Here is a 144,179-nt window from a genome sequence, read left to right on the forward strand (position 1 = left end):
ACATGTGCTATGGTAATATAACGATTTATTGTGTTTTCGCTGTAAGACACTTAGAAAATCTGAAATATTGTCTGGATTCACAGGATCTGTGACTTTCAATTAGTGTACGCTGTGTATTTTTAAGAAATGTTTTATGATTAGTAATTAGGTAATACACGTTGCTCTCTGTATTCATTCTAGTCGAGTTGTGATGGTGGGTGCAATTGTAAACTATGATTTATACCTGAAATATGCACATTTTTCTAACAAAACCTATCCTATACCATAAATATGTTATCAGACTGGCATCTGATGAGTTTTTTTCTTGGTTAGTGGCTATCAATATCTTTCTTTGGTAATAGCTACTGGTAATAGCCGAATTGGTAATAGCTACTGGTGTTGAGAAAAAATGGTGGACAAAGAAATGGTGATTTTTGCTAACGTGGTTAGCTTATAGATTTACATATTGTGTCTTCCCTGTAAAACATTTGAAAAATCAGAGATGATGGCTTGAATCCGAGCGCCGAGCGAGATGGCTGCCTCGCTTCGCGTTCCTTGGAAAATATGCAGTATTCTGTTTTTTTATGTGTTATTTCTTACATTGGTACCCCAGGTGATCTTAGATGTCATTACATACAGTCGGGAGGAACTACTGAATATACGATTAACGTCAACTAACCACCGTTCCTACCAGGAATATGACTTTCCCGAAACGGATCCAGTGTTTTGCCTTCCACCCAATACAATGGACCTGATCCCAGCCTGCGAAGCTACTCGACGCCGTAAAAGGGGAAAACGTAGCGGTCTCCTGGTCAGGCTTCGGAGACGGGCACATCGCGCTCCACTCCCTAGTATACTACTCGCCAATGTCCAGTCTCTTGACAATAAGGTCGATGAAATCCGAGCACGGGTAACTTTCCAGAGAGACATCAGGGATTGCAACGTGCTCTGCTTCACGGAAACATGGCTAACTCAAAAGACGCTAACGGAGTCGGTGCAGCCAGCTGGTTTCTTCACGCATCGCGCAGACAGAAACAAACATCTTTCTGGTAAGAAGAGGGGCGGGGGGGTATGCCTCATGATTAACGAGACGTGGTGTGACCATCATAACAACACTCAGGAACTCAAGTCATTCTGTTCACCTGATCTAGAACTCCTCACAATCAAATGTCGACCGCATTATCTACCAAGGGAATTCTCTTCGGTCATAATCACAGCCGTATATATTCCCCCCCAAGCAGACACATCGATGGCCCTGAACGAACTCTATCTGACTCTCTGTAAACTGGAAACCACACACCCTGAGGCTGCATTCATCGTAGCTGGGGATTTTAACAAGGCTAATCTAAAAACAAAACTCCCTAAATTCTATCAGCACATCGATTGTCCTACCAGGGCTGGCAAAACTCTGGACCATTGTTATACTAACTTCCGCGACGCATATAAGGCCCTCCCCCGCCCTCCTTTCGGAAAAGCTGACCACGACTCCATTTTGTTGATTCCAGCCTACAAACAGAAATTAAAACTACAAGCTCCCGCGCTCAGGTCTGTTCAACGCTGGTCCGACCAATCTGATTCCACGCTTCAAGACTGCTTCGATCACGCGGATTGGAATATGTTCCGCACCGCGTCCAACAACAACATTGAAGAATATGCTGATTCGGTGAGCGAGTTCATTAGGAAGTGCATTGATGATGTCGTACCCACAGCAACGATTAAAACATTCCCAAACCAGAAACCGTGGATTGACGGCAGCATTCGCGTGAAACTGAAAGCGCGAACCACTGCTTTTAACCAGGGCAAGGTGACCGGAAACAAGACCGAATACACACAGTGTAGCTATTCTCTCCGCAAGGCTATCAAACAGGCTAAGTCCCAGTACAGAGACAAAATTGAATCGCAATTCAACAGCTCAGACACAAGAGGTATGTGGCAGGGTCTACAGTCTATCACGGATTACAAAAAGAAAACCAGCCCCGTCGCGGACCAGGATGTCTTGCTCCCAGACAGGCTAAATACCTTTTTTGCCCGCTTTGAGGACAATACAGTGCCACTGACACGGCCCGCTACCAAAACCTGCGGGCTCTCCTTCACTGCAGCCGAGGTGAGTAAAACATTTAAACGTGTTAACCCTCGCAAGGCTGCAGGCCCAGACGGCATTCCCAGCCGCGTCCTCAGAGCATGCGCAGACCAGCTGGCTGGTGTGTTTACGGACATATTCAATCAATCCTTATCCCAGTCTGCTGTTCCCACATATTTCAAGAGGGCCACCATTGTTCCTGTTCCCAAGAAAGCTAAGGTAACTGAGCTAAACGACTACCGCCCCGTAGCACTCACTTCCGTCATCATGAAGTGCTTTGAGAGACTAGTCAAGGACCATATCACCTCCACCCTACCGGACACCCTAGACCCACTCCAATTTGCTTACCGACCCAATAGGTCCACAGACGACGCAATCGCAACCACACTGCACACTGCCCTAACCCATCTGGACAAGAGGAATACCTATATGAGAATGCTGTTCATCGACTACAGCTCAGCATTTAACACCATAGTACCCTCCAAACTCGTCATCAAGCTCGAGACCCTGGGTCTCGACCCCGCCCTGTGCAACTGGGTCCTGGACTTCCTGACGGGCCGCCCCCAGGTGGTGAGGGTAGGTAACAACATCTCCACCCCGCTGATCCTCAACACTGGGGCCCCACAAGGGCGCGTTCTGAGCCCTCTCCTGTACTCCCTGTTCACCCACGACTGCGTGGCCATGCACGCCTCCAACTCAATCATCAAGTTTGCGGACGACACTACAGTGGTAGGCTTGATTACCAACAACGACGAGACGGCCTACAGGGAGGAGGTGAGGGCCCTCGGAGTGTGGTGTCAGGAAAATAACCTCACACTCAACGTCAACAAAACAAAGGAGATGATTGTGGACTTTAGGAAACAGCAGAGGGAGCACCCCCCTATCCACATCGACGGGTCAGTAGTGGAGACGGTGGAAAGTTCCTCGGTGTACACATCACGGACAAACTGAATTGGTCCACCCACACAGACAGCGTTGTGAAGAAGGCGCAGCAGCGCCTCTTCAACCTCAGGAGGCTGAAGAAATTCGGCTTGTCACCAAAAGCACTCACAAACTTCTACAGATGCACAATCGAGAGCATCCTGTCGGGCTGTATCACCGCCTGGTACGGCAACTGCTCCGCACACAACCGTAAGGCTCTCCAGAGGGTAGTGAGGTCGGCAGAACGCATCACCCGGAGCAAACTACCTGCCCTCCAGGACACCTACACCACCCGATGTCACAGGAAGGCCATAAAGATCATCAAGGACAACAACCACCCAAGCCACTGCCTGTTCACCCCGCTATCATCCAGAAGGCGAGGTCAGTACAGGTGCATCCAAGCAGGGACCGAGAGACTGAAAAACAGCTTCTATCTCAAGGCCATCAGACTGTTAACCTGTCTAGGATGAGGGTGCCGCTAGCGGCACTCCCCCCCCACCCCCACTGAAAAACCAGTGCCGCGAAATTCAAAAAGAATATGTTTTTAAAATATTTAACTTTCACACATTAAAGTCCAATACAGCTAATGAAAGACACAGATCTTGTGAATCCAGCCAACATGTCCGATTTTTAAAATGTTTTACAGGGAAGACACAATATGTAAAGATGTACATCTATTACCTAAAAACACATTAGCATAATCCACCATCTTTTATTTGTCCACCAACACCAGTAGCTATCACCAATTCGGCTAAACTAAGATATTTATAGCCCCTAACCAAGAAAAAAACTCATCAGATGACAGTCTGATAACATATTTATGGTATGGGATAGGTTTTGTTAGAAAAAAGTGCATATTTCAGGTAGATGGCATAGGTTACAATTGCACCCACCGTCACAAATGGACTAGAAAAACTACATTGAGCAACGTGTTTACCTACTTACTAATCATCAAACATTTCGTAAAAATACACAGCATACACTAATCGAAAGACACAGATCCTGTGAATACAGACAATATTTCAGATTTTCTAAGTGTCTTACAGCGAAAACACAATAAATCGTTATATTAGCATAGCACATAGCACATAGCAGCCCAGCAGTGATTCTAGCCAAAGTGAGCGATAAAAGTCAACATCGCCAAAATATATTAATTTTTTCACTAACCTTCTCAGAATTCTTCAGATGACACTCCTGTAACATCATATTACACAATCCATATAGAGTTTGATCGAAAATGTTTATATTTAGCCACCAAAATCATGGTTAGACAATGTGAAATGTAGCCCAGCTGGTGAGAAAATGTCCGTGCGCCATATTAGACAGTGATCTACTCTTATACATAAATACTCATAAACGTGACTAAAAAATACAGGGTGGACAGGGATTGATAGACAATTTAATTCTTAATACAATCGCGGAATTACATTTTTTAAATTATCCTTACTTTTCAATACAGTTTGCGCCAAGCGAAGCTACGTCAAAAAACATGACGTCCTAAGCCACTAACATTTTTCGACAGAAACACGATTTATCATAATAAAAATGTCCTACTTTGAGCTGTTCTTCCATCAGTATCTTGGGCAAAGGATCCTTTCTTGGGTCCAATCGTCTTTTGGTGGAAAGCTGTCCTCTTGCCATGTGGAAATGCCAACTGCGTTCGGGATGAACTGGAAGCGTGCCCAGCAATTCACAGCGTTTCAGAAATAAATGTCCCAAAATCGCACTAAACGGATATAAATTGCTATAAAACGCTTTAAATTAACTACCTTATGATGTTTTTAACTCCCATAACGAGTAGAAACATGACCAGAGTAATATTACTCCCTCCACTAATGCTTGGAACAAGTGCGGGTCGATGTCCTCCAGGCGCATTACGCAGCAAGAAAAGACTTGCTAGCTACAGGTTTTTTTAATTTATAGTGCCTGTGAACGCGCAATCGACCCCATTCAAATCGTCATCACGTAAAGGCATCCAGGGGAAGACGTAAGCAGTGTCCGTATACTCATAGCAATAACAGTGCCCTTTTAACTGACTCCAGAACAGTGGCCAAAATTTCTGAAATCTGACTCCATGTCAGGGAAATTGCTGTAGAATGGGCTCTGTTCCACTTAGAGACAAAATTTCAACTCCTATAGAAACTATAGACTGTTTTCTATCCAATAATAATAATAATATGCATATTGTACGATCAAGAGTTTTGTGGGAAGCCGTTTCAAAAATTACACGATTAGCATAAATAGTCACAACAGCGCCCCCATCCTCAACAGGTTAAACAGCCACCACTAACATTTAGCGGCCGCTGCCAACATACCTGCCCTCCAGGACACCTACACCACCCGATGTCACAGGAAGACCATAAAGATCATCAAGGACAACAACCACCCAAGCCACTGCCACAGCCACTTTAAAAATGGGAATTGATGGAAATTATGTAAAAATGTACCACCAGCCACTTTAAACAATGCCACCTAATATAATGTTTACATACCCTACATTACACATCTCTTATGTATATGTATATACTGTACTCTATATCATCTACTGCATCTTGCCATCTTATGTAATACATGGACCACTAGCCACTTTAAACTATGCCACTTTATGTTTACATACCCTACAGTACTCATCTCATAGGTATATACCGTACTCTATACCATGTACTGCACCATTGCCTATGCCGTTCTGTACCATCACTCATTCATATATCTCTATGTACATATTCTTTATCCCTTTACACTTGCGTGTATAAGGTAGTAGTTGCGGAATTGTTAGGTTAGATTACTTGTTGTTATTACTGCATTGTCGGAACTAGAAGCACAAGCATTTCGCTACACTCGCATTAACATCTGCTAACCATGTGTATGTGACTAATAAAATTTGATTTGATTTGAATCACAAGATCTGTATCTTTCATTTTGTGTCTTGGACTTGTGATTGAATGATATTTAGATGCTACTATTTAATTGTGACGCTATGCTAGCTATGCCATTCAGCTTTTTTACTGGTGGGGGAGGTGGGGGTGCTCCCGGATCCGGGTTTCTGAGTCGGTAGAAGTTAACACTGGGTCGTAAATTTAAGCAGGAGGGTACTTTCCCTCTGTCTTTTAGTACCCACCAAAGGAATGCTTTGTCTAGATAGATTGTGGCCCCCCTAAAACCTCTAACGTCAAAAGATTGGACATTAGAACATTCATTTCTGACATCCAAATGTTGAGAATGGTCCGGGGGGTCTAAAGAATAATCCTGTCACGTTGTTTATTATTTTGTGATGTCATTAAGGATGGTATGACAAAGTAACTTTAACTCTGAAAGTGTACGCGTCCTATGTATCAAGTTTATATCTAAATGTGGTATAAATTATATGATTAAATATGAGAATACTTTTGTGAAGATAGCAATGTGATTTTAGCCTTCTAAATTTGATAATTGTTTTTCATATTAACTTGTGCTCAGTCAGTAGCCACGCCCAAGCTCAGAATTTGTGTCAGCATGACGGAACGCCCCTTTAGCCAGAGTGCTTAAAGGACTCGCTAAAAATGAACATACAGATCAAAACATGCCGGGTTGCTGCTGGCGTGTAAAGTGGTCGGGAGCTGAACCCTGAATAATCAACCATTGAGACCAAGCAGATGGACGGAGTAAACCGGACGTCATGAATGGTTAAAACTTCAAGACCAAAAAGACATGAGGCCGTGGTCCACACGTTGAAATGGTTAGAAACTTAGTACTGAGACCAGACAGCGGGGAGTGGTGGCTACACAGCTGAAAATGGTGAAACTTGCAATCTCTACAGAGGAAGATAACCTCACTGTAAAGGTTGTCAATGTCATTCTCCTCCTCAGACGAGGAGGAGCATGGATCGGACCAAGATGCGGAGTAGGAGGTATTCATGATTTTAATGGCAAACCAACAAACACTACAAATTAACAAAACAACAAACGTGACTAACCTGCAACAGTCCTGTGTGGCCCAAACGCTAACACAGGAAACAAACACCCACAAAACACCAGTGAAACCCTGGCTGCCTTAGTATGACTCTCAATCAGAGACAAACGATACACACCTGTCTCTAATTGAGAATCATACCAGGCCGAACACAAAACCCCACATAGAAATAGAAAACATAGACAGCCCACCCAACACTCACGCCCTGACCAATAAAGACATATAAAACAGGTCAGGAATGTGACATAACCCCCCCCTTAAGGTGCGAACTCCGGGCGCACCAGCACAAAGTCTAGGGGAGAGTCTGGGTGGGCATCTGACCACGGTGGTGGCTCAGGCTCTGGGCGAGGTCCCCACCCCACCATGGTCACCCCCCGCTTCCGTATCCCCCTCCCAATGACCACCCTCCAACTCAACCCACCTAAATGAAGGGGCAGCATCGGGATAAGGGCCAGCAGCTCCGGGATAAGGGGCAGCAGCTCCGGGAGAAGGGGCAGCAGCTCCGGGAGAAGGGGCAGCAGCTCCGGGAGAAGGGGCAGCAGCTCCGGGAGAAGGGGCAGCAGCTCCGGGAGAAGGGGCAGCAGCTCCGGGATAAGGGGCAGCAGCTCCGGGATAAGGGGCAGCAGCTCCGGGATAAGGGGCAGCAGCTCCGGGATAAGGGGCAGCAGCTCCGGGATAAGGGGCAGCAGCTCCGGGATAAGGGGCAGCAGCTCCGGGATAAGGGGCAGCAGCTCCGGGATAAGGGGCAGCAGCTCCGGGATAAGGGGCAGCAGCTCCGGGATAAGGGGCAGCAGCTCCGGGATAAGGGGCAGCAGCTCCGGGATAAGGGGCAGCTGCTCCGGGATAAGGGGCAGCTGCTCCGGGATAAGGGGCAGCTGCTCCGGGATAAGGGGCAGCTCCGGACTGTAGGGCAGCTCACGACCGGAGGGCAGCTCACGACCGGAGGGCAGCTCACGACCGGAGGGCAGCCCACGACCGGAGGGCAGCCCACGACCGGAGGGCAGCCCACGACCGGAGGGCAGCCCACGACCGGAGGGCAGCCCACGACCGGCGGGCAGCTCACGACCGGCGGGCGTCTCTGGCGGCTCACGACCGGCGGGCGTCTCTGGCGGCTCCTGACCGGCGGGCGTCTCTGGCGGCTCCTGACCGGCGGGCGTCTCTGGCGGCTCCTGACCGGCGGGCGTCTCTGGCGGCTCCTGACCGGCGGGCGTCTCTGGCGGCTCCTGACCGGCGGGCGTCTCTGGCGGCTCCTGACCGGCGGGCGTCTCTGGCGGCTCCTGACCGGCGGGCGTCTCTGGCGGCTCCTGACCGGCGGGCGTCTCTGGCGGCTCCTGACCGGCTGGCGTCTCTGGCGGCTCCTGACCGGCTGGCGTCTCTGGCGGCTCCTGACCGACGGACGGCTCTGGCGGCTCCTGACTGACGGACGGCTCTACTGGCTCGGGACAGACGGGCGGCTCTAATGGCTCGTGGCAGACGGATGACTCAGATGGCGCTGGGCAGACGGATGGCTCAGACGGCGCTGGGCAGACGGATGGCTCAGACGGCGCTGGGCAGACGGATGGCTCAGATGGCGCTGGGCAGACGGATGGCTCAGATGGCGCTGGGCAGACGGATGGCTCAGATGGCGCTGGGCAGACGGGCAGTTCAGGCGCCGCTGGGCAGACGGGCAGTTCAGGCACCGCTGGGCAGACGGGCAGTTCAGGCACCGCTGGGCAGACGGCAGACTCTGGCCGGCTGAGAGGCACTATAGGCCTGATGCGTGGTGCCGGAACTGGAGGTACCGGGCTGAGGGCACGCACCTCAGGGCGAGTGCGGGGAGGAGGAACAGGGCTCTGGTGATGCACTGGAAGCCTGGTGCGTGGTGTAGGCACTGGTGGTACTGGGCTGGGGCGGGAAGGTGGGGCCGGATATACCGGACCGTGAAGGAGGACACGTGCTCTTGAGCACCGAGCCTCCCCAACCCTACCAGGTTGAATGGTCCCCGTAGCCCTGCCAGTGCGGCGAGGTGGAATAGCCCGCACTGGGCTATGCAGGCGAACCGGGGACACCACCTGTAAGGCTGGTGCCATGTACGCCGGCCCGAGGAGACGTACTGGAAGCCAGATACGTTGGGCCGGCTTCATGACATCCGGCTCGATGCCCAACCTAGCCCTCCCAGTGCGGCAAGGTGGAATAGCCCGCACTGGGCTAAGCACGCGTACTGGGGACACCGTGCGCTTTACCGCATAACACGGTGTCTGACCAGTACGACGCCCTCTCACTCCACGGTAAGCCCGGGGAGTTGGCTCAGGTATCCAACCCGGCTTCGCCACACTCCCCTTAGGCCCCCCCCCCAAGAAATTTTTGGGTGAGCCTCTCGGGTTTCCAGCCACTCTGCCTTGCAAGCGCCTCATAATGCCGCCTCTCCGCTTTCGCTGCCTCCAGCTCCGCTTTGGGGCGGCGACACTCCACTGGCTGTGCCCAGGGTCCTTTACCGTCTAGGATCTCCTCCCAAGTCCATTCCTCTTCTCTCCATTGCTTTGGTTCTTGCCGTCCTTCTCCAATCCGCTTGGTCTTGGTTTGGTGGGTGTTTCTGTAAAGGTTGTCAATGTCGTTCTCCTCCTCAGACGAGGAGGAGCATGGATCGGACCAAGATGCGGAGTAGGAGGTATTCATGATTTTAATGGCAAACCAACAAACACTACAAATTAACAAAACAACAAACGTGACTAACCTGCAACAGTCCTGTGTGGCCCAAACGCTAACACAGGAAACAAACACCCACAAAACACCAGTGAAACCCTGGCTGCCTTAGTATGACTCTCAATCAGAGACAAACGATACACACCTGTCTCTAATTGAGAATCATACCAGGCCGAACACAAAAACCCACATAGAAATAGAAAACATAGACTGCCCACCCAACACTCACGCCCTGACCAATAAAGACATATAAAACAAGAGAAAACAGGTCAGGAACGTGACACTCACCTAGGAAACTCACCTATGAGACCAGAAACATTCACAGCCTGCAGCTATGCATGTAGAAAGTGGTCCTAGAACTTTGACTAAAGACACGAGGGGGGAAGGAAGTCAATCCCCCTGATACAATGTTGGTACGTCTGAAGTATCCATTCCAACAAACATTCCAAGACCAGAGAATCTCTACAAATAAGGACATTGTGACCTTTGGTGGACAACCATAGCCTTACATCAAGCCACTACCCATAGACAGATCGATTGGTTTCAACAGAGAGACGACAGAGAAAGACATCTACGCGTGAATATATATTGCATTTCTAATCCAAATGAGCGGTGGTTAGGGTGCTAAGAATTCTGGTTAATGTGAGCGTAGTTTCCAAATGTATGTACGATAAGTTCACTCTCTTTGTCTCTCCCTCTCTTTATTTTTCCCCACCTCCTTTCCATTGTGTAACAAGCCTTCATATCGTGTCAGTCCACTAGGGACTTTTATCTCATGTAAGTGTGTATGGTATTCTGTGTTATTATTTAGTTAGTTAATAAATATATGATGAAATTAATTTGTGTAGTACTGAATATTCAAAAGGGCTAGGGTTCTTGCGGATCCACCGATTATGTGACGTCCAGAATGAGACCTATGAGGTAATAATTCATAATTGACTGTTAAGAGATATCTGTATATCTTTAGAGTTTAAGTTGGGAGATAGTAACTGATTAAAACTTCTTCAGGCTGCAGGGTGAATATTGAAAAAACTGGAAAATATGTGCACATTTTCAAACGGCCTCTTAAGAAATTTTTTATTTTACAATATGCATATATTTACTACTGTTGGATAGATAACAGTCTATAGTTTCTAAAAAGGTTTGAATTATTTCTCTAAGTCGAACAGAAATATTTTTACAGCCATTTTCCCAGACGAATTGAGATTTCCAAAATGCGATGTGTCTCTTTAAGACCTTGTCTATAAAAGGTCATTACACTTGGGACCGTAGAAACACGTCATACGCCTTCATCAGGGTGTAATGCGGAAGTGAGAATTGAAAGGAGTCGAATATCTCGTCCATGGACTGAATACCACACCTTCTTGTGAGACCTGCGCAGTTAAAAAAAATTTACGGGCGCGAGACAGAATTTGGTCTCGCTACTGGAAGAAGGTCGATAAAGGTGAATATGATCTCTGACTTCGATATTATTTGATACATGTCACAAAATCATCCTAAAGTATGTTTTTTCAATATACTTTAATTATATTATTGCAATTTATTCTGGACTTTAGACGTGATGCGACGGAAGAATTTTTTGAAGAAAGACAGATTAGCGCCGCAATGCTATTGTGCTTGCTAACCAAAGAGGGAAATAGTTCGTTCTGGAACCCAACTAAAGACTGTACTGGACATTGGACCCCGTTACAACATTCTGATGGAATATCAACAAAGATAAGGACCCAATTTGGGATGCTTTTTCATATATCTGTCGAACTGTTCAATGCTAACTGTGCTAACTGTGCTAGGCTAGCGCTTGACTAGAATCAATGCTGCCTTATGCTAGCTTATGTTGTTAGCTAATATAACGATATATTGTGTTTTCGCTGTAAAACACTTCAAAAATCGGAAATATTGGTTCTATTCACACGATATCTGTCTTTCATTAGCTATCCACCATATGTTTTTCTGAAATGTTTTATGAGGTGTAATTAGTAGTCGACGTTGGTGTCTGTATTTTCTCTGGCTACTCCCGTCTGGATTCAGACTGTAGCTATGTGGTAGCATTTATGGTAGCATCAATGTAAAACTGATTTATAGCTAAAATATGCACTTTTTATGAACAAAACATAGATTTATTGTGTAACATGTTATATGACTGTCATCTGAGGTAGTTTTTTCTGGGTTCTTTAGGTTGGTTTTAGTTTATTTCGGTTGGCTTGTGCATGCTACTTGAATCATAATTCATACATCATAATCATATTCATACGTGTCTGTCCACTTTTGTATTTGGTGGTGAGCTAACATAAATATATGTGGTGTTTTCTCTGTAAAACATTTTTAAAAATCGGACATGTTGGCTGGATTGACAAGATGTTTATCTTTCAAATGCTGTATTGGACTTGTTAATGTGTGAAAGTTAAATATTTAAAAAAAATAGATTTTGAATTTCGCGCCCTGCAGCTGTTGTCATTTTCGTTCCGACGTCGGGCTTGCAGCCCAAACAGGTTTTAAACAACTTTTCCCGTGGTGCACCAAATTCCTAATGAGTTAATTGTTACATGATTTTTTAAATCGAGTAACAATTAAACAGTTTATTCGATAAATAACAGTCATCAGATTAATTATAGTCACTTCACGACAGTGTGTCCAAACTTTTGACTGGTACTGTATATTGACAGTATCAGAGAAGAGAGCGTATGTCATTGAGGGGTGGGTTTTTATTTACTGTGGATAACAGAATTAGAGGACTCAAACCTGAACCTCTGGAGCATGTAGGTTAGTGTCTATGTTTAATCAAAAATCTTCTTGCTAATGATCAATTAGCCTCCAAAATTAGTCAGTTAATTCATTTTGAAACAGTTGATGAAAGTGGAAGTTTGTACATGCAGGGATGGATGCATGCTGATTTAGAAGGGGCGGATGTAATGTAACCCACATCATTTCTACTTGCCTAGAAAAGGTTAATAGCACTAGGATGATGTATTCTCAGATTCCTACTGAGGGCGCACTCACACAACATTTTCAGGTCTCCAGTTCTCTAATGTTCTCCCTTGGTAGCCTGGTGACTAACGAAGCTGTGTCATGGTGGAGCCGGAATAGAAGGTGTGTAGAGGGGTCGCAACTCATGTGTCTGTCCAATCAGCTGCTTCTCACAATTTATAAGCAGGTGCAGGTTTTAGACACATGAAGAAATGTGTCATGCTTCGTTATACAACATTTTATGGGTGTGTGTTGCACACTAATTCATTGCTAATTAGTGGAATTAGGATTATTCATATTTTGACAATTTCCCCAAGTCATGAACCGGGGGACATCATCCAAACACCTCTGACTGAAGTCCCTGAAAGCCCGCATGCACTATGTCTCTGTCCCAAATGGCACCCTATTTTGTGCACTATTTTTGAACAGAGCCCTATGGACCCTAATAGTAATGCACTAGATAGAGAATATTGTGACATTTTGTACCTGTTCATTCTCACATCAGGGGAGAGTGACAGCTGTGAGAATATAATATTGACCACTGGCAGACATATGGAAATTATTTAAGCATTTTTGGTTCCAGGTAGAACTCTTTTAGGTTCCATGTAGAACCCTCTGTGGAAAGGGTTATACATGGAACCCAAAACGGTTTTTCAAAGGGTTCTCCTGTGGAGACAGCCGAATAACACTTTTTGGTTCTAGATAGCCCCATTTTTTTCTAAGAGTGTAAGGCTCAGTTGATTAATAGTGTAGCCAAGGTTTTCACCTCCCAGATTCTACCTGCAGAGTTGGTGCCTGTTTGCACTTCTCTTATCTCTCAAGTTCTTATTTTTTTGATTTGCAGTATAAAACTAGGGGCATGATTGCTGCTGTGTATAGTAGTATGCAATAAATTGAGCAGCGTTCCAGGCAGCTTTCCCTTGATCAGAGAGTAAAAGTGCCAGAGGAGAATGGTGGGCCACTCCTATAGCTATCGTCTGCAGGTGTGAAGATGAATCAACCCGCTCAAATGATGTGCTCACTCAGCAGTATATGAATAACTGATCTACATTTCAAAAGGCACCCTATTCCCTTTTTAGTGCACTACGTTTAAACTGGGCGTTATAATGTGCCATTTGGGACTCATACCCGGAGTTAGTTGGGCAATGAATACCATCTCCGAAGCAAACGGAATGGAAACGTAATGGGAACTCACTCTCTCTTCCATTTGAATAGATTCAAATGAACAGGATGTCTAATAGCAGCCGGATGGAAAGAATATATTGTGAAGATAAATGACGAGTCAACAGGACTTACATGTGGTTTGTAGTCCCCTTCTCTTAGTGTGGTCTTCTTGGCGCCCCTAAATATGCATTTCTTCTGTGATTTGTTGTGTAATTGGTGCACCAGACACAGTAATTGGTTTTCTTGCATCTGCTGAATGGAAATATTGTTTAACCCATGTGTTTGTCTGTACAGGTGTGCATATGTTGTGAGTTCTCTCTCGTAGGTATGATTTGGAAGTTGCATGTATCAATGTGTGTATGTTGTAGCCAGTCCTACCTGTTTTATGTCTCTCTTGTATGTGCTTGTATGGATTTGACTTCACTTTTGTATGCCGGCTGTATATACTATTGTGCACTTGTATTCATGTGATTATTGTCTGTGGACTCCCCACTATCTAACTGGCAAGGCATCGGGGAGAATTTCTGCATGCCAAATGGCAGCCTATTCCCTATATAGTTTAGGGAATGTGGTTTAATTTGGACGCAACCGATGTCAGGAACAGAGGTCAAGAGTGGCTGTCCTAACATCCTTACCAGACTGGTTGCAAATTAGAAAAAAATTCAATCATATCTAGGTTTTAATGTGAACCAGACACTGGGAAAAGCAGATTGGTGTCATGACAAATGGGTGCAGTGGTTCCACCAGCCCTAGGGACCAACATTAGATTTATTTTTAATTTAAGTCACTTACCATGGTCCCGCAGGTTGACCTCTCTCTTGCCTGTGAAGGGGAATTGATTCCCATTACAAATTCATAACCTGGAAAAGAGAGGGAGGAAGAGAGAGGAAGGGGAAAGACGTATCTTGACTTAAATCCCAGAGGTTGGCCTAACGAGAGAGAATGTGGAGGAAACCTGTGTTGTGGCCTAATCCGCTGTTGATTTCATCAATTGCTTCACCTCAAAGTTTCTATTTTGAATCTACAGAAGAATACACTTGAAAGCACCTTTATGAATAGTAAACTGTGTCATCAGATTCATCTCTGCAGTGCAGATGCATTGGAGGAGAATGAAGGTAACCAACCGCCGTATCTATGCCAACCCTTCTGGACAGAATGCCTTGAAGCCACTATACGTTTTTGGGTAGAAGATCAAATAATGAACATGACGTAGTTTCCGCAAATATGAACACTGAATGCGTGTAAGAAAATGTATCCATTGATATATTCTAACTTACTTTGCATGCAAATTAGCTCTTTGGCTTGTTAGGGGTGGCAGGTAATGACTCTCCCTGATGATACCAATGAATTATGCTTAAATGAGTCACTTCCGCTACACTGTGTTGCCATTCTGAGTTTCTTTCTGGAAAAGAGACAAAGAAGTATGATGCCACGCTGTTTTGCTGTCATTGGTATTCTCTGAAAATGGCCAAAGATTGATTTCATGCCGCAATTCCATTAGTTATCCTACTAATGGTTTTTATTCATAACTAGACAGATGCATGTCGCATGTCCAAGGATGTACTGCAGTCCTGACATTCAAACGTCATTGTCCGTGTTATAGTCTAATACTGATCCAGTCCAGAGTATCATAAGAAGCTACCCCAGTCTACAACCTATATTTGACCTCTTTAAAAGGGTGAATCTGGAATTAAAACAACAACAAAGTGCACAAATGGTTGTGCCAATCCCAGATGGCCTCCTTAATTGGCTGACAATTGGGCTTAATCATGTCTGAGTGGGTATGGGCTAGTTAAGGATCTGTAATACAATGGGGGATGAGAGATTTCGACCAGACATGACGAGATAATGAAAGAACATTAACGGGCGGATGTTAAACTGGCCAGGGTGTATTGCTGCTAATACAGATCAATAGACCCACGATATCTCTCATGCTTCCCAAATGGCACCCTATTCCCTATATAGTGCACTACTTTTGCACAGAGTTCTAGTCAAAGGTAGTTCACTAAATAGAGGAATATGGTGCCATTTGGGATGCTCTCTTTGCCTTGATCCATTTCTCCCTGGTCTAAATTCTATCGAGCTGTTGATCGTCCCTCTTGTCCCCTCTTGTAGCGGCTTGCCGCGTACACCTGAATGATATCCTTTCGTTATTGATTCATGTGAAATGAAATGATGTTTGAACATACATTTGTAAACTGCGAGTGGGCCTGTCAGACAGAACTAATGGTCCTCGTGTTTGTAGTTCATATGTCCATGCAGAGATCATCGCTATCCTGTGTTGTGTTACAAAGCCCTTTGAATTATAATTGGTTTGTGGTCAATTTCCTTACCTGGACCCCACAATGTAAAGTGCACTCTCTTAATAATGAGCAAGGCGCCAGCCGTCTTCAATTGCATTGAATACAAATACATCCTGTGCAAATGACTATGTTGAGAGGGATATGTTTGATTACATACATTCTGTAATACTTTTATTACAGCCTCGGGGAAAAATATTTTTATTCCCCGGACTAACACACACACACACACACACACACACACACACACACACACACACACACACACACACACACACACACACACACAGGCCATTGAGTAACACCAGCTAGAACACACGTTCACAGTCAATCTAAGTAAACTGTGATTCGTGAAGCACTACCTTCTGTGCCTGCTGGCCTGTTCTCTGCTGTCTCTGTGTGTGGCCAGGAGACTTTATGGATGGTGTGTCCCCAAAGACTGGTTGTGTGACTTTGGTGATGACTGTAGCGATGGCAGCGACAAGAGAGACTGTGAGTACACAGCCAGTGTATTCCCCTTACGGAAAATCCACATGAATTTCACGTGAAATAAATGTGACAACATAGGGATGCAACATTACTACATGTCATTCCATGAAACCACACGTGACAAAATTGGAAAGATTTCACATGCAAACTGCAAATTCAATTTGTACGTGAATGTTTTCACATGTGAAAATGCAATTCCACATGTGAAAGTTAGATTTTCATATGTGAACGTTTTTTTTTTACGTGAAAGTGCAAATTACATTTTAGCATGGACGTTTTTGCCATGTGAAAATCCAATTCCACATGAGACTTAAACTAAAAAAAAAAAAATTCACGTGAGGAGAATAAAAATATGTTATTCTCCTCACATGTGAAAAGGTTGTGTTATGTGAACTCTAAATTGAATACATGTGAACATTTATTTTCACGTGAACATTTCAGCTCAATGTGAAAACAGCTATTTCCAGATGTAAAATGTAAGGGAAGTAATGAACTGTTATGGGCGTTTTATGGTAAGCGGTACGCTGTTCAGCTAAAATATTGTAAAAATCTTTAATGAATGACATATATGATTTCATATTCTCATATTCTTTTCAATATGACCACACCTGGGATTGAACTCACAACCTCTGTATTTGGGATACCCTGACCATTCTGCTGCGCCACAAAATTTGTAGAATTTTTAGATGTCCCATACAGATTCATTACCTCTAATACATCTCTGCACCCAGCAAAAGAGTGCCATCTGCAATGCTATTTTAGTTAATCTGACTATTCTCTCATCTTTGATTTCATTTACTTATTTCAGCAATTTGAAGGTTTTCTGTATGCTGTAGTTGGTGGGATTTAAGTGGTTGGTAATCACGCTCATTCCTCATGGATCGGTGCTGCGTGGTGCACTGTCGCTCCATTAAAATCTAATTTAACCAACACCCATCTATTTTTGTGACTACCCGGCTGTAGCCTACAAAGAAATACATTGTGAAGCATATGTGAGTGCGACCAAATAGGCTGGTAGGTGTCACGTATAATCCCTCTCTGGCCTCTAGGTCACCAGGCTGCTTGTTATGGCGCACACCTGTCTCCATCGTTACGTGCACCAGCACGTCATCAAACTCACCTGGACTCCATCAGCTCCCTGATTACCTTCCCTATATATGTCACTCCCTTTGGTTCCTTCCCCAGGTGTTATTGTTTCTGTGTCAGTTTCCGGTCTGTGCGTTGTATTATGTTTCATTTATTTATTAAACGATTCACTCCCTGAACTTGCTTCCTGACTCTCAGCACACATTGTTACAGAATGACGCCTCACCTAAGGGAAGCATCAGGGAGTGTTGTTTTGTTTTTGTGTTGGAGGGGATGTCCGGGTGGCAGTACTGGAGCTACCGGGGAGTCCTCAGCCTCGTCAGGCTCTCACGCTTCAGCTGGCTAGTCGGGCTCTCACGCTTCAGCCGGTTTGTTGGACTCTCACGCATCAGCTGGCTCGTCGAGCTCCTACGCCTCGGCCAGCTCTTCAGGCCCTCACGCCTCAGCCGGTTCGTCTGGTTTCCGTGCCTCAGCGAAGGTGACCGGTCCGCTCCTGATCCCTGGGATCGCCCCTGTTGTCGGCGTCCTGCGGCTGGAGGTGCGTTGTTCGTGTTTTGTATTATGTTTAATTTATTTATTAAATAATTCACTCCCTGAACTTGCTTCCCGACTCCCAGCTCAGACGTTACAGTTGGGACATAAAGGGCTCAGCATTTAAACAATAATTTGTTGTATTAAAGTCTATAAATTAGGGTCACTTAGAAATGTCCTTGTTTTTGAAAGAAAAGCACATTCTGTCCATTGAAATCTCATAAAATCTATCAGAAATACAGTATAGACATTGTTAATGAGGACAAGGACAAGCAAGAGGACAAGCACATTAGTGTGTAGTTTGAGAAGCAGACGCCTCAAGTCCTCAACTGGCAATCATTAAATAGTGCCCGCAAAACACCAGTCTCAACATGAACAGTGAAGAGGCGACTCCTGAATGCTGGCCTTCTAGGCAGAGATCCTCTGTCCAGTGTCTGTTCTTTTGCCCATCTTAATCATTTCTTTTTATTGGCCAGTCTGAGATGGCTTTTTCTTTGCAACTCTGCTTAGAAGGCCAGCATCCCGGAGTCGCCTCTTCACTGTTGACGTTGAGACTGGTGTTTTGCGGGTACTACTTAATGATAAAACAAGGACATTTCTTAGAATTAAATACAAATGAAACAAAAAATGACTTCATTGCACATTTGTGGCCTGCTGGAGGTCATTTTGCAGGGCTCTGGCAGTGCACCTCCTTGCACAAAGGCGGAGGTAGCGGTCCTGCTGCTGGGTTGTTGCCCTCCTACGGCCTCCTCCACGTCTCCTGATGTACTGGCCTGTCTCCTGGTAGCGCCTCCATGCCCTGGACACTACGCTGACAGACACAGCAAACCTTTTTGCCACAGCTCGCATTGATGTGCCATCCTGGATGAACTGCACTACCTGAGCCACTTGTGTGGGTTGTAGACTCCGTCTCATGCTACCACTAGAGTGAGAGCACCGCCAGCATTCAAAAGTGACCAAAACATCAGCCAGGAAGCATAGGAACTTAGAAGTGGTCTGTGGTCACCACCTGCAGAATCACTCCTTTTTTGGGGGATGTCTTGCCAATTGCCTATAATTTCCACCTTTTGTCTATTCCATTTGCACAACAGCATGTGAAATTTATTGTCAATCAGTGTTGCTTCCTAAGTGGACAGTTTATCATAGAAGTGTGATTGACTTGGAGTTACATTGTGTTGTTTAAGTGTTCCCGTAATTTTTTGAGCAGTGTACATGTTGTATAGGAAATGATAGATCCACTAGTTCTTAATGCAATCGCCGTGTTAGAATTCTAAAAATCACTAATTGCGACATACAGCTTAGTTATAGCGAGAGAGTACCCAAAAGCTGGGCGCAAACGACTAGTACAACATGTTCGACATATATATGAAATAGCATCATAAAATGCTGATCTTTCATCAGAATGTTGGACAAGGGGTCCTTTGTTGGGAACAATCCTTGTTTGGATTCAGAACGGCCTTTTTCCCTCTCGATTTAGCAAGCACACTTGCCAAGTGGCGCGAATCTCCATGTCAACAAACGGAAGAGAACGGAACACGGCAAAACTCCCGAAAAAATGTTCAATAATCTGATTAAACTATATTGAAAAAACATACTTTACGATGATATTGTTACATGTATCAAATAAAATCAAAGCCGGAGATATTAGTCATCCATAACGTCAGCTTATCAGAAGGCAAATCCAGGTGCCTCCTCGCGCTCTCCAGAAAACAGGAAACTGGTGACGTCATACAAAGAGCTATTACACGAGCCCAGATCAAGTTACACACTCCATTTCTACTCTCACTCCTTGTCGACATCTAGTGGAAGACGTATGAAGTGCATCTAAACTAATAAATAACAAGGACTTTAATAGGCAGCCCCTAGAAGAGTGCATCGATTTCAGATTTTCCACTTCCTGTCAGGAAGTTTGCTGCAAAAGGAGTTCTGTTTTACTCACAGATATAATTCAAACGGTTATAGAAACTAGAGTGTTTTCTATCTAATAGTAATAATAATATGCATATTGTACGAGCAAGAATTGAGTACGAGGCCGTTTAAATTGGGCACGATTTTCCACCAAAGTGAAAACAGCGCCCTCTGTGCTCAACAGGTTAAACAATTTAAAGGCAACGCTACCAAATACTAAGAGTGTATTTAAACTTCTGACCCATTGGGAATGTGATGAAATAAATACAAGCTGAAATAAATAATTCTCTACTATTATTCTGACATTTCACATTAAAATAAGTGGTGATCCTAACTGACCTAAGACAGGGAATTTTGTACTAGGATTAAATGTCAGGAATTGTGAAACTGAGTTTAAATGTATTTGGCTAAGGTGTGTAAACCCACCACAGGGAGTCCCTAGGGCACAATGAGCCAAGTATACCCCCCTGGCGACAGAGCCTGGGGGCGAACCCAGAGACTCTGGTGGCGCAGTTAGCACTGCGATGCAGTGCCCTAGACCACTGCCCCACCCGGGAGGCCTCCAATTACTCTGTTTTAATGTTACTCCTGAATCACCATGATAAATATAGTAGTGTTTCTTGTGCGTACTTTTAACTAACTGATATATACTTTGAAGTCCAAAGTGTAGGAATCCAAGTGTAAATCAGTCACTGACACAAACATGGTGGCATAGCAGGAAGCTCAGAATGCTGTCAATCAAGAGGTTGTGAGTTTAAATCCCAGGTGAGGACATGTTGAATAATAAATATTTACGTTGAAGAGACTAACAACCAATTTTTGTTTGCAGGACATAACCTGTGAAACTTCATGTGAAATATCATCACATGAGAAGTGTTCCATTTTTTAGATGTTTCTTCTGTAAGGGTCTTAATCGTCTGTCCTTTGCTGATTACAGAATAATCTGTCTCGATTATTGACCTATGATGGGATGTCGCTATGTGAATTTGGAATGGTGTGAATAGATAAGTTAGATTTTAGCTTCAGTCATTTATAGTTGTTGTATGCATTAATAACGTTGTAGTATGCGCTCAAGTAGCCTCCACTTTTGAGTGTACATAAATAAGAGATACTCTAAGTGCACAGCACTGTCATTACTGTCCTAGCTACCGAACACACTTCAAACTGAAACTAAGCATATTGAAAATCAGACTGCGTTCGGTTTGCCTGATTTTTACATCTAATTTGAGTACTGCAGAAGAGAACATGGCTCTCGGTCAAAAATATTATATTGACCATATATTGTGTTCCTTACAGGTTATAGGTTAGGCTGGTGTTTCACCACTTTTCTATCTAATGACTATGGAACATTTCTCCAGTAGGTTTCCTCCCCTTCTATGTCAAATATAGTAAGTACTACAGTAACATCTGCAAAAACACTTCAGTGAATACTACAGTCTGTAAGAAACACTATAGTAAGTACTACATTATAGTACAGTACGCAAAAACTTTACAGTAAATACTACCGTATACTGCAGTCCATAAAAACACTTCAGTAATTACTAAAGTATATACTACAGTTTTATTTTGCTACAGTATTTATACAATAGTTAATACTACAGTCTACTATAGTGAATACTACAGTAAAGTCAGCAAAAACACTACAGTGAATACTATTGTATTTTGACCATAGTATACTGAGCTAATCGTTCTTTATGATGTCTACAACCTACTGTGGAACCCTATTTAATGCTCCTGAAGTGCTCCAAAAAATTACATCCTCGTGTTAAAAGCACATTCAGGCGGAGCCCCAATTATAGTGCACTATTTTTGACCACAGCCCTATGGGCTATCTAGTACACTAGACAGGGGATAGTGTTCAATTTGGGACGCAGGTCACAGGTTCTGGGTACACAAGGTGTGGCTTCAAGCAGGGGTTCTGTGACCTGTTACCCAGCGCAGACACTCAGGATGGAACAGGATTCAAGACCACCGGACTCAAACAAGACTACGCCAACAACCAATCAGGTACCGCAATGATGAGTTCAGAATCTAGGAACCTACTTTGGTCAATTATATGGGCTGTCCTTGAACATGATGCACATATTTTCCTAGTCAAAATACACAAGCGCTCAAGAACATTGGACATTTGATAAGATTGTCGTTTTTTTACTATATTTTTCTACCTTTCTCTCCCACCTCCAGCTCATTACCTGTCTCTGTTGCCTGTGTGAGGAGAGACAGCCCAGGCTTACTTGAAGAGTCCTGTGTTCCTCCCCTAAAAGAAGTGCTGGGTAAAACAAACCTCTGATTGAATACTCTGGTCATAACACTCAGTCAATCCTGCCATTATCCAAGATCCAAGATGGCCTAGCAGTCAGACGTCTTTTGTCCTCGTCTTGTCGTGTCCCGTGTATATACATTTTTTATATTTTTTCTTCACATACAATTTTACATTTTTTCTTAACCTAAACTTCAACATACTCTCCTGCAATCCGCCTCACCCAATGTGGTATGGATCTGCTATTTTCTCTACTTTTGAACCGGAACCCCCAACGGGAGCTAGTCAGCTAAATAGCTACTAGCTAGTGGTCATCAGCTACCTTTAGCCCGGACAACTCTCGCCAGTCTGCACAGCGTGACTCAAACCAGAGCAAATCTGACTTATTTTTCTCCATATCTCCGGATTCCTATCGCAAGCTCTGAACCTTTTCATCTGAATCATCGCAGCTGACTAGCTGCTATCCGAGTGGCCACTCCTGGCTATCGTCTCTGTCCCGAAGCAAGAACCAATTAGCCTGGAGCTAGCCTTTGCCAGGCCCATCTCCCAGATAGCCGAAGAGGTCCATCAGCTACTCCTTGGGCTACAATACCTATTTAACCAATTGGCCTGGACCCCTTTTACTGCCGACACGGAGCCCCGCCGACCCATCACAACTTGACTACTGACGTAATTTGCCCGAGGGGGTTTTTCAACTGGCTCCTCCGACGCGACGTCCCCTGAATGCCCATCTGCTAGCCTGCTAGACGCGGCCCGCTAGCTGTCTAGAGCATATCGGACTGTTAGCTGAAGATGCCCATTGGACAAATTCTTTGGCCACTATACCTATTTTGCCAATTGGCCTGGACCCTTTTACCACACGGAGCCCTGCTAATCCATGACGACTGGTCTGCCGACGCAACATCACGAGGGAGCTACAACAGACTTCTTCCGTTGCGATGTCCCTCTAAGGCCCTTCTGCTAGCTTGCTATCCCAGGCCCGCTAGCTGTCTGAATCGCTGTGGCTCCGGCCCGCCGAGCTACTGACTGGACTCCTATGATCACTCGGCTATGCATGCCTCTCCCTGACGTCAATATGCCTTGTCCATTGCTGTTTTGGTTAGTAATTATTGCCTTATTTCACTGTAGAGCCTCTAGCCCTGCTCAATACGCCTTAGTTAACCCTTTAGTTCCACCTCCCACACATGTGGTGACCTCACCTGGTTTAAATTATGTTTCTAGAGACAACATCTCTCTCATAGTCACTCAATGCATAGGTTTACCTCCACTATACTCACATCCTACTATACCTTTGTCTGTACATTATGCCTTGAATCTATTCTACCTTTTACTCTCTGTTCTGAACATACTAGACAACTAGTTCTCATAGCCTTTAGCTGTACCCTTATCCTACTCCTCCTCTGTTCCTCTGGTGATGTAGAGGTTAACCTGTTTGGGCTACAAGGGGCAGTATTGAGTAGCCAGATAAAATGTGCCCATTTCAAACGGCCTCGTACTCAATTCTTGCTCGTACAATATGCATATTATTATTACTATTGGATAGAAAACACTCTCTAGTTTCTAAAACCGTTTGAATTATTTCTCTGAGTGAAACAGAACTCATTCTGCAGCACATTTCCTGACCCGGAAGTGGAAAGTCTGAAATTGATGCTCTGTTCTGCTTCCTGCCTATAAATGGGCACAAGACCTATTAGTATACATGCACGTCATACACCTTCCTCTGGGTGTCAAGAGGCTGTGAGAGAAGAAATGAGTTGAATATCTTGGTCTGAGTTGGAACACATCATCTTGGAATGACGCGTCCACCATTTTCGGTACTCTGAAGTGCGCGAGCTGGACAGTGGAATTGCCTTTTGTTTAGCTGCCGCTATAGGCGACTACAATCTCCGGCTTTGATTTTATTTGATACATGTCACCATATCATCGTAAAGTATGTTTTTTCAATATGGTTTCATCAGATTATTGACATTTTTTTCGGGAGTTTTGCCATGTTCCGTTCTCTTCCGTTTGTTGACATGGAGAGTGTCGTGCCACCCGGCTAGCGCGCTTGCTAAATGAAGAGGGAAAGTGTCCGTTCTGAATCCAAACAACGACTGTTCTGGACAAAGGACACCTTGTCCAACATTCTGATGAAAGATCAGCAAAAGTAAGAAGCAATTTATGATGTTATTTCATATATCTGTTGTAGTCGCCGGCGCCCAAGTGTTTCTGGCTATTGTGCTAAGCTAATATAACGCTATATTGTGTTTTCGCTATAAAACACTTGATAAATCGGAAATATTGTCTGGAATCACAAGATGCCTGTCTTTCAATTGCTGTACACTATGTATTTTTCAGAAATGTTTTATGATGAGTATTTAGTTATTTGGCGTTAGTGTCTGTAAATATTATGGCTTCTTTCGGTGCAATTTCTGACTAGCTGCAATGTAAACTATGATTTATACCTCAAATATGCACATTTTTCTAACAAAACATATGCTATACAATAAATATGTTATCAGACTGTCATCTGATGAAGTTGTTTCTTGGTTAGTGGCTATTTATATCTTTATTTGGTCGAATTTGTGATAGCTACTGATGGAGTACAAAAAGTGGTGTCTTTTGCTAACGTGGTTAGCTAATAGATTTACATATTGTGTCTTCCCTGTAAAACATTTAAAAAATCGGACATGTTGGCTTGATTCACAAGATGTGTACCTTTCATCTGGTGTCTTGGACTTGTTAATGTGTGAAAGTTAAATATTTAATAAATATATATTTTGAATTTCGCGCCCTGCACTTTGAGCTGGCTGTTGTCATAAGTGTACTGGCGTCGGGCTGCAGCCATAAGAAGTTTTAACTTCTTACGGCTGAGATCCCGTTAACGGGATCAACTTGACAACAGCCAGTGAAAGTGCATGGCGCCCAATTCAAACAGAAAGCTCAATTTGAAAGATAAACTTGTTGTTAACCTGTTTGGGCTGCAAACCCGATGTCGGAACGAAAATGACAACAGCTGCAGGGCGCGAAATTCAAAATCTATTTTTTAAAAATATTTAACTTTCACACATTAACAAGTCCAATACAGCATTTGAAAGATAAACATCTTGTCAATCCAGCCAACATGTCCGATTTTTTAAATGTTTTACAGAGAAAACACCACATATATTTATGTTAGCTCACCACCAAATACAAAAGCGGACAGACACGTATGATTATGATTATGATGTATGAATTATGATTCAAGTAGCATGCACAAGCCAACCGAAATAACCTAAAACCAACCTAAAGAACCCAGAAAAAACTACCTCAGATGACAGTCATATAACATGTTACACAATAAATCTATGTTTTGTTCATAAAATGTGCATATTTTAGCTATAAATCAGTTTTACATTGATGCTACCATAAATGCTACAGTCTGAAATCAGACGGGAGTAGCCAGAGAAAATACAGACACCAACGTCAACTACTAATTACACCTCATAAAACATTTCAGAAAAACATATGGTGGATAGCTAATGAAAGACAGATATCGTGTGAATAGAGCCAATATTTCCGATTTTTGAAGTGTTTTACAGCGAAAACACAATATATCGTTATATTAGCTAACAACATAAGCTAGCATAAGGCAGCATTGATTCTAGTCAAGCGCTAGCCTAGCACAGTTAGCACAGTTAGCATAGAACAGTTCGACAGATATATGAAAAAGCATCCCAAATTGGGTCCTTATCTTTGTTGATCTTCCATCAGAATGTTGTAACGGGGTCCAATGTCCAGTACAGTCTTTAGTTGGGTTCCAGAACGAAATATTTCCCTCTTTGGTTAGCAAGCACCACGGCTGTGCGGCGCTAATCTTTCTGTCTTCAAAAAATTCTTCCAAAACATCACGTCTAAAGTCCAGAATAAATTGCAATAATATAATTAAAGTATATTGAAAAAACATACTTTAGGATGATTTTGTGACATGTATCAAATAATATCGTAGCAAGAGATCATATTCACCGTTATCGAGCTTCTTCCAGGAGCCGAGTCTAAATTCTGCCTCGCGCCCGGAATTTTTTTTTAACTGCGCAGGTCTCACAAGAAGGTGTGGTATTCAGTCCATGGACGAGATATTCGACTGCTTTCAAGTCTCACTTCCGCATTACATCCAGATGAAGGCGTATGACGTGTTTCTACGGTCCTAAGTGTCATGACCTTGTATAGACAAGGTCTTAAAGAGACACATCGCATTTTGGAAATCTCAATTCGGCTGGGAAAATGGCTGTAAAAATAGTTCTGTTCGACTTAGAGAAATAATTCAAACCTTTTTAGAAACTATAGACTGTTATATATCCAACAGCAGTAAATATATGCATATTGTAAAATAAAAAATTTCTTAAGAGGCTATTTGAAAATGTGCACATATTTTCCAGTTTTTTCAATATTCACCCTGCAGCCTGAAGAAGTTTTAATCCCACCACAGTGTCCAATTTCAAAAAGGCTTTACGACCAAAGCACACCATCTGATTATGTTAGGTCAGCGCCTAGTCACAGAAAAACACAGCCATTTTCCAGCCAAAGAGAGGAGTCACAACAAGCAGAAATAGAGAGAAAATGAATCACTAACCTTTGATCTTCGTCCTATGACACTCATAGGACTTCATGTTACACAATACATGTATGTTTTGTTCGAAAAAGTTCAAATGTATATCCAAAAATCTGAGTTTACATTGGCGCGTCATGTTCAGTAATGTTTTGCCTCCAAAACATCCGGTGATTTTGCAGAGAGCCACATCAATTTACAGAAATACTCATTGATAAAAGATACAAGTATTTTACATTTGACAGAAGCTCTTATCCAGAGCGACTTACAAATTGGAAAGTTCATACATATTCATCCTGGTCCCCCCCGTGGGAATTGAACCCTGGTCCCCCCGTGGGAATTGAACCCAGAACCCTGGCGTTGCAGCGCCATGCTCTACCAACTGAGCCACACGGGACCGTTTTTCATGGAACGTTAGATAAACTTCTCCTTAATGCAACTGCTGTGTCAGATTTTTTTTAAACTACGGAAAAAGCACACAATGCAATAATCTGAGTACGTCGCTCAGACACAAAAACAAGCCATACAGATACCCGCTATGTTGTGGATTCAACAGAAATCAGAAATAGCATTATAAATATTCACTTACCTTTGATGATCATCAGAATGCACTCCCAGGAATCCCAGTTCCACAAATGTTTGTTTTGTTCGATAAAGTCCATAATTTATGTCCAAATACCTCCTTTTTGTTTGCGTTTAGTTCAAAAATCCAAATTCATGACGTGCAGGCCAGACAAGTCAAAAAATTCCATTACAGTTCGTAGAAACATGTCAAACGATGTATAGAATCAATCTTCAGGATGTTTTTAACAAATCTTCATTAATGTTTCATCCGGAGAATTCCTTTGTCTTTAGAAACGAAAAGGAACGCAGCTACCTCTCACGGGGGCGCCATTCTGCCAGACCCCTTACTCAATCGGCTCTTATTCCCTCATCCTTCACAGTAGAAGCATGAAACAAGGTTCTAAAGACTGACATCTAGTGGTAGTCGTAGGAAGTGCAATATGACCCCATAGACACTGTATATTGGATAGGCAAACCTACAAACCTCAGTTTTTCCACTTCCTGGTTGGATTTTCTCAGGTTTTTACCTGCCATATGAGTTCTGTTATACTCACAGACATCATTCAAACAGTTTTAGAAACTTCAGAGTGTTCTATCCAAATATACTAATAATATGCATATCTTAGCTTCTGGGCCTGAGTAGCAGGCAGTTTACTCTGGGTACCTTATTCATCCAAGCTACTCAATACTGCCCCCAGCCATAAGTTAATCTAGGCCCTGCAGTGCCTAGCTCCACTCCCATTCCCCAGGCGCTCTCATTTGTGGACTTCTGTAACCGTAAAAGCCTTGGTTTCATGCATGTTAACATTAGAACCCTCCTCCCTCAATTTGTTTTATTCACTGCTTTAGCACACTTTACCAACCCGGATGTCCTAGCCGTGTCTGAGTCCTGGCTTTGGTTAGACCATCAAAAACCCTGCAATTTCCATCCCTAACTATAACATTTTCCTACAAGATAGAACTGCCAAAGGGGGCGGAGTTGGCCTGCAGACTCCTGTCTTACTATCCAGGTCTGTGCCCAAACAATTTGAGCTTCTACTTTTAAAAATACACCTTAACAGAAACAAGTCTCTCACCGTTGCTGCTTGCTATAGACCACCTTCTGCCCCCAGCTGTGCCCTGGACACCATATGTAAATTGATTGCCCCCCCCATATCTTCAGAGCTCGTACTGTTAGGTGGCCTAAACTGGGACATGCTTAACACCCCTGCCATCCTACAATCTAAGCTTGATACCCTCAATCTCACACAAATTATCAATGAACCTACCAGGTACAATCCCAAATCAGGCACCCTCACAGATCATCCTAACCAACCTGCCCTCCAAGTACACCTCTGCTGTCTTCAACTAGGATCTCAGCGATCACTGCCTCATTGCCTGCATCCGTAATGGTTCTGCGGTCAAACCACCACCCCTCATCACTGTCAAACGCTCCCTAAAACACTTCAGCGAGCAGGCCTTTCTAATCGACCTGGCCCGGGTATCCTGGAAGGATATTTAGCTCATTCCGTCAGTAGAGGATGCCTGGTTATTCTTTTAAAAAAGTGTTCTCCTCACAATCTTAAATAAGCATGCCCCATTCAAAAAAAATTGAACCAGGAACAGATATAGCCCTTGGTTCACTCCAGACCTGACTGCCCTTGACCAGCACAAAAACATCCTGTGGCGTACTCCATTAGCATCGAATAGACTCCGCGATATACAACTTTTCAGGGAAGTTAGGAACCAATATACACAGGCAGTTAGGAAAGCAAAGGCTTTTTCAAACAGAAATTTACATCCTGTAGCACAAATTCCCAAAAGTTCTGGGACACTAAAGTCCATGGAGAATAAGAGCACCTCCTCCCAGCTGCCCACAGCACTGAGGCTAGGAAACACTGTCACCACTGATAAATCCTCGATAATTGAGAATTTCAATAATAATTTTTCTATGGCTGGCCATGCTTTCCACCTGGCTATCCCTACCCCGGTCAACAGCCCTGCACCCCCCACAGCAACTTGCCCAAGCCTCCCCCATTTCTCCTTCACCCAAATCCAGATAGTTGATGTTCTGAAAGAGCTACAAAATCTGGACTCCTACAAATCAGCCGGGCTAGACAATCTGGACCCTCTCTTTCTAAAATGATCTGCCAAAATTGTTGCAACCTCTCTTTTGTATCGTCTGAGATCCCCAATGTTTGGAAAGCTGCCGCGGTCATCCCCCTCTTCAAAGGGGGAGACACTCCAGACCCAAACTGTTATAGACCTAAATCTATCCTACCCTGCCTTTCTAAGGTCTTCGAAACCAAGTTAACCAACAGATCACCGACCATTTTGAATTGCACCGTACCTTCTTCGCTATGCAATCTGGTTTCCGAGCTGGTCATGGGTGCACCTAAGCCACGCTCAAGGTCATGCTCAAGACAATACTGTGCAGCTGTATTCATCGACCTGGCCAAGGCTTTAGATTCTGTCAATCACCACATTCTTATCGGCAGACTCAACAGCCTTGGTTTCTCAAATGACTACCTCGCCTGGTTCACCAACTACTTCTCAGACAGAGTTCAGTGTGTCAAATCGGAGGGCCTGTTGTCCGGACCTCTGGCAGTCTCTATGGGGGTGCCACGGGTACAATCTTCGGGCCGACTCTTTTCTCTGCTGCTGGTGATTCTCTGATCCACCTCTACGCAGACATCACCTTTCTGTATACTTCTGGCCCTTCTTTGGACACTTAACTCTTCTGGAGGTTAGTTTCAATACAACTCTCCTTCCGTGGCCTCCAACTGCTCTTAAATGCAAGTAAAACTAAATGCATGCTCTTCAACCGATCGCTGCCCACCCGTCCAACATCACTACTCTGGATGGTTCTGACTTAGAATATGTGGACAACTATAAATACCTAGGTGTCTGGTTAGACTGTAAACTCTCTTTCCAGACTCACATTAAGCATCTCCAATCCAAAATTAAATCTAGAATCAGCTTCCTATTTCGCAACAAAGCTTCCTTCACTCATGCTGCCTAACATACCCTCGTACAACTGACCATCCTACCGATCCTTGACTTCGATGTCATTTACAAAATAGCCCCTAACACTCTACTCAGCAAATTGGATGCAGTCTATCAGTGCCATCCGTTTTGTCACCAAAGTCCCATATACTACCCACCACTGCGACCTGTATGCTCTCGTTGACTGGCCCTCGCTTCATATTCGTCGGCAAACCCACTGCCTCCAGGTCATCTATAAGTCTTTGCTAGGTAAAGCCCCACCTTATCTCAGCTCACTGGTCACCATAGCAGCACGCACTCCAGCAGGTATATTTCACTGGTCGCCCCCAAAGCCAATCCCTCCTTCGGCCGCCTTTCCTTCCAGTTCTCTGCTGCCAATGACTGGAAAGAACTGCAAAAATCACTGAAGCTGGAGACTCGTATCTCCCTCACTAGCTTTAGGCACCAGCTGTCAGATCAGCTCGCAGATCACTGCACCTGTACATAGCCCATCTGTAAATAGCCCAACCAACTACCTCATCCCCATACTGTTCTTTTTTTAATGTTGCTCCTTTGCACCCCAGTATCTCTACTTGCACACTCATCTTCTGCACATCTATCAAGCCAGTGTTTAATTGCGATATTGTATTTATTTCACCACTATGGCCTATTTATTGCCTTGTGTATATAGACTTTTTCTATGGTATTATTGACTGAATGTTTGTTTATTCCATGTAACTCTGTATTGTTTGTCACACTGCTTTGCTTTATCTTGGCCAGGTCGCAGTTGTAAATGAGACCTTGTTCGCAACTAGCCTACCTGGTTAAATAAAGGTGAAATAAAAAAAAATGTTGGACAAACTGGCTAGCAACCTATGTCACTGACATTCCATGTCTCCTCCCCTCTATGGGTGACCTATTACCATGTGGGGGCAGTGAGTGGGTCTGTACAGGTCCTAAATAGAAAATACCCAGGGTGTGGAACAAGTCAGAACCACAGACACACACATGGCTACGGACATTGATACCTTTCACCAGTGCTCACCAATTCCAGGTCAATATCAACCTTCATTATTCACCTGGCATTCACAATCCCAAACCACACGCTTAATGACTGTACAGTTTGGTAGGTTATACATGCAGCCATCCAAGGTATTGCAGACATCAGAGATCAACAGCTAACTATCTCATCTCTGTTTGTTGTTTTTGGCATTCATGGTCATTATTGACCGATGAGGCATATAAAGCTGTCAGGTTTAGCGTGTAGCATAGCAGAGATACATACTTAATGGGCAGGATGAGCCTCTTAGAGGGTTCTGACCAAACTGGACGATACTCTAGCCATCTCTACTCTACTGAAACCTGCTGCTGTTCTACAGATACAGGCCGGGTCTCATCATCCAGCCATCTGCTACTGGGCCTATGCTCTACATCCCACAAAATGGCTGAAGAATTCATGCAAAAGAGGTCAACTCTGCATGTATACTGACATTTAGTATTCACTTTGAGACACAAACAAATACATTTTCTTCATCATTACATGTCAGAAGATCAGTTTGCTAAGATGGGAGCTTCGTATTGACGCAGTGACTTGGAATGGAATCTGTCCAATGATCTGTCCATCAAAATGAGGTTTATATGCATCAGTTTAGTCTCTTGTTGACAGAATAATGAAATGTTGAGTCATAGCATATGCTGGTCAGGGTATGTCACAAGCCACTGAGTCATACAGTCATAAATCAGTCCTAATCACATTAGTTGTAAACTCCAAAGTGGAAAATATAACCTGTGGACCAGAACAGCTGAGACATTAGCCATGACAGAGACCAAAGAGGTTTGGTCAGATGGATACAGTCCTAGGACGCCTCAACTAAGTGCACAATTAACCAAACACACATGCACACACACACACCCTAGGCCTAGGGCATTGTTTCCCAACGCTGGTCCTAGCGTACCCCCTACAGAACACATTTTCATTGTAGCCCTGGACAAAACACACCTCATTCAACTCATTGAGGGCTTGAGGATTAGTTGACAAGTTGAATCAGGTGTGCTTGGCCAGGGCTACAATGAAAATGTGTACTGTTGGGGGTACTCAAGGACTAGGGTTGGGAAACACTGGACTAGAGGAGCTCTCTGGTGACAGTAACCCCTCTGAGGCCCTGGTCATAGATGACATCTCCTTCCGTGATGGCTGTCTCTTGTAAGGTCTTCCTCCATACCACCTCACTGTACACACAGATTTCAAGCCATGGCAATGGTTAAAAAAATGAGAATCAGAGCTACACAGTAAAGAAGAGGGGATATAGTTGTCAATGAAATTCAAATATCAAATCACATAAACAATACACCAACAATCCTGTTTTGTGTCTTGGTATTCTGAAGAGGTAGGTGGCCAGGGCTTGCGCAGTCACTCATAACGGTGGCAATGTTTGGTTGTATTTTCTCTTATACTTGCAGTGCCTGGCCCCACTCGGAGGCCCTCTTAATCATGTGACAGTAAATTCACCCCAAAGTGTGAGCACACCATCTTAATTTATGGCTGTTTGTGTGATGCAGTGAGCAAGAGTGCAATGTGGCCATGTCAAGTCATAATTCTGTGCCATGATGTGTGTGTTTTATGTGCTGGACATGGATTTGTGAATGATAGCACTGAATGTGAGAGGCCCAAGAGCTGCACATCGTTAGAGTGGTTTTAAGTGTTAATGTCACATGCACAAGTAAAGTGAAAAGCCTTTCTTGCAAACTCAGAACCCAACAATGCAATAATCAATTAATGTATTACTAGAAAAAAGACACTATTGTGTATTTCATATTCTTTCTAAAGTAAGCAAGCATACTATATACAGGAAAAATTTAAAAAGTAAAATCCAATACCATATTTAAATATGCAGGGATACTGGAGTGATGGAGGTTCAGTTGAAGTCAGAAGTTTACATACACCTCAGCCAAATACAATTAAACTCAGTTTTTCACAATTCCTGACATTGAATCCTTGTAAAAATTCCCTGTCTTAAGTCAGTTAGGATCACAACTTTATTTTTGTGAAATGTCAGAATAATAGTAGATAGAATGATTTATTTCAGCTTTTAATTCTTTCATCACATTCCCATTGGGTCAGAAGTTTAAATACACTCAATTAGTATTTGGTAGCATTGCCTTTAAATTCTTTTACTTGGGTCAAATATTTCAGGTAGCCTTCCACAAGCTTGGCCCATTCCTCCTGACAGAGCTGGTGTAACTGAGTCAGGTTTGTAGGCCTCCTTGCTCGCACACACTTTTTCAGTTCTGCCCACAAATGTTCTATAGGATTGAGGTCAGGGCTTTGTGATGGCCACTCCAATACCTTGACTTTGTTTTCCTTAAGCCATTTTTCCACAACTTTGGAAGTATGCTTGGGGTCATTGTACATTTGGAAGACCCATTTGCGCTCAAGCTTTAAATTCCTGACTGATGTGATGTTGCTTCAATATATCTACATAATTTTCCTGCCTCATGCCATCTATTTTGTGAAGTGCACAAGTCCCTCCTGCAGCAAACCACCCCCACAACATGATGCTGCCACCCCCATGCTTCACGGTTGGGATGGTGTTCTTCGGCTCCCCCCCCCCCTTTTCCTCCAAACATAACAATGGTCATTATGGCATAACAGTTCTATTTTTGTTTCATCAGACCATAGGACACTTCTCCAAAAATCACAATCTTTGTCCCCATGTGCAGTTGCAGACCATAGTCTGCCTTTTCTATGGCGGTTTTGGAGCAGTGGCTTCTTCCTTGCTGAGCGGCCTTTCAGGTTATGTCGATATAGGACTCATTTTACTGTGGATATAGATACGTTTGTACCTGTTTCCTCCAGCATCTTCACAAGGTCCTTTTTTCTTTTGTTCTGGGATTGATTTGCACTTTTCGCACCAAAATACGTTCATTTCTAGGAGACAGAACGCGTCTCCTTCCTGAGCAGTATGATGGCTGCGTGTTTATAATTCAAATTAAAGTTTTTTTGTCACGTGCGCTGAATACAACAGGTGCTGAATACCTTACAGTGAAATGCTTACTTACAGGCTCTAATCAATAGTGCAAAAAAGGTATTAGGTGAACAACAGGTAGGTAAAGAAATAAATCAGTAAGAAGATAGGCTATATACAGTAGCGAGGCTAGAGAAATAGCAAGGCTACATACAGACATCGGTTAGTCAGGCAATAGTACCTGCATACTATTGGTTGTACTGATGAACATGGTACCTACAGGCGTTTGGAAATTCCTCCCAAGGATGAAGCAGACTTGTGAAGGTCTACAATTTCTTTTTCTGAGGTCTTGGCTGATTTCTTTAGATTTTTCCATGATATCAAGCAAAGAGGAACTGAAATACATCCACAGGTACACCTCCAATTGACTCAAATGATGTCAATTAGCCTATCAGAAGCTTCTAAAGCCATGACATAATTTTCAGGAATTCTCCAAGCTGTTTAAAGGCACAGTTAACTTAGTGTATGTAAACTTCTGACCCACTGGAATTGTGATACAGTGAATAATAAGTGAACAATTGTTGGAAAAATTACTTGTGTCATGCACAAAGTAGATGTCCTAACCGACTTGCCAAAACTATAGTTTGTTAACAAGACGTTTGTGGAGTGGTTGAAAAATGAGTTTTAAGGACTCCAACCTAAGTGTATGGTAACTTCCAACTTTAACTGTATCTGTTCACACCACCTGTTCACCTGTGAGAAGAATAACATGTTTTCACCTCACGTAGGAATTGCACTTTGACATGAAAAAAACTAGAAATGTTGCACGTTATGTTCTCATGTGTAGTTTCATGTCGTCACGTTATGACATTAACTTCACATAAGGCCACGTGAGATCCCATGTGAAACATATTACTCTAAGGGATCTCAAGACAAAGGTGATCGCTGGGTATGCATCATGTGTATTACAGAGCTCAGGGATGTCTGGCCTCACATCTCTTTCCAGCTGAGAGCATTTGCAAATAGAGTTCATAGAGTTCAGACTGAGATTGCACTCAGACTTCTGCTGTGTTTCCGAGAAAGGTATTGTTGTCTGGTGGCTATAGCCTGTGACTTTGGAAAAAGTATCTGTGGAGCAAAGAAATTCTATATCAAAGTAATATATTCTGTTCAAAGTAGTCATGGACTGTTTCTCTAGATATGTATAGGGGAAGGTGGACTATGCAACAGGATATAAGACAAACAGAGTAGCAGTGGCTTGTACTGTCACGCCTTCTTCGCCACTGTGCTTGTGTGTTTGGACAATTTCAAGTCTTTCGTGATTAGTACACCAAGGAACTTGAAGCTGTCTACCCGCTCGACCCTGTAGGCTGACTCATCGTCGCCGGTGATCAGGCCGACAACTGTCGTGTCGTCAGCGAACTTGATGATGGTGTTAAAGTCAAATCATATCAAATCAAACGTTATTTGTCACATGCGCCGAATACAAAATATGTAGATCTTACCGTGAAATGCTTAGTTACAAGCCCTTAACCAACAGTGCAAGTCAAGAAAGAGTTAAGAAAATATTTACCAAATAAAAGTAAAAAACAATAAAAAGTAACAAAATATAACAAACATGAGGCTATATACAGGGGGTATTGGTATCGAGTCAATGTGCGTGGGTACAGGTTAGTCGAGGGAATTTGTACATGTAGGTAGGGGTGAAGTGTCTATATATAGATAATAAAAGAGGGAGTAGCAGCAGTGTAATAAACAAATGGGGAGGGGGGGGGTTGTCAATGTAAATAGTCCAGTAGCCATTTGATTAACTGTTCAAGAGTCTTATGGCTTGGGGGTAGAACCTGTTAAGAAGCCTTTTTGACCCAAAAGACTTAGCGCTCCGGTACCGTTTGCCGTGTGGTAGCAGAGAGAACAGTCTATGACTTGGGTGACTGGAGTCTTTGACAGTTTATTGGGCTTTCCTCTGACACCGCCTAGTATATAGGTCCTGGATGGCAGGAAGCGTGGCCCCAGTGATGTTCTGGGCCGTACGCACTACCCTCTGTAGCGCCTTACAGAAGGATGCCGAGCAGTTACCATACCAGGCGGTTATGGCACCGGTCAGGATACTCTTGATGGTGTAGTTGTAGAACTTTTTGAGGATCTGGGGACCCCATGCCAAATCTTTTCAGTCTCCTGAGGGGGAAAAGGTGTTGTCGTGCCCTCTTCATGACTGTCTTGGTGTGTTTGGACGATGATAGTTCGGTGGCGATGAGGTTGTTGTCCTGGCACCACACTGCCAGGTCTCTGACCTCCTCTCTATAGGCTGTCTCATCGTTGTTGGTGATCAGCCCTACCACTGTTGTGTCGTCAGCAAACTTAATGATGATGTTGGAGTTGTGTTTGGCCACACAGTCGTGGGTGAACAGGGAGTACAGGAGGGGACATAGCACATGCCTCTCACACGCCCCGTGTTGAGGATTAGCGTGGCAGACGTGTTGTTGTCAATCCTTACCACCTGGGAGCAGCCCGTTAGGAAGTCCAGGATCCAGTTGCAGAGGGAGGTGTTTAGGCCCAGGGTCATTAGCTTAGTGATGAGCTTTGTGGGCACTATGGTTTTGAACGCTGAGCTGTAGTCAATGAACAGCATTCTCACATAGGTGTTCCTTTTGTCCAGGTGGGAAAGGGCAGTGTGGAGTGTGATTGAGAGTGCGTTATCTGTGGATCTGTTGGGACGGTATGCGAATTTGAGTGGGAATAGGGTATCCGGGAGGATGCTGTTGATGTGAGCCATGACCTGCCTTTCAAAGTGCTACGGGGCCGTAATCATTTAGACAGGTTACCTTCGCTTCCTTGGGCACAGGGACTATGGTGGTCTGCTTGAAACATGTAGGTATTACAGACTCAGTATGGTAGAGGTTGAAAATGTCAGTGAAGACACTTGTCAGTTGGTCTGCGCATGCTTTTAGTACACGTCCTGGTAATCCATATGGCCCTGCAGCCTTGTGAATGTAGACTTGTTTAAAGGTCTTGCTCACATCGGCTACCGAGAGCGTTATCACACAGTCGTCCAGAACGGCTGGTGCTCTCAAGCATGCATTTAGCTCGTCTGGTATGCTCGCCTCACTGATCAGCTCGCGGCCTAGTTTTCTTTTGTAGTTCGTAATAGTTTTCAAGCCCTGTCACATCCGACGAGCCGGTGTAGTAGGATTCAATTTTAATCCTGTATTGACGCTTTGCTTGTTTGATGGTTCGTCTCAGGGCATAGAGGGATTTCTTATTAGCATCCGGATTAGGTAGTTCTAACCTTTAGCTCGATGCGGATGCTGCCTGTAATCCATGGCTTCTGGTTGGGATATGTACGTACGGTCACTGTGGGGACGTCGTCGTCGATGAACTTATTGATGAAGCCAATGACTGAGGTGGTATACTCCTCAATGACATTTGATGAATCCCGGAATGTATTCCACTCTGTGCTAGCAAAACAGTCCTGTAGCGTAGCATCCACGTCATCTGACCACTTCCGTGTTGAGCGAGTCAATGGTACTTCCTGCTTTAGTTTTTGCTTGTAAGAAGGAATCAGGAGGATAGAATTATGGTCAGATTTGCCAAATGGAGGGCGGGGGAGAGCTCTGTATGCATCTCTGTGTGTGAAGTAAAGGTGGTTTTTCTTCTGGTTGCACATGTGACATGCTGGTAGAAATGAGATAAAATGAATTTAAGTTTGCCTGCATTAAAGTCCCTGGCCACTAGGAGCGCCACTTCTGGATGAGCATTTTCTTGTTTGCTTTTGGCCTTATACAGCTGGTTGAGTGTGGTCTTAGTGCCAGCATCGGTGGTAAATAGAAGGCTACGAACAATATAGATGAGAACTCTCTTGGTAGATATGATAAGCTGCAGACTACACTAAGGTACTCTACCTCAGGAAAGCAATACCTTGAGACTTTTATTAATATTAGACATCGCGCACCAGCTTTTATGAACAAATACACACACCCCCGCCCCTCATCTTACCAGATGTAGCTTCTCTGTCCTGCCGGTGCATGGAAAATCCCGCCAGCTCTATATTATCCGTGTTGTCATTCAGCCAGAACTCGGTGAAACATAAGATATTACAGTTTATAAAGTCCCGTTGGTAGTATAATCTTGATCGTAGGTCATCCATTTATTTTCCAATGATTGCATATTGGCCAATAGAACGGATGGCAGTGGGAGTTTACTCACTCGCCTACGAATTCTCAGAATGCAGCCCGACCTCCGCCCTATTTTCTTCATGCAAATTATGGGGATTTGGGCCCGTTCCCGAGAAAGCAGTATATCCTTTGAGTCGGACTTGTTAAAGAAAGATTATTCTTCCAGTTCGAGTTGAGTAATAGCTGTTCTGATGTCCCAAAGATATTTTCGGTCATAAGAGACGGTAGCAGCAACATTGTGTACAAAATAAGTTACAAAAATAAGTTACAAACAACGCGAAAAAACGAACAAAATAGTACAGTTGATTAGGAGCATGTAAAACGTCAGCCGTCATTCCAGCAAGTTGTGCGTAGCCACACAGTCGTTGGTGAACAGGGAGTGCAGGAGGGAACTAAGCACACACCCCTGTGGGGCGCATGTTAAGAGTCAGCGTGGCAGAGGTGATGTTGCCTAATCTCACCACCTGGGGTCGGCCTTTCAGGAAGTCCGGGATCCAGAGTCCTAAGCTTGGTGACGAGCTTGTAGGGGACAATGGTGTAGTCAATAAACAGCACTCTCACATATGTACTCCTCTTATCTAGGTAGGTGAGGGCAGTGTGGAGAGCAATTGAGATTGCGTAGTCTATAGATCTGTTGGGGCGCTATTGGAGTGGGTCTAGGGTGGCTGGGATGGAAGAGTTAATTTTTTGCCATAACGAGCCTCTCAAAGCACTTCATGATTACAGAAGTGAGTGCTACAGGGCGGTAGTCGTTGTGGCATGATTCCTTAGAGTTCTTAGGAACAGGAATGATTGTGGTCATCTTAAAACATGACGGCATTACAGACAAGGAGAGGTTGAAAATGACCGTGAATATGCCTGCCAGTTGTCCTACGCATGCTCTGAGAACACGCCCTGGAATACCGTCAGGGCCCGCAGCCTTACAGGTGTTGACCTGATTTAAAGACCCACGTCGCACCGGCCTCGGCGAGCGAGATCACCCAATCATTTGGGTCGGTGACGGCCCTCACACCTGGCTCGATGTTGTTGTTGTCAAAGTGTGTATAAAGTGCATTGAGTTTGTCTTGTAAAGAGGCATCGTTGGGCAGATCACAGTTGGGTCTTCCTTTGTATTCCGTAATGGACTGTAGCCCCTGCCAGATGCGGCGGGAGTCGGCGCCTGTGTATTAGGATTCCACCTTATTCCTATATGGTCCTTTTGCTTGTTTGATGACTCTGCGGTGGTCATAGCAGGCCTTCTTGTACTCATTCCTGTCTTTGGCCATAGCATCAGGGTTGTCTACAATAGCACTGTGTGCGGTAGCCCTGTTCTATAGTTTAGCGCCAACCTCTGCGTTAATCCAGGGCTTTTGATTGGGGAAACAACGAACCCTCACCTTGGGTACAATGCATTTTTTTATGAAACCGGTGACGGAGGTGGTTAGCTTGTCAATGTTATCGGCAGAGTCTTGAAACATATTCCAATCAGCTCTAGCAAAGCAGTCCTGTAGCATAACCTCTGATTCTGGTGACCATTTCTCAACGGAGCGAGTACTTCCTGTTTAAGCTTCCGCGTGTAAACAGGAAGCAAGAGTATGGAGTCATGATTTGATTTGCCGAATTGTGAACTAGGGAGGGCCTTGTATGCTTGCTTGTGGTTAGCATAGGTCTAGGACTTTATCGCCCCTAGTGGCGTTGGAGGTGTGTTGATGGAAGTTGGATATCACGTATCTTAGTGATGCCAAATTAAAAATCACTGCCTGGCAGAAAGGCAGCCGCTGGGTATAGGTTTTCCTGCTTGTTTATAACCTTTTATAGTTTGTTAAGTGCCAGCTTGTTATTGTAATTGTTCTGAGGTGGACTATATACAGCAGTCCCGATAACAGCTAAAAACTACCTTGGGAAGTTTGACCATCAGGTTTTCCAAGACACGCTGGAATTAGCACACCACTTGGAGTTGATGAAGAGGCACTCTCAATTTCCCTGACTCCATTGTACTGTCCGCCCGGTGAATGGAGAATCCATCAACTTAATCTCACCAAGATCCAACCCTCTTTTGCCTCTGTAATGCCTGTGTTTCCTCTTGGGTTGCCCGAAAATTGGGTTGGAATTAAAAAGAAAGCCCAGGGCAGATGAGTCTAAGTAGAAGCCGGAATTGGGGTAAGTAGCTGCCGATCTGATGTTCAAGAGTTCTTGTCAGTTGTAAGAAGTAATAGTGGATAGATTTTGTGAAAATAGAGTTAAAAATAAACTACAAAATAATCACAAAATAGCAAAGTTGGGTCTGAGCTTGCAAAACAGCGGCCATCTAATACTGCGCCATCTTAAATCCATAATTGCCTAATAAATTGAGCAAATGTCATTTTACACCCTCTAGAGAAAGATTTCCATAACCTCAGGCTCAAGGGCCCTCCTTCAGTATTGTTCACAGATATTCAACTCCTTGGCACATGATCTTGAAGTGGAGCCTACAGTCCTTGGATTTGTCTGTGTGCATTGACTATGGAAGGTTAAGCTGTACCCACAAGACATATTTTTATTTACGATTTGTATTGGCCATTCTGTTGCACTTCCACCCTATAATAGCTGTGATTTTTTTTGTATTTTACGTTTCCACTCATTTTACATCTTACCACAGCAATATTTCCCAGGGCACAAAGCACACCATAGCGTCTTTATATTGCTCTTTACAACCTCAATAATTGACCCGGTAGGTTTATGTGCCTTCTCTTTGTGTCTATAAAACAGAGGTCATAACTTCTCTATCGGTTTTCTCATTTTACCATCCGCCGGGTGCCTTTGGGCCCTAAAGTCCTTTGTCATGATTTGAAGGGGGTAGAGACAGTCGCTATTTGTCAGTATTGGTGATTAACGGTAACACACCCACAGTGGTGCGTTGGAGCATGGCGCCCCTAGAGTTGGAAAACGTGTGATAGCGGTGCAGCAATGCTAGCTTTCTGTGTGTTATCACTCTTTCTTTCATCCCTCCCATTCATTATTGCTCGCTTATACCCTTTAATATATAATTGGAGAGCTTAGATTCACAGTTATCCATCAGACACATTTTCGGGAAGTTCAACAGAACTTTGACCTCTAGGGTACATATAAGAATTACCTGTATGAATGGCTTCCAAACGGAACCCTGATACGTGTTGAACTTTGTTTGACAAGTGGTTCTGAAAGGTCATGAAAGTACCTTTCAAATGATATATAATATAACCAACTTTGAACGCCTCAGCTACAACTATTGTTTAAAAATCGCCCATATTGCGCAATTGCTTAGCCATAGAATTCCATGTAATGGGGCAGGTATATTTTTACATTGTAACTTTGGTGATAGAGACACCAAATTGCGCACACACACAGCTATAACAGGTCACAGAATTCCATCATTAACCCCACAGAAGCCTTTTTTAAATATGGCTGCTAAACAACACAATGGGGTCTTGTTGGACAATTTCATATTGACCATACCTGTATGACATATAATTGTAGTGTGGCCAAAAATATCTTAAAATGTTGATAGTGATGTAGAATACACAACCACATTAGCCAGGTGTGCCAGATATATAAGGATGTTATATTATTCACAGAATTGTGGTAAGAATGTGCCCAAAAAGCTGATAATCACTTGTTTTTCACTGGCAGGGACTGGGAGGCTAGTCAGGACCGAGGGAAAGATGAACGGAGCAAAGTACAGAGAGATCCTTGATGAAAACCCCCTCCAGACCACTCAGGACCTCAGACTGGGGTGAAGGTTCACCTTCCAACAGGACAACAACCCTAAGCAGACAGCCAAGACAACACGGGAGTGGCTTCTGGGCAAGTCTCTGAACGTCCTTGAGCGGCCCAGCCAGACCCCAGACAGGAGCTAACATCTCTGGAGAGACCTGAAAATAGTTGTGCAGCGATGCTGTCAGGTGGATGGATTATCTTGGTAAAGGTGAAATGTTCCCTAACAGGGATGTAAACACATTTGTGCACAACATTTGAGAGAAATACACGTTTTGTGCATCTGGAACATTCCTGGGATCTTTTATTTCAGCTCATGAAAACTGGGACCAACACTTCACATGTGGCGTTTATATTTTTGTTCAGTATAGATCATATTCATGTATACAGCATAGAGCTCTGAAGCGTCCCTCAGTTTCAATTAGCCTAATAGGAATGAACAACAGATTACAAACCAATAAAAAATGTATCCTGTAGATAGGCTGCAGTGCATTCAAGTTCATTGCGGGCCTGCTTTTGTTTTCTCACGTCTGCTATATCTAACGATGTGTCCTCAGTGGCTTCTTTATGTGCTATGGTTTTTATTTTTCATCTCACCTCCCGTTCGGCTGCAAATTTGGAGCTGTGAAATATTGCACCACAACCGGCATAAATTCCGATTTAAGTGCTTTGTCACAAACATGACAGTAACAGGTTATTGTAAATCGTCCCCTGAAAATAATGGGTAATTAATATCACCTTGGTGCAATGCAAATATATCCAAAGGGACACATCTGAAGGCACACACGCAGGAATGTATGTACACACACACACCCACTTTGCATATGTACATGCAAGTGAATGTTTGTGTACTTTTGTGTTTGTCTAAATGGCTTTGGATGTTTGTGTCTTTTGTTATTTTGGATGACTGTGAGTGGGTGGGCGTGTATGGTGTCTGTCTGGAACACACTGCTCCAAATGAATCACTCTGACCCGATCCAGTGATATGCTTATTGGTTTTGTCTGGGGCTCTGGGGGTGTGACTGCCTCACACATTTCCCACTTGTCTGGCTGCTGGCTTCTCAGTCTGGATCTCTTTCAGTTCGTGTCCCAAATGGCACCCTATTCCATGCATAGTGCGTTACTAAAAGTAGTGCACTTTGTAAGGAATAGGGTGCCATTTGGGAATCAGCCTGGATCTCTGTCAGTCACAACTCATCCTGCTGGACTCAGTCCATCAAGGAGATTGTCAGTAAAGTTCTCACAGTCACTATAGTGTACACTCTTAAGAAAAAATGGTTATTTGGGGTTCTACAGTGCCTTCAGAAAGTATTCAGACCCCTTGACTTTTTCCAAATGTTGTTGTTACAGCCTGACTTTAAAATGGATTCAATTGAGATGTTGTGTCACTCACCCAATACCCCATAATGTCAACGTGGAATTCATTGAATTGCTGTGATGGGAGAAAACTGAGGATGGATCAACAACATTGTAGTTACTCCACAATACTAACCTACCTGACAGAGTGAAAATAAGGAAGCCTGTACAGAATACTAATGTTCTACAACATGCATCCTGTTTCAATAAGGCGCTAAAGTGAAACTGCCAAAAAATGTGGCAAGAAATTAACTTCATGTCCTGAATACAAAGTGTTATGTTTGGGGAAAATCCAATCCAACACATGATTGAGTACCACTCTTTATATTTTCAAGCATTGTGGTGGCTGTATCATGTTATGAATATGCTTGTCATTGAAAAGGACTAGGGAGTTTTTTAGGATAACATTTTATGGAATAGAGCTAAGCACAGGCAAAATCCGAGAGGAAAACCGAGTTCAGTCTGGGAGACAATTGGGAGACAATTTCACCTTTTAGCAAGACAATAACCTAAATGATGTGCAAATACTGTACTATCAAGGTGTGCAAAGCTCTTAGAGACTTACCCAGAAAGATTTACAGCTGTAATCTCTGCCAAAGATGATTATAATATGTATTGACTAGAATTGTTCTTCCACTTTGACGTCACAGAGTGTTGTTGTAGATCGTTGACAAAAAACTGACAATCAATGCATTTAATCCTACTTTGTAACGCAACAAAATTTGAAAAAAGTCAAGGGGTGTGTAAACTTTCTGAAGGCACTTTATATAGAACCCTTTGGTTCATTGGACGAGATCAAAGAACCCTTTACTAAAAAAGGTTCTATATATACTGTAAACCTAGTGAAGACCGTGCAACAGATGCCGAGGTCAGAGTGGCAAACAGCCATGTTCATACAAACCTCTGCTGACTGCAGTTGCTAACTAAATGCTAGCTAGAAGCAAGAGGAAATTGTGTGTTTAACAAAAGCATATACACTCAGATAAAAAAAAGAGGTTCTATATAGGACCTTTTGGTCAAATCAAATGTCAACTGCCATTCAATAAAATAAAATAAACAGCCATTCCAGCATTATGACGCAAGAGGACGGTGGTTGAACTTGTAAATAGCCAAACAATAAGCATGTTATTTTTCAGTTTATTAAGGTAAGCAAACTTTATTATTTATTTAAATATTTGAAGCCAAAGTCACATGATAAGGTATAGGCAACATAGATAAGTGTCACGCCCTGGCCTTAGTATTCTTTGTTTTCTTTATTATTTTAGTTAGGTCAGGGTGTGACATGGGTAATTTATGTGGGTTTTGTAGTGTCTAGGGTGGTTGTAAGGTTTAGGGGGTTTATTTAGAGTAGTAGGGTTTATGTTTAGTATAGTTGTCTAGCTGTGTCTATGTTGTGTGTAGTTGTCTAGGAAAGTCTATGGTTGCCTGAATGGGTTCCCAATTAGAGACAGTTAGTTTATGTTGTCTCTGATTGGGAGCCATATTTAAGGTAGCCATAGGCTTTAGTTTGTTGTTGGTAATTGTCTATGGTGAACGTTTGTAGCCTGTGTGTGTGCACTACGTTTATAGCTTCACGTTTGTTAGTTTGTAAGTGTTTTTGTTTCGTTTTTCCTTCTCAATAAAAAGAAGATGGCTTATTTTCCACATGCTGCGTTTTGGTCCGTCTCTCCCCCACACGATCGTGACAGAATTACCCACCAATGCAGGACCAAGCGGCATGTAAAGCGGCAACAGGACCCACCTACACAGGATTCATGGACATGGGAGGAGATACTGGATGGTAAGGGGCCTTGGGCACAACCAGGAGAATATCGCCTCCCTCGTGAAGAGCTGGAGGCAGCGAAAGCCGAGAGGAGGCGATATGAGGAGGCAGCACGGAAGCAAGGCTGGAAACCTGTGAGTAATACCCAAAAATTTCTTGGGGAGGGGCTCATGGGGAGTGTGGCGAGTCCAGATGGGAGATCTGCGTCAACTTGCCGTGCTACCCGTGAGGACTCTAAGAGGGAACCTGAGTCAGTCGGGCTGATATTGGAGGTGAGCAATGGGGATGATACAGAGACTGTTAAGGATTTATTGGGGAGGTTGGAAGAGAGTGAAATGAGGGAGCTGCTGTGTTGGTGCGTGAGGCACAAGATCCACCCGACAGAGCGTGTGCGGGATGTGATGTTACCTGAGTCAGCTCTCCATGCTCGTCCTGATGTGCGTGCTAACCGTCTGGGAATGACAGTCCCACGAACCAGGCCTCCTGTACGCCTCCCTAGTCCTGCACCTCCTGTAATAGCCCCACGTACTAACTCTCCTGTGACAGTCCCCAGCCCAGTACCACCAGTGCCTCCTCCACGCACTAGCCCTATGGTGCGTGTCTCCAGCCCTTTACCACCAGTGCCTAAACCACGCACCAAGCCTCCTGTGTGTCCCCAGAGTCCTGTGCGTCCTGTTGCTGCTCCCCGCACTAGCCCTGAGATGCGTGTCCCCAGTCCGGTACCACCAGTTCCGGCACCACGCACTAGGCCTAATGTGCGCTCCCAGGGTCCAGTATGCTCTGTTCCTTATCCCCGCACTAGCCCTGAGATGCGTGTCCCCAGCCCGGTACCACCAGTTCTGGCACCACGCACTAGGCCTAATGTGCGTCCCCAGGGTCCAGTATGCCCTGTTCCTTCTCCCCGCACTAGCCCTGAGATGCGTGTCCCCAGCCCGGTAACACCAGTTCCGGCACCACGCACCAGGCCTACAGTGCGCCTCAGCCGGCCAGAGTCTGCCGTCTGCACAGCGATGCCTGAACTGCCCGTCTGCCAAGCGCCATCTGAGACATCCGTCTACCCAGCACCATCTGAGCCATCCGTCTACCCAGCGCCATCTGAGCCATCCGTCTACCCAGCGCCATCTGAGCCATCCGTCTGCCCCGAGCCATTAGAGCCGCCCGTCTGTCCCGAGCCGTCAGAGCCGTTCGTCAGTCAGGAGCCGTTAGAGCCGTTCGTCAGACAGGAGCCGCTAGAGCCATTCGTCAGACAGGATCTGCCAGAGCCGCCAACCAGACAGGATCTGCCAGAGCCGCCAACCAGACAGGATCTGCCAGAGCCGCCAACCAGACAGGATCTGCCAGAGCCGCCAACCAGACAGGATCTGCCAGAGCCGCCAACCAGACAGGATCTGCCAGAGCCGCCAGCCAGACAGGATCTGCCAGAGCCATCAGCCAGCCATGAGCAGCCAGATCCGTCAGCCAGCCATGAGCAGCCAGATCCGTCAGCCAGCCATGAGCAGCCAGATCCGTCAGCCAGCCATGAGCAGCCAGATCCGTCAGCCAGCCATGAGCAGCAAGATCCGTCAGCCAGCCATGAGCAGCCAGATCCGTCAGCCATTCATGAGCAGCCAGATCCGTCAGCCAGCCATGAGCAGCCAGATCCGTCAGCCAGCCATGAGCAGCCAGATCCGTCAGCCAGCCATGAGCAGCCAGATCCGTCAGCCAGCCATGAGCAGCCAGATCCGTCAGCCAGCCATGAGCAGCCAGATCCGTCAGCCAGCCATGAGCAGCCAGATCCGTCAGCCAGCCATGAGCAGCCAGATCAGTCCGCCAGCCATGACCAGCCAGATCTGTCAGCCAGTCATGAGCAGCCAGATCCGTCAGCCAGCCATGAGCAGCCAGATCCATCAGCCAGCCATGAGCCGTCCAGCCAGGATCCGCCAGAGCCGTCATCCAGCCAGGATCCGCCAGAGCCGTCATCCAGCCAGGATCCGCCAGAGCCAGCCAGCCAGGATCCGCCAGCCAGCCAGGATCCACCAGAGCCAGCCAGCCAGGATCCGCCATCCAGCCAGGATCCGTCCCTCAGTCCGGAGCTGCCCCTTATCCTGGTGCTGCCCCTTATCCTGGTGCTGCCCCTTATCCTGGTGCTGCCCCTTAGTCCGGTGCTGCCCCTTAGTCCGGTGCTGCCCCTTAGTCCGGTGCTGCCCCTTAGTCCGGTGCTGCCCCTTAGTCCGGTGCTGCCCCTTAATCCAGTGGGGTTAATGTGGAGGGTGGCCATTTGGAGGAAGCTAAGGAGGCGGGTAGTGACTGTGGTGGGGTGGGGACCACGACCAGTGCCGGAGCCGCCACCGTGGAAGGAAGCCCACCCAGACCCTCCCCTAGACTGTGTGCTGGTGCGCCCGGAGTTCGCACCTTAAGGGGGGGGTTATGTCACGCCCTGGCCTTAGTATTCTTTGTTTTCTTTATTATTTTAGTTAGGTCAGGGTGTGACATGGGTAATTTATGTGGGTTTTGTAGTGTCTAGGGTGGTTGTAAGGTTTAGGGGGTTTATTTAGAGTAGTTCGGTTTATGTTTAGTATAGTTGTCTAGCTGTGTCTATGTTGTGTGTAGTTGTCTAGGAAAGTCTATGGTTGCCTGAATGGGTTCCCAATTAGAGACAGCTGGTTTCTGTTGTCTCTGATTGGGAGCCATATTTAAGGTAGCCATAGGCTTTAGTTTGTTGTGGGTAATTGTCTATGGTGAACGTTTGTAGCCTGTGTGTGTGCACTACGTTTATAGCTTCACGGTCGTTTGTTAGTTTGTAAGTGTTTTTGTTTCGTTTTTCCTTCTCAATAAAAAGAAGATGGCTTATTTTCCACATGCTGCGTTTTGGTCCGTCTCTCCCCCACACGATCGTGACAATAAGGTTGTTTCAAGCTAGCTACTGTTAGACAGGGAAAAGGTAGGCTACTTTATTGAGCCACTTTACAAGCTAGCTAACGCTTACAAATACATTTTTCTTATCGGATATACCAAATATAGATACAGACCCAGCCTGACATGGGCAATTATCTAATTGTTACTTTTATTTCAGTGTGAAGTCAGATGAGAGGACTATGTTTCGTGAAGCCACTATAAGACTGTTGCTGACCTCTGTTGAATGCATGTGATAGGACCTTTTTGAACTGGACAAGTTCTCCCTGTGTGGCAATTCTTAGAACCCCAAAAGGTTCTTCCAGGCTCCTTTATTTCTAAGAGTGTATGGAACCTTTTGTTCTATGTGTTTCTCTTCACTGTTGACGTTGAGACTGGTGTTTTGCGGGTACTATTTAATGAAGCTACCAGTTGAGGACTTGTGAGGAGTCTGTTTCTCAAACTAGACACTAATTTACTTGCTCAGTTGTGCACCGGGGCCACCCACTCCTCTTTCTATTCTGGTTAGAGCCAGTTTGCGCTGTTCTGTGAAGGGAGTAGTACACAGCGTTGTACGAGATCTTCCGTTTCTTGGCAATTTCTCACATGGAATAGCCTTCATTTCTCAGAACAAGAATAGACTGACGAGTTTCAGAAGAAAGGTCTTTGTTTCTGGCCAATTTGAGCCAGTAATCAAACCCACAAATGCTGATGCTCCAGATACTCAACCAGTCTAAAGAAGGCCAGTTTTATTGCTTCTTTAATCAAACAACAGTTTTCAGCTGTGCTAACATAATTGCCAAAGGGTTTTCTAATGATCAATTAGCCTTTTAAAATTGTGAACTTGGATTAGCTAACACAACGTGCCATTGGAACACAGGAGTGATGGTTGCTGATAATGGGACTCTGTAAGCCTATGCAGATATTCCATTAATGTTTTTCAATTTTCAGCTACATTAGTCATTTACAACATTAATAACAATGTCTACACTATATTTGTGATCACTTTGTTATTTTAATGGACAGAAAATTTGCTTTTCTTTCAAAAACAAGGACATTTCTAAGTGACCTCAAACTTTTGAACGGTAGTGTATATATAAACATGCATAGATATACATACATACAGTTGAAGTCGGATGTTTACATACACCTCAGCCAAATACATTTAAACTCAGATTTCACAATTCCTGACATTTGATCCTAGTAAAAATTCCCTGTCTTAGGTCAGTTAAGATCACCACTTTATTTGAAGAATGTGAAATGCCAGAGAAATAGTTGAGAATGATTTATTTCAGCTTTTATTTCTTTCATCACATTTCCAGTGGGTAAAACGTTTACATACACTCAATTAGTATTTGGTATCATTGCCTTTACATTGCCTTTAAATTGTTTAACTTGGGTCAAACGTTTTGGGTAGCCTTCCACAAGCTTCCCACAATAAGTTGGGTCAATTTTGGCCCATTCCTCCAGACAGAGCTGGTGTGACTGAGTCAGGTTTGTAGGCCTCCTTGCTCGCTCACACTTTTTCAGTTCTGCCCACAAATTTTCTATGCGATTGAGGTCAGGGCTTTGTGATGGCCACTCCAATATCTTGACTTTGTTGTGCTTAAGCCATTTTGCCACAACTTTGGAAGTATGCTTGGGGTCATTGTCCATTTGGAAGACCTATTTGTGACCAAGCTTTAACTTCCTGACTGATGTCTTGAGATGCTGCTTCAATATATCCACATAATTTTCCTGCCTCATGATGCCATCTATTTTGTGAAGTACACCAGTCCCTCCTGCAGCAAAGCACCCCCACAACATGATGCTGCCACCCCCGTGCTTCACGATTGGGATGGGGTTCTTCGGCTTGCAAGCTTCCCCCTTTTTCCTCCAAACATAACAATGGTCATTATGGCCAAACAGTTCTATTTTTGTTTCATCAGACCAGTGGACATTTCTCCAAAAAGTACGGTCTTTGTCTCCATGTGCAGTTGCAAACCGTAGTCTGGCTTTTGTTATGGCGGTTTTGGAGCAGTGGCTTCTTCCTTGCTGAGCGGCCTTTCAGGTTATATAGGACTCGTTTTACTGTGGATATAGATACTTTGTACCTGTTTCCTCCAGCATCTTCACAAGGTCCTTTGCTGTTGTTCTGGGATTGATTTGCACTTTTCGCACCAAAGTATGTTCATCTCTAGGAGACAGAACGCGTCTCCTTCCTGAGCGGTATGACGGCAGCGTGGTCCCATGGTGTTTATACTTATATACTATTGTTTGTACAGATGAACGTGGTACCTTCAGGCATTTGGAAATTGCTCCCAAGGACGAACTAGACTTTTGGAGGTCTACAATTTTTTTTCTGAGGTCTTGGCTGATTTCTTTTGATTTTCCCATGATGTCAAGCAAAGAGGCACTGAGTTTGAAGGTAGTCCTTGAAATACATCCACAGGTGTACCTCCAATTGACTCAAATTATGTCAATTAGCCTATCAGAAGCTTCTAAAGCCATGACATAATTTTCTAGAATTTTCCAAGCTGTTTAAAAGCACAGTCAACTTTGTGTATGTAAGAGAACCAGTTCGGATTTAGGTATAACTTTTGTATGACTGATTCCTTTAGTGAGAGGTCTAATGCTTTAAAATTGAATCATTTCTGCCCTCCGAATTCATATTCATTATATAAATAGGCCCTTTTAATTTTGTCTGGCTTGCCATTCCAATTAAAATGGAATACTTTTTGCTCATATAATTTAAAAAACAGGTCGCTAGGTGTAGGCAAAACCATAAGCAAATAGGTACACTATGATATATGATTTGACTAAAGAGTTAGTCAGGGTGATTTTTCCCCTCCAAATAGACAGGTATTTTCCTTTCCACGGTAGCAAGATCTTATCTATTTTTGCTAACTTTCTATTCAAATGTATTGGAGTCAGATATGTTTTTTCTTTTGTGATATGTATGGATTTCTAATCCCTTAATTTTATTGTTACTGTTCTTACTTACAGAAATGAGGCAATAGAAATAGAAAAAATATATATGTTTTGTCACATACACTGGATAGGTGCAGTGAAATGTGTTGTTTTACAGGGTCAGCCATAGTAGTACAGCACCCCTGGAGCAAATTAGGGTTAAGTGCCTTGCAAAAGGGCACATTGACAGATTTTTCACCTTGTCACCTTGGGTATTCGAACTAGCAACCTTTCAGTTATTGGCCCAATGCTGTAACCACTAAGCTACCTGCTCCCGACTGACCCATTTAGACATTTACAGATTTGTTTTTCAATATTCCGCCAGATCCCATCAGAAAATATGACTATGGGAGCCTCTCGAGTGGCGCAGTGGTCTAAGGCTGTGTTGCTAGAGATTCTGGGTTCAAGCACAGGCTCTGTCGCAGCTGGCCGCGACCGGGAGGCACATGGGGTGGCGTACAATTGGCCCAGTGTCATCCGGGTTAGGGAGGGTTTGGCCGGCAGGGATATCCTTGTATCATCGTGCACTTGCGACTCCTGTGGCGGGCCGGTTGCAGTGCACGCTGACACGGTCCCAGGTGTACAGTGTGTAGCGGTATTTATTAGAGAGGGGTAAAGAAAGATTTTGTTCGGGCGCCAGGCAGGTATTAACCATGCCGAAAGGAAAAGAATAGAATAGAGAGAGTACCACTACCAGACCCACACACATCAGCAGAAGAGACTGCCTAGAGTGTAGCCTGTTTACCAGATAGCCAGTGGAGAGAAAAGAGAATACACACCCTATAAAACCCACATCACTGCACAGGGGTAACCCCACCAATAATACCTCAAACAATAATAATAATAATAATGGCAGAGCAATTTAACAGCAACTTCATACAAGAAAGAACCCAGTCATCAACAGAGGATTTGCAATAATCTGTATTATCTTCCAGTGGAGGAGTGCAGAGGGTATGAATGTGGGGGGTGTTCATAGACACAACAAAGGCCTTAAAAATGTCCACAATCTTCTCGGCCACATGTCATTAGTACACCCCACCTCAATACAGTTCAAATAACAATACACAACTTGCAAGCAACCTCCCTTTTAACTAAAATGTCCACCCAAATACTTCTGGCAGGGCAGCAATAGTCCAGCTCTAATGAACTTCAATGGGAAGTGCATTAGAAAAATAGAGAGTCTGTTGCAGGGTAAAGCACTGGAACAATAGAGGGAAGAGAAAGAGAGAAAAAGAACAAGAGAGATCTTAGCTGTGGTCTTCAGGCGTCCCGGTGTACTGTCTGACTGTCCGATGGTTTGTATGTTAAAACAATGTTGCTACTAATCCATGCGATCCATAACTGGCGCAGTCCCAAACGAAAACAACCACGACCTAGAGCGATCACACCGATGATTGAGTTAAATACTTTATAAACTACACACGCTGAAAACAAACAAAACTTCTGCAGCATAGCACACACAATCAAACTGTCGCACCACCCAAGACCCCCTCCCCCAGAGAGCTGAAAGAGCTGTCTTTATTTCCTCCTTCCTTACTGCTGAGGCGCTCTTAAAAAGTGGCAGCGCACGGTAAAGGCTCGGTGCAGGATTTCGCCACACTCCTTCCCCCATGAAAAAAACAAAGCCTGTAGAAACAGAGAGGATGCAGGCTTTGACAGGTTCATGTTCCTGCTACACAAAACCAGGGAAGTCCTCATCATCAGAGTCCTCCACGAAGAGGTCCTGCAGGTGTTGCTTTTGCCTGCGATCCAGCTCTTCTGCCGTAGGGTAGCAGGGCTTTAGGTCAACAACATGCACCGTCCTAACATCTTCCCCAGTGTCCTCCAAACAGACCAAGTAGTTCACTGGTCCCAACTGCTGCACTACACGGTATGGACCTTTCCATCTCGAAGCTAGCTTGGCAGTAAACTTCTTAGACGCCTTTGACAGTTGATGTGAACGTACCCAGACACGTCCCGTCTATGTTTGTCATAGTTTCTCACCTGTCGTTATTTGGCTTTGGTTTTTCTGGCCTCCACTCTGGCTAGCAAGGTGTGGTGGTGTTGTACGGCATCAAACGCTGGGCAGTCAGGTGAAACATTGGAACTTTGCAAGACTCTGTCCATCGGACCTTTTAGTCGTCTTCCCAGGTGGAGTTCGGCGGGAGTGACCCCAGAAGTCTCCTGCACGACAGAGCTCAGTGCAAAGCGAAATTCAGGAAGATGCTGATCCCACCTTGTGTGCTGATCCCCCACGAATGAAGCGATCATCGCCTTCAGGGTTCGGTTTACCCTCTCGGTCAGGTTGGTCTGAGGATGGTAGGCTGTGGTCAGCTTGGCAATTTCACCCCAGTAGGTACAGAGCTCTTTGTATATTCCTGATATGAACTGCGGACCTCGGTCAGAGAGGATTTGATCTGGAATTCCGAATCTGGTAAAGACCTCCCGTCTCAGAATTAGAGCAATGGCTGATGCAGTGGCTTTGCGGAGTGTAAACAACGCCACCCAGTGTGTGTAGTAGTCCACTACCACCAATAAAAATTCATTCCGGGTCCCCCGGCTGGGAGGAAAATTCCCAACATTTAATTTGGATGGTTCACCACGGTCTGCTGCATTTTCCCAGCAGGTCTGCCAATGTCTGGTTTGTATTTCTGGCAGACTTCACACTGCTGTACAAACTTCCGGTTATCAACCCACATGCCTGGCCAGTAAACCACCTCTTGTAGTCTTCGATACGTCTTAAAAACTCCAAGATGGCCACTCATGGGATTAGCATGATGAACTTGGATTATCTGGTCACTCAATGTAGAGGGAATGAAGACGCGATAATGGTGCTGTGTATTCCATCTCCTCTTTGGGTTTTTCGATACACTTTATCCTAAATTATGCTATACTTATCATTGAAACGACTCTTTGAGTCTTCTTCAGACAGACTCTTGTGGATCGCCATGATGGCAGCATCCTTCTGCTGTGCTCTCCATACATTCATCATCCAGAGGAAAGGAATCATCCAGACACTTAGCAGTAGTGTAAGTGCTGCACAAGGAAGGACAAACATTGGCAGTCTCTGTAATCCGAGAAAGGGCATCTGGTACAACGTTCAGTTTTCCTTTGCGATACTCAATGATGAAATCAAACTTCTGCAGTCTGATAGACCAGCGATTAAGACGGCTGTTGGTCCTGCCTGATGCCAGAACCCACTGCAGAGCAGCGTGGTCTGTGACAACGGTGAAGATCTTCGCCTCCAAGTAGTAGGTCCATTTCTCCAAAGCCCAGACCATAGCGAGGCACTCCCTTTCAGTCGTTGAATAATTCCTCTCGGCTGAATTAAGGGTGCGACTTGCATATGCAAGGACTTCTTCTGTTCCAAGTCCTGTTTGTTGAGCCAAGACTGCTCCAAGCCCTGTTTGACTTGCATCCGTGTACACAATGAAATGAGCATTCAGGTTAGGATGTCCAAGCACTGGAGGAGTAATAAGACTGTTTTTGAGTGCTTCAAATGCACTTTGGCATGCAGGGGTCCATTGGAATTTCACACCCTTCTTCTTAAGGTGGTTGAGGGGTTCGGCGACCTTTGAAAGTCAGGCACAAACCTGTGGTACCATCCAGCCATACCCAGAAAACGCTGAACAGCCTTGAGGGGTGTGGGAATTGGGAATTCCTGCACGGCTGCAACTTTGCCTGGATCTGCATGGATACCTTCAGCATTAACCACATGACCAAGGAACTTGAGTTCTGGCAAACAGAAACGACACTTCAATTTCAATCCTGCAGTCTTTAGTCTGTCGAAGACGAACTGTATGTCTTTCAGATGATCCGCAACAGAGGAGGAGTAGATTATTATGTCATCCAGATACAAAAGACAATTGCTACCCCTCAGATCTCCCAGGACAGTCTCCATCAACCTTTGGAAGGTTGCTGGAGCATTCTTCAAACCAAAAGGCATGACTTATAAGGAGTACAAACCAGCAGGGGTGACAAAGGCAGTCTTGTCTTGACTAGCGGGATCCATTGCCTATAGCCACTGTTCAGATCCAGATGACTAAAGATGGATGCTCCTGCCAGAGATTCCAGTATGTCATTTATGTTTGGTAGAGGATAGGCATCGCTTTCTGTTATGGCATTCGGCTTCCTGTAGTCCACACAGAATTGATATCCCCCATCTTTCTTAGGAATCAGGACAACCGGAGAAGCCCATCCGGAAAAAGAAGGTTCCACAATTCCATTCTCCAACATGCTTTTGAGCTGTTCATTGAGAATTGCCAGTTTGGCGGGGGACAACCTGTAGGGATGCTGCTTAAATGGGGACATCATGCCGGGTATAGATTTAGTGTTTGAAGATGGTTGTACGGCCGAGTGTAAGAGTACAGACCTCACTGTTCATCTCCAACATCTGGGAGAGCTGCCACCTCTCATCATCCGACAGACATGCCTGTTCCACTGCTTGTTTGATGTAGAAATCAGCATCAGGTTTGCTTTTGCTCTCGGAAATACGGCGGTAATCAGCGTGATAGTTGGGTTCTCGGACTTCACTGGTGGAACATGTTTTTGTCTCTTTATATTTTCTCTGTCTCTGACTTGACGTTGTCCAGACTCTGCATAATGTAGCAGGCTCCAGCCTGAAATCAGTGCATTACCAGGTTGAAATGGATGAGGCTGGGAATAATCAGAGTGCAGCCGATAGGAGGGTTCGGACATGGAGATGGTCAGTCCACTGAAGAACAGGAAGTCTTGGCCAAGGACGACAGCAAATGCAAGGCTTGAATCTGCAAGAATAGCCACAGGAAGGTTAATAGTCTCATCATACAGTTTTAGTATTATACCAATCCAGCCCAAAGGGGTGATAGGTTCTCCATTGGCCAAGTACAATGGTCCCTCCTCCCATGTTCGTAGCTCCTCATGAGCTAATGCCATGTTCTGCCACAGGGCCTCTTGCATCAGGGTGTAAGTTGCTCCTGTGTCGATCATGGCCTTCCCTCTCCAGTTCCTAACAGTCAGAGGCACCAATAGTTGTTGCGGAATAGGAATAAGACCGCTAGTTGTGATGTATAAAGGCTTCATGGTGGGCATTAAGGCTGATCCAATTGTATGCAAGCCAGCACGTCTGTCTAGACTTCCGGTCTTCTGTCCTTTCCCTGAATCCTGACGCTGGACACAGCGGGCAAGAACCTGGAGGATGTTGGACTTTACACCTCCAACACATCACTGGACTTTTGACCTGGATTTTGGGTATCTGAGATGGTTTAGCCCCAGGAGAGTTATGGGTATACTGGGATGAGGGAACAGGGTTTTTAGTTTGGAGGTGGTGCTTCCAGTCCTTCTCAAACTGAGTCCCCAGACGCACCAGATCATCAACATTCTGCACACGTTCTCGAAGTTGACTAGCAAGACGGGGAACCATGTTCTTAAGAATGATTTTGACCATCTCCTGCTCAGTAATGTCACCCTTCCATCTCCTACATAGAACTCGATAGGAGAAGGCAAAGTCCCTTATTGGCTCTGCTTCACCCTGGACTCTGTTACGAACACGTTCCGCCAGTTCATCCCCATAGTCCTCTGAGAGGAAGGCTGAGGAATATTTTTTGAAACTGCTCCCAGGTTGACACATGTTCACGGGCTATCTCCCACCAGTCTCTTGCTGTACCATGGAGAACACTGCGGAGGGTGGCAAGAACCTCCCAGTCAGTAAGGGGTCAGATAGAAAGAAAATCATTACACTTAGATAAGAAAAACAGTGGATCAACATCATCTTCTGGGCTGGGGAAAAGTAGTTTGATAGGGAGGGAGCACTCTAGAGGAGGCATGACCGTGGCAGCGGGAGTTCTGTTTAACAGTATCTTCAGAGGGAGTTTTGTAGTGCTACCTGTTCCTATTCCCTTACTGGCCAAGCCAGTGGCAGAGGTAAATCCTGAGGGAGGTGCAGAAGATTTGTCCAGAAGGGAAAAGCACTGCATTACCTCCTGGTGCAGCTCTTCCAGTTGAAGGTCTGTGGCCTTCTGTGCTTTTTCCATCTCATTAACGGTGTCCTTTTGAGTCTGTTCAATTAATAATCGTAGTTCTCCTATGAGAGAGTTCTTCATGTCCTCCATAACTTCCTTCAGATAAGAACACACTCCCTTCACAGCAGAGGCTGACTCCTCTGCTCTCTGTTTTTGTTCCTCCTCAAGAAAGATTATGACTTGATGATGGTTAGTTTCCATTTGTGTTTTGAACCGGTGCAGTTTTCCTTAAATATCCTGCTTCAGAGAATCTTGTAAATATTTCTGTCTCTGAACAATTTGTTGTTGGTTTTCCTCCATTTGACAGGGAAGGTAATCCAACCTCCGCTGCACATCTGTCTGATGAGCCTCCACACATTCCCTGAGTTTGCGAATAGCATTCTCCTGCATTGTCAAACTATGATTGGTGTGTGTCCATTGATGTTCCAGTCGTCCAGTGATCACAGAGACACCTCTCCCAGTCTCTCTGGGGAGGGTAACAGGAAGAGGTTGAGGTGAGGGTAATGGTGGAGATGTTATAGGCGAGCCGGAAGCCTGGGGATTAGGGTCAGTGCTATCCAACTCCATTAGTCCATCGAGTCTTTCCACAATGAAAGAATCCCGAACATGATTTCCATCAGGTGTGTCCACATTGACACAGTATGGGGTTCCAACAAAAGACATGATTCAACCTTGTGTGGATGGTGTCATGGGTGTTTCTCTTCAAGTCCCTGTTCGGGCGCCAATTCTGTAGCGGTATTTATTAGAGAGGGGTAAAGAAAGATTTTGTTCGGGCGCCAGACAGGTATTAACCATGCCGAAAGGAAAATAGTAGAATAGAGAGAGTACCACTACCAGACCCACACACATCAGCAGAAGAGACTGCCTAGAGTGTAGCCTGTTTACCAGATAGCCAGTGGAGAGAAAAGAGAATACACACCCTATAAAACCCACATCACAGCACAGGGGTAACCCCACCAAGAATACATCAAACAATAATAATAATAATAATGGCAGAGCAATTTAACAGCAACTTAATACAAGAAAGAACCCAGTCATCAATAGAGGATTTGCAATAATCTGTTTTCTCTTCCAGTGGAGGAGTGCAGAGGGTATGAATATGGGGGGTGTTCATAGACAGAACAAAGGCCTTAAAAATGTCCACAATCTTCTGGGCTACATGTCCTTAGTACACCCCACCTCAATACAGTTCAAATAACAATACACACTTGCAAGCAACCTCCCTTTTAACTAAAATGTCCACCCAAATACTTCTGGCAAGGCAGTAATAGTCCAGCTCTAATGAACTTCAATGGGAAGTGAATTTGAAAAATACAGAGTCTGTTGCAGGGTAAAGCACTGTAATGATAGAGGGAAGAGAAAGAGAGAAAGAGAACAAGAGATCTTAGCTGTGGTCTTCAGGCATACTGGTGTACTGTCTGACAGTCCGATGGTTTGTTGGTTTGTATGTTAAAGCTTCGCAACAATGTTGCTACTAATCCATGCGATCCATAACTGGCGCAGTCCCAAACGAAAACAACCACGACCTAGAGCGATCACACCGATGATTGAGTTAAATACTTTATAAACTACACACGCTGAAAACAAACAAAACTTCTGCAGCATAGCACACACAATCAAACTGTCGTGCCACCCCCCAGAGAGCTGAAAGAGCTGTCTTTACTTCCTCCTTCCTTACTGCTGATGCGCTCTTAAAGTGGTAGCGCACGGTGAAGGCTCCGTGCAGGATTTCACCACAAGTGTTTCCCCCGATACATTGGTGCGGCTGGCTTCCGGGTTGGATGGGCATTGTGTCAAGAGGCAATGAGGCTAGATTGGGTTGTGTTTCGGAGGACTCATGGCTCTCGACCTTCGCCTCTCCCGAGGCCGTACGGGAGTTGCAGCAATGACACAAGACTGTAACTACTACCAATTGGATACCACGAAATTGGGGGGAAAAAAGTGGTGAAAAATACAAAAAATAAAATGTGACTATTTTGAATCATCGTGTTTCTGATGATTCTCATATAAAAGACAGAATTGCCTTTCTGTCCAATTAAGAGATGAAGTCTACGGCTTAATTAGTGGCGATAGCTTTGTCTCGACTCTGGTGTGGCCGAGGTGATCATCCAATCGAAATAACTAGTCGCTCCCATTGGTTCTCATGAATTCACGGTCCAATCCAAATCGTCTTTGACATAACAACATAGTGTACTTACTCTTACGGATGATGAAAATGGATTCAAGAGGAGCGCATTAGTGCACAGTGAGTTCCCACGAGTGGAACTTAATGAAGAATGCATGTAATAAGATGTATGACTTTTGTGTAAGCGTCTGCATGTGGTACAACTCATAACATAGAGCTCTGTCTGAGCTACTGAAGCGGCGTCTCAAATTGGGACGCAGACACTGAAGGGCCTCCGGTACACTGTCCCTAGTGCACGTGACAAGCTGTTGCTTCTACTACCGGTAATAGCATTGTCATGTGTTGTGATGTGTGTATTCCTCTGATCTTTATCTGTTTTCATTCCCAGCCCCAGAGAGCAGTGTGTCCCCATCCCCAGCCCCTCTGTGCCCCCCCTCCTCCTTCGCCTGTGCCAGTGGGGAGTGCATTGATGAGGGCAAGGTGTGTGACTTCACCCCACATTGTCCTGGCAGGGAAGATGAAGTCAGCTGTTGCCAACCCTGTTTCCAAGTAACAAACACACCACACTCTAAATCCCATAAACTCCCTTTGGCGTGTCCAAGGTGCTACCCTACACCTTCAGGCTTTTTGCAGTTTCAATGATTATTATTATTTTTGCCACAGTTGTAGGCTATATCAGTTCAATCGATCACGTGTGATCCTTCAGGTGTTTGACGTTTTATGTAAGAGCATCCTTCATTGTCCAATGTAGTCTACGGTAGGAAATAGTCAGATGAAGTCTAGAGGCCAGAGATGGGGTACAGTTCCATTCTTATTGAATTTCACTGTAGGAAAGCAAATCAATCAGTGCATTGACTGGAACGTAGTTGGAATTGACCCTCCCTCTGCTAGGGGCAAATAAATCCATTGTCTTGTTGATTTTATTTATTTCGGGGTAAAAAGTTAGTACAGTTTAATTTATTTTACAAATAAATCCAAGAGGATAACACATGAAAGCGTTAAATACACTTACACTTACTACATTCACCCAGCTTCCCTCTGTGACTTTGAGGGCGACTCCTGCGGCTGGCATGAGTATGACTTTGCCCAGGGTGATGGCTTCGACTGTACCACTGGGCCACCAGGGCCAGATCCCTCCTCTGGACTATTCCACCAACAGCAGCTAGGGTAGGAGGGAGGGACGCTGTCAACACAACACTCCAAAAAGCACAGTAAGACTTGGCTCTGGTCCAGGGTGGTACATGTGACTTGCTAACAGCGTCAGTGTCGGCAAGCCGCATGTAACACGTCGAACCAAAACTAAGTAATACTGTGGTCTGAAAACGGCAGTTATATCCTCCACCCCCACCGAGCGATCTAATGGAATAAGCACAGCGGTGTGATAGCCTGATAAGATGCTGTGTGGGAGTCGGCTCGACGCTGTCAGTTTGAAAATAATATTACTCACAGATTAAATCACTTCTTCAGAAAAAGCCCTGGCTGGTATTTTTGTAAGTACAGAGCCATAGAGAGCAGTGGCGGCTGGAGAGAGAAACGCTTTCTCAGCCATCTGAATAATAGAGAGGATATCAACATCTCTCCTGCCTGGTATTAAAAACAACACAATATTTCACCCGCTCCCAAACTTTATATGCTCTTCCTCCTTTCGGTATTGTCAAGGTTTTTTTTGTCAGGATAGTCAACTTCTTGTGGAGGTCAGGCCATTTTGTACGTTTATGCCTTCTTCCTCGCGTTTATTTTATATGATGTGTCCTTCCTCTTTCCTGTCCTTCCCTCTGTCCATTTCTCTCAGCTCAGGTATTTTCAGGTTTTTATGCTGTGTTGTAAAGCCTCTGGTTTTGAAAAACTATCCCATCTTATTGTAAGCTACTTTATGTTTGTCTTGAAGAACAGTAGCAGCATTTCCTAGATGTCTATTCCTCTTCTCCCCTCTTGAGTCATCAGGCAAATTACGTTTGCAGAGGTGGAACCCCAAAATAAATGTAAGTGATAAAAACAAATGTAGTTAGTTGTGACATTTTATAGATAAAAGGATAAGAAGAATATTGTTTTTAAATGTGTGCATGCTTTTCTCCTTCAAGAAAACAACAGATTTTAAAATGCCTATCCGCTAGCTGCCGGGAGGATACTCTTGTGCATCCTCTGCCAATGTAGGTAATCAAGGAAGGAAGCATACTCCTCCATTCACCTACTAACGAATTGTCACTCTCCTCGACCGCTTTTCCGGGTCACGGAGTAGAGGAGATACCAGACTTTTTCCCAAATGAAAATCTCCCACTTTTGTCTTAAACACACCATTGGGGTGCTTCAGGGTACAGCACTGTGCCCAATGCTGTTTCCACACCGGAGTGCCTCAGGGTTCAGCACTGGGACCAATGCTGTTTCCCCTCTGGGATGCCTTGTTTTATGGCTGTTTAAAATCCCTATCAGAGGACAGATTGTATTTTTCCTGTGGATGATTGGAATGTTACCTTTGGCAGAAAATTGCACTTTGACAGTTTATAAATGTAATCTTTCTCTACAGCAAGCAGAAACGGTCACCTTTTAATGTCCAGCATGTTGCATTATCATTCCTGGACGAATCATTACCTCATCATCTCTAGAGATGAAGTACACTTGAACAGCAAACTGTAATAGGTTGCATACCAACCTGGTCAAATGACTGTTATGTATCAGTAGTATGTTGAAGGCTACAACATCCCAAATGGTAACCTACGGACCCTGGTCAAAACTAATGCACTATATAAGGAAAAGCATGTCATTTGGGACGCAGCCCAAGTGTCCCTCTCTACCTCCACCCACCTAGGCATTATAACTCAGGCCTCTCGGTAGGGGCTGCAGAAATGTCCTTGCGTATCGCTGTTGTGGACAACACCTTTGTGCTGTGGCAAACGCTTTATAACCAAAGCAACCACTGGAAGCAGGTCACGGTGCAGCTGGGCAGCATCAACCAGCCCTTCCAGTTCTCATTGGCCAAGATCAACCTGGGCGTGTTCGACAGAGTCTCCGCCTTGGACGACATCTGCTTCCAGAACTGCTCGTTGCCCCTGGCAGTGAAGACGGGGTAGTGCCCCAGCCACACCCACTTTCACACTTTCCCACAGACCTGCTAGACTGTGGGGACGGCTCAAACGAGGACAACTGATGTGAGTCACACGCACACAGGCAGACAGACAGAACGAGGCAACCATAAGGTAAAAATAGAATGTGTATGTGTGAGATAATAGAATAAACAACAACATAAGAAAGCTTTGGCTCAGCACTTGGCTCTTATACCGCGATATGGTGTGACATGATAACAGGAAGCCATTGTTCACTCAGTCCATATTGTCTTCCTCTCCAACTCCTCTTCTCTCATCTTTGACTGGACGCGCACCCTGGGCCCCACGCGCACCCTGCAAACTGGAACCTGAAAGGAAAACACCCTGGGCAATGTTAACGGGCACTACCTGAACATCGATTCCCCCCCCCCCCCCCAATGAGTTTAAGGACATGGCCTGCCCAGTGTTCCAGCCTACCCCCCAGTATCGCCACCACCCCCCAGCACTCCTGTGTGTTCTGTTTCTACTACCACATGTTTGAGTCTCGTGTTCAACCTGGCCGTATACATGAAGACCATGGCCGCGGTCACATGCTATGGGTGCGCTACGGCGACCAAGGCAACTTGTGGCACAGGAAGACCCTCTACCACAACAGCACCAAGTCCTTCCAGGTATCTAGGTTTTCTAGAAAACCTTGGAATTTTGGAAGTTTTCTGCAATCAGGAGAGAATAAGCAGGAAACTTGGGAATCCTCCAACTGGGATTTTGTGAAAACCAGGGAGAGTTTTGCAACCCTACAGGTAACTCATTCAACACTCGTCAAATCAGTCCCTGCTGAAAAAAAACAGCTGGTCAAACTGGGTCATGGTGGTCTATGCTGGTCAGTGCTGGTCTGATGCTGGTATGCTGGTCCAGCGTGGTCTCTAGCTGGTCAAGCTGGTCTGTTTAGCTAGCAAAACCACACCAATCATTATCATATTTCCCAGCATGCTCTATTGCAGTTAGATTTTTTTTAGATTTTTTTTTAATATCAGTGTTTTTGCATGTACACTGATTGATTAATTAATCAATAAATGTATTGTATGCTACAGAAAGATAAATAACATAAATGTTTCTAAACAAATCCAATCTGTTAGTTGGATTTATTGCACCCGTTACTGAAATGGTTGTTCCAGTTTATATGGTTGAGGTAGTCTCCTTTAGTCATTTTACTAACCCTGGCAGTCATTCTGAATGTGGATTGTGTGTGAATAAAAGTTCAAAATGTTGGATACCTGCACTGGATTCCAGTAGGAATTAAACAAGACAGCATAATCTGACTTGCAGGCCTGAGAAACCCACTGTATTATTGAAAAAGTAGGCACTTAAAGTAAGGCCTTATGATATACATTAAGGGCTATAATTATTGGAAATACTGTATCAAATAAATAAAACAAATACTGAGCTACAGTTTATATGCAAATTATGTTATTTTATACCAGTACAGTTGCTCAGACAAAGATATTTTGTTTAACAAGTAATAAAACAAATCTGATAATGATAGGGGTCAAATTTATTGCCACCCTGTTTTCAATACTGTAGCACCCTCCCCCTGAGAGGATAAAGCCTTTTTCTAAAAGGATTTATGAGATGGGAAAACATGTTGGGAGGGAGGGATCTTAGACCATTCCTCCATTCAGAAAAATAGCCCCATAACATCAAAGATCCACCACTATATTTTACTGTAGAACATTTTTGCCAAAACACTTGGCTGCAAGTGGATCTTCCAGCAAGACAATAACCCCAATAACTAATAAAAAATGCAAACACATTTTTTTATTGACCACAAAAATCAACATTTTGCAGTCAGTCTCAAGACTTGAACCCCATTGAAAACATGTGGTTTGAAATGAAGAGGACATTCCATAAGAGTCTCAGTCTCCAGACTTGAACCCCATTAAAAACATGTGGTTTGAATTGAAGAGGGCAGTCCATAAGTCTCAGTCTCTAGACTTGAACCCCATTAAAAACATGTGGTTTGAAATGAAGAGGGCAGTCCATAAGTCTCAGTCTCTAGACTTGAACCCCATTAAAAACCTGTGGTTTGAATTGAAGAGGGCAGTCCATACGTCTCAGTCTCCAGACTTGAACCCCATTGAAAACATGTGGTTTGAAATGAAGAGGGCAGTCCATAAGAGTCTCAGTCTCCAGACTTGAACCCCATTGAAAACATGTGGTTTGAAATGAAGAGGGCAGTCCATAAGAGTCTCAGTCTCCAGACTTGAACCCCATTGAAAACCTGTGGTTTGAATTGAAGAGGGCAGTCCATACGTCTCAGTCTCCAGACTTGAACCCCATTGAAAACCTGTGGTTTGAATTGAAGAGGGCAGTCCATACGTCTCAGTCTCCAGACTTGAACCCCATTAAAAACATGTGGTTTGAAATGAAGAGGGCAGTCCATAAGAGTCTCAGTCTCCAGACTTGAACCCCATTGAAAACCTGTGGTTTGAATTGAAGAGAGCAGTCCATACGAGCAGATGAAGGATATCAAGTATCTGGGAAGATTCTGTATGAAAGAATGGTCTAAGATCCCTCCCAATGTGTTCTCCAATCTCATGAATCATTTTAGAAAAAGGCTCAGTGTTGTTACCCTCGCAAGAGCTGGCCAACGATTTTGACTCCTATCTTTTTTAGATTTGTTTTTTAACTTGTTAAACCAAATATATTTCTCTGAGCAATTGTGTTAGTATGAAATAAAATAATTATCCAATTACTTTGAAGATGCAATATAGCTCAGTACTTAAAAAAAGAAATCTATATAGTATTTTTTTCTCATATTTATCAAGTGTCAATAATTATTGACCTGACTATATGCAATGTATTGTCTTAAATAATTAAGCACTTTGATGCTGGTTTTGCTGGTGGCCAGCATATGGTGGTACGCTGCAGCATACCAGCATCACCAGCATGCCAGTATAAGCTGGTCACCAGCATACCATGGTCACCAGTGTCCAAAGCACAGCAAAGGCTGGTGACAAGTGTGACCAACCAATGCTGTTTTTTTCAGCAGGGGTGCCAGAGAGGATCATGATTACGTCATATGTGATGGTTCATTGACGTTGTCGTCTGGTGAATAAGCCTTTGTGAGGGATGGTTTGTTCATGTTGAGAATGTTCATGTCAGTGGTGTTTCTGCTATGAAATCACACTTCTTCCTCCAAAGAGTCGCCCATTCTTGCTCTGAGACTCAACAGAAAACATTCCACAGTGAGATCGGTACATTAGCCTTTTTGCTCCCAAATGAAAATCACGGATTGCCCTGCGTGCTGTAAAGTTAGTTCAGAAGACTTCCTTCCTTTGAGCTTAAATTACATTGAAGCAATGAGGACCTGATTAAGTCACTAGCTAATATGCTGTCGCCAGGGGTTGTCACATCCTGCCCTAGACCCTGCGTATCTCTCCTCTGTCCAATCAGCTTCTAGTTAACACCATGGACTGCAGGTTCTTCCAGCTCCCATCCAATTAACAGCCCAGATTAATTAACTCAGGCCTGAGGTGAGCTAGAGGAGGAGCAGAAAACAACCTTGTCTGGATGGAGGAGATGGATAGGCTCACAGACTGCGTGCTCTCTGCAAATGCGCGGACGCACACTTTCTCTGCTCCATCAGCCCACTACCAGCTGCATTGTAACTCCGAGTGTGTTTGGAATTCTAATAGAACAGAGCAGAGAGAATTGAGCTTGCTTGCTAGCTACCAGTTAATTGAATTGTTTCCCACAGTCGTACTTGGCTTGCTGAGGAATGGAAAATGCCTCCTCAAACAGGTTTTCAAAGCAATATCCAGTAGTTTAGACTCTGGTTCTCTCCATGTTTTGCTGTTATGCTGAATCGACAATCTACAACGATGTTGTGGGGTAAATTGTTTGCTGCTTTCCTGGCGGAGCGATTGTTACCAGGCTATAGGCTTAACCTGCTGAGGTCAGAACTATGATAAGATGTCTACTTGTGTGGCTGAAAGAGACATATGGCTGTTTCTCAAATTACATTATTCTATGGGCCCTGGTCGAAAGTAGTGCACACTATGTAGGGAATAGGATGCCATTTTGGGATTCAGCCAAATAACACACTGAATTGAAATGGAAAACACACAGAGCACTCTACTTTTCCCACACACCTGACCTTTTTCTCTGTTTTGGCAGATTCTGGTGGAGGGCACAGTCGGTGACGACTTCAATGGAGACATTGCCATTGATGACCTGTCCTTGCAGCTGACTAGCTTGCAGCTGAAGCAAGCACACAAGTTTTCTCCTGGAAAATGACCCTTTGTAGTTATACCTTACCACGAGCATGTGCAGTATAGCTGTGTCCCACTCTAGGTTGAGTTACAGTTTGTTAGATGTGTTGTATGTAGAGTTGCAGAATTCCGGGAACGTTCAAGAAATACCCTGGTTTTCCCCAAATCGAGGTTGGAGGATCCTGGAATCAGGAAGGAAGCAGGAAATACAGAATCCTCCAACCAAGATTTCTGGAAAGCCAGGAAAATTATTGAATGTCCCTGTAATTTTGCAACCCTAGTTGTGTGTTATTAATTTGTTTGTTTCAGGGGACTTGCCTTCCCCACCGACAGAAGCCCCTACAGAACAGCCCCAAATCTGTCCAGAGGGGGAGTTTGTGTGTGGGGAGCACAGGGAGTGTGGGGACGAGATCAGGGTGTGTGACTTCAGACATGACTGCTCCGATGGGTCGGATGAACAGCACTGTGGTGGGTAGTAAACTCGTTCTCTCAGATCTGGAGCCGTATCTATCAAGTGCTCATGTAGGATCAGGTCTTGTCTGCCCATGTAACTGTTTTAATTGTGAGCGCAAAGGCAAAACTGCTTGGGCTGTTATTTAACCAGCAATGTATTATTGGAGTCTTTTCCCTCACTCTCTTTCTGTGCACTCTCTTCATCCACAGAGAAGACCGAGACCACTAGAATTGTCTTGAATCAGAAATGTTTTTCATCTGAATTTTCAAAGACCATTGGTTTTGTCTAATGGTGTCTTTTCTTCCTCTCTCTCACTTCCTGTGTTCTCTGTGTGCCCCCCAGTGAAGGAGGTGTGTGATTGAGGGGGGCGACTTAATGTGGCAGGGAGAGGGTCTTTCCCGCTCCCTCTGTCCTTCTCCATTCATTTCACTGGCAACACAGGGCAACACCATACACCTCGGAGAGCAGAACCACCGGCCAGTCAATGACCACCCCCTGTGAGTCACAAGCACATGCACAGTCTTGAAGACACGCGCATACAGTACACACACACACACACACACACACACATTGGTTGTGGGAACGAAGCCACACGTTTCCTGACTAGTAAATCAGAACGTTTATTAAACATTCAGGGAACAGAAGTGAACAGTTTCCCCGTTCTGGGAACGTGTATTTTTAGGTTGCAGAGAAGTTCTGAGAACATTTAACTCTGGTTCCTTGAAAGTTTTCCAGGTGGGTTTTTTGAAAGCTCTGAGAAGGGAAATTCTAGGTTATTTCGAGTTTTTTTTTATTTTTATAACTTCGTTAAAACTTTTACTGAATGTTTCAATAAGACATTTAACACTGCAAGCTTATTTTGGATAAACTTTTCTTTATTACTCCAAGCACAGATGGGACTCATTAAAATGACTTTCCCGAGCCATTAATCATGTGAACACTTTTTTATTGTGACACATCATCAGTGAGATTTGGACCTATGCTTTTCTCTCTATCCACGGAATTAGTCCACTGTGACACCAGGATGGAGCTAACATGCCATGTTTTTAATGCATACAAAGCTGTTCATTTTAGTCTATTCAAACAGACCCCATTTTCAAATTAAAGAAGCACTCGTTAAGACCAGGTATGGCCAGCCAACATATAAATAGTTTTGTTGATGCTGAGAACAGAATGTATATGTTTTTAAATAACATTCTTAGAGTGTTCTCTGAATGTTACTAACATTGTGTTTTTTTTATGGAACGTTTTTTTCGTAATCTGAGAACAGAATTTAGAGTTTATTGATGTTGTGTACAACTCCATTGTATTAACATTCCCAGAATATTGCCAGAACTGACATGAGAGACAACCAAATGTTCTGAGAACATGGCTTAAGTCACATCATTTTTGAGAACGTTCCCACATGGGAACTTGCTTGGAATGTCCTGCGGAAGTATTGAAATTCCCACAGAAGAACGTTGTTTCCTAAATGTTCTTTTTACAATTTGAGAACATGACTTCAAACCTGTAGGAAACGTTATTCTGAAGTACTGACATTCCTACTGCCGCTGGTGTAAAGAGGACTAGGCAGGAGGCAGTCGCAGGTTTAGAACTACTGAGCGTATTTAAGTGCCATAGATCGGGACAAAACATATCATCATAAACAAAAAGGCACTGGGCAAACCCAAAGTGCAAAATATAAAGTACAGGAAATAGGACAGAGTCCTCTCAGGAAAACAAGTAACATTTTCAATGACCGACAAAGACAAATGGCAGACGGAGTATATATACAGTGATAGAGTGGGGAATGGAACCAGGTGTGTGTGTAATGATGACGAGACAAGTCCGGGGTTGATGAGTGAAGGGCGTTTGCCAGCAGTAGGTTCGGCAGCAGCTAGAAGGCCGGCGATGCCGAACGCCTGAGCTCGACAGGAGGGGGAGTCAAAGCGAAGGCTGGAGTGACCCACAGAAGAAAGTTGTTTCTTATTGTTCTCTGAAAAACTTGAGAACATTCCAAATGTCAAACCATTTGGAGAACAATTCTACAACATTGCCAGAAATGGAGTTAAATGTACCCATGTTCGACATTTTAGGAAATGTTCTGTTAAAAGTAATTAAGTACCAAGAAAGAATGTGTTTTGTCAAGTTCCTTAAATGTGCTGAGAACATTCCTAAGCCCAGCAACAGAAAGTAGTGGGAGGTTTTATGCTAAATAACCATGAACAACCACGCTCTCACCAAGCTCTAAGAAACATATGGTTCTCAGAACATGATGTGCTAGCTGGTATACACGCATACACACACACACACCAGGAGCAATAACACCATCACAGCCCTCTGAGACAGAATTATGGTGTTTCTGATACTTACCTGTCCAGGCTATGATTGCCTACCTGAGGTCCTTGGGGTTGACAGAGAAGAGCAGAAATGGCCATCCACTCTGGTACTCCAATTCGGTCATTTCCTGGGGTGGGGGGTGTGCAGTGTGTATGTGGGACAATTGAGGCTTCACATACCTAAGCTTATTGGACACTGCCCTTTATTCCATGTCATGGTTGAGGTAAACATAACGATTAGGGAACATTGGTTTCCTGCTGAGTTACATGTTTTCCTCTTTGATTTTTATAGAGATTTGTGGTGAGCAAAGCATGACAATAATTGGATGCTCTTCCAAGGACAACTACAGTGTATTTGTTCTTACCCAACCTTATTCCCCATGAATTAATCCTTCCTGCATTTTAAACGCATTCATACTTAACTTCTTTGGGCTGCAAGCCCGACGTCGGTACACTTATGAAAACAGCCAGGCCAAGTGCAGGGCGCGAAATTCAAAATAGATTTTTTTGAAATATTTAACTTTCACACATTAACAAGTCCAATACAGCAAATGAAAGATACACATCTTGTGAATCCAGCCAACATGTCTGATTTTTAAAATGTTTTACAGCGAAAACACCACGTATATTTATGTTAGCTCACCACCAAATACAAAAAAAGCACAGACATTTTTCACAGCACAGGTAGCTTGCACAAAACCAACCTAACTAACCAAGAAACAACTTCATCAGATGACAGTCTTATAACAAGTTATACAATAAATCTATGTTTTGTTCGAAAAATTTGCATATTTGAGGTATAAATCATAGTTTTACATTGCAGCTACAATCGGAAATAGCATCGAAGCAGCTAGAACAATTACAGAGACCAAATTGAAATACCTAAATACTCATCATAAAACATTTATGAAAAATACATGGTGTACAGCAAATTAAAGACAAACATCTTGTGAATCCAGCCAATATTTCCGATTCTTTAAGTGTTTTACAGCGAAAACACAATATAGCATTAAATTAGCTTACCACAATAGCCAAAAACACAACAGCATTGATTCAAGCCAACAGTAGTGATAACGAATAAACCAGCAAAAGATATTAATTTTTTCACTAACCTTCTCAAAATTCATCAGATGACAGTCCTATAACATCATATTACACAATACATATATTGTTTGTTCGAAAATGTGCATATTTAGCGGCACAAATCGTGGTTATACAATGTGAATACTAGGCAAAATGCAATAACAATGTCCGGAGAAATCTTGGAGAGGCACCTAATCTAATCAATAACTAATCATAAACGTTACTAAAAAATACATGTTGGACAGTCAAATTAAAGATAGCTTAGTTCTTAATGCAATCGCCGTGTTAGAATTCTAAAAATAACTTCATTATGACATCCAGCTTACGTTATGACGAGAGAGCGCCCAAAATCTGGGCGCAAACTAATAGTACACATTTTCGACAGACAGACATCATAAATGGGTCCTACTTTTGATGATCTTCCATCAGAATGTTGTACAAGGGGTCCTTCGTCCAGAACAATCGTTGTTTGGTTTTAGAACGGCCTTTTTCCCTCTCGATTTAGCAAGCAAAACTTGCCAAGTGGCGCGAAGCTCTCCATCGTCAACAAACTCAGAGAACGGAACACGGCAAAACTCCCGAAAAAATTTCAATAATCTGATTAAACTATATTGAAAAAACATACTTTACGATGATATTGTCACATTTATCAAATAAAATCAAAGCCGGAGATAATAGCCGTCTATAACGACAGCTTTTTAGAAGGCAATCCCAGGTTCCTCCTCGCGTCTTCCTGAAAACAGGAAATTGGTGTCATGTCATGCCAAAGGCTCTTATTCGACCTCAGTTCAAGCTATACACTCCATTTCTTCTCTCACTGCCTATTGACATCTAGTGGAAGGCGTATGAAGTGCATGTATAGTCATAAATCTCAAGCAAAATGATAGGGAGGGCCTGGAACAGAGCCTCGATTTGAGATTTTTCACTTTCTGACAGGAAGTTGTTGAAAAAGATGTTGCGCAACTCCTTAAGAACAAACAGGAGTCCAAATCTTTCCACAATTTACATAAGGATGAAAAACACGCGTTGCTTGATTTACAATCCGATACCTCAGTCCTTATTCGTCCTGCTGACAAGGGTGGGTCGGTTGTACTTATGGATAGGGCAGCTTATGTAAATGAGTGTCACAGACAGCTGCTTGATAAAACCTTTTACAAGAAACTCAGAAGTGATCCCACTTCTCAATTTCAGAATACTATCTTAACTGTCCTAGATGGGTATTTAGGTTGTGGTCAGATAACCAAAAAAGAACATGACTTTTTGGCTATTCAACACCCAAAAATTGCCACTTTTTATACTTTGCCGAAATTACATAAGAATGTTACTAAACCTCCAGGGCGCCCTATTGTAGCGGGCATTGATGCAGTAACGGCCCCTCTTTCTACTTTTGTTGACTTTTTTATTAGACCACTCGCAGAACAGCTCCCCTCCTTTGTAAAGGACACCAGCAGTATGATCTCTATCATAGAATCTCTTGATCCTCTCCCTGAGAACACATTGTTAGTTACTTTTGATGTTGAGTCGTTATACACTAATATTCCTCACGAGGGCGGTATTGAAGCTATGGAACATTTTCTTCTGCAACGTGACCCCAATAAACTACCTTCCAGTGAATGCATTATAACATTGGCTGAAATAGTACTTACACACAACTATTTCATGTTTCTAAATGATTTCTTTATTCAGACGAAGGGTACTGCTATGGGATCCCCCATGGCTCCTAACTATGCTAATTTGTATGTTGGTTACATGGAGAAACAGTCTATTTTCAATCCTCTCAAAAATGTTTTCTTGCCTAACATCATTATTTGGAAACGGTATATTGATGATATTTTTGTTCTATGGAGGGGTGATGTAAAACAGCTCCAGGCGTTCCATGATTTTCTTAACTCCTGTTCTGAACATTTGAGATTTACTATGCAATCTGATACACGTCAAATCAGTTTTCTTGATCTTCTGATCTTGTGTGAAAATAATGTTCTATACACTGATCTTTACAGGAAACCTACTGATCGTAACAGTTTGTTGAGGGCTGACAGTTGTCACCCACTTCCCTTGAAAAATAGTTTGCCCTACAGCCAATTCTGTCGAATCAAAAGAATTTGCAAAAAACAATCAGATTTCGACAGAAATATGGCTGAGACGCAAAGAAAGTTCAAGGAGAGGGGGTACAAAAATGTTCAGATTAATAATGCCATTGAGAAAATTCAAAACAAAACGAGACATGACCTTTTTCAAGGGCAGTCTCGCAAAAAGACGCATTCTTGCATTTTAACTACCCGCTATTCAAAGCGCTCTGAACAAATTAAGGGAATCGTTCACAAACATTGGCATATTCTTAAATCCGATGATAGTCTCGGTAATGTGTTTTCTGACCTTCCCTTGGTCGTATTTTCGCGGGGCAGAAATCTCCGAGACCAATTGGTACACTCTGATTTAACCCCCCAAGCTATTCCTGAACAACGTCTATTTGCGCCCCTATTGGATGGTAATTATAAGTGTAATGGCTGTGCCCAATGCAATGGCACTTATAAATGCAGATCCTTTAAACATCCACAAACAGGGACATCGATCCCAATCAAAGGTGTTATTACGTGCTCCACTAAGGCAGTTATTTATCTCATAACTTGTCCTTGTGGTAAAAATTATGTGGGTAAAACAAAGCGTGAATTAAAAGTACGTATCTCAGAGCATCGTAGCACCATTAGGTGCAAAAACTTGACCTACCCAGTTGCGGCCCACTTTTTGGAGGCAGGCCACTCGATTTCATTTTTGCGTTATATTGGCATCGAACATGTCACCCTCCCTAGGAGAGGGGGTGACCTTGATAATTTATTGTTAAGACGAGAGGCTGCTTGGATATTTAATTTAAAGACCCTTGCTCCCTTCGGTCTTAATGTGGACTTTGATCTGAAGCCATTCTTGTGATTGTTGTGATTGTTGTGACTTTGCCATTGTGGTTGTTTGTAGGCTTGTGTGGTCTTTAGTGTGTCTATGATCGTATGCTATCCATTTGTATTAATTGTATGTTGCTCATTCTATGCCGTTTTAATATGAGTAATTAACCAATGATATTAGGCCACTGTTGGCCATGATTACTGACACCTGTGTGTTTTGACACTATATATAAACGAGTCATCCCGCAGTGTTTGTGATTGTACCCTGATGAAGACAGCTTGTCTGTCGAAACGTTGGTAATTAAATATTTTTGCATCTGAGCTCCTAGAGTGTGCGGCTCTCCTTTATTTTCTAGTTTTCTACTCCGCTAGCCAGCACCTCGCCTACATAGGTGTGCGTTTCTTTTTTCTTCTAGGAAGTTTGCTGCAAAATGAGTTCTGTTTTACTCACAGATATAATTCAAAAACGGTTTTAGAAACTTGAGAGTGTTTTATATCCAATAGTAATAATAATATGCATATTGTACGAGCAAGAATTTAGTACGAGGCCGTTTGAAATGGGCACCTTTCATCCTCAATACTGCCCCTGCAGTATTTCATACTCAATACTGCCCCTGCAGCCCAAAGAAGTTAATGCACTGCACTTTTAAGTGAAAGTTATGATCCCTTATTGATGTCACTTGATAAATCCACGTCAATCAGTGTAGGGGAGGGGAGGAGAGAGAGGATTTTTAAGTCTCGAGTCAATTGAGATATGGATTGTGTATGTGTGCCACTCAGAGTGTAAATGGGAAAGACAAAATACTTAAGTGCCTTTAAACAGGGTATGGTAGTAGGTGCCAGGCACACCGGTTTGTGATAAGAACTGCAACGCTGCTGGGTTTTTCACGCTCAACAGTTTCCTGTGTGTATCAAGAATGGTCCACAACCACTTCTGTCGATGATGTGGCAGCAGCTAAGTAACGAGGCTGTGTAGCTGCAACAATATTTCAACTAATTCTTCAGCGCATAGTTACACACTATGTTAACTAATTGTCCAAGATATCAGTTACATGGACAAACGAGTTAGAAAACGCACAAAAGCATACTTTTTTTCACAAAAAACAAGAAAATGGCATCTTTACTTGCAGCTAGCAAGGAAAATGGCGGAGAAGAACAGCCTGATGACCCAGTTCTAAAGGAGATTCGCAAAATGAAAGACATCTCGAAGAGAAAATTGCGAAAGCGGGTGAAGATGTTGAAATAAAACATACAGTGGGCGCACTGAAAACAAAAGTATACACTCTCGACAACCAAGTTACAAACGCTGAAGAGAGGATATACACTTTGGAGGACAAGAACACCAGCCTAAATGACAATGTTGGAAAAAATGGAGACTGTGATCGAAAAACTCGAAGAACGACTTCCTAACCAGGAAAATTACAGTTGGAGGAACACACTTTGGATCGGAGGGTTTCCCGAAATCCACATAAATAGGGTGGATTGTGTGAAAGACATTTTTACAAAAGACAACCTCCTGTGGTCAATATTGGCCACAACAGGCGTGTTCGTGCCATGCGTGATGGGCACAGTTCATGTATCGTTCTAGAAAGTTTCTTTTTGCAAGTATAATGATCCGCCTGTCTTTATGTTCAACGTTTTTGGTTGATCTATGTCATTTCTATGACATGTCATCTCTGTGATTTCAAAATGTATATGGTCATGGCTATATTTGGCCTTGGTAAAACGTTCCTATTCTAGTTGGAGGGTCAGTGCTCAGAAGACCTCGTGACACTTCACACGGATGAAGGCCTGGTTTAGTGGGGAGGGAGATTTTTAGGGATATGTTTATGACATATTTGTTCGATGGGAAGTTTAGTGCTCTAGGTGGGAGGCACTACCAGTCGTTCACTTTCTCTGATTCGCTAAGCAGTGTCTATCAGAAACGCATTGATTTAATAAAATATTCTAACACTCGTCACGTTTTGGTAATAATATATTTACAACCTTTCAGATATGACGACAAACGTGATGAAAGTTTTGTCGTGGAATGTGAACGGATTAGGTTCATATTTAAAAAGACGAAAGGTATTGAAACAAAAACACTCATACGTGATTATGCTCCAAGAAACCCACCTGCTGGAAAAGTATGCTCCTAGGGTGGGAGACAGAAGGGTGGGCAGTGCTTACCATAATACATTCAAGCAAAAAAAACAAAGAGGTTGTCTCTTTATTGAGAACTCTAATAGGCCAATTTGGGTGAATATGGAAGAAGAACTTAATGCCCCATTCAGAGCATCAGCTTATTTGAGTCAACAAAAGCTGGGATTGCAGAATCCAATCATTTCCCATACTAAAAATATATGGAGTCAGATTCATAAGAGAGAGAAAGATCTTCACATTCCTTGACAAGCTCTGCTTCGTTATGGAACAAACCTAAACTAAAAATAGTAGGACACATGTTTTATTAAATTGGTATGCCTAGTTAAATAAAGGTTAAATAAAAATTAAAGGGGATAAAGAACATTTGTTTCTTCCTAGGTTTTGGCCTTTCTAGGGAGTTTTTCCTAGCCACAGTGCTTCTACACCTGCCTTGCTTGCTGTTTGGGGTTTTAGGCTGGGTTTCTGTACAGCACTTTGAGATATCAGCTGATGTAAGAAGGGCTATATAAATCAATTTGATTTTGATTTGTCTACATCGAGAAAACACATTCATTTACAGGCATAATATAATTTACAGAAATAATACTTTTGGAGAAGAAGACCTTCTCCAATTTAGAGATTGTATGTTTAAGGTAGGATTCCCTGTACATTCTGATATAAGTGCTAAAATAGAAATCCTCTGCAAATTACCACATACTGCAGGGCTTATATAGCCACCTTATAGGTGGTACATAAAAGTACATAAAGTACATAAAAGACGTGCCACAGGGGTCGATTTTGGGACCTGTTTTATTCACTATTTATATAAACACCATTGGTCAATCTGTTCAAAATGTTATAGTTCATCTATACACGGATGATACATTATGTATGCTATTCCCCTGACTGTTGATCTGGCTGTGTCCAAACTACAGTCAGATTGTATAGCTATGCAGGAATCACTTGCTGATTTAAAACAAAATACATGTTTTTCAACTGTCGTAAGAATGTTTGAGATGGACTACATGTTCTCTCATTAGATAGTTCTCCAATCAGAACGTGTTCCCGCATATAAATAGTTAGGCATTTGGATCGATATGGATTGGACATTTAAATAACATACAGTACCAGTCAAAAGTTTAGACACACCAACTCATTCAAGAGTTTTTCTTTATTTTGACTGTTTACTACATTTTAGAATAGTGACTTCCCTTGGCATCCATGAATACATGCCACTTTGTAGGCTGAATATTATTACACTTATGGTATTTGTAATATATGTCCTTTTCCATTCAAATGGAGGGTGCACACATAGAAGATGCCGTTAAAATAATGGAGACTCCCCGGGTGTCACAGTATAATTCTCACTCTGGATGTCACTTTCACATGAATTTGCTGCTGTCTGCCAGTACACTTCAATAACATCCTGACCAAACACTGTAACAATACTTTTGTAATTGATTTATGATTTATTTGAACAGGCAAATGTACTAAACCTAAGCTGAAGCATTTAATGTGTTTGGCCATCATAATTATATTGAAAAAATCCTACTCGCATCTATGAAAGGAAAATTCCACCCATTAGTCCATTGTTGACATAGTCCCAAAATGTTTTGCTTGTCAGCAATCAAGTTAAGATATTTGACTTTCAAAATACAGAAATCATCCCCGTATGATGCATTTTGCATCGTATGACACAGAACGCAGCATCAAATGATGCAAAATGCTTTATATGGGGATGATTTCTTGAAAACTTGATTGGTGAAAAGCAAAACACTTTGGGACTATGTCAACAACGGACCAATGAAACAAACACCAAAATAGTTTTTGGGTGGACTTTTCCTTTTAAGGTTCAAAATGTTATGGCCCCCCTAAACTGGGTCTGTGCCCCATCTTGGCCACCCCATTCAAAATGCATGTATGTTCAGCCATAATAATTATTTTACATGTTAGTCTGGTCTCCACTTTAGCCACTTGGTCCTTGCCAGCCACAGAATGACGTAAAGTTATTTATAGGCCCACAGTATGTCATAGTGAGTTTACTAATATCTCTCTCTCTCTCGGCTGATCAAAGTGGTCAGCACAGCGACTGTTGGCACAGGCTCTTCCACAGACTACACACTGCGGGACACGTCAGGCCACTATCTACGTGGAGAGCTCATTCTCTCAGGCAGCCGGAGACACAACCCGAATCTCAGGGCCCCACCTCAGCCGCAGAAGCAAGCATGCAACAAACAAGCATGTCAGGTCAAAGGTCAAGGTCAGGGCCTTGACCAGATATAAGGGTCATCTGATCAATACATGGACACAAGGCGTCCATAGGTGACGGCTAGAGGGCGTGTAATGATTTGGTTTATTTTGCTTTAAAGTCAAATTCAGTGTTGTGTTGGAATAATCCACCATACAAACCTACAGCCAGCTTAAGGGAGGAAGTTTAGGTAGATTATGAGTTTGAATTAGGGGAATATGTTTCAAGGGCTGGGTCAGTCAGTATGTCTTCTGTGTGTGTTGAGATCAGTCAGTGAAGTAATTCCATGGGCTCTCTTTTTCTCTCTGACTTAGCTCACGTCGTTCAGTCAGCTTTCTGATTGACTGCCTCGTATGTGTTGTACTGTGTCTGTCTCATCCCACACCAGACCTGTCAATCATTCACACACGCAGCCGATAGGCACCAATTAAACTGAGTGAAAGGAGGAGGGGAAGAGAGGGGAGGAGAGAAGAAGCCGTAAGTCAGTCTTCTCTCCTGAGAGTGAGGCTTTACATTGTACCAGCTGCCTCCCTCCTTCCCTCCCTCCATTCCTCCCTCCCTCCCTCAGCATCTGGTGGAATTTGGTAGAAAACCCCTGCAGAACTCATTAAGACTGCGTTTGAGCGAATGACTTTGCGGGTTAGCAGCAATGAACAGGGGAAATAGAAGGAAAAAGCAACGGAGCTTCGGAGATTAAAAGGTTAATTCACAACTAATGACCTTTGTATATACAGTACACCAGACCTCTGCTTTGCTTTTATGGTCTGCGGTGAGGAGAGGTGGTTTTGGGAAGAAATGTATTTTCATAATAAGAGTGGTGCAGTGAAAAAGTCAACGGTAATGCAGAAAGCATAAATCCCAGGTCTGCTTCACGTTACTTTCCCAGACTTGACTGAAGCCGGAATTTCACTTACAGTAAAGTCTGTCAATGGTAAAATGTTCTCAGACTGTTCATCACTAATTGGGCCAGCTATAACATAGGCCCTGCTATGCTGTGATCCACCATTATGTCGGATGGGATGCAGATCTTGTGTAACTGATGTCAATGTGCTTGCTTATGTAACCTTTGTTCAACTAGGCAAATCAGTGAAGAACAAATTAGTATTTACAATGCCGGCCTACAGTATACAGCCGTCATAACAGTATATCTTCCTCGCTCACAAGTCCTTAATGTTACCTGTCATTAATCTTTCGTCATCTGTTTTGCTAAAAACACAGTAATGCCCTCTTGATATCGCCTTAGCCAGCTACGCCACCGAAAAGCTATGATTTCGATGGTGCGTGTACAGGATTCCTTGCTCAGTGACAGGGATGCAGGAGAGGGCATTCATGGCAGGTGTGCCCTCTACCCACCTCTATGGTCACATGGGTTTTTCTTTATTTTTCTTATTTTCTACATTGTAGAATAATAGTAAAGACATCAACACTATGAAATAACACGTATGGAATCATGTAGTAACCAAAAAAAGTGATAACCAAATTCTTCAAATAGCCACCCTTTGCCTTGATGACAGCATTGCACACACTTGGCATTCTCTCAACCAGCTTCACTTGGAATGCTTTTCCAACAGTCCCCACATATTCTGAGCACTTGTTGGCTGCTTTTCCATCACTCTACGGTTCGACTCATCCCAAATCATCTCAATTTGGTTGAGGTCGGGGGATTGTGCATCGCTCTCCTTCTTGGTAGATTGGGTCATTGTCCTGTTGAAAAACAAATGATAATCCCACTAAGCTCAAACCAGATGGGATGGTGTATCGCTGCAGAATGCTGTGGTAGCCATGCTGGTTAAGTGTGCCTTGAATTCTAAATAAATCGCAAAGTGTCACCAGCAAAGCACCCCCACACCATAACACCTCCTCCTCCATGCTTTACGGTGGGAAACACACATGTGGAGATCACACTGCGTCTCCACATGTGAGACAACCGCCAAAGACACGGCGGTTGGAACCAAAAATTTACTAAATGACACCCCTTCTTTGTTTCATGATGATCTAAGTACAAGACCAAATGACAAATTTCCACCGGTCTAATGTCCATTGCTCGTGTTTCTTGGCCCAATCAAGTCTCTTCTTCTTATTGGTGTCCTTTAGTAGTGGTTTCTTTGCAGTAAATCGACCATGAAGGCCTGATTCACTCAGTCTCCTCTGAACAGTTGATGTTGAGATGTGTCTGTTACTTGAACTCTGTGAAGCATTTATTTGGGCTGCAATTTCTGAGGTGCAGTTAACTCTAATGAACGTATCCTCTGCAACAGAGGTAACTATTGGTATTCCATTCCTGTGGCGGTCCTCATGAGAGCCAGTTTCATCATAGTGCTTGAGGATTTTTGTGACTGCATTGAAGAAACTTTCAAAGTTCTTGAAATATTCCGTATTGACTGACCTTCATGTCTTAAAGTAATGATGGACTGTCGTTTCTCTTTGCTTATTTGAGCTGTTCTTGCCATAACATGGTCTTGGTCTTTTACCAAATAGGGCTATCTTCTGTATACCACCCCTGCCTTGTTACAACACAACTGATTGGCTCAAACACATTAAGAAGGAAAGAAATTCCACAAATTAACTTTTAAGAAGGCACACCTGTTAATTGAAATGCATTCCAGGTGACTACCTCATGAAGCTGGTTGAGAGATTGCAAAGCTGTCATCAAGGCAAAGGGTGGCTATTTGAAGAATTTCAAATATAAAACATATTTTGATTTGTTTAACACTTTTTGGGTTACTACATGATTCCATATGTGTTATTTCATAGTTTTGATGTCTTCACTATTATTCTACAATGTAGAAAATAATCAAAATAAAGAAAAACATTTGAATGAGTAGGTGCTCTAAAACTTTTGACCGATAGTGTGTGTCATTGAAATGTGAGTACCAACACCTTTTATCACCATAAGTTTTTCCAAACACAAAGGTTTGTAAATAGAGTATATATATCGCTACCAATAAATACTTTACAACTAAGCAACTGTTGAAGGTCAACATCGTTAACATGTGTGAGAAAGACTCAAGGAGCACCAGAGGGAAAGACAAGAAAAAGTCTGACTTGTCTGGAATTCTGCATAAGCTGAAGCTGATTAACGACAAAATAGATGCTTCGAGTTTAAGCTTTGAGAAACAGTGAAATTGACAGTCTGCAAGTGACCCCCCAAAAAATGGATCTGTGTAAGCAGAGAGGTCTTGTCAATATGGGGGCGCTGTTTTCACTTTGTAAAAATTCGTTCCCAAATTAAACTGCCTCATACTCAATTCTTGCTCTTACAATATGCATATTATTATTACTATTGGATAGAAAACACTCTCTAGTTTCTAAAACCGTTTGAATTATATCTGTGAGTAAAACAAAACTCAAAATGGAGCAAACTTCCTGTCAGGAAGTGAGAAATCTGATATCGGGCACTCTGTTCTAGGGTCAGTTTATTAATTTGCATGTATTCTATTGGTCGACATGCACTGCATACACCTTCCCCTAGATGTCAGCAAGCAGTGAGAATTGGAATGGAGTTGCTAGGCAGATCTGAGGCCATATAAAGGGTCTTGGAACGTGGGGTGCACTCTTTTCAACGTTCGCCATGCCTCGAGACAGACCTCAGGATGGCATTCTGGAAAGCTCTCGTTATAGGCCTTAGATATATCCGGCTCTGATTTTATTCGATATAGGTGTTAAAAACGTCATAATGTAGTTATTTTAAACCGAGTTATATAATTTTATATCAGTATATTGCGATTTTCGGAATTTTCTTTGTGCTGCGTATTGAAGAGTTGGACACGTCTGGGCCACATAGCTAATGTTTGCTGCTAATTCCTAAGCTGAAGACTACATTCTACAGCCAGAGCAACGATTATTCTGGACAAAGGACAACTTGCCCAAGATTCTGATGGAAGCTCATCAAAAAAGTAAGAACTATTTATGATGTTAATTCGTTGTTCTGTTGAAAAATGTAAAACTACTATTCCGCCATTAATTTTGGTGCGGTCTCGCTTTAACGCACGCTGTATGTCGTAGTAACGTTAATTTTAAAAATCTAACACAGCGGTTGCATTACGAACTAATGTATCTTTCATTTGCTGTCCAACCTGTATTTTTTGTCAAGTTAATGATTAGTTATTGATTAGATTAGGTGCCTCTCCTAAGATTTCTCCCGACATTTTCTTTGCAGCTTGGCTACTATTCTCATTGTATAACCACGATTTGTGCTGCTAAATATGCACATTTTCGAACAAACTATATATGTATTGTGTAATATGATGTTATAGGACTGTCATCTGATGAATTTTTGAGAAGGTTAGTGAAAAATGTATTATCTTTTGCTAGTTTATTCGCTATCGCTAACGTGCATGAATCAATGCTGCTGTGTGGTTGGCTATTGTAGTAAGCTAATATAATGCTAAATTGTGTTTTCGCTGTAAAACACTTAAAGAATCTGAAATATTGGCTGGATTCACAAGATCTTTGTCTTTCATTTGCTGTACGCTGTGTATTTTTCATAAATGTTTTATGATGAGTATTTAGGTAATTCACGTTGCTCTCTGTAGTTATTCTAGTTGCTTTGGTGAGAGTTGTGATGGTGGCTGCAATGTAAAACTATGATTTATACCTGAAATATGCACATTTTTCGAACAGAACATATGCTATAAAATAAATATGTTATCAGACTGTCATCTGATGAAGTTGTTTCTTGGTTAGTGACTATTTATATCTTTATTTGGTCGAATTTGTGATAGCTACATATGCAGGAAAAAAATGGTGGGAAAAAAAGTTGTGTCTTTTGCTATGGTGGTTAGCTTATAGAAATACATATTGTGTCTTCCCTGTAAAACATTTTAAAAATCAGAAATGATGGCTGGATTCACAAGATGTGTATATTTCATTTGGTGTCTTGGACTTGTGATTTCATGAACATTTTAGTATATGATATCCCTGTGGCTTTAGGCTAGGCTATGCTAGTCAGCTTTTTTGATGGGGGGGATTCCGGATCCCGGGTTTGTGACTCGTTATAGGTTTTAAGACAGAGATTGAAAGAAAAGCCAAAAGAGATCCAAGTTAACTTAGACTTGGATATAAGGTACCTAGGGGCAAGAGTAGACAATATGGAAGCCAAAATGACCGTCCCAAACCCATCCACTAAATTCGACCCCGAGGTGTCCATCATCATAGCAGGCCTACTGTTCAAAGAGGGAGAGATTGAGATAAAGAGAGGGGGCCCAGGCATGATCAATCTTTTTGATACTGTCGCAAAGCTAACTAAAAGCAGCATTCCCCAAGTGAGGATGGCTTTCACTTCATTAGTAATACATTCATGAACTTCTTTGAGGAAAAGATCATGATCATTAGAAAGCAAATTACGGAATCCTCTTTAAATCTGCATATTCCTCCAAAGCTCAGCTGTCCTGAGTCTGCACAACTCTGCCAGGACTTAGGATCAAGAGAGACAATTAAGTGTTTTAGAACTATATCTCTTGACACAATGATGAAAATAATCATGGCCTCTAAACCTTCAAGCTGCATACTGGACCCTATTCCAACTAAACTACTGAAAGAGCTGCTTCCTGTGCTTGGCCCTCCTATGTTGAACATAATAAACGGCTCTCTATCCACCGGATGTGTACCAAACTCACTAAAAGTGGCAGTAATAAAGCCTCTCTTGAAAAAGCCAAACCTTGACCCAGAAAATATAAAACACTATCGGCCTATATCGAATCTTCCATTCCTCTCAAAAAAAATTGAAAAAGCTGTTGCACAACAACTCACTGCCTTCCTGAAGACAAACAATGTATACGAAATGCTTCAGTCTGGTTTTAGACCCCATCATAACACTGAGACTGCACTTGTGAAGGTGGTAAATGACCTTTTAATGGCGTCAGACCGAGGCTCTGCATCTGTCCTCGTGCTCCTAGACCTTAGTGCTGCCTTTGATACCATCGATCACCACATTCTTTTGGAGAGATTGGAAACCCAAATTGGTCTACATGGACAAGTTCTGGCCTGGTTTAGATCTTATCTGTCGGAAAGATATCAGTTTGTATGACATCAGTATGACACACAGCTGTACATTTCAATGAAACATGGTGAAGCCCCAAAATTGCCCTCGCTAGAAGCCTGTGTTTCAGACATAAGGAAGTGGATGGCTGCAAACGTTCTACTTTTAAACTGGGACAAAACAGAGAACAGTCCCAAGAAAACAGTCCCAAGAAACAAAGAGATCTTCTGTTGAATCTGACAATTAATCTTGATGGTTGTTGTAAAGTCATCTCAAATAAAACTGTGAAGGACCTCGGCATTACTCTGGACCCTGATCTCTCTTTTGACGAACATATCAAGACTGTTTCAAGGACAGGTTTTTTCCATCTACATAACATTGCAAAAATCTGAAACTTTCTGTCCAAAAATGATGCAGAAAAATTAATCCATGCTTTTGTTACTTCTAGGTTAGACGACTGCAATGCTCTCCTTTCCGGCTACCCGGATAAAGCACTAAATAAACTTCAGTTAGTGCTAAATACGGCTGCTAGAATCCTGACTAGAACCCCCCAAAAATATCATATTACTCCAGTGCTAGCCTCCCTACACTAGCTTCCTGTTAAGACAAGGGCTGATTTCAAGGTTTTACTGCTAACCTACAAAGCATTACATGGGCTTGCTCCAACCTATCTTTCTGATTTGGTCCTGCCGTACGTACGCTACGGTCACAAGACGCAGGCCTCCTAATTGTCCCTAGAATTTCTAAGCAAACAGCTGGAGGCAGGGCTTTCTCCTATAGAGCTCAATTTTTATAGAATGGTCTGCCTACTCATGTGAGAGACGCAGACTCGGTCTCAACTTTGAAGTCTTTACTGAAGACTCATCTCTTCAGCGGGTCATATGATTGAGTGTAGTCTGGCCCAGGAGTGTGAAGGTGAACGGAAAGGCTCTGGAGCAACGAACCCCCCTTGCTGTCTCTGCCTGGCCTGTTCCCCTCTCTCCACTGGGATTCTCTGTCTCTAACCCTATTACAGGGGCTGAGTCACTGGCTTACTGGTGCTCTTTCATGCCGTCCCTAGGATTGGTGAGTCACTTGAGTGGGTTGAGTCACTGACGTGATCTTCCTGTCTGGGTTGGCGCCCTCCCTTGGGTTATGCCGTGGCGGAGATCTTTGTGGGCTATACTCGGCCTTGTCTCAGGAAGGTAAGTTGGTGGTTGAAGATATCCCTCTAGTGGTGTGGGGGCTGTGCTTCGGCAAAGTGGGTGGGGTTATATCCTTCCTGTTTGGCCCTGTCCGGGGGTATCATCGGATGGGGCCACAGTGTCTCGTGACCCCTCCTGTCTCAGCCTCCAGTATTTATGCTGCAGTAGTTTATGTGTCGGAGGGCTAGGGTCAGTTTGTTATATCTGGAGTTCTTCTCCTGTCTTATCCGGTTTCCTGTGTGAATTTAAGTATGCTCTCTCTAATTCTCTCTTTCTCTCTTTCTTTTTCTCTCTCGGAGGACCTGAGCCCTAGGACCATGCCTCAGGACTACCTAGCATGATGACTCCATGATGACTCCCCAGTCCACCTGGCCGTGCTGCTGCTCCAGTTTCAACTGTTCTGCCTGCAGCTATGGAACCCTGACCTGTTCACCGGACGTGCTACCTGTCCCAGACCTGCTGTTTTCAACTCTCTAGAGACAGCAGGAGCGGTAGAGATACTCTTAATGATCAGCTATGAAAAGACAACTGACATTTACTCCTGAGGTGCTGACTTGCTGCACCCTACTGTGATTATTATTATTTGACCATAATGGTCATTTATGAACATTTGAACATCTTGGCCATGTTCTGTTATAATCTCCACCCGGCACAGCCAGAAGTGGACTGGCCACCCCTCATAGCCTGGTTCCTCTCTAGGTTTCTTCCTAGGTTTTGGCCTTTCTAGGGAGTTTTTCCTAGCCACCGTGCTTCTACACCTGCATTGCTTGCTGTTTGGGGTTTTAGGCTGGGTTTCTGTAAGGCACTTTGAGATATCAGCTGATGTAAGAAGGGCTATATACAGTAAATAAATGTAATTTGATTTGATCAAGCTGGAACTACAATCTGTCCAGGAGAAAGTGACTGTCCTCCGGCAGAAACAAAGGCTAAGGAGCAACGAAAGGTTCAGCAGATCCTATCTAAGATCGGCAAAGTCACACACAGAGCGACTTATTGATCTGAACTTCAGAACTCTTCTGCCAGAGATCCCGACCGGGATAAACTTCTACATCACTGGGAGTGGGTGAGTGATGCAACAGCCTCCATTTGGTCCTGATGCTGGTAGCAGGGGCCAGGAACCACTGAGGAGGGATAGCGCAGAGGACTGAGACTCACTTGCCCAGCCAGTAAGTGCCGACCAGTAACCTGTTCAGTGGAACGTTAATCTGTCTGGCACCTGCGTTCCGCTAGCAGAACTCCTCCCACATTCCACTGAAAAGGCAGAGCGCGAAATTCAAAAGATAATATTTTTAAATATTTAACTTTCACACATTAACAAGTCCAATACAGCAAATGAAAGATACACATCTTGTGAATCCAGTCAACATGTCCAATTTTTTAAATGTTTTACAGCGAAAGCACCACATATATTTATGTTAGCTCACCACCAAATACAAAAAAGGACAGACATTTTTCACAGCACAGGTAGCATGCACAAAGCCAACCTAACTAACCAAGAACCAACCAAACTAACCAAGAAACAACTTCATCAGATGACAGTCTTATAACATGTTATACAATAAATCTATGTTTTGTTCGAAAAATTTGCATATTTGAGGTATAAATCAGTTTTACATTGCAGCTACCATCACAGCTACTGTCAGAAATAGAACCCGAAGCAGCTAGAGTAATTACAGACACCAACGTCAAATACCTAAATACTCATCATAAAACATTTCTGAAAAATCGATGGTGTACAGCAAATTAAAGACAAACGTCTTGTGAATCCAGCCAATATTTTAAGTGTTTTACAGCGAAAAACACAATATAGCATTATATTAGCTTACTACAAAAGCCTACCACACTACCGCATTCATTCATCAAGGCACGTTAGCGATAGCAATAGGCACGTTAGCGATAGGGAATAAACCAGCAAAAGATATTAATTTTCACTAACCTTCATAAACCTTCATCAGATGACAGTCCTATAACATCAGGTTATACATACACTTATGTTTTGTTCGAAAATGTGCATATTTAGAGCTGAAATCAGTGGTTATACATTGTGCTAACGTAGCATCTTTTTCCCAGAATGTGCGGATATTTTTACGACACTCAACTATTCTGACCAAATAACTATTCATAAACGTTACTAGAAAATACATGTTGTATAGGAAATGATAGATACTCTAGTTCTTAATGCAATCGCCGTGTTAGAATTCTAAAAATAACTTAATTACGACATACAGCTTAGTTATAGCGAGAGAGTACCCAAAATCTGGGCGCAAACGACTATTTCACATGCTCGACAGATATATGAAATAGCATCATAAAATGGGTCCTACTTTTGATGATCTTTCATCAGAATGTTGTACAAGGGGTCCTTTGTCCAGAACAATCGTTGTTTGGATTTAGAATGTCCTCTTCTCCCGTCAATTAGCACGGAAAGCTAGCAAAGTGGCGCGAAGCTCTCCTTCCTGAACAAAGGCACACAACGCAACACGCCTAACGTCCCGAATAAATTTCAATAATCTAATAAAACTATATTGAAAAAACATACTTTAAGATGATATTGTCACATGTATCAAATAAAATCAAAGCCGGAGATATTAGTCGTCTATAACGGCAGCTTTTCAGAAGGCAAAACCAGGTCCCTTCACGCGCTCTCCAGAAAACAGGAAACTGGTGACACGTCATGCCAAAGGCTTTTATTCGACCCCAGATCAAGTTATACACTCCATTTCTTCTCTCACTGCCTGTCGACATCTAGTGGAAGACGTATGAAGTGCATGTATACTGATATATATGAAGCCCATTTATAGGCAGGCCCTAGAACAGAGCATCGATTTCAGATTTTCCACTTCCTGTCAGGAAGTTTGCTCCAACTTGAGTTCTGTTTTACTCACAGATATAATTCAAACGGTTTTAGAAACTAGAGAGTGTTTTCTATCCAATAGTAATAATAATATGCATATTGTACGAGCAGGAATTGAGTACGAGGCCGTTTAAATTGGGCACAATTTTCCCCTAAAGTGAAAACAGCGCCATCTGTCCTCAACAGGTTAACGGTTGGACGGCTTTGAGCTAAGACTATCGATGTTACTTTCACTGAATCCTGACATTATATCCCTGAATGAGACACATCTATCAGGTCAGCATTCATTTGAAATGGATTGGTACACTTGGTTTGGACATAATAGGAAAAAGCATGTAAGAGCACGTAAGGATCTGGTGGAGTTGGACTTGTGGTTAGAAACAAGATACTGGAGTCCTATCAAGTAAATGTGACTGAAAATCAGTATATAGCATAAAGGGACGGAGATTTGAGCATCGAGTATCGGCATATTGTTTCATTTTTTTATCCTGTTATTTACCTCCTGAGGGCTCTACATGAGGATGTGATTCTCATTCTTTCTTTAGCCAATGTATACTTTTTCTGAGGTTGATGCTGTTTACACCTGTGGAGATTTAAATATTGTTGTTTAAAAGACTGTATTAATGATGTTGATAATGCTAAGCCCAGGGCCAACTTAGATGCTGTGTTCAATAAGCATGGTGAAATCTTACTGGAATTCCTAAAGGATTCAAAAGGCTGTATTCTAAATGGAAGAATATCCCCTGGGGAAGATCATTTTACATCAATCTCCACAAAAGGGAAAGCAGTTGTTGATTACATCATTACCCACCATGGCTGTTTAAATACATGTTTTGAGTTGAATTTCTTTACTCCTAATGAGTTGGCGGAAAGTGTGGCAGTTGATTGTATCTCTTTATTTGGGGACTGCTTCAGAATACCTGACCACTCTATGTTCAGTATGACATTTCAGGCTAGGGTTCAATCTTGTCTAAGTGTCTGTAATTATATACAGTTGAAGTCGGAAGTTTACATACACTTAGGTTGGAGTCATTAAAACTTGTTTTTCAACCACTCCACAAATTTCTTGTTAACAAACTATAGTTTTGGCAAGTCGGTTAGGACATCTACTTTGTGCATGACACAAGTCATTTTTCTAATAATTGTTTACTGACAGATTATTTCACATATGGTTCACTGTATCACAATTCCAGTGGGTCGGAAGTTTACATACACTAAGTGGATTGTGCCTTTAAACAGCTTGGAAAATTCCCAAAAATTATGTCATGGCTTTAGAAGCTTCTGATTGGCTAATTGACATAATTTGAGTCAATTGGAGGTGTACCTGTGGATGTATTTCAAGGCCTACCTTCAAAATCAGTGACTCTTTGCTTGACGTCACAGGAAAATCAAAAGAAATTAGCTAAGACTTTAGATGAAAAATTGTAGACCTCCACAAGTCTGGTTCATCCTTGGGAGCCATTTATAAACACCATGGGACCACGCAGCCATCATACCGCTCAGGAAGGAGACGCCTTCTGTTTGATGAACGTACTTCGGTGCGAAAAAAGTGAAAATCAATCGCAGAACAACAGCAAAAGATCTTTTGAAGATCCTGGAGGAAACAGGTACAAAAGTATCTATATCCACAGTAAAACCGAATCCTATATCGACATAACCTGAAAGGCCGCTCAGCAAGGAAGAAGCCACTGCTCCAAAACCGCCATAAAAAAGCCAGACTACGGTTTGCAAATACACATTGGGACAAAGATTGTACTTTTTGGAGAAATGTCCACTGGTCTGAGGAAACAAAAATAGAATTGTTTGGCTATAATGACCATCGTAATGTTCGGAGGAAAACGGGAGGCTTACAAGCCGAGAAACAATATCCCAGCCTAGAAGCACTGGGTGGAAGCATCATGTTGTCGGGGTGCTTTGCTGGTCAGCATTCATTTGTGGGGGTGCTTTGCTGCAGGAGGGACTGGTGCACTTCGCAAAATAGATGGCATCATGAGGGAGGAAAATTATGTGGATATATTGAAGCAACATCTCAAGACATCAGTCAGGAAGTTGAAGCTTGGTCGCAAATGGGTCTTCCAAATGGACAATGACCCCAAGCATACTTGCAAAGTTGTGGCAAAATGGCCTAAGGACAACAAAGTCAAGGTATTGGGGTGGCCATCACAAAGTTCTGACCTCAATCCAATAGAACATTTGTGGGGAGAACTGAAAAAGCGTGTGTGAGCAAGGAGGCCTACAAACCTGACTTAGTTACACCAGCTTTGCCTGGAGGAATGGGCCAAAATTCACCCAACCTATTGTGGGAAGCTTGTGGAAGGCTACCCGAAACGTTTGACCCAAGTTAAACAATTTAAAGGCAATGATACCAAATACTAATTGAGAGTATGTAAACTTCTGACCCACTGGGAATGTAATGAAATGAATAAAAGCTGAAATAAATCACTCTCTCAACTATTATTCTGACATTTCACATTCTTAAAATTTTGTAGTGATCCTAACTGACCTAAGACAGGGAATTTCTACTTGGATTAAATGTCAGGTATTGTGAAAAACTGAGTTTAAATGTATTTGGCTGAGGTGTATGTAAATGTCCGACTTCAGCTGTATCTGAAGGCCAGACTAATGTATGTATCAAGCGAAGACCCAGAAACCTATTTGATAATTTCCTTTAATCAAATGTGTGTTGTATTGCTCTGCTGGAGCGTATTGATCAACTTGAAATACACCAGAAAGCTCTAGATGGCATTGACTCCTTGTATGACATAGTCCGTGATGTGTTAAATAGGGAATTGAATGACTGTGTCAAGCAGAAATCTGTAAATGCTTCCAGAAAAAAATAGGCACAAAAGTGGGTAAACCATTCTGGAATAAGGAACTACAGTGCCTTCGGAAAGTGTTCATACCCCTTGACTTATGGCACATTTAGTTGATTTACAGCCTTAATTCAAAGTGTATTAATTTGAAGCAATTTACACAGGTGAGGTTTCTAAAGTGTAAAGAAAATAAAAAGCTGAAGGAAGAGTTAATAAATGTATATGAATCGTGTCAACACAAATTTGACAAAAGATGGTCTATGAAGCGTAGATTTAGTCGTAGGCAGACAATACAACTGGAGCAGCTACAGACATTCTGCAACCGTTTTTGGGTCCCCAAAAAGTCATGCAAATTCACAAGGAAATTATATTGGGAAATTGAGAACTTCACCATCAAACTGATATTGTTTTGGGAAAATGGGAAATGTTGGACTTTTTTTCCCAGGCGTTAACAACCCTTCTATCCCAGCTCACAATTTTAGAGAGAGAGAACTTTGTTGTAATGTTACACGTAACATTCACCTAATGTTTGAGTGTCCAGTTTTCCGTTAGTTAGGGGAACAAAAATATAAACTCAACATGCATCATTTTCAAAGATTTTACTGAGTTACAGTTCCTGTATGGAAATCAGTCAATTGAAGTACTGTATATTCATTAGGCCCTAATCTATGGATTTCAAATTACTGGGAATTCAGATGTGCATCTGTTGGTCATAGATACAGTACCTTAAAAAAAAGGTAGGGGAATGGATCAGAAAACGAGTCAGCATCTGGTGTGACTATCATTTGCGAACACATATCCTTTGCATAGAGTTGATTAGCCTGTTGATTGTGGCCTGTGGAATGTTGTCCCACTCCTCTTCAATGGCTGTGTGAAGTCGCTGGATATTGGCGGGAACTGAAGCATGCTGTTGTACATGTTGATCCAGAGCATCCCAAATATGCTCACTGGTGACATATCTCAAATCAAATTAGATTTTATTGGTCACATACACATGTTTAGCAAATGTTATTGCGGGTGAATCAAAATGCTTGTGTTTCTAGCTCTAACAGTGCAGTAATATCTAAAAAGTAATATCTAACAATTTCACAACAATAGACACAATACACACACATCTAAAGTAAAGGAATGGAATTAGGAATATATAAATATTTGAATGAGCAATGTCGGAGCGGCATAGACTAAAATACAGTAGAATAGAATTTTTTTTTTTTTTTTTTTTATTTCACCTTTATTTAACCAGGTAGGCTAGTTGAGAACAAGTTCTCATTTGCAACTGCGACCTGTCCAAGATAAAGCATAGCAGTGTGAACAGACAACAACACAGAGTTACACATGGAGTAAACAATAAACAAGTCAATAACATGGTAGAAAAAAGAGAATCTATATACAATGTGTGCAAAAGGCATGAGGTAGGCAATAAATCGAATAATTACAATTTAGCAGATTAACACTGGAGTGATAAATCATCAGATGATCATGTGCAAGAAGAGATACTGGTGTGCAAAAGAGCAGAAAAGTAAATAAATAAAAGCAGTATGGGGGTGAGGTAGGTAAATTGGGTGGGTAGTTTACAGATGGACTATGTACAGCTGCAGCGATCGGTTAGCTGCAGCTGCAGCGATCGGTTAGAATACAGTATATACATATGAGATGAGTAATGCAAAATATGTAAACATTATTAAAGTGACTAGTATTCCATTATTAAAGTCTATGTATATAGGCAGCATCCTCTAAGGTGCTAGTGATGGCTATTTAACAGTCTGATTGCCTTCAGATAGAAGTTGTTTGTCAGTCTCTCGGTCCCAGCTTTGATGCATCTGTACTGACCTCGCCTTCTGGATGATAGCGGGGTGAAAAGGCAGTGGCTCAGGTGGTTGTTGTCCTTGATGATCTTTTTGGCCTTGCTGTGACATCGGGTGCTGTAGGTGTCTTGAGGGGGCAGGTAGTCCCCCCCCACCCCCGTGATGCGTTGGGCAGACCGCACCATCATCTGGAGAGCCCTGCTGTAGTGGGCGGTGCAGTTGCCATACCAGGCGGTGATACAGCCTGACAGGATGCTCTCAATTGTGCATCTGTAAAAGTTTGTGAGGGTTTTAGGTGCCAAGCCAAGTGTCTTCAGCCTCCTGAGGTTGACGAGGCGTTGTTGTGCCTTCATCACCACGTTGTCTGTGTGGGTGGACCATTTCAGTTTGTCAGTGATGTGTACACCAACGAACATCCACCTTCTCCACTGCGGCCCCTTCGTTGTGGATAGGGGGGTGATCCCTCTGCTGTTTCCTGAGAGGTTATTTTCCTGGAACCACACTCCCAGGGCACTCACCTCCCTGTAGGCTGTCTTGTCATTGTTGGTAATCAGGCCTACTACTGTTGTGCCATCTGCAAACGTGATGATTGAGTTGGAGGTGTGCGTGGCCACACAGTCATAGGTGAACAGGGAGTACAGGAGGGGGCTGAGCAGGCACCCTTGTGGGGCCCCTGTGTTGAGGATCAGCGAAGTGGAGGTGTTGTTTCCCATCTTCACCACCCAGGGGCCTGCCCGTCAGGAAGTACAGGACCCAGTTGCACAGGTCGGGATTCAGACCCAGGGCCCCGAGCTTAATGATGAGCTTGGAAGGTACTATGGTGTTGAATGCTGAGCTATAGTCAATGAACCGCATTCTTACATAGGTTTTCCTCTTGTCTAGATGGGATAGTGCGATGGTAATTGCATCGTCTTTGGATCTATTGGGGCGGTAAGCAAATTGAAGTGGGTCAAGGTAAAGGTAGAGGTGATATGATACTTGACCAGTCTCTCAAAGCACTTCACGACGACAGAAGTGAGTGCTACGGGGTGATGGTCATTTAGTTCAATTACCTTTGCTTTCTTGGGTACTGAAACAATGGTGGACATCTTGAAACATTTGGGGACAGCAGACTGGGACAGGGAGAGATTTAATATGTCCGTAAACACTCCAGCCAGCTGGTCTGCGCATGCTCTGAGGACGTGACTAGGGATGCCGTCTGGGCCGGCAGCCTTGCGAGGGTTAAGACGCTTAAATGTCTTACTCACGTCGGCCACGGAGAAGGTGAGCCCACAGTCCGTGGTAGCTGGCCACGTCATCGGCACTGTGTTATCCTCAAAGTAGGCGAAAAAAGTTGTTTAGAAGCTAGAAGCACGGCTGCCCTATTTGTCGGCGCCATCTTTATCTGTTGAATATGCATGCCATGGAAGAACTGGGACATTTTTAGCATCCAGGAATTGTGTACAGATCCTTGCGACATGGGGCCTTGCAACATGAGGTGTTGGCGGTGGATGAATGGCACGACAATGGGCCTCAGGATCTCGTCACAGTATCTCTGTGCATTTATATTGCCATCTGAAAAATGCAATTGTGTTCATTGTCTGTAGCTTATGCCTGCCTATACCATAACCCCACCGCCACCATGGGGCACTCTGTTCACAATGTAGACATCAGCAAACCGTTTGCCAACACGACGCCATGCCCGCTGTCTGCAATCTGCCCGGTACAGTTGAAACCACGATTCATCCTTGAAGTGCACACTTCTCCAGCGTTCCAGTGGCCATCGAAGATGAGCATTTGCCCACTGAAATCTGTTATGACGCCGAACAGCAATCAAGTCAAGACACTGGTGAGGACGACAAGCATGCAGATTAGCATCCCTGAGAGGGTTCTGACAGTTTGTGCAGAAAGTCTTTGGTTGTGCAAACCAACAGTTTCATCAGTTGTCCAGATGGTGTAGAAGCCAGATGTGGAGGTCCTAGGATGGCGTGGTTACACATGGTCTGCGGTTGTGAGGCCGGTTGGACTTATGGTAGAAAAATGTACATTCAATTCTCTGGCCGCAGCTCTGGTGGACATTCCTGCAGTCAGCATGCCAATTGCATGCTCCCTCAAAAACGTGAGACATCTGTAGCATTGTGTTGCATGACAAAACTGCACATTTTATAGTAGCCTTTTATTGCCACTCTAACATGGTTGACATGTTCTCAGAATATAAGATATTAATGCTCTAGACACTTCTCATGGGACGTTGCAAGAACATTCATGTGTCCAGTTTTCTGAGTGTTAATTAAGAGAATATTCCATCAATGTCCCACCAAACATACACAGAACATGGTTGCCATGTTCTCAGAATGTAAGATATCTCAAAATCTATCCCTACCCTAAAATCCCATTGAACTATAGAGGGATTAGTATCATTAGCACTGCATGTAAATTGTATTCCTCCATTCTAAATAACAGGCTATCACACTATCTCGAACTGTGTGGTCAGCTTGCAGATGAACAGAGTTGTTCGAGCTAGAATTCAAGAGAGAACCAACTTTTGCCTGTTTTAGTTATTTTCAGAAGGCTTTCGATTGGGTGAATAGAGACCTAATTGATTTTAGACTAATTATAATGGGAATTGATGGAAGATTCTTCAAAGCTCTTTATCGGGCTCCAGTTCAGGTCAATGACCTCAGGACTGTCTGGTATCCAACCCCTTACGGTGTAAAGCAGTGAGACGTACTGTCTCCTACTTTTTTTTACAATATATGTTAATGATCTAGAAATCAAACATGCTAATCTTGATGTTGAAGTTGCGGATATATTCCTGAGCGTCTCCAGAATATGTTAAATATTGTTAATTTTTTGGTGTACTAAATGAGACTAGCGATAAAATCAAGAGAAGACCCAGATTGTTCATTTCAGAAAGAAGGGAATGCAGAGAAGTGCACACAACTTGTGTTTTGGTACAACCCCATTATTCTACACTGGGCTCTATAAATACCTTGGTTTCACTCTAGATAAACACATGACCGTTAAAGATGGCATTAGATCACTGGCAGATTCTGCAGGTAGAGCCTTGGGGTCAGTGTTAAACAAAATGAACATATGTAAGGATCTCGTTTACTGTACTTATTCTTATTCGTGTGGTGGAGAATTCGTATCTATTTTTTTGTGAAACTGATGTGCAGTATATATATATTCAGGAACAAATGACTGTGTGGTATTAACCAAATCAAGGACACGCTTTTTATTGATCCACAAGACAAAAATGGGCAGCTGATATATGGTATAAACCTAAACTTACACTCTAATCAAAACGTACACTCTAATCAAAGAGAACTACACCTCTGAACCCTGAACCTAATAAAAAAGCCAAAAGTCAGTTTGTACAGCACGACTCAGATCTGGAACCCTCCCTCTAGCTATAAAGATTTAACAGAGTACCTGAAGAGGAGAGAATGTGCCTACTGTATGATCTTAGGGAAATCGAAAACAAAATCCATAGTGCTTTATTGGCCTCTGTATGACAATTTGTTCTTCTTCTTAACATTTTTTAGGTGCCAACCCTGAGGTATTTTAGTTACGGGACGAGCATAGGCTTGAATTTCGTTTCAGACAGGGGTGTATGTGATTGCTCAGTTTCTTCATAATGCCTGGATAAGAAGGAAAAACAAACTGTTTGTGTAGTGTGGCTAGATGGTAGCTGTACTTACGTGATAATTGCATATGCCTATAATAATATTTTTTTGTTTTTGTTTTTTTCCCCAATTTTGTGGTATCCAATTGGTAGGAGTTAGTCTTGTCTCATCGCTACGGACTACGGGAGAGGCAAAGGTCGAGAGCCATGCATCCTCGAAATACAACCCAACCAAGCCACACTGCTTCTTGACACAATGCACATCCAACCCGGAAGCCAGCCGCACCAATGTGTCAGAGGAAACACCATACACCTGGCAACCTGGTCCTGCGCTGCGCCCGGCCCGCCACAGGAGTCGCTCGTGCGCGATGAGACAAGGATATCCCTGCCGGCCAAAGCTTTATGGCTATGCTTGCTACTTAGTTGGTTTTATATTTTTTGATTGGATCTATCTGTCTTGTGTGAATGTTTCTGTTATATGTTTACTATATATCTTTATCTTATTGGACTTGCCACAGCAGAATTTCTCTTTGGGGAAAATAAAAATGAAGGTGGTCCACAGCGCCAAGGGGAACATCTGTCTGGATGACATCACTTTCTCGCCAGGCTGCCTGCTCTTGTCTACTTCAGAAGCACTGGAGACCCCCCGTCCCCATCAGGCATGTCATGATGTCACTCAGGGTGCATCTCAATAGTCTTAAGTGGTCTCCTTGTTTTCTCTCCTTCATTATAGTCTGAAAACACTGGGAACTGACTTTTGATTGTCTTCCGAAGAGAGAACTTCGGAAGACCATTGGGACTAAGTGGGTGTCCCAAGTGGCACCCTACTTTGTAGGGAATAGGGTGTTGTTTGAGACGCACCCTCAACCTCAGTCATGTTATTTCCGTGCATAAATGACTGAGTTAACTTAAAGCATTATCAGTCAGCGTATAAAGAATCGCTTGTTCTCCTTTCAGACGACGTTTCCTCTGTATTCTTCCTGTTCTTTACGAGCCGACCTTTGAGAGACGCAAGAAAGAGACAACAACAAGTACTGATTTAGTACCATTGTCACTCGGTGCATAGCAGCTATAATTGCCCTGTCCAATTTATAGCTCCACTGTTGTATTGGGTGCCGAAAAGGAGGGGAGAAGAGGAGAGGGAGAGAAGAGGGGCGTTTTGAGGGGATGGGGAAAGCTTTTTGTGTGTGTGTGTGGCCTCTTTAAAAGGACCCCCAGTCTTCTGCTGGGCTGAGCTGTAGAGGCCTTGTAGATAACAGTCCTGTTGTGTGCCTCTTGTTCTCAGCCACGAATGTGTATGAGAATGCTACTGTACATTGCATTGCTTTAACGGGGTCTCAGCTAAGTGGGAGTCAGTGGGAGTCCGTGGGGAGTCACTGTGAATATGAGGATGTTGGTAATGATACGTTCATATCTAGCTAACAATATGAGATCGGACTCTCTCACTGTGCAGAGCTTGTACTCGCTTCTGACAGTTGTTGTTTGCGTTTGATGAAGTGTTACGCTTGTTTCCTGATTATCAGGGGGAGTTTGTGCAGAGGAGCAGTGACTCACAAACATTGTGTGTTATGACATCACCTAAAGCCTTGAGAAGTTTCTGGGGATCCACCAAGAAAACCAAACCATTTGTGTGTCATAAATGGAACCATATTCAAAAGTAGTGTACTACCCTACAGGACGGTAGTTTTCCAGGAACAGGGTTGGGCAGCACAGACAAAGGGAATAGGGTGCCATTTGTAATGCAGCCCCATGTCTCGAGACAAAATGACATCTTTAGCGATGACCCCAAAAGGAACTGGCCAGGCTCCACCTGTGTGTCCCGGCCCATTGTTTAAGAAACTCTGTAATGGAGAGACAGAGACCCATTCCAAAACGGCTCTGACGCCTGGACATAGTTGAGAAAATGGCTCTCATTTCTCTTACAATAAATATAATTTTAGGCCAGACCAATGGCAGTATACTTTAACTCTCACTGGACTTTTTATGAGAAATGCATACACTGAAAAAAGGTTCTTAAATGGTTCTTCCTCAGCTCTTAAGGTTCCTTGGGAAACTCTTGCCTGATAAAGAACCTTTGACTTAAGTGGGGGGTTTTGACCTGGAGTCTACAGTTCTTCGGAATTCTAAAATGATCTTGAAATGTGGTGTTAAATAACCAGAGTGTTGGTGTTAAAAATCAGAGTTGAACCAAAACCACAGCCATCATTACAGTGTCATATTTTCCCATGCTCTATTGCAGGTCGATTTTTGGGGGGAATTGTTTGTTTCAATATCTATGTTTTTGCATGTACTTAATTAATGTACTTAATTAATGAACAAATACAAATGAATACACTACCGTTCAAAAGTTTGGGGTCACTTAGAAATGTCCTTATTTTTCAAAGAAAAGCACATTTGTTGTCCATTAAAATAGCATCAAATTGATCAGAAATACAGTGTAGACATTGTTAGTGTTGTAAATGACTATTGTAGCTGGAAATTGCAGATTTTTTCAAATGGAATATCTACATAGGATTACAGAGGCCCATTATCAGCAACCATCACTCCTGTGTTCCAACGGCACGTTGTGTTAGTTAATCTAAGTTCATCATTTTAAAAGGCTAATTGATCATTAGAAAACCCTTTTGCAATTATGTTAGCACAGCTGAAAACTGTTGTTGAAAACTGTTCAAATGAAAAAAATCATTTCATTTTAATGACAACATATTCACTTAGGATCTCACTTGGTGAAGACCACAGGACTGAAAATGACTTAATACAACAACCATGTATGTCACCAGCAAACACAATTATGGGTGGTAAAATTCACTCGGAAATCTAAGCCTAACGTTAACAGCCTAACATTTTCCTAACCTGCTACGTTAATTCACCTGACCTGCCACGTTAGTTGTCGTAACCTGCCACGTTAGTTATCGTAACCTGCTATGGAAACAAATCATCTGTGACGACAAATCATCAGTATCACCACACTGGTCTTGGAAGGCCGGAAACATTTCTGTTTCTACTTGGATTTTTGTATCTTTCTTCAAAGAAAAGAAAAAAGGTTCCCACATGGCGTCTCTCTGAAGAACCTTATTTGGTTCCAACGTGAGCCTTTATTTTTAAGAGTGTACTAGATTATATTCCTTGGTCATTGACAGCACTAGAAAGGGAATGAGGACTGTTAACACTGCATAAACATGTGTAATCAAGTCCGATTAGCACAATGTATTCCAATGCCTAATCAAATCAAATGAGATAAACAATTGAGAGGAGGGGAAGATCAAACAGAGAAACACCGATGGTTTGTGTACTTGCGTTAGAAGACGAGGCCGCTCATTACCCCGACATTATTATTCCATTTGGAATGAGTCAAACCCAAGGACGGCAGTCTCACAATCTCCGAGATCAATTCCAAAATACATCAGAACAACAGTCGTGTTGTTCACCAGGCATGCAAGGTCAAAGTGGCATTCTCTCTTCTTCCTTTTTGATCAATTTCTATGATTTAATGAAATGTGGCCGAACTATATTTCTCATTCTTCCTCCCCTCTCCTCTTCCTCGGGAAGAAAGTGACAGCCTCAGAAAAGTCTCTCTGGATAAGAGCGTCTGCTAAATGACTAAAATGTCAATGTAAATAAAATAAAGTTTACATGTAGAAGTCATGCCTTTCATGAGATGTTACTGAATGAATATGTCTGAAATGGCACCCTATTCCCTATATAGTGTAAAAATGTGTTACCAGAGCTATATGGCACTATGGTGCTATTTGGTATGTACAGTAGCTTATGATGTATAATGATATGTAAAAACCATGTAAAAAGCTATGGAGGACGGGCCTTTTGTTGATGAAAAAGGAGGGATGAAAGACCATCTATTCAGATGAGAGAGAATGGGTCAAAGTCATGTAGGAGAAACATAATCAGACAGCAATGTGAAAGCTGGCGCTTATCGTGACATTGAGTCATTACTGTAACAGGTCATTACCGTAACATTATTGCGAGTCGTTACTGTAACAGGTAATGACCATTATTGAGAGTCATTAATGTAACAGGTCATTGTTGAGGCGAGTCTTGACAGCATTTTAATCTAATCTAGGATTTGTTTCACAGACATGTGGAGTCTGTAATGGCCTTAAGTTTAATACGAAGTGCAAAGCCATGTGTGTCTGTATGTGCCTATGTGTTTCACAGCGCACGAAGGGCCGGCCCTAGCTTTTTGGGGGCCCTAAGTGTAACGGCTTTCGTCCTCTTCGTCTGAGGAGGAGTAGGAAATATCGGACCAATGTGCAGCGTGGTACGTATCCATAATATATTTTAATGAGAATGAATACAAAATACAAAAAGAACAAGAGAATCAAAATGAAAACCGAAACAGTCCCGAATGGTGAAAACACTGAAACGGAAAACAACTACCCACAACCCATAGTGGGAAAACAGGCTACCTAAGTATGATTCTCAATCAGAGACAACGATCGACACCTGCCTCTGATTGAGAACCATACTAGGCCAAACACATAGAAATATAACGTACAGAACAAAACATAGAAAAACAACATAGAATGCCCACCCCAACTCACGCTCTGACCAAACTAAAATAAAGACATAAAAAGGAACTAAGATCAGAACGTGACACTAAGTGAGATTTGGTTGGTAGCCCCCCCCCCCAACGTCCCGGGAAAAACACCACGGCGGATGACATGGGGAGTAGAGAAGTTTAGCAATTTCATAACAAATTTCATGCAATTTTACTCAATTTGCCAGGAGTTATGCCATGTTAATGATATCTGCATAACAAAATCAATGGGGACGTCCTGCGTCCCCACTCGGTATTCGGCCATGATTACTACAAGTTTAGAAAGCTGGCTAGACAAAAAAAGTAATAATTAGCTGGCATGGCAAAATGAGTGACTGTCAGTAACAAGAGAAAAAGAGAAAAACTGCTGAATCACAACACATTTGTGAAATTGCACCTTGTGTATTCTACCTCTCAGCAGTAAATTGAGACTCCGCACATGCCGGCCGTGTGCGCACGCTAGTGCTCCGGTGCCTTTTCACCTGAAAATCTCATCATGTAACCATTGTTATACTGTTATGATATTCTGGAATGAAACAAGCAGGAACACAATGCCCCGGAGGACCCTGTAATTATGAAGTCACCCCTTTCTTTGTGCTCTTCGTTACCATCACTTCTCATGTGAATATTCAGACTAAAGCCTGAAGCCAGTTTACTGAGTGTGTGTGTTTGTCCGTGTGTGCGTGTGTCTGCGTGTTTTTCTGTGTGTACGAGCGTGTGTACGCGTGCATGTGTGTATGCCTATGGGTCTACATTCATTTAATGTGAATCCGCTGCTTTAGGCAAGTGAATCAGGAATGGAGCGTGCTTGATGTTTCCACGGCACTGGATGTGGTTGCTCTGTGAGATGCGGTTGCTCTTATGAGTGATGTTGTAAAACACAGCCTAGCAAACAATAAAGATTGGTAGATTCCACAGATTCTACTACTCCCCAATCCACCAGGTGGCAATGTCCTACGCATAGTGAGTATAGGGATGAAGGGCAGTGGGTCATTACAGTACCTCTGTACGGTGTCCATATTAGGACAGCCTCAGTAAAAAGTGGGGTAGGCACTAGACAGGGTGAAAAGAGTAGTCAGCTCAGCAGCAGAAAAAAATCGAAATTAGTGCAGGCTCCTGAGCTGTCATATCCCATAATGATCACCATATTAAAGTTCATTAATCCTCGGTTTAATCTGCACTAACATTCAGTCTTTGAAACAGAGGGTGGGAGAGATGGAGGATGAGCTGAATAGTGGAATAAACTAGTCTTGCTTTGCTGTTATGGTAGAACATATCAGACCTGGGTTCAAAAACGATTTGTGTGCCAAGTGGTTTGCGGTTTTGGGACTATTCTGTTTGGTCCATTAAGCCAGGAAAGCTCAATCAAGCACATACGCAGTATTTTAAACGATTTCATACAATTTGAACCAAGGGCTGGAACATACCAGTACATCATCAACTCCTTAGGAAGGCAGAAACAAATTTCAACACTTGTAATGACTTGAATGTATGGAAATTGTTGACAGTGTAGCCTATGGACTATCATGGTAGACCAAACTCTTTCTTCGTTACCTCCAGAAGAGAAATGGCTTCCTGCTTTTCCATATCCCGATCCTATAGGGCACTGGTCAGAAGTAGTGCACTATAGAGGGATATAGGGTGCCATTTGGGATGCATCCCATGTCACTTGTGGTGGTCGCAGATTCCTTCTGGTCCTGTGCACCTGAAGAAGGGGAACAAAGGATTAGGGGGGATTTATGGGGGATGTATCCCCCTTTCTTTGCTTTAATTACTGGGACCACCCTTCTTCATCACACCTCATCTCCCTCTCTAATATTCCCAAACCCCAAGTATGACCACACTGGAATGCCTGGCTCTTATACCGCCTTAATTCCAGCACCAACACCTCCTCTCCTCAGCCCTCTACTCCCCCTCCTTCTGATACAATGCCTAACTGCTCCCTCCTTTTGTCCTCCTAAGACATTGACTTAAAGAGATGCTAATGTATAATTCAGATGGGCTGCTTGCTTTCGCTTGGCTTACTTTTCATATGCAACGTTAATTATTGTCTTTTTAGGTCTCTTTGCTTGTCTTGTGTCCTGGCTATCTGGTTAAGTTCTTAGGAAGGGCTTGCTTGACTAAGTTGTGTCCATTGGGATTTGACAGTTTCTGCTGCATGTGATTCGCCCGCTACATTATGAAGTTGAAATTTGGATCATGCAGAGTTGAGCTCCCTTTTCTTTACTTTCCTGCCATCTTACAGCTGTTTATCTAGCATGTGTGTGGTGTGTGTGATAACTGCTAGGGCTTAAGACCAGAGCCAAACAGAATCCACAGGGAATTGGCACAGCTGTTGTTTACGTACTGGATAAGACTTTTTGTTATCTAACTGTCCTTTGTCCAGTCTGGCCGTGCTTATTACCCTAGTCTCCTGGCTGCACGTTGTAGCATGACCCATAACACGATACAGTACTAATGTGTCCCAAATGGCACCCTATTCCCTATGTAGTGCACTACTTTTGACCATGGCGAATAGGGCTCTCGTCAAAAGTAGTACACTATACAGGGAGTAGAATGCCATTTGGACATAATCCTTAGTGCTTGGCAGCCTGACCTTACATACCCCCTCTCAACTGAGTGGTGCTTCACTCTACTAACGCCTGACCCTTACTCTACTCAATACCCAATACTCTACTCAGCAAACTGGATGCAGTCTATCACAGTGCCATCCGTTTTGTCACCAAAGCCCCTTATACCACCCACCACTGCGACCTGTATGCTCTAGTCGGCTGGCCCTCGCTACATATTTGTCGCCAAACCCACTGGCTCCAGGTCATCTATAAGTCTATGCTAGATAAAGCTCCGCCTTATCTCAGCTCACTGGTCACGATAACAACCACCCGTAGCATGCGCTCCAGCAGGTATATCTCACTGGCCGTCCCTAAAGCCAACACCTGCTTTGGCCGCCTTTCTTTCCAGTTCTCTGCTGCCAATGACTGGAACGAATTGCAAAAATCGCTGAAGCTGGAGACTTATATTTCCCTCACTAACTTTAAACATCCACTATCTGAGCAGCTAACCGATCGCTGCAGCTGTACATAGCCCACCCAATCTACCTACCTCATCCCCATATTGTTTTAATTTACTTTTCTTTTGCACACCAGTACTTTTCTTTTGCACACCTGCTCTTTTGCACACCAGTACTTCTACTTGCACATCATCATCTGCTAAATTGTAATTATTTCGCTACTATGGCCAATTTATTGCCTTACCTCCTCACGCCATTTGCACACCCTGTATATAGACTTTCTTTTTTTCTATTGTGTTATTGACTGTACGCTTGTTTATTCCATGTGTAACTCTGTGTTGTTGTTTGTGTCGCACTGCTTTGCTTTATCTTGGCCAGGTCGCAGTTGTAAATGAGAACTTGTTCTCAACTAGCTTACATGGTTAAATAACGGTGAGAAAAAAAAACAAGAAAAAAAAAAAAACTTTGACCTCTACATGATGTATAAGGAGGCTAACGCATGCCAAAATCATGCTAACTACACAGACCCTGATACTGCTGCTTCCCCTGGCCTTCATGTGCAAGCCATTCAATGCTATATAATACACTGAACAAAAATATAAATGCAACATGTAAAGTGTTGGTCCCAAGTATCATGAGCTGAAATAAAAGATCCCAGAAATTTTCCATACGAACAAAAAATATTATTTCTCTCATTTGGTGCACACATTTGTTTACATACCTGTAACATCCCAAAGTCTCTCCTTTGCCATAATAATCCATCCACCTGACAGGTGTGGCATATCAAGAAGCTTATTAAACAGCATGATCATTACACAGGTGCACCTTGTGCTCGGGACAATTAAAGGCCACTCTAAAATGTGGATCATCAGAGACCAGCCACCCGGACAGCTGATGAAACTCTGGGTTTGCACAACCAAAGAATTCTCATCAGGGTCTTGACCTAACTGCAGACCATGCGATTATCTGAGGACAGCACCCCGTATACAGACACATAAAAATCCGATTTCAACCAGGCAGGTGCGCGACAAAAGTCAGAAATAGCGATATAATTAATGCCTTACCTTTGAAGATCTTCTTCTGTTGGCACTCCAAAATGTCCCAGAAACATCACAAATGGTCCTTTTGTTCGATAATGTCCTTCTTTATGTCCCAAAAATGTCCATTTATTTGGCGCGTTTGATTTAGAAATACACCGGTTTCAACTCGCCCAACATGCCTACAAAGTATCTAATAAGTTACCTGTAAACAACGTTCCTAATCCAACCTTAGGTACCCTAAAACATAAATAATCGATTTAAAACGGAATGAACTGTTTTTAATACCGGAAAAAAACTATGTGAAGTGCGTTCCAGGTCACGCGCAACAAAAGACTTGAGCCCATCTGAGTGACACATGGAACAGGACCACTTCTTAATTTCGCAAAAGAAAAACATCAACCAAATTCTAAAGACTGTTGACATCTACTGGAAGCCATAGGAACTGCAACCAGATTCCTATTAAAAAGGGCTTTCCATTGAAACCACATTGACCTCCAAAAAGAAATTCCCTGGATGGTTTGTGCTCGGGGGTTCGCCTGCCAATTCAATTCTGTTATACTCACAGACATTATTCAAACAGTTTTCAAAACTTCAGAGTGTTTTCTATCCAAATCTACTAATAGTATGCATATCCTAGCTTCTGGGCCTGAGTAGCAGGCAGTTTACTTTGGGCACCCTTTTCATCCGGACGTGAAAATACTGCCCCGTAGCCCAAAGAGGTTTTAACAAAGTACTGAGTAAAGGGTCTGAATACTTATGTAAATGTGAAGAAAAAAAAGTCACTTAGTTTTTTTGTAGTTGCAAAAATTCATAACCTGTTTTTGCATTGTCATTATGGGGTATTGTTTGTAGATTGATGAGGGGAAAAACAATTTAATACATTTTAGAATAAGGCTGTAACGAAACAAAATGTGGAAAAAGTGAAGGGGTCTGAATGCTTTCCGAATGCACTGTCTACAGTCTAGGGTAACCATGGCAATGACTCCAATTGGCTATGCATCAGTAAAACGGCACTTACTAACTTTTTTTGCTGACATCCTGTGGACAACCAATGCTTTTGGTGGAAACAAAGCTACTGTATTTTCTGCTGTATTGAATTTAATTACTAGCCTGAGTGTCCGTCTGTTTGTGCTATCATGCCAACTCCTTGTCACTCATTGTCATGCCAAACATGTTAGATTTGTCAAAAGCACAAACAGATCTGGGACCATGCTATGGAATTGACCAACTCTATTCCATATGTCCATTCCTCAACATACTGTACCTAAAATAATGAATATTCCGTACCTTTACCAGGAAGCCTATTGCCTGATGCTTTTGTGGGAAATGTAGTACCAGAAGGTGAGGTTGCAGGTACCACGAGACTCTTTTCACACAGAGCTCTTCATGTGAGCCGTATCACCTTTCAATCCCACTGTATCGGCCTCCAGATAGATGAAATTACCTGGGAGAGAAAGAGAGACACAGAGAGAGAAAGACAGACAGACAGACGGAGAGGGAGGCGTGAGGCAGATTGATACCCGCCTCCTCAGGTTGCTCTTGCTGCTGGCGACAAATTACAGTGAGGTCATCGGGGTGCGAGGGAGAGGGGTCAGTTGTTGGCGGTGTAATCACTGCCACAGGTGCCCCCGGATGTGTGCCATTTCAGAGGGAACAGAAAAAGTTTCACGGGTCAACGATCAAACATCCAAAGAAAGAAAAGAAAGTTTTGGATTGAACAAGAGTCAGTGATCTACAACTGCCCCTTCTACAGACTGGAAGAGTCCAATAATTATTCTAAGTGGCTCTGAGTCAATTCAAAAGCTTCTCATGATACTGCAGATTAACGGTCATTCAACATCTTGTCTAAGCGATAGATCAAAGAAGATGCATCTCGAATGGCATCCTATCCTACTCCTTATACAGTGCATTCGGAAAGTATTCAGACCCCTTGACTTTTTGAACATTGTTACATTACAGCCTTATTCTAAAATGGATATTTTTATCCCCCTCATCAATCTACACACAACAACCCACAGTGACATGAAGCACCTTTGGCAGCAATTACAGCCTTGTGTCTTCTTGAGTATGGCCCTACAAGCTTGGCACGCCTGTATTTGGGGAGTTTCTCTCATTCTTCTCTGCAGATCCTCTCAAGCTCTGTCAAGTGGGATGGGGAGCGTTGTTGCACAGCTATTTTCAGGTCTCTCCAGAAATGTTCGATCAGGTTCAAGTCCAGGCTCTGGCTGGGCCACTCAATGACATTCAGTGACTTGTCCCGAAGCCACTCCTGTGTTGTTTTGGCTCTGTGCTTAGGGTTGTTGTCCTGTTGGAAGGTGAACCTTAAAACCAGTCTGAGGTCTTGAGCGCTTGGGAGCAGTTTTTTTTATCAAGGATCGCTCTGTACTTTGCTCCGTTCATCTTTCCCTCAATCCTGATTAGTCTCCCAGGACCTGCCAATGAAGAACATCACCACAGCATGACGCTGCCACCACCATGCTTCACCGTAGGGATACTACCAGGTTTCCTCCAGACATGACGCTTGGCATTCAAGCCAAAGAGTTCCATCTTGTTTCTCATGGTCTGAGAGTCTTTAGGTGCCTTTTGGCCAAGTCTAAGCGGGCTGTCATGTGCCTTTTACTGAGGAGTGGCTTACGTCTGGCCACTCTACCATAAAGGCCTGATTGGTAGAGTGCTGCATAGATGGTTATCCTTCTGGAAGGTTCTCCTATCTCCACAGAGGAACTCTGTTAGAGTGACCATCGGGTTCTTGGTCACCGTTAGCACTGTTTCGGTCACAAAAAAATATATATGGTGGATTGGAAATGATGCAGACAATTGCATTGATGGAAGCTACAATCTACCTGCAAATATTAAAGCTGATTTACCACCCTCATTAAAAAAAGGCTTTAAAACTTCTTATGGCTGCAAGGGGCAGTATTGAGTAGCCAGTTAAATCGTGCCCATTTCAAACGGCCTCGTACTCAATTTTTGCTCGTACAATATGCATATTATTATTACTATTGGATAGAAAACACTCTCTAGTTTCTAAAACGGTTTGAATTATTTCTCTGAGTGAAACAGAACTCCTTCTGCAGCACATTTCCTGACCAGGAAGTGGAATGTCAGAAATTGATGCTCTGTTCAACTTCATGCCTATACATGGGCAATGAACGTAAGAGTCTACGTACACTTCATACACCTTCCCCTGGTTGTCAAGAGGCGGTGAGAGAAGACATTTCGTGTCTATCTTGGTCTGAGGTGTAATTAAAGCTCTTTGTATGACGTGACCGTCCATTTCCTGTTTCTGGAGCGCGCGAAAGAGGACATGGGTTTGCCTTCTGTTTAGCTGTCGTTATGGACGACTAACATCTCCGGTTTAGATTTCATTTGATACATGTGACCATATCATCGTAAAGTATGTTTTTTCAATATAGTTTAATCAGATTATTGAAATTTTTTGGGAGTTTTGCCGTGTTCCGTTCTCTGACTTTGTTGACGTTGGAGAGATCCGTGCCACTTGGCAAGTGCCCATGCTAAATCAAGAGGGAAATTTGTCGTTCCAGATCCAAACAACGACTGTTCTGGACCTTGTCCAACATTCTGCCGGAAGATCACCAAAAGTAAGAAACATTTTACGATGCTATTTCTAATATCTGTCGCGCATGTGAACTGCCCCTGCAGCCCAAACAGGTTAATTTGGGAACGAAATTTTTACAAAGAGAAAATAGCACCCCCTATTGAGAAAAGGTTTTAAACAGCTTGGACATTCCAAGAAAATTAGGTCATGGCTTTAGAAGCTTATGATAGGCTAATTGACATCAATTGGAGGTGTACCTGTGGATTTATTTCAAGGCCTACCTTCAAACTCAGTGCCTCCTTGATTGACATCATGGGAGAATCAAAAGAAATCAGCCCAGATCTCAGAAAAAGAATTGTAGACCTCCACAAGTCTGGTTCATCCTTGGGAGCAATTTCCAAATGCCTGAAGGTACCAAGTTCATCTGTACAAACACCATGGGACCACGCAGCTGTCATACCACTCAGGAAGGAGACACGTTCTGTCTCCTAGAGATGAATGTACTTTGGTGCGAAAAGTGCAAATCTATCCCAGAACAACAGCAAAGGACCTTGTGAAGATGCTGGAGGAAACAGGTACAAAAGTATCTATATCCACAGTAAAATGAGTCCTATATCGACATAACCTGAAAGGCCGCTCAGCAAGGAAGAAGTCACTGCTCCAAAACTGCCATAAAAAAGCCAGACTACGGTTTGCAGCTGCATATGGGGACAAAGATCATACTTTTTGGAGAAATGTACTCTGGTCTGATGAAACAAAAATAGCTGTTTGGCTATGATGACCCTCGTTATGTTTGGAGGAAAAAGGGGAGGCTTGCAAGCCGAAGAACACCATCCCAATCGTGAAGCACGGGGGTGGCAGCATTATGTTGTGGGGGTGCTTTGCTGCAGGAAGGACGGTGCACTTCAGGAAGGATGGTGCACTTTGCTGCAGGAAGGACGGGGGGAAATTATGTGGATATATCCTGAAGCAACATCTCAAGACATCAAAGCTTGGTCGCAAATGGGTTTTCCAAATGGACAATAACCCCAAGCATACTTCCAAAGTGTTGGCAAAATGGCTGAAGGACAACAAAGTCAAGGTATTGGGGTGGCCATCACAAAGTTCTGACCTCAATCCAATAGAAAATTTGTGGGCAGAACTGAAAAAGCGTGTTTGAGCAATGAGGCATACAAACCTGACTTAGTTACACCAGCTCTGTCAGGAGGAATGGGGCAAAAATCACCCAACTTATTGTGGGAAGCTTGTGGTAGGCTACGCGAAACGTTTGAACCAAGTTAAACGTTTTTAAAGGCAATACTACCAAATACTAATTGAGTGTATTTAAACTTCTGACCCTCTGGGAATGTGATGAAAGAAATAAAAGCTGAAATAAATAATTCTCTCTACTATTATTCTGACATTTCACATTCTGAAAATAAAGTGGTGATCCTAACTGACCTAAAATAGGGATTTTTTTTACTAGGGTTAAATGTCAGGAATTGTGAAAAACTGAGTTTAAATGTAGTTGGCTAAGATATATGTAACCTCCGACTTCAGCTATATATTTCTAAAAATAGCTATTGATGAGAACAACTTTTGGATACAGTTGAGACAATACCGTATGCACATGTAGCTCCCTTGGCATTTTCACTGTGGACTCTTACCTGTGTATGGATTATGATGATTCAAGGCAGACTGAAACACTTTCAAAATAATCCTTCCCACTTGGTTCCGACCAGTCCAGACTGCTTTTGCCGCAGAAGACAGAGAGCTGTGTTGATCCCAGCAGCTGTATTAAGGACAACACTGTTATTGATAGCTGTAGCTACACTTTGCATGTTGTCCATGGTGAAAATATGAGTAAATCCAATGGATATTTCCAATATCCGCAGTAGCAGAGAGCAGGATGTGACAGCATAGACTCTCTTTCTCGTGTCCCAGCTCCCTCATTATCTCAACCAATCACGACTAGGCAAGATTGTGTTATTTTTTTCCATGTCTTTGTGATATCATATTTTATTTCTATTTACAGATTACATACGAGTTTGTTCTTACGGCAAATAGAAGTTCACATGTTCAAAAAGGCACGTTGTCATGCCTCTCCTGGGAAGTAGTGGCCTCTGTCATACTTTTTTGGAAACGAGTCACATGTGGATTGTAGCCAAGGCATGTAAGTCAACGTACAGGCCATGCATGTTGAGAGGACATACACACACACAGACACACAGACAGAGAGAGAGAGAGAGAGACAGAAGGGCAGTGTAAATACAATATCATCAGAGAGGCGGTCTGTCTTCAAAGGTGTTTGCAGAAGAAAGGGAACTGTAGTTGACTCAGGAGTCCTTGATAGGTAGGGAGGACTGCATGTACCTGGATTTACACGCTAAACACGTATCCTCTGGTAACTTTTACTCCATTGAGCTGTCTATTCATATCGACGTTGGGAACTTCTGAGTTATGTCATGATTGTACTTGTTGCCACTCTAACAATGGCTCAGCCCATCGGGAGGTAACATAAATACTTTAGGGAGTCTGTGACACTGGGCCCATCCCAAATGGCACCCTACATTATTCTATATGTAGTGCGCTACTTTTGACCTGTGTGTGTGTGTGTGTGTGTGTGTGCGTACATGCTGTGTTTACACAGGCAGCCCAATTTAGATATTTTTTTCACTAATTGATTTATGAAGATCTGATGTGATTGATCAAAAGACTAATTAGTGAAAGAAAGATCAGAATTTGTCTGCCTGTGTAAATGGAGCCATAGTAACACATCGGCCTCCACATTACTTTACTCATAGATCTTACTTCTCAAACACAGAATAGAAAAAAACACAATGCTCTCTGATTTGAAGGTGAGCCGACAGCCAATCAGCTGCCAGCGGCCCCATAAAATGAAAAGGCCATGAATATAAATTGGATTTCATCTTACCAGGACATTCAATATAATAGTAAGACATTGGGGAGATGGATGGAATATTTATTTTAATGGCGATTACAACTTTCGCCGTCCGTTTAGGGTCCTGCGTCTATCATCAAATGTGATTATACCAATGATACAATTAATGTATCAATTAAATGTATAGCCGGCCTCATTATGCAGAAAGTGGATTTACGGGTTTCGCTGCGGAGAGTGTGAACTCTTTCGAATAAACTCTGAAATTGATCTGATAAGTGCCTCAATTGATATCGCATTGAGGCATCAAATATGAACCGTGCCTGTACGATCCACTCATCAGCTGCAGCGCCGAGACTCGTTTTATGGATGGAGCTCCCTTCCTATATCACACATAAATCTAGATAAATCCTGTGGTAAAACTGGCTATTAATCTATGTTTTACTTCGCCGTAACAATATTATTTCTAGCAAGGACTTCATTGGCATATAGTAGGCTGGTAGAGAGAAAACAGAATGTATATGGCTCACTCTAGGGTGCATTTTAATATGCTTTTAAACTTCTGAATACAAAATAACATTACCTGTCATCTGTTTTGAGTAGTTTAGGTCAACGCTCTTTCATTGCAGTGGCTATGAAAATGGAGGCCCTTGGCAAACTTTTGGTAGCCTAAGAAGCCACAGTAAACTTCTGTTTTGTGACTATACTGTACCTCAGTGTTTTTGTATGAGATTACCTCTGTCCTTGCACTGACCATAAATCACATATGATAGATGAGACATGTATATTTAAGGAATGGTCAGCGAGAACCACATCAAACAACCAAAACAACTCCAAACAACTTCAAACAGGTACCCCAAAGAAGCCCAAAAAGGTATCTCTAACAATCATAAACAGTTATCCCCACCCCCCAAAAAAACAGGTACCCCAAACAATCCCAAATATCTACAAACAGGTACCCCAAACAATCACTAACGAGTCCAAACATGTACCCCAAACAACCAGAAACGACCCCAAACAGGTACCCCAAACAACCCCAAACAGGTAGCCCAAACAACCAAAAACGACCCCCAAAAAAATCTAGATTCCATCAGGGACAACAATTCGGTCCATACCACTTCCTTCTCACTCGTGTTCCAATTAGTCCACGATTACGTGTTTGTTTCAGTCCAACATTTCTGCTGCCTTAAAGGGGTAATCTGGGAATGGTACATGCATTTTTGTTGTTTTTAAGTGGAATGACCACCTTTTTTTTTTAAATACCGGATTGTCCCTTTTAATTGAAGCGGGACAAAGAAATAAGCACATAAACATAAGAGGTGCCAGGGTAGGCTTATAAGTGTATTTTAATTAGGCCCTATTGGACAACTGAATGGCTGGATCAAAATTAGTATTTCTTTCTTCTCTCATTATCTACAATTCTTATGAATTATGACAGAATAACGAGTGCCCAGAGCTTTTCCTGAACACACGACCCATTATACCCTATAGGGCCTGGTTTTCACACACACACAAATTTGTTTTACCATCCTTGTGGGGACCAAACAATGGATTCCCATTTAAAATAATATTTTCCCAAACCCTAACCCTAACCCTTAACCTAAACCTAACCCCACTTGTCCGAAATGTCATCGATTTACTATCCTTGTGAGAGCTTCTGGTCCCCATAAGGATAGTAAAACACACACACACACACACACACAGAGTCAGGATAAACTCTGGTCCCTATGCTAACATCAGTATGTTTCATGACATGTTGCCTGATATTACTGAGGAAGTGTCCTACTGCAACTCCACAATATTACGTTCAAAACCTTGCATTGAGAATCTGGCCTTTGTAACTGGAACCACACGTTCTAAACTCTTAAAAAATGAGATTGAATGATCCTTAGCTCGATATCATTATATGACAGGATAATTAGCAGTGCTGTAATTGTTCATACAAGTAGCAAGAAAAAGTATGTGAACTCTTTGGAAATACCTGGATTTCTGCTTGAATTGGTCATAAAATGTGATCGGATCTTCATCTAGGTCACAACAATAGACAATTATACGTTTTCATGTCTTTATTGAACACACCGTGTAAACATTCACAGTACAGGGTGGGAAAAGTATGTGAACCTTTGGATTTAATAGCTGGTTGACCCTTCTTTGGCAGCAATCATCTCATCCAAATGTTTTCCGTATTTGCGGATCAGACATGCACAATGGTCAGGAGGAATTTTGGACCATTCCTCTTTACAAAACTGTTTCAGTTCAGCAATATTCTTGGGATGTCTGGTGTGAACTGCTCTCTTGAGGTCATGCCACAGCATCTCAATCGGGTTGAGGTCAGGACTGACTGGGCCACTCCAGAAGGGGCATTTTCTTCTGTTGAAGCCATTCTGTTGTTGATTTACATCTGTGTTTTGGATGGTTGTCCTGTTGCATCACCCAACTTCTGTTGAGCTTCAATTGGCGGACAGACACCCTAACATTGTCCTGCAAAGTGTTTTGATGAACTTGGGAATTCATTTTTCCGTCGAAAGATAGCAAGCTATCCAGGCCCTGAGGCAACAAAGCAGCCCCAAACCATGATGCTCCCTCCACCATACTTTACAGTTGGGATGAGGTTTCGATGTTCCTGTGCTGTGCCTTTTTTTCTCCACACATAGTGTTGTGCGTTCCTTCCAAACAACTCAGCTGTAGTTTCATCTGTTCACAGAATATTTTGCCAGTAGCGCCGTGGAACATCCAGGTGCACTTTTGCAAATTTCAGACATGCAGCAATGCTTTTTTTCCTTCCGTGATATCCTCCCATGAACACCATTCTTGTTTAGTGTTTTACGTTTTCGTTGGGGCATGGACTCTACAAGGTGTCGAGAGTGTTCCACAGGGATACTGGCCCATGTTGACTCCAATGTTTCCCACAGTGGTGTCAAGTTGGCTGGATGTCTTGTGGTTGGTGGACCATTGTTGATACACCTGGGAAACTGTTGAGTGTGAAAAACCCCACAGCATTGCAGTACTTGACACAAACCGGTGCGCCTGGCACCTACTACCATACCCCGTTCAAAGGCACTTAAATCTTTGGTCTTGCCCGTACACCCTCTGGATGGCACACATACACAATCCATGTCTCAATTGTCTTAGGTTAAATAATGTTTTTTAAGCCTTGTCTCTTGACTCTTCATTTACACTGATTGAAGTGGATTCAACAAGTGACCTCAATAAGGGATCATAGCTTTCGTCTGGATTCACCTGGTCAGTTTGTCATGGAAAGAGCAATGTGTTGTACACTCAGTGTATCTTGTATTAAACTGTCTCTTACATGCTAATACACACATGCCTGGGGTATACTGTATGTCTTTCTAGGCAACATCCTATCAGGTTTGAATTTGTTATTCCTTGTACTAGGTGTCAGTCCTAGTCTTACTCTTAGTACTGACACTGTTCTGTACTGAACTCCTTCCCAAGGTGATTATTTTCAGAAAGTCTCTAGTCTTGTCTTTGAAGATGTTCTGGACACGGAACGTGACTCTAAAAACCATTTACACCAAGATTCAGGGATTAAAATGTGAAACGTACCAGTTCATTTTAAGTGAACAGAAGTTCATTGGCATAATTCCTGCCTAGCTCTCGGGATCCTCTGACAATATGGAAATAAATATATAATTCCCCCGCGTGAAAAGAAATGTAATTCATTTCAAGTCATGTCAGTTTCTATGCTTGAAATTGGAGTTTAACCCATGGAAACCTGTAGAGAAATACAACAAAATCGAGGAATAGCACCGTAGGCTAGATTCACTATTTGAATAACATGTATTGAAGAGATGCAAGTACTTCAGCAGCATTTAAATGTGCATCTCTCTTTGAGTTAGCTCTTCCAGTTGCCTTTTGAGCACCCCGCAATTTAACACCTGTGAGTAGAAATGCTTGTGCTGCTCTTCCTCAGTCAAACACTGGCTTATTAAATTGTTTTTGATACTGACAGTCTAACACACTCAACAAACCAGCTGCTGTGTGCGGAAAATTAGCACTTGAATTGCTAACACCCCACCACACACGCCTATCAAAAAAAGCGTCATTTTCTTCGATCCATTCTGTTATGTAGCCTAGTCCTGATATGCTATCAGAGTTGACAGAGAATCTAATATCTAGATTCATGTCTGGTTAGACTTGTGTGTTGGGTGCCTCTTAGTTGAAAGGGTTCACAGAATCTGGCTTGTATTCATTAGTCCACACCACGAAAAATGAAAAAAAGCTTTTCTCATTGGACAAATTCAGCTGACGTTTGCTTCCGTTTGGTTCTTACTGTTGTATTTTCTGTAATGCCAGAGCCTTTTATTTAGAGGTTCTTCCACAGACAGGTGTCCCACATTCGATCAACCTGACAGTAAGCAGGGGCTGGCAGAGGGCCTTGCAGTGTGTGTAACTGGCCAGAACCCCTGCACTGCCCGTCTCCAACACACACTTTCATCAAACAAGCTTTATTACAGGTTCTCAATGTACAAGCAACTTTAGGATCTGTGTTGAAACATATCTATAACAGAACAGCAAGGATCAAATATATTTACAGATAATTTTAAATCAATCAGTCAAATGTATTTATAAAGCCCTTTTTAGATGAGCAGATGTCACAAAGTGCTACACAGAAACCCAGCCTAAAGCCCCCAAACAGCAAGCCATGCAGAAGCACGGTGGCTAGGAAAAACTCCCTAGAAAGGCAGGAACCTAGGAAGAAACCTAGAGAGGAACCAGGCTCTTCTGGCTGTGCCGGATGGAGATTGTTCTTCAAGATGTTTAAACGTTCATAGATGACCAGCAGGGTCAAAAAATAATCACAGTGCTTGTAGAGGGTGCAACAGGTCAGTACCTCAGGAGTAAATGTCAGTTTGCTTTTCATAGCCGAGCATTCAGAAGTCAAGACAGCAGGTGCGGTAGAGAGAAAGAGAGTCGAAAACAGCAGGTCTGGGTCAAGGTAGCACATCCGGTGAATAGGTCAGGGTTCCATAGCCGCAAGCAGAACAGTTAAAACTGCAACAGCAGCATGACCAGGTAGACTGGGGACAGCCAGGGGTCATCAGTCTAGGTAGTCCTGAGGCATGATACTTGGGCTTAGGTGCTCCGTGAAGGGAGAGAGAGAGAATTAGAGGGAGCATGCTTAAAATCACACAGGACACCAGATAAGACTGGAGAATTACACCAGATATAACAGACTGACCCTAGCCCCCCGGCACAGACTACTGCAGCATAGATACTGGAGGCTGAGAGGGGTGGGTCGGGGGACACTGTGGCCCTGTCTGACGCTACCCCCAGACAGGGCCAACCATGCAGGATATAACTCCACCCACATTGTCGGGGCTGTGCTTTGGCACCACTAGAAGGATAACACACCACAAACGTATTACCCTGAGACAAGGCTGAGTATAGCCCATGAAGTTCTCCTCCACCGCACGAGCCCGAGGGGGGCGCAAAAACATGCCTCAATACCTGACTTGCATATCTTAGAACACTTTTTGCAAAACTTTTATCAGTGAATACACAATTCACTGTTAAAGCATTCTGTTCTCAGAATATAAGAAATGTGTGCAATTGTGTTCAATGTTTTTGGCAAATACTACTGCACAAAATTGAATGTATTTGTGTTTTGAGAATGCAACATTTTTGAAAACTCATTTACTGTTTTGCAAAAGGCTACAATGTTTCTGTCTAATGGACTGTTTTAAAAATGGACAATATTGTTCCGAAAAAATGCTTGTACACAAATGAGAAACTGTACCTCAAACTCAATCTGCTCTCAAATTCCTTTTCACTTGCTATTATTCGGGTTCTTTAAAGACACACTCACCTTTGTTTTATTGACCTTGTGGGGACCAAACAATTGATTCCTATTCAAAATACTATTTTCCCTAACTAACCCTAACTCTTAAAGTGTCACGATCGTTGTTGGGTGAAAGAGAGGACCAAGGCGCAGCGTGATAATGATACATCTTCTCTTTATAATGAAGACGAAACAAACACTTTTACAAACTAACAAAACAACCGTGAAGTTATATAACCAAATAGTGCTGACACTAAACACTACACATAGACAATTACCCACAACCTACCTAATGCATATGGCTGCCTTAAATATGGCTCCCAATCAGAGACAACGATAGACAGCTGTTTCTGATTGAGAACCAATCCAGGCAACCATAGGCTTACATAAACACCTACACTGAACACAACCCCATGAACTCTACAAAACCCCCTATACAATACAAACACCCTAGACTAGACAAAAACACCCCCCATGTCACACCCTGACCTAACTAAAATAATAAAGAAAACAAAGATAACTAAGGCCATAAAGGGATACTTCAGGATTTTGGCAATGAGGCCCTTTATCTACTTCCCCAGTCAGATTAACTCATGGATGCCATTTTTGAGTTTCTCTGTCCAGTTTGGAAGTTTCTAAAGAGTGTTATTGCAATCGCTAGTTAGTATTGGCTCATGAAACTACCTCTAACTTCTTTCATACTGGATGCAAAGTTAATCCACGAGTTAATCGGACTCTCATTGCCAAAATCCCGAATTACCCATTTAACCCTAACCACAAACCCCTAACCTTAAACCTAAACAAAACTCCTAAACCTAACACCTAACCCTAATTCTAACTCTAATTGTTAGCCTAAACCTAAGGTCTTAGCCTAAAATTGCCTTTTTCCGGTATGGAGACCGGCAAAATGTCCCAATCGGATTTTCCTTGTTTTACTATCCTTGTGAGGACCTCTGGTCCCCACAAGGATAGTAAAGCCAAAAGCACACACACACACAGGCACGTGCACAGATAGGAGTCTACCTGTGCTGAGCACATGCACCTTTGCACCCCTACTCGCCAAGTGCCCTTTTCGGTGGTGGTATAATAAAAACATTTTGTATACAGTTGTATACTTCCCTCAAGTGTGTGTGTGCGTTAGTGTGTATTCCAGGTGCAGTGGTGCCACAATCCTGTACAGTGGTCACAGACTTTGTTTGCCAGTGCATCGAGTCCCACCTGCTGTGTGACAGCGAGGCCGACTGTGCAGACGAGACATACAGTATGAGGTGGACTGTTGTGAGTAGAGCTGGTTACGGTGGTTATGTATGGCTTGCTGACAGCTCAGCATCTGGACCAGAGCTAGGGACTACTGTACTATACCTATGGGGAGGTCAGTTTGAGATATAGAGAGTTACAGGATTCATCTGCAACTGTTTTCTCTCGCTCTCAATTCAATTCAATGTAAGGGCTTCATTGGCATGGGAAACATATGTTAACATTGCCAAAGCAAGTGAAATATATAATAAACAACAGTGAAATAAACAAAGAAATTAACAGTAAACATTACTCACAAAAGTTCTCTCTCTCCCTCTTCTCTCTCTGTGTCTCTCTCTCCCTCCCTCTTTCTCCCCTTCTCTCCAATCGCTCTCTCTCTCCCAGGCCACATAATAAGCCTACCAGGTTCCTGTAACTTTTACTTGCCAAAGGACATGTGAGAGGAGACCTGCCAAGCTGACTCAGGACCTTGAAATGACCTTGACTGGAGGATTGGCCAGAAGAGTCACCCATTAAACTGGACTCCCCACTGACCACAGCCCTGGTCAGTACTGCCCTCCTTGGACCTTGAGGTTTTACTGACCACATGGTCTGAACAGGTAGAATAGAATATAACTCGGGCCCTGAGTTGTTCCTGTCCAAATTATGAGAAAAATTGTCTGTAACTAACAGATCACATGCCCAGGGAAAACTTGGGTCCTATACCACTACAGTAATGGGGTCGACCCAAATGGTACCATGTTCCCTATATAGTGCACTACTTTTGAACAGGGTCCTATGTTCCCTGGTCAAAATAGTGCCCTAAAAAGGGAGTAGGGTGCCATTTGGGACACACACATGGAGGATCATTCTGCCTGAGTGCCTGAGTTCAGGGAGTCATCTGGGTCCACTACTTATTAGCTCTGTATACCACACAGAATACAATCTTCTGTGGCAGATTTAAGACGCTCCCAAAGCATTGAAGCAGATTGACAATGTTCCCGTGGCAATAGGAGGATTTCCACACAGGAAATTCCGGCATTCTTTTGTTTATTGGTAATCTTAAGGGGGTATTTACAGCTGTTTGGTTTGTGTGCTGTTAAAAACATGGCTGACGGGGCTAGTGTTGGGCTGGAAGAGAGTGTGTGCGTTTGTGTGTGTTTATGTGCCTCTCTGTGTCTGTCTGTGTGTGTTTGTGTACTTGTTCACAAACCAAGTAGAAAGCCGATCGTTACACCATTATCTGATGCATTACCTCGCAACAAATTGACCCATGAACTTTAGAACAATTGTTGTAATACTGGAACACATCTATCCAGAATGTATAACATATTGTGTCAACACACTATGCCCTATATAGTGCATTAACTTTGAAAAGAGCTCTATGGGCCCTGGTCAAACATAGTGCACTACAGAGGTAATAGGATGCCCTTTGGGACGAACCCAGAGTTAGTGTCCCCCTGTGACTGGTCACCCAGCTTATTGATTGTGGAGATGAATGTGGACACCAGGCAGCGCTTTGTGTCACAGGCAGACCTTATGATCTCACTGGGGAGGCAGATCGATGGACCTAGCCAGCCAGATCTCTTTCACACACACACACCACACACACACACACACACACACACACAGTGCTTATGGACAATAGAGAATAGAGAGAATACAAAATAATGGTGATGGTGATGGTGGAGGGGACTGAGGAGCTGCATAGATGAGTGGCTGCAGTGATTATAAAGACAGACTTCATGGACACGTTCAGTTCCTAATCACACATTAGCTGCTTTACTTTTGCAAATGAAAGCTGATTAAAAGTTTAGAAAACATAATAAAAACCAGCATACAGCTCTTTCCTAGAATGAAGGAGACAGGGATGAGGAATAAAGGACTGCGGAAGATTCCGGACCATTTTCCAGGGAGATACAGTATTCCGGGTGGGAATATTGTGGTGTGTGAATCAGCACACATTGAAATGCCCCCAAATCCCCTCTAGCACATGTGGAAAACTTCCACTTCGTTCTTGCGTGCCCTCAGTGGCCTCGCCAAGCAGAATAATCTTCTCAGTACTGCATGGCTGCAGGGAACAGGCTTGAGTCCCAAATAGCACCCTTTTCCCTACATAGTGCACTGGTCAAATGCAGTGCACTATGTAGGGTAGTGGTTCCCAACCTTTTTCGGTTACTGTACCAGCGACTGAATTTTGCTCTGCCTGGAGTACACCTGATGTACCCCTTCGTGCATTTTTACCAGTAGGCCTATGGTCTCAAGAGTCTTCTCAAGTACTCCCTGTGTATAGGCCGAGTACTGATGTAGGGAATATGGGTGCCATTTGTGCAGCGCCCACGGTCTTCATAAATGCCTTGTTCTAGGTGTTCATAGACTGTATCACATTTAGGGCACAGAGATTTTCCTGCCCATGTCACTTCACCAGAAAATGATCTGTGTCCTTGTTAGAACCAATAGGCTTTATGTAACCGAGTTGGATTGGTAACCTCCCTCCTTAGCTTAAAATGCTACCACCCACGCGGCCAAAATGCTAGCTTTTCGGTGCCATAGCTGGCTAAGGCGTTGTCAAGAGGGCTGTCGCGTGTGTTTACGAGACATAGGATGCAAGATCAAGGACCGATAAGAACTTGTGAGCGAAGAAGATATACTGTTAGGCCCCAATACTGGACATTTGATTTCTTAGATTTATTGCTAGCTGTTTAAAGAAAACCGAACCATGGATTATAGTTTCTCCTTGCCCATAGACTAGTTTCAGGGTGAGGAACCATCTAACATTAAGTTGTAAAATCCTGAACTTCCCTTAAAGTCATGTCCTAATAAATAACTTAAGACTTGAGTTGTGCATCCTTGTACTCACTGTGTGTTTCCCTTGTTAAGTCATGGCTAAGTGACATTTATAGTGCTGAAATCTCGTGGCGTGTCACTCAGGTCTACATGGTTGGTGCGAATGGGACCCGCCTGCTGATGTGGGCCACTAGCAGTAACCATGGTGATCGGTGTTCCTATGCCAGTATGATCCTGTCCAAAACGGCCCCCTTCAGAGTGACCTTCCAGGCAGAAGTGGGGGGTGACGTGTGGACTGACATCGCCCTGGATGACATCTCCTTTACCACTGAGTGTGTGGTGGGAGGTCAGCCACTTTCACAGGTTCTCTCTCTCACTCTCTTCCCGAACCTCTCCCCTTTTCTTGCACTCCCCTTCCGTTCTCTCCTTCTCCTCCCTCTGCTCCTTTCCTCTTCTCTTCCCAACTCCACACTCTACATCGCTGCCATTTCCTTGAATGATCACGTCTCTCTCGCGCTTGTTCCCTCCTTCCCACCCACCCTCCGTCCCTCCTTCTCTGTTCCTCCCCGCTCACTATAAACTGGTTCCATTGTGCCAGTGGGAGAGTAGAGTGGTGTAGTGAATTAATGCAGACTGTTGGCCTGCAGGGCCTGTATAAATTCACTGTGGAGTCTGGGTCAGCTGCTGGCGGAGAGGAGAAAGCAGTAGGGGAGAAAAGCAATTACATTTGTATTTTCACACTCCCCCATCTCCCCTTCCTCCTCTACCTACTGTAAGTTTTTCCACGTCCTCTCCGCTCAGCTGTTTACAGCCACCTCTCCCATGGTCTGCGTCTCCCATGGTCTGCAGACTCAACAGCCTTGGTATCTCAAATGACTGCCTTGCCTGGTTCACCAACTACTTCTCAGGTAGAGTTCAGTGTGTCAAATTGGAGGGTCTGTTGTCCGGACCTTTGGCAGTCTCTATGGGGGAGCCACAGGGTTCAATTCTCGGGCCGACTCTTTTCTCTGTATGCATCAATAATGTCGCTCTTGTTGCTGGCGATTCTCTGATCCACCTCTATGGAGACGACACCATTCTGTATACTTCTGGCCCCTCTTTGGACACTGTGTTAACAAACCTCCAGACGAGCTTCAATGCCATACGACACTCCTTCCGTGTCCTCCAACTTCTCTTAAATGCAAGTAAAACTAAATGCATGCTCTTCGATGTCTGCACCCGCCCGTCCGTCCAGCATCACTACTCTGGATGGTTCTGACTTAGAATATGTGGACAACTACAAATACCTAGGTGTCTGGCTAGACTGTAAACTCTCCTTCCAGACTCACATTAAGCATCTCCAATCCAAAATTACATCTAGAATCGGCTTCCTATTTCGCAACAAAGCATCCTTCACTCATGCTGCCAAACATACCCTCGTAAAACTGACCATCCTACCGATCCTTGACTTCGGCGATGTCATTTACAAAATAGCCTCCAACACTCTACTCAGCAAATTGGATGTAGTCTATCACAGTGCCATCCGTTTTGTCACCAAAACCCCAAATACTACCCACCACTGCGACCTGCACGCTCTCGTTGGCTGGCCCTCGCTTCATATCCGTCACTAAACCCACTGGCTCCAGGTCATCTATAAGTCTTTGCTAGGTAAAGCCCCGACTTATTTCAGCTCACTGGTCACCATAGCAGCACCCACCCGTAGCATGCGCTCCAGCAGGTATATTTCACTGGTCATCCCCAAAGCCAACTCCTCTTTGGCCGCCTTTCCTTCCAGTTCTCTGCTGCCAATTGCTGGAACGAATTGCAAAAATCACTGAAACTGGAGTCTTATATCTCCCTAACTTTCCCTAACTTCTCCCTAACTTTCTCACTAACTTTAAGCATCAGCTGTCAGAGCAGCTTACCGATCATTGCACCTGTACACAGCCTATCTGTAAATAGCCCACCCAACTACCTCATCCCCAAATTGTTATTTATTTTTTTGCTCCTTTGCACCCCAGTATCTCTACTTGCACATTCATCTTCTGCACATCTATCACTCCAGTGTTTAATTGATACATTGTAATTATTTTGCCACTATGGCCTATTTATTGCCTTACCTCCATAATCTTACAACATTTGTATCTAGATTTTTGTATTGTGTTATTGACTGTACGTTTGTTTATCCCACATGTAACTCTGTGTTGTTTGTGTCGCACTGCTTTGCTTTATCTTGGCCAGGTCACAGTTGTAAATGAGAACTTGTTCTCAACTGGCCTACCTGGTTAAATAAAGATGAAATAAATAAAATTAAAAATAGCACCCTATTCTCTACATAGTACCGTAGCATAGTAGGCCTGTAACATAACTGTTACACCAATTAAAACTCCTAATTTCCAATGAAATTTTAGGAGGGTTTAAGCTGAGTTGTCACATTTTTTTTCTCATGCGCCAAAACTCTGAGCGCAACACTAGGACGGATATATGCTTTGATTTTTTTTTAATTCAAGAGATTCAATAGTTTGTTTACACAATCTGCTCTAATTCACTCATGAAACAGTCATTCTGTCACGCCCTGACCTTAGAGATCCTTTTTATGTCTCTATTTTGGTTGGTCAGGGCATGAGTTGGGGTGGGCATTCTATGTTTTGTGTTATATGTTTTGTATTTCTTTGTTGTTTGGCGGGGTGTGGTTCTCAATCAGAGGCAGCTGTCTATCGTTGTCTCTGATTGAGAACCATACTTAGGTAGCTCTTGCCCACATGGGTTTTGTGGGTAGTTGTTTTCTGTTTTGTGTGTCTGCACCAGACAGAACTGTTTAGTTTGTTCCGCTTTGTTATTTTTTGTTCTAGTGTTCAGCTGCACGCTGCACCTTGGTCCTCTTCTTCAAACAGTCGTGACACATTCAATAAGATGTAAATGCATATTCCCATGAAACTGATTGAGTTTGAGATCAATTAAATGATTGGCATGGAGATGTAGTTTGGACGTTTCAACGGATGCAGACAGTGTCGATGTAACAAAAGTGTATTACTAGTACAGGGGCAGGCAAACGACAGGTCAAGTGCAGGCAGAGGTCAGTAATCCAGATAGGGTGCAAAAGGTCCAGAACGGCAGGCAGTCTCAGTGTCAAGTGTCAGTGTGCATTGGGTAGGACGGAGTCAGGCGCAGGACAAATAACTGAGTAAAAAACGTACTTTACTCGGAATAAATCACAAAAAATTCCATACAGGGAAAACAATCCAGCTCGACACAAAAGAGCGACCATTTAACAAAGAACAAACATGGACAAAACCATGTGGGAACCAGAGGGTTAAATAGGGAATAAATGATAACGTAATGGAAACCAGGTGTGTACAATCAAGACAAAACACATAGAAAAAGAAACGTAGATCAGTGGCGGCTAGAAAGCCGGTGACGTCGACCGCCGAACGAACAAGGAGAGGCACCAACTTCGGCGGAAGTCGTGACAGTACCCCCCCTTGACGCGCGGCTCCAGCAGCGCGCCGACACCGGTCTCGGGGACGACCCAGAGGACGAGGCGAAGGACGATCCGGGTGTAGACGGTGAAATTCCTGCAGCAAGGAAGGGTCCAAGATGTCCTCCACCGGCACCCAGCATCTCTCCTCCGGACCATACCCCTCCCACTCCACGAGGTACTGAAGGCCCCTCGCCCGACGCCTTGAGTCCATGATGGCTCGCACAGTATACGCCGGGGCCCCCTCGATGTCCAGAGGGGGCGGAGGAACCTCCCGCACCTCAGACTGCTGGAGCGGACCAGCCACCACCGGCCTGAGGAGAGACACATGGAACGAGGGGTCAATACGGTAATCAGGGGGAGCTGTAACCTATAACACACCTCGTTCAGTCTCTTCAGGACTTTAAATGGCCCCACAAACCGCGGACCCAGCTTCTGGCAAGGCAGGCGAAGGGGTAGGTTTTGGGTCGAGAGCCAGACCCGGTCCCCTCACTGCGGTGGCGATCGGCGCTCGCCTACTTCCGCCTGATGGCCCGTTGCAAGCGCACATGGGCAGCATCCCATGTCTCCTCCGAGCGCCGAAACCATTCATCGAGGCAGGTGCCTCGATCTGGCTCTGATGCTACGGTGCCAGGATCGGCTGATAACCTAGTACACACTGAAAAGGAGATAGGTTAGTGGTGGAGGGAGTTTTGGGCCATCTCTGACAAGGGGATGAAGTCGCCCACTCCCCCGGCCGGTCCTGGCAATAGGGCCGCAGAAACCTACCCAAATCCTGGTTAACTTCTTTGGGGTAGGGGGTAGTATTTTCACGTCCGGATGAAAAGCATGCCCAGAGTAAACTGCCTGCGACTCAGGCCCAGATCCTAGGAAATGCATATTATTAGTAGATTTGGATAGAAAACACTCTGAAGTTTCTAAAACTGTTTGAATGATGTCTGTGAGTATAACAGAACTCATATGGCAGGCAAAAACCTGAGAAAAAATCCAACCAGGAAGTGGGAAATCTGAGGTTCGTAGGTTTTCAACTCTTTGCACTTCAACTCTTTGCACTTCCTATGGCTTCCACTAGATGTCAACAGTCTTTAGAACCTTGTTTGATGCTTCTACTGTGAAGTGGGGGCGAATGAGAGGAGATTGAGTAAGGTCTCTCCCAGAGTGCCACGAGCTGACCATGCGCCGACCATGCGCGTTCATGTGCGTGTTATCTGCGTTCCATCGCATTTCTGAAGACAAAGGAATTCTCCGGTTGGAACGTTACTGAAGATTTATGTTAGAAACATCCTAAAGATTGATTCTGTACATCGTTTGACATGTTTCTGTAACAGAACACGGACTGTAACAGAACTCGTCCGTACTTTCCGCTGGACTTGCACGTGCGTCGTGAGTTTAGATTGTGTACTGAACGCACGAACAACAAGGAGGAATTTGGACCTAAATTATGGACATTATCGAACAAAACAAACATTTATTGTGGAACTGAGATTCCTGGGAGTGCATTCTGATGAAGATCATCAAAGGTAAGTGAATGTTTATAATGTTATTTCTGACTTCTGTTGACTGCACAACGGATATTGCGGATATCTCTTTGGGTTGGTTTGTCGTCTGAGCGTCGTACTCAGATTATTGCATGGTTTACTTTTTCTGTAAAGTTTTTTTGAAATCTGACACAGCGGTTGCATTAAGGAGAAGTGGATCTAAAATTCCATGTATAACACTTGTATTTTCATCAACATTTATGATGACTATTTCTGTAAATTGATGTGGCTCTCTGCAAAATCACTGTATGTTTTGGAACTACTGAACATAACGCGCCAATGTAAACTCAGATTTTTGGATATAAATATGAACTTTACCGAACAAAACATACATGTATTGTGTAACATGAAGTCCCATGAGTGTCATCTGATGAAGATCATCAAAGGTTAGTGATTAATATTATCTATATTTCTGCTTTTTGTGACTCCTGTCTTTGGCTGAAAAAATGACTGTGTTTTTTGGATTTGGTGGTGATCTAACATAAATATATGTTGTGTTTTCGCTGTAAAACATTTTTAAAAATCGGACACGTTGGGTAGATTAACAAGATGTTTATCTTTCATTTTCTGTATTGGAAATGTTAATGTGTGAAAGTTACATATTTCAAAAAAATATTTTTGAATTTCGCGCGCTGCCTTTTCAGCAGAATGTTGTGGGTGTTCCGCTAGCGCAACCCCTGGGCGAGAAAGTTTAAAGCTAGTGAGGGAGGTAAGAGTCTCCAGCTTCAGAGATTTTTGGAGTTCGTTCCAGTCATTGGCAGCAGAGAACTGGAAGGAGAGGCGGCCAAAGGAAGAATTGGCTTTGGGGATGACCAGTGAGAAATACCTTCTGGAGCGCGTGTTGCTATGGTGACCAGTGAGCTGACATAAGGCAGGGCTTTACCTAGCAGAGACTTGTAGATGACCTGGCGCCAGTGGGTTTGGCGACGAGTATGAAGCGAGGTCCAGCCAACGAGATTAATTAATGTCAATAGTGAAGAGGCGACTCCAGGATGCTGGCCTTCTAGGCATTGCAAAGAAAAAGCCATATCTCAGACTGCCATATTGGTTAATGGTTAATACCTGATTCCATATGTGTTATTTCATAGTTTTCATATCTTCACTATTATTCTACAATGTAGAAAATAGTAAAATAAAGAAAAACCCTTGAATGAGTAGGTGTGTCCAAACTTTTGACAGGTACTGTACATACTAATTTCCACGCCAATGAGGATCCTAGACTTAGGCAGGGCCATGACAATACCGGTTAAAGGAACCTACTGTGTTTCTGCCTAACGTAAAAGAAGGATTGGTTATCTTAGACATGCAATGAGATGACGCCACCTAGTTGGAAGGTATAAAGATGTGCTTGTGTGACTTTTAGGTTATCTTTGCAGCTGTATGACTGTATTGTACAGCTGTATTGTGTTATTGACTGTACTTTTGTTCATCCTATGTGTAACTCTGTGTTGTTTGTTGTCGCACTGCTTTGCTTTATCTTGTCACGCCCTGGCCTTAGTTATCTGTCTTTTCCTTATTTTTTTAGTTAGGTCAGGGTGTGACATGGGGAATGTTTGTGTGTTTTTGTCTAGTCTAGGGTGTTTGTATTGTCTAGGGGGTTTTCTAGAGTTCATGGGGTTGTGTTCAGTGTAGGTGTTTATGTAAGTCTATGGTTGCCTGAATTGGTTCTCAATCAGAGACAGCTGTCTATCGTTGTCTCTGATTGGGAGCCATATTTAAGGCAGCCATAGGCATTAGGTAGGTTGTGGGTAATTGTCTATGTCTTGACGTTAGTTGCTTGTGGCTGCACTTTTGTTTTGTAGCGTCACGTTTAGTGTTCGTTTCATCTTCTAATAAAAGAAGATGTATTTATATAACGCTGCGCCTTGGTCCTCTCATTCACCGAAAGACGATCGTAACATATCTTGGCCAGGTCGCAGTTGTACATGAGAACTTGTTCTCAACTGGCCTACCTGGTTAAATAAAGGTGAAATATTTTTATGTTTTTTAAACTCATTGGGTTGAATAAACTTGGTTTGAGCTTTCTCTTGTCATCTGAGTTTTTACTGTTTGTTCAGAACCTAGCAGGTCATAGGAATCACTGTGCTGCTATATTTATAGATCTGTCCAAGGCCTTTGATACTGTCGACCATCCACTACTCGTTCAAAGGTTGTCTGAAACAGGCCTCAACCGGGCGTCTTGCGAGTGGTCGGGGAACTATCTGCCAGACAGAACACAACGTGTGCTTTCTGATGGTGTTAAGTCAAATGACCTTGATATTACCAAAGGTGTCCCGCATGGGTCGATTTTTGGACCTGTCCTCTTTACTATTCATATAAATAACATCTGCAATCATCTGTAACTGTCCCAAAATTCCCAGGTTATCCAGAAATCCCAGTTGGGAAGTTTTCCGGTGTATGTATTGTACTATATTGAATATAAATCCATGTGTTTGTCTCTCCTATAGAGGCTATGTAGGCTGGCATAGCCATTGGACTGGCCCTGCTGATTCTTGCTATAGCAGTCTGTGTCCTGTTTGTATAACTAAAGAGACACTCCTTGATGTAAGTCAGAGGTTAGGGTGTTGATGAAGTTTACGCTGGTGAGCATGACGATGGTGACGACGACGATGAAGGTGATGAAGATCATGATGATTTCATGAAGTCTTGGACATCAAAATTACTGTGACTCCAATCAAACGCCTGTTACTGATAAAATACAATACTAACAGACCTGACCTGAAGGACTTTGGGGTAGTGGATAACCCCGCCTTTTAATTGGAAGGCAGAAGTTAGCACACCTCCTCTGTCCAATAGGAATCGAGCTTCTATGTAAAACGGATCATTCTAAAGGCCTGTGTTGTAGAATTCAATAGGTACAAAATGTAATTAGTGTGTGGATGGACGACATCTGTCTCTGACATTATTGTGATTGTGGTCAGTAAATGTCTGCAAACCCCTTCACCTCAGCTCCTTCAATGGTGTGTGTGTGTGTGTGTGTGTGTGTGTGTGTGTGTGTGTGTGTGTGTGTGTGTGTGTGTGTGTGTGTGTGTGTGTGTGTGTGTGTGTGTGTGTGTGTGTGTGTGTGTGTGTGTGTGTGTGTGTGTGTGTGTGTGTGTGTGTGTGCACACATGAACGTACCCTGCAGGGGAGTAGATATTGTCAGAGCAATTTCCCTCAGGAGATGGCTGTCATTTTCTGAAGTGTGCGTGTGTGTGTATATGCGTGTGCGTACTGAGTGTTTAGCGGTAGTACAAGCAAGAGTGATTGTGAGAGCCAACACTTTCACAGCGCTGATGATGGGGGTCAGTGACCTGTGTGTGTGCATGCTAGCTAGCGTGCATCTGTGTCTATGTGTGTGTGCCTGTGTGTTTGCGGCACGGGGTTGATTGTTGCCATTAGGTGTGGTGCATCAGCCCCTCCGCTGTGCAGACTATAACAGGCTACAACACAGAGGGTACCTCAATAACACAGGCTTCACACAGCGATTCACACACCAACACTCACTTCCCACAGAGAAGTGGACAGAGGACTCTATGGATGCCTCCCAAATCGCACCCTATTCCCGATATAGTTCACTTTTGACCAGAGACCTATGGGATCAATATATGTCCTCAGAGTATTCTCTATTTTTTGCTGCGTTCCTCTATTTTTTACGCCCATGTTTTCTTTCATGGTAATCAGGCTTTGTTCCTCTATCTCTCATTTATTTATCTCCCTCCAGCTCCCCATCCTGAATGTGACGCCCGGGACTTGTCCTCAACTTAACCCCAGGAAGAGTGATGGTCCTGGGCTTGCCATCAGAGTCTATCCCTGGAGGAGTGAAGCAGAGGTTAACCCTGGTCAATCATCTGCTTGTCTGCCTGCCTGTTTATCTGTCTCCCTGCCCGCCTTCCTGTCTGAATTTCTGCCTGTCTGTCTGCCTGTCATGTTGTAATACTGTTACTGTGTGTGTTCTACACCAGGGTTCAGTCCGGAGGGATTATTTTTATTTATTTATTTTTTTTACCGTTATTTTACCAGGTAAGTTGACTGAGAACACGTTCTCATTTGCAGCAACGACCTGGGGAATAGTTACAGGGGAGAGGAGGGGGATGAATGAGCCAATTGTAAACTGGGGATTATTAGGTGACCATGATGGTTTGAGGGCCAGATTGGGAATTTAGCCAGGACACCGGGGTTAACACCCCTACTCTTACGATAAGTGCCATGGGATCTTTAATGACCTCAGAGAGTCAGGACACCCGTTTAACGTCCCATCCGAAAGACAGCACCCTATACAGGACAGTGTCCCCAATCACTGCCCTGGGGCATTGGGATATTTTTTAGACCAGAGGAAAGAGTGCCTCCTACTGGCCCTCCAACACCACTTCCAGCAGCATCTGGTCTCCCATCCAGGGACTGACCAGGACCAACCCTGCTTAGCTTCAGAAGCAAGCCAGCAGTGGTATGCAGGGTGGTATGCTGCTGACCTTCCCCAACTCTTTGTACCAGTACCCCTCCACCGCCAATGGGGCTGAGTGCTCTGACACATAACAACTACAGATACTCTACATACAGTACTGGTCCATAGTAGCCAATGTTACCTTACAGAATAACTACTGAATTATCACCAAAGCACAAGTCACCAGACATAACATTTCACTGAACACCTGACCCAAACCTCACTGTCTAATACCTGTCCTGTTTTTTGGATAGTTACTCCAACTCCGTACATGCTGCAGGAGACAAAGTGTATACAGTTAAACATGCTATCGTTTAAAGTGAAATCAATACCCTACTACGATTTCAGATTCCAATCGTGTTGTCTTGTATGCCATGGCATGGAAAATGATCTCTGGGTTTATGGGCCCTCTTAGCAGCAATTGTCAGTCTATGTTTGGCTCATAAAGACATTCCGTTTTGCATGCTGTGATGTTACTGGAAATGGAAACACGACTTACTTCTTTAGACCACATTAGACTTGTGGATAACATGAGTCCATTTTCATTCAACCTGGAATATAACTCACACATTAGTTTTACAGTGCTGGTTTTCAGTTGACTCTCTTCCAGTGCATGTGGTGTGTGTTACCGATGTGGGCATGTCATACAGCATAATGTCTCTCAAAGCACAGATCAAATGTAATTATACCACATTTTACATTTGATATTTGTGACCGACCGCCTTGAAGGTAGCAAAATTTGAAATTGTGTTTTTTTTTATATTGGATAAAAGCAGAGACACAGGGCTACAAAATGGTTTATCATACACTTACATTTGAGGAACAATAGGAAAGTAATTCTGCTTTGAAAGTTGATCAACTTGTAACCTCACTTTTGAGAAAATGTCCTTTGAATGTTTTGGTACCAACTGGAGAGCTCTTCTTTGTCTACACCCATTTAACATCTTTCACACCCACAAGCTTTAGCCCGACCCATTTCTTTAAGGGTTGATCTGAGCGTTCTCTATTGACAACAGCAGTCAAGCACCCAATCTAATTGGCTAACTTGCTAGCTACTTCCAGACACACATTTTTAGTCATTTACCAGATTTTTTGTAATTTAGTCTTATCCAGAGTGACTTGCAGTTAGTGCATTCATCTTAAGCTAGCTAGGTGGGACAACCACATAACACAGTCATAGTACATTTTTCCTCAATAAAGTAGCTAACTATCAGAAAAGTCAGGGCTAATAGGTGGGAAAAAAGTCAAGTGCGAGTGTTAGTTCATGAAAGGTATCTTTTATGTGTGTGTGTGTGGGTGGGGGGCTGTGGGATTGTTTAACATACTCTTTGTAGAGATAAGGTTTCAGATGTTAGCGGAAGATGGGCAGCTCTGTTGTCCTATCTTCAGGGGGAAGCTGGTTCCACCATTGGGGTGCCAGGACAGAGAAGAGCTTGGACTGGGCTGAGCCTTTCATTCTGAGCTTTATAATGGCATGCATTCACGTTTACTGCATTTGACTTTTTAATTAGCATCGCTAGCATAGCGTCACATTTAAATAGTAGCATCTAAATATCATTAAATCACAAGTCCAAGACACCTAATGAAAGATACAGATCTTGTGAATCAAGTCACCATTTCAGATTTTTAAAATGTTTTACAGCGAAGACAAAATATGTAAATCTATTAGCTAACCATGTTAGCAAAAGACACCCTTTTTCTTTGTCCACCATTTTTTCTCAACACCAGTAGCTATCACCAATTCGGCTAAACTAAGATATTGATAGCCACTAACCAAGAAAAAAGCTCATCAGATGACAGTCTGATAACATATTTATGGTATAGGATAGGTTTTGTTAGAAAAATGTGCATATTTCAGGTATAAATCATAGTTTGCCATTGCAGCCACCAACACAAATCTCACCAAAGCGACTAGAATTACTATAGAGAGCAACTTGTATGACCAATTTACTCATCATAAAACATTTCATAAAAATAGACAAAGCATAGCAATGGAAAGACACAGATCTTGTGATTTCAGACAACATTTCAGATTTTCTAAGCGTTTTACAGCGAAAACACAATAAATCGATACGTTAGCATACCACATGTGCAAACGTCACCCCAGCATGAATTCAAGCCAAAGAGAGCGATATCGTTATCATCGCCAAAAGATATAAAATTTTTCACTAACCTTTTCAGAATTCTTCCGATGACACTCCTGTAACATCACATTACAACATACATATATTGTTTGTTCGAAAATGTGCATATTTAGCCATAAAAAAACGTGGCTCACAGAACAGGGCTCCGGGCAGCCAAGCGAAAATGGAGGAAAACTCGCCTCCCTGCGGACCTGGCATCCTTTCACTCCCTCCTCTCTACATTTTCCTCTTCTGTCTCTGCTGCTAAAGTCACTTTCTACCACTCTAAATTCCAAGCATCTGCCTCTAACCCTAGGAAGCTCTTTGCCACCTTCTCCTCCCTCCTGAATCCTCCTCCCCCTCCCCCCCCCTGCAGACGACTTCGTCAACCATTTCGAAAAGAAGGTCGACGACATCCGATCCTCGTTTGCTAAGTCAAACGACACCGCTGGTTCTGCTCACACTGCCCTACCCTGTGCTCTGACCTCTTTCTCCCCTCTCTCTCCAGATGAAATCTCGCGTCTTGTGACGGCCGGCCGCCCAACAACCTGCCCGCTTGACCCTATCCCCTCCTCTCTTCTCCAGACCATTTCCGGAGACCTTCTCCCTTACCTCACCTCGCTCATCAACTCATCCTTGACCGCTGGCTACGTCCCTTCCGTCTTCAAGAGAGCGAGAGTTGCACCCCTTCTGAAAAAACCTACACTCGATCCCTCCGATGTCAACAACTACAGACCAGTATCCCTTCTTTCTTTTCTCTCCAAAACACTTGAACGTGCCGTCCTTGGCCAGCTCTCCTGCTATCTCTCTCAGAATGACCTTCTTGATCCAAATCAGTCAGGTTTCAAGACTAGTCACTCAACTGAGACTGCTCTTCTCTGTATCACGGAGGCGCTCCGCACTGCTAAAGCTAACTCTCTCTCCTCTGCTCTCATCCTTCTAGACCTATCGGCTGCCTTCGATACTGTGAACCATCAGATCCTCCTCTCCACCCTCTCCGAGTTGGGCATCTCCGGCGCGGCCCACGCTTGGATTGCGTCCTACCTGACAGGTCGCTCCTACCAGGTGGCGTGGCGAGAATCTGTCTCCTCACCACGCGCTCTCACCACTGGTGTCCCCCAGGGCTCTGTTCTAGGCCCTCTCCTATTCTCGCTTTACACCAAGTCACTTGGCTCTGTCATAACCTCACATGGTCTCTCCTATCATTGCTATGCAGACGACACACAATTAATCTTCTCCTTTCCCCCTTCTGATGACCAGGTGGCGAATCGCATCTCTGCATGTCTGGCAGACATATCAGTGTGGATGACGGATCACCACCTCAAGCTGAACCTCGGCAAGACGGAGCTGCTCTTCCTCCCGGGGAAGGACTGCCCGTTCCATGATCTCGCCATCACGGTTGACAACTCCATTGTGTCCTCCTCCCAGAGCACTAAGAACCTTGGCGTGATCCTGGACAACACCCTGTCGTTCTCAACTAACATCAAGGCGGTGGCCCGTTCCTGTAGGTTCATGCTCTACAACATCCGCAGAGTACGACCCTGCCTCACACAGGAAGCGGCGCAGGTCCTAATCCAGGCACTTGTCATCTCCCGTCTGGATTACTGCAACTCGCTGTTGGCTGGGCTCCCTGCCTGTGCCATTAAACCCCTACAACTCATCCAGAACGCCGCAGCCCGTCTGGTGTTCAACCTTCCCAAGTTCTCGCACGTCACCCCGCTCCTCCGCTCTCTCCACTGGCTTCCAGTTGAAGCTCGCATCCGCTACAAGACCATGGTGCTTGCCTACGGAGCTGTGAGGGGAACGGCACCTCAGTACCTTCAGGCTCTGATCAGGCCCTACACCCAAACAAGGGCACTGCGTTCATCCACCTCTGGCCTGCTCGCCTCCCTACCACTGAGGATGTACAGTTCCCGCTCAGCCCAGTCAAAACTGTTCGCTGCTCTGGCACCCCAATGGTGGAACAAACTCCCTCACGACGCCAGGACAGCGGAGTCAATCACCACCTTCCGGAGACACCTGAAACCCCACCTCTTCAAGGAATACCTAGGATGGGATAAAGCAATCCTTCTGCCCCCCCCCCCCCCCTTAAAAGATTTAGATGCACTATTGTAAAGTGGCTGTTCCACTGGATGTCATAAGGTGAATGCACCCATTTGTAAGTCGCTCTGGATAAGAGCGTCTGCTAAACGACTTAAATGTAAATGTAAATGTGGTTATACAATGAAAATAGTAGCAAATCAAGCCTGAACATGTCGGACGCCATCTTTCATAGTGATCTAGTTTAATCGAAAGCTAATCATATACTTGACTAAAAAATACAGGGTTGACAGGAATCGAAAGACAAATTTAGTTCTTAATGCAATCGCTGATTTACATTTCTAAAATTATCCTTACTGTGCAATACAGGGTTCGCCAAGCGAAGCTATAGCAAACAAAATGGCGGATTATGCGTTTACAATATTTCGACAGAACAACGATTTATCATATTAAATATTACTTACTATGAGGTGATTTTCCATCAGATTCTTGGGCAATGCATCGTTTCTTGGGTCTAATCTTCTTTTGGTCGAAAGATGTCCTCTGTCCGTCGAAATGACCACTAACGTTCGACCGGGACCCCAAAACGTGCCCGGTGCTTGAAAGTGCATAACAAAGCAATGCCTCAAAATCGCACTAAACGGATCTAAATTGCTATAAAACGGTTCAGATTAACTACGTTATGATGTTTCTAACTCCTATATCGAATTAAATTACAGACAGATACATTTCACGTTGATAACCGAGCCTCTGAAAATGGCGTCCCGAGGTCCTCTTCTGCGTAATGGCAAGAGTCGAAAGGGGGGCTACCCTCACTCCTTCGCCTTTTATAACCTCTGAGAGCTACGCAGAAAGCCCATTCCACTTCTCATTGGTTACTGACATCCAGGGGAAGGCGGGTGCAGTTCATGTCGTTCCATAGGATATACAGAGACTTTCAAAACTCATCTGAAATCAGAGCTTCGCTCTCAGACCATCGCAGTACCTGTCATGGATTTCGCTGTAGAAAGAGTTCTGGGTCACCCACAGACAAAATTCCAACGGCTATAGAAACTAGAAAGTGTTTTCTATCCAATAGAATTAATAATATGCATATTGTAAGATCAAGAATTGAGCACGAGGCAGTTTAATTTGGTGACACCCAGAAATAAAAAGTGCTAATTGCGCCACCTATTGGCAAAAGGTTAAACGATTCTGGGATCATTGTGTTTAAGTAATACAAATATAGAAATGATCAAAACCATACTGTACATAATAATATGGACTTTTTGAGAGATGGTGCGGACTGAGATGGTCGCCTCACTTCACGTTCTTAGGAAACTTTGCAGTATTTTTTTTAATGTATTATTTCTTACATCGTTAGCCCAGAAAATCTTAAGTGTTATTACATACACCCGGGAATAACTATTGCACATAAGAGCGATGTCAACTTACCAACATTACGACCAGGAATACAACTTTCCTGAAGCGGATCCTTTGTTCGGGCCTCCACCCTGGACATTGGATCTAATCCCAGAGGCCGACCCAAAACAACGTTGTCGCCGCAGGAGAGGCAGACGGAGCGGCCTTCTGGTCAGGCTTAGAAGGCGAGCACACCATCCCCCGCTTCCGAGCATATCACTCGCCAATGTCCAGTCACTAGACAACAAGGTAGATGAAATTGGGGCACGAGTTGCCCTCCAGAGAGACATCAGAGATTGTAACGTTATCTGTTTCACGGAAAACAGACACCGGATTTCTTCATGCAAAATAGACTCCAACACTCTACTCAGCAAATTGGATGCAGTCTATCACAGTGCCATCCGTTTTGTCACCAAAGCCCCATCTACTACCCACCACTGCGACCTGTATGCTCTCGTTGGCTGGTCCACGCTACATATTCGTCGCGAAACCCACTGGCTCCAAGTCGTCTATAAGTCTTTGCTAGGTAAAGCTCCACCTTATCTCAGCTCACTGGTCACCACAGCAACACCCACCCGTAGCACGCACTCCAGCAGGTATATTTCACTGGTCATCCCCAAAGCCAACACCTACTTGGCCGCCTTTCCTTACAGTTCTCTGCTGCCAATGACTGGAACGAATTGCAAAAATCACTGAAGTTGGAGACTTACAGTTGAAGTCAGAAGTTTACATACACCTTAGCCAAATACATTTATTTCAGTTTTCATTTCTTTTATCACATTCCCTGTGCGTCAGAAGTTTACATGCTACCAAAAACTAATTGAGTGTATTGCCTTTAAAATGTTTAATTTGGGTCAAACGTTTCGGGTAGCCTTCCACAAGCTTCCCACAATAAGTTGGGTGAATTATGGCCCATTCCTCCTGACAGAGCTGGTGTAACTGAGTCAGTTTTGTAGGCCTCCTTGCTCGCACACGCTTTTTCAGTTCTGCCCACACATTTTCTTTGGGCTTTATGATGGCCACTCCAATACCTGGACTTTGTTGTCCTTAAGCCATTTTGCCACAACTTTGGAAGTATGCTTGAGGTCGTTGTCCATTTGGAAGACTCATTAGCGACCAAGCCTTAACTTTCTGACTGATGTCTTGAGATGTTGCTTCAATATATCCATGTAATTTTTCTACCTCATGATGCCATCTATTTTGTGAAGTGCACCAGTCCCTCCTGCAGCAAAGCCCCCCTACAACATGATGCCGCCACCCCCGTGCTTCACAGTTGGGATGGTGTTCTTCGGCTTGCAAGCATCCTCCTTTTCCTCCAAACATAATGATGGTCATTATGGCCAAAAGTTATATTTTGTTTCATCAGACCAGAGGACATTTCTCCAAAAAGTACGATCTTTGTCCCCATATGCAGCTGCAAACCGTAGCCTGGCCTTTATATGGCGGTTTTGGAACAGTGACTTCTACCTTGCTGAGCGGCCTGTCAGGTTATGTCGATATAGGACTCGTTTTACTGTGGATATAGATACTTTGTACCTGTTTCCTCCATCTTCACAAGGTCCTTTGTTGTTGTTCTGGGATTGATTTGCACTTTTCGTACCAAAGTACGTTCATCTCTGAGACAGAATGCGTCTCCTTCCTGAGCGATATGACAGCTGCGTGGTTCCATGGTGTTTATACTTGCGTACTATTGTTTGTACAGATGAACATGGTGCCTTCAGGCGTTTGGAAATTGCTCCCAAGGATGAACCAGACTTGTGGAGGTCTAAAATTTTCTTCTGAGGTCTTGACTGATTTCTTTTGATTTTCCCATGATGTCAAGCAAAGAGGCACTGAGTTTGAAGGTATGCCTTGAAATACATCCACAGGTAGACCTCCAATTTACTCAAATGATGTCAATTAGCCAATCAGAAGCTTCTAAAGCCATGACATTATTTTCTGGAATTTTTCAAGCTGTTTAAAGGCACAGTCAACTTAGTTTATGTAAACTTTTGAGCCACTGGAATTGTGATACAGTGAAATAATCTGTCTGTAAACAATTGTTGGAAAAATTACTTGTGTCATGCACAAAGTAGATGTCGAAAAATGAGTTTTGATGACTCCAAGTGTTTGTAAACTTCTGACTTTAACTGTATGTGACCAATACAATTTGATTTGGCCATCTTGCCTTCTCTTTCTCTCTGTCTCGTTATGCTCTTGGAACTGTGGTTCTGTACTCTGACCAACAATTTCTCTGTTTTTATTACTATATTTAATTTAGCTTAATATCTGCTGTCATTGGCTTTGCTGTATGAGTCCAGACGGGTCCAGATACATACTGAATTACAATATCATGTCTAACATCTGACAGCATGACAAAAACAATTCTGACTGGAATACGTTGGCAAGCAGGCACGGACGACGTAGCTTTTAAAAACAGAAATATACTCTATGAATCAAATAAAAGATCACTTCAGTTGGTGGCAGGTGTTTAGCTTCATGTGCTTTAGTCTTGAATTGTTTGCTTTTTATTTCATATGAAGTATGCGTGGGTTTTGGTACAGGGAAGGGAAATTGGCGGTTTGAAAGCATTGCGCAATTTCTGACTCCTTTCCAATTTTGAAAAGTATGTCTCCACCCAATTCATAACAAATGACCAAAAGCTCTGCCAATTTCACAGTACTAGGGCATTCTGGCTGGAGATCACAGAGATATCAGTAGATAGCAGAGATAGCATTGACATTTAGGTCAGTGATCCACCCTTCTAGACTGTTTACTGTGTATTGTACTGTTGTAAATCGACACACAGTAGTCAGCTGTTCTGCATGATATAGCGTGCATCCCAAACGGCATAGGGCTCAGGTCAAAAGTAGTGCACGATGTACACTGTAAAAACATGTAAAAGTTGAGCACTTAAAAGGCAACCAACTGCAGCACATTTTTTTGTTTACTCAAGTTAGGGGCAGGAACATTCTACTAATATTACATTCCTAAGTTGTCTCAAGACATTTGCCAAAGATGAGTAAACAAAAAAATCATGTTGCAGCTGGTTGCCTTGATTTTTGTAGGTGACTACATTTTTTAATTTTAAAGTCCTCTCATCTTAAAGATTTAAGGATATCATCAACGGAACTATACATTTTAAGTTGGATGAACAATAATAAATATGCTTTCTCAACTATGAAAATTATGTATTTTGATGTTTTGACTCATCTCCAGTTTCAGTGATGATCCAATTATTGGACCAGACAGTGTTTTTCATTTTAAAACCTGTCCTGACTTACCACAGCCCAACAATCTCACTAATGGAAAGAGCGAATCCTCTTACTTCTTTGCTATATCTAGTTTAATGCATCATATTTTTGACTCAGAAATATGTGTTTAATTGTAAACTGGTCCCTCAGCTACTTGCACTGTAACGGCACACTACAATATTTAAGTTCACACAACATTGTTTTTCAAAATTCAACTCCCATTGAGGAAAACTCATTGTGTTAGTAGAATATTCCATGTCACATTATCCCAAATTTCAAATCCAGCCAACTTGGATATTTCAGCTATTTGGACTTTAAGTTGCATTTTTACAGTGTAGGGAATAGGGTGCCATTGGCTTAGTTTTAGGATGGAAAATGCCCCCTGTCCAGTGATAGGTTATGGTGTCAAAAGCACTGGCACTACTTTACTGTTGTTTAGTTTACTGTGCTGCTGCTACACACACTTGTGTTGTATTTGTCATCCTCTCATCCTGTTGTATTTAAAAAGGTCTATTCATCGGCCTCCGCTGAGGTCAAGGTCTAATTCAGTCTGTGTGTCCGTGTGCCTGCCTGTCTGTCCCTCTTGACTGTATTCCCATTCATGCTCAACTGTAGATTGCCGACATTCCATTCAGGTACTGCCAAGCCAATAAACTCAAGGGCACCTCTCTTTCTCTCTTTATCTTTCTCTCTCTCTTTAGCCCTCTCTCTCCCCCCCCCTTCACAATTACAAAAAACCACCAGCTCAGCCCTTTCTCAGATGCCGCTGTTGGTTGATGTTTGCATTTGTTTCGGCCCACTGACATTTGACCTAACAAAACAACACAAACAACACAGCCCTCTCACCCCGCCTCCCCCAACCCCCCTCATCACCCACCACTCACATGATACTCAGCTGACTGGGAATGTGCAGCCATCTGGCATTTTCTCCAACTTCTTTTCTCTCTCTGCCTTTTTTTGTTTGTTGTTGTTGCCTTTCTCTCTCGGCCTCTCTCCGCCTTTGTCAGTCAGTCAGTCCGTCAGCTTCTGGAAGCGTGGTTATTACTGTGCTGAATAGGAGAGAGGAGTGCTTCTGGAACCATGCTGCAGCAAGGGCAGCATGCAAAGCCATTGTCCGCTTGTTGTCGTCTCTTTATAAAGGAACACTAGTCAGACTTTTTTCAAATGGGGCTATTGTTGTTCCAATTATGTTAGCGATGGAGTGAAACTAAAAGGTCATTGTTTTATTTATGCCCTTGCGCCGAGACACGCGTGTAATGGAACTGATTCCTAACCCCAGAAGCGGATTAGAAATGAAACTTGGCTGTGTTGTACCTCTTAGCGAAATGAAGCAGAACATAATTGGGTTTACCATTGCTGCGTTAGTAGAACTGTATAAATGGCTTGAGGGTGATCTGGGGTGGTGGTCTAAGCCGCTGCCTCTGGAGCACATGTACAATGTACCGCTGCCAGCATGGTTTAGAATCCAGCACACTCTCCTGGCTTTTCACCTCTATCTATATCCAATAAACATGAAAGGATACAGGAGGAGTATTGGAAAAGGGACTTGAGCCGACAACCTTCAGAGAGACACCTGTTGTGTGTTCTTTACCCTATGGGCTGCAGACCTGTTGCCACTCAGTACATTATAGGCAAACACCATGTCCTTCTCTAACTGTTTTCACTATGTTCGGAGTTGGTCCTCCCAGAGTTGGTTCTCTCACAACTCCAACCTGCTTTTGTACACATTGTCCCTCATCTTATACTGTGAGCCTAAGACACAGTGAAGAGGGTCCAAAAACAGCGTAAACCCAAAGATGTTCTGGATATCTTCTTTAATTTCTGTCCAGAATAATGTCATATTCTGGCACGTCCTTCATATCTAGGGCTACGTCCCCAATGGCACCCTATTTCATATACTGTAGTACACTACATCTGACCAGGAATCATAGGGGAATAGGGTTCCATTTGGGACGCCACCTTGTACTATCAGTATGCCGTAAGTGTAGATGCTTATCTGCCCACGGGGGTGTCCTTTGACCGTTGTTCACCTCTAAAGGTCCCGGTAAGACTCTGCAGGTCTTCGCTGCAGAAACTACTATGATATGAAGAGAAGAAAGCACAAGAAAGAGAACGCTACAGGGCTGCTTTTGATTGGAGCTCCCACTGTCTCAGTCTACAAGACAGCACAAGGAATATAAAACGAGAGCTCTTGGCCAGGTTTCAGCCAGTAAACAGTGGATCGTAAAGGTTAATCATTCCTTCAAATGTGAATCGCTTTCTGTGATGTGCATTACCAATTACAATCCATTTCAGCGTGCCCTAAATATTGACACGGCTATGATGGTCCGCTGCATTCTCCCATTGTCCCTCACTGCTTGATTAACTCTCGAAATAAAACACAAATACGTCGATTGTAATGAATACGATGGGAGACGGTGCTGGTTTCAAGCGCAGAGCGCAGCAGGTGTTCATTAGCAAAGGACCACAGGAGGCGGCAAGTAGCTGGGTCCAGGGACAGGCAGAAGGTCATACACAGGGACTCCAAAAAGGTAACAGTACAGGCAGGGGAAAAGGCTACTGACGTAGTCAGGGAGATCAGGCAAGAGGTTGATGACAGGAAATCTGATAGGCAAAAGTACAGGCACGGAATAGGCAAAAAGGCATCGCTAGTGAGGAGGACCAAAAACTACGATACACGGGAGGACAATTATGGAAATAAACAGAGCTCAGAATAGAATGTGGACAAAAACACCTCACAATGATGGGGTGCAAAGAACTGAACTAAATAGTGTGTGTCAATGGCAGGTGTGTGAACAGGTGATCAGAATTCAGGTGATTGGGATCTGAAGAGTGAGCTGCGTTCAGGGGATCTATGTGTTTGAGAGTGTGAGCTGGAACGTGGGCTGGAATGTGAGCTGAGTTCAGGGGATCGATGTGTTTGAGAGTGTGAGTTGGAAGCAGACGTTACATACAGTATCTTCAGCCATTCCTTAATTAACGTGATTTTGAGGTTTGCCGCGGTCTACCATTCGCTGTTTTTTCAGAGGGTCCCACAAATGAGGCCTGACAGAGTGATTGAGTGGCGGGGTAATGGTCCTTACAGGACAGTTTATTTAGCTGTGCTTTTATTAGACATTAAATTAGATTACTGGTCAAATATCGATCAAACTAGATCAAGAAGACCGATGCCACTATGTGCAGCTAATTCAGTAGACCTATTTTTGTCCAATGGAATAAGGATACCACCATTGAGAATTACTTCCAATGTAGTCAGGAATCGTTCCTGACAGAATGTAGTCAGGAATCGTTCCTGACAGAACTTATCTAACAAGATTATACCGTTTTTTTTTTAGCTGCTCGAAGACAATGAAGTCAATAGAAGATGTGTGTTTTGTTTCGTCAATGTAACACCAGGGGCTTTTCCCAAGTGAACCGCAATGCGTCTGAAGTTTCCATCTCCAGTCAAACGAGCCGAAATGATAGACTCCCCAACTTGGCGAATATGCCCTGTAGTAAGGCGGAAAAGCTAATAGTGGACAGGCAACAGTAAAATGGAAAGAAAAAAACAGAGCTGACCTTGTTCTCGTTTGTGGCTAACCATCGTTAGCATGTTTTACGGTGGCTGCTGCTGCTGTGATTCTTCCACACAGCCACGGGCCGCATTCCAAGTGGCACCCTGTTCCCTACATAGTGCACTACTTTTGGCCAGAGCCCACAGCCCCCCCGGAGCACACCATCACGACACCGCTGCCACTGTATAGAGTATAGGGTGCTATTTGGGACTCAAGCGCCTGTTCTCCTTTAATTAAGGAGCCAAGCGAGGCGAAATGCAGCGCTGACACTCACCAAGTACAACCCATTCCAAACAATAAACAGACTCTGGAAAATTAACACTTACCGCTTGGTGTCAAAACCAGTAGGTCTTTGTGTTGTGGAAACCTCAAATATTTTTTTACTGCTGATGGCGTCAGAAGTTGGGACGCTCATGGAAACCCCCTGAAGGCCACCGAGGAGCAGGCGTATAGAGTTTGGGAATTACAGGGATTTATTTTTTTAGATGTAATTTAATTTCGTCACACTTTATTTATTTATTTCAAAGACTCCTCAGATTAATTCCAGCCCCGAGCGGAAGCTAATGGAATGAGTCACTGAGCTCCCTGATGTCTGAGAAAGGGAGAGAGAGCAAATAGGTTACAGGGGATGGAGAGAAAGAAATGAGAGAGAGAGAGAGAGAAAGGCCAGCGTTATGATACAGGACGTGAGAGACAAAGAGGAAGAGGTGAAAGAAAAATAAAGACAGAGGGTGTCTGACCTATAACCTCACTGATCCATCCGTGTCTTCTTCCGTCTACCTGAGTTGTGGAACACAGCAATTAGGGCGGCCGACGAAGTGACTGTGACTATCGCGTCTCAACCATCGTGGGATGATTTAAGTACTTGATAAGAGAAGTGATTTACAAAGCGATGAGAAAAAGAAAAAGGAGCGAGGAGGGAGAAAAGAAGAAGTGCTCACTCATTAGCAGGGAACGATCGTGTCTTTGGGTTAAACGGGCAGGCAGGCATCTTGGCACCAAGCGTTGGCCTTGGCAGCAACATTGATGAGGCCTAGATCCCATTATAAACCCAGCAAAAAAAGAAACGTCCTCTCACTGTCAACTGCGTTTATTTTCAGCAAACCTAACATGTGTAAATATTTGTATGAACATAACAATATTCAACAACTGAGAGATAAACTGAACAAGTTCCACAGACATGTGACTAACAGAAATTGAATGATGTGTCCCTGAACAACGGGGGGGTCAAAATCAAAAGTAACAGTCAGTATCTGGTGTGGCCACCAGCTGCATTAAGTACTGCAGTGCATCTCCTCTCATGGACTGCACCAGATTTGCCAGTTCTTGCTGTGAGACATTACCCCACTCTTCCACCAAGGCACCTGCAAGTTCCCGGACATTTCTGAGGGGAATGGCCCTAGCCCTCACCCTCCGATCCAACAGGTCCCAGACATGCTCAATGGGATTGTGATCTGGGCTCTTCGCTGGCCGTGGCAGAACATTGACATTCCTGTCTTGCAATCACGCACAGAATGAGCAGTATGGCTGGTGGCATTGTCATGCTGGAGGGTCATGTCAGGATGAG

The 144,179-nt window shown here is 43.4% G+C and overlaps 1 pseudogene; it reads left to right on the forward strand.

Moving 5' to 3' along the window:
• The first annotated feature begins 16,162 nt into the window (after positions 1 to 16,162).
• On the forward strand, positions 16,163 to 67,566 carry LOC129823302 (MAM and LDL-receptor class A domain-containing protein 1-like; annotated as a pseudogene).
• Positions 67,567 to 144,179: the final 76,613 nt, after the last annotated feature.

The sequence above is a fragment of the Salvelinus fontinalis genome, chromosome 25, assembly GCF_029448725.1.
Source record: "Salvelinus fontinalis isolate EN_2023a chromosome 25, ASM2944872v1, whole genome shotgun sequence".
Lineage (NCBI taxonomy): Eukaryota > Metazoa > Chordata > Actinopteri > Salmoniformes > Salmonidae > Salvelinus > Salvelinus fontinalis.